The sequence below is a fragment of the Telopea speciosissima genome, chromosome 3 (genome assembly GCF_018873765.1).
Source record: "Telopea speciosissima isolate NSW1024214 ecotype Mountain lineage chromosome 3, Tspe_v1, whole genome shotgun sequence".
Classification (NCBI taxonomy): domain Eukaryota; kingdom Viridiplantae; phylum Streptophyta; class Magnoliopsida; order Proteales; family Proteaceae; genus Telopea; species Telopea speciosissima.
The window spans coordinates 17776907-17921085 of record NC_057918.1 but is presented as its reverse complement, the minus strand read 5'-3'; the positions used below and the strand labels follow the sequence as shown (position 1 = coordinate 17921085).

The 144179-nt window shown below is 39.9% G+C and overlaps 8 protein-coding genes and 2 pseudogenes across 10 annotated transcripts in view; 5 read left to right on the top strand and 5 right to left on the bottom strand.

Annotated features, from left to right (window-relative positions):
• Positions 1–4308, bottom strand: part of LOC122657069 (microtubule-associated protein 70-2) — a 10452-nt gene extending 6144 nt beyond the window's left edge. Inside the window, exons 1-10 of the mRNA XM_043851827.1 lie at positions 3838–4308; positions 3632–3717; positions 2514–2579; positions 2243–2413; positions 1965–2135; positions 1492–1647; positions 1263–1409; positions 1056–1127; positions 421–957; positions 160–347 (exon numbers count right to left, since the gene is read on the bottom strand). Coding sequence (XP_043707762.1) covers positions 160–347; positions 421–957; positions 1056–1127; positions 1263–1409; positions 1492–1647; positions 1965–2135; positions 2243–2413; positions 2514–2579; positions 3632–3717; positions 3838–4114 — 1871 coding nt within the window. The 5' untranslated portion in view covers positions 4115–4308. The remainder of the gene's footprint in view (positions 1–159; positions 348–420; positions 958–1055; positions 1128–1262; positions 1410–1491; positions 1648–1964; positions 2136–2242; positions 2414–2513; positions 2580–3631; positions 3718–3837) is intronic.
• Positions 4309–9037: 4729 nt separating this feature from the next.
• LOC122656588 (GTP-binding nuclear protein Ran-3-like) lies at positions 9038–16611 on the top strand. The gene is made up of 8 exons (XM_043851180.1): positions 9038–9190; positions 9342–9411; positions 9644–9700; positions 9788–9905; positions 13888–13977; positions 14091–14270; positions 14362–14439; positions 16418–16611. Exons 1-8 carry the CDS (start codon positions 9068–9070, stop codon positions 16485–16487), a joined length of 786 nt encoding a protein of 261 aa, XP_043707115.1. The 5' UTR covers positions 9038–9067; the 3' UTR covers positions 16488–16611.
• A 3972-nt stretch (positions 16612–20583) lies between these two features.
• LOC122654916 lies at positions 20584–21462 on the top strand (annotated as a pseudogene).
• A 5731-nt stretch (positions 21463–27193) lies between these two features.
• Positions 27194–28696, bottom strand: LOC122656587 (putative UDP-rhamnose:rhamnosyltransferase 1). The gene has a single exon (XM_043851179.1). The coding sequence runs from the start codon at positions 28651–28653 to the stop codon at positions 27235–27237; it is 1419 nt and encodes a 472-aa protein (XP_043707114.1). The 5' UTR covers positions 28654–28696; the 3' UTR covers positions 27194–27234.
• Positions 28697–32086: 3390 nt separating this feature from the next.
• Positions 32087–33594, bottom strand: LOC122654915 (putative UDP-rhamnose:rhamnosyltransferase 1). The gene has a single exon (XM_043849174.1). The coding sequence runs from the start codon at positions 33524–33526 to the stop codon at positions 32087–32089; it is 1440 nt and encodes a 479-aa protein (XP_043705109.1). The 5' UTR covers positions 33527–33594.
• A 2474-nt stretch (positions 33595–36068) lies between these two features.
• Positions 36069–39560, top strand: LOC122656589 (acyl carrier protein 2, mitochondrial-like). Its single transcript, XM_043851182.1, has 2 exons — positions 36069–36286; positions 39212–39560. The coding sequence occupies exons 1-2, from the start codon at positions 36080–36082 to the stop codon at positions 39386–39388; spliced, it is 384 nt and encodes a 127-aa protein (XP_043707117.1). The 5' UTR covers positions 36069–36079; the 3' UTR covers positions 39389–39560.
• Positions 39561–41451: 1891 nt separating this feature from the next.
• LOC122656586 (cleavage and polyadenylation specificity factor subunit 3-II) lies at positions 41452–86608 on the bottom strand. 3 transcript variants are annotated; one of them, XM_043851178.1, is made up of 14 exons: positions 86561–86602; positions 86298–86475; positions 86142–86214; positions 84749–84866; positions 81479–81552; positions 71813–71949; positions 60938–61001; positions 59304–59369; positions 55285–55354; positions 51102–51206; positions 44670–44811; positions 44340–44436; positions 42024–42549; positions 41452–41975 (listed from the first exon to the last, which is right to left on the bottom strand). In XM_043851178.1, exons 1-14 carry the CDS (start codon positions 86583–86585, stop codon positions 41653–41655), a joined length of 1998 nt encoding a protein of 665 aa, XP_043707113.1. In that variant the 5' UTR covers positions 86586–86602; the 3' UTR covers positions 41452–41652. The 3 variants fall into 3 exon arrangements, with proteins under 3 accessions (XP_043707113.1, XP_043707112.1, XP_043707110.1); XM_043851177.1 differs by having other exon boundaries at positions 41452–42014; positions 42048–42549; XM_043851175.1 differs by having other exon boundaries at positions 41452–42549; positions 86561–86608.
• Positions 86609–102321: 15713 nt separating this feature from the next.
• Positions 102322–103773, bottom strand: LOC122653582 (aspartic proteinase PCS1-like). Its single transcript, XM_043847469.1, has one exon. It carries the CDS (start codon positions 103756–103758, stop codon positions 102400–102402), a length of 1359 nt encoding a protein of 452 aa, XP_043703404.1. The 5' UTR covers positions 103759–103773; the 3' UTR covers positions 102322–102399.
• Positions 103774–117615: 13842 nt separating this feature from the next.
• LOC122657128 lies at positions 117616–122474 on the top strand (annotated as a pseudogene).
• Positions 122475–132902: 10428 nt separating this feature from the next.
• LOC122656320 (E3 ubiquitin protein ligase RIE1-like) lies at positions 132903–142747 on the top strand. The gene is made up of 5 exons (XM_043850799.1): positions 132903–133509; positions 139564–139683; positions 140637–140769; positions 140873–141031; positions 142447–142747. The coding sequence occupies exons 1-5, from the start codon at positions 133010–133012 to the stop codon at positions 142609–142611; spliced, it is 1077 nt and encodes a 358-aa protein (XP_043706734.1). The 5' UTR covers positions 132903–133009; the 3' UTR covers positions 142612–142747.
• The last annotated feature ends 1432 nt before the right edge of the window (positions 142748–144179 follow it).

The following is a 144179-nucleotide window of genomic DNA, read 5'->3' as shown; positions in this document are numbered from 1 at the left end:
ACAAAACAAAAAAAAAAGCAATGATGCCTGCACCTTGTGTGATTAATTATGCAAATCAAATCATCAATCATGATCTAATTCAGAATAGTCAGCAATGGACACAGTTAATTTGTTAAAAATCATCAGGACTATTCATACAGGATATATGATCATCAATACCTTCCAGGAAGCAGCTGAGAACTATTTACAGGTCCCTTGGAATTACCAAGTCTCTTAGCCCTATTATCATGTTCTTTCTCGACACGAATGGCTGCTACCTCCTTTTCCATGGCAGCTACTTCCCTTCTCATCTTCTTCGCCTCAACCTCCATTGCTTTGGTCAAAGTATCTACCTTCTTCGCTAACATCTGAAACAGAATACACAGTTAGATGAAAGGTTACACTCATTAGCAGAATAACAGACAGAGCATGCATAAGCACCTCAATAGCATCATCCTTATCTTTAAGACTTTGATCTTTTTCATGGCCGGCTTTCCTCAAAGAAATAACCTCTTTCTGTAGCATGTCATATAATATTCCGGAGACAGTATCTCCTGTATGAACTGTTGGGAATTCATTTGGTTTTTCATCTGTGTTTCCTTTCCGATTATTGACTACCTCACTGTCTCGAGTTGCATCAGTAGATTTGTCAAGGGAGCAGGGGCCTGTTCCATTTGACAGGACCTTACCCCTGTCTAATGACCTTGTGCCACCATCAAATGATCTTGATGTCCCTTTGGCATGCCTCAATACTGTAGTTGTACTAGAAGAAATTGAAGACCGCAACTGAGAGGATGGAGTTCTCTTGGATAAAAAACCATTGGAGGTAAATTTTGAGGCATTGTCAACCCCACCTAGGGATTGACGACGTGATTGGCCATTGTTCACACTTCTTCCCTCTGGGGTAGATCGATTACTACCATTGGTGGATGCTCTCAATCCCTCTTCAACCACTTTGAGCCTTAGTTGATACTTCTCCTGAACAGTACAAGAAAATGCATCTCAAAATTTCTTAGGAAGCCAGTTGAGAAATGACTAATGTGTGCAGGTGGAAATGCAGAAAACCAAATTATTACTTTCAATTGTGCTTCGGATTTTGCAGTTCGCTCAGCTATGGCAAGTTTCTCTCTAAGTTGTTGCATTTCACCCTGCAAAGCCAATTTTAATGAGTTAAAACAGTTGGACCCAAGAAAATCCGCGTAAATGTCTTTGGCCAGAGATGAAACAACAGTCCAAACTGGAAAGCTAAGGAGAGAAAAGGAAAATCAGGCATCAGTGCATACCTGCATGAATCTTCGATCTTCAAGCCATTGTTTGACAGGCATCACTTTGTCATTAGCATCTTTCCATTCATTTGCTACCACTACTGCTACCCTATTTGCTGTCACCTTAGCACGGGCTAGTTCCCTGTCAAGTGTTTTCCTCTCCTCCTGCAGACCATATTAGTCGAGAAGAAAATTCTAGTAAAAAGCAAATCTGCAAGCCAATAGTCATATAGAACAGGCACATTACATTCATCTCCTGGACTTTCCGTCGGTAATCCCTCACAGCATTTGCAGCAGCACCACCAGCAAGAACAGCCTCCTCGAGCTCCCTAACAGTTTGGCTGAGCTTTTCAACCTCGGCAACCTTTTGGCGGTGCATTTTGTCCAAAATCTTATTTTCTTCCTAGTGAATGTACAAAATAAACACATAAAATCACTTGTTGATTATTAATCATTATTGTAGAATATCACAGTGAAGAGCCCTCATATTTGCTTGAAGTCCCAATCTCTCTTTAAGTCTTGTAAAGACCTCTTTTCTTTTTTTTTTCTTAATCAACTATAACGGACCATTGCGAAGATTGGGAGAAAAAATACAAGTTCAGGGATAGTGCGGAGGCCTGGAACTTAAGATTCTTGGCAAAGTCCTAGGCGGATAAGAATAATGATTAATGAAAATTCTGGTAACATTACATTACAAGAGAAAAAATGGTACTAATATACCTGACAAATTTCAATCTGCTTCATTAACTCCTGATTCTTATTCTGAAGATCATCTACCATTGAAGCCTTGATCAAGGCAATCTGAACAGTCCTTTCTGCTTCAAGTAAAGCTGCTTCTTTTGATTTGGTAAGGCGATCTAGCGCCTTGTTGTCATCCTGCAGCTTCGCAATCTGCATAAACCACGACAGGCAATGAATAATGGCTCTCTTCGTATTCTTTTCCCATCTACACTCTCAGGAGTGTTTCATTCTCATGATGAAATAACAGAGCATAGTACCTCTTGCCGAGCAAGCTTGAGCTCTGCCTCTAGTGGTGCAAGAATAGCTTCAATGGGTGGCATATCATCATCCTTCTGAGCAGCATGAACCCTTCGAAGGGTGGCTTCTGCTGCAAACTGAGCAGCCATGGAGGCCTTCTTCTCATCATTAATTTTTTTTATTTCAAGATTCTGCACAAGAGCATTGGAAAATCAGGCATACTTGCAATAGAGGAACGAAGAAAGTAAATTAAAATTCATATATATAAAAAAAAACAGTTTCATGCTTTACTTTGGTCTCTAGAAGGGATTCGGTTAATTTGAGTTTCTCCTCGACCCTTGACAATTCTTCAGTAAGCTAATAACCAACAGAACACGGAAAAATAAAGTCAGTGCCATTCTAAACACATGATTAAATTGCTCCAAAAATAACAAATTGCAGGACTCGCAAAAGGAAAAGGTGATAACCTAGATCAAATTCTAGACTAGAAAAAACTAAATCCATCAAATTATATACAATATGGGGAAAAAAATCCCTAAACTGATTTGACATGAATCACCAACAATGAAAAACCTCAACTATTAACTGTTTTTTACATGAATAACCAACAAAATATGGAAAATCAAAGTAAGACCACAAAATAGTACCATTAACATAAACAAGATACAGAATGATGATAAGCTATGTCAAAATTAAAGGATGGCCTGAATTTCTAGAGAAACAAACCAATCCTTAAAACTGCTTCAACAAGACCTCCCAGTGCATTGAATCATGCAATATTGAAACCACTTTATTTAACTTGAGAAATCGCATGCAATTTAACGTTATCACACATCTGTTAAACATGATGTTGGACCAAATCCCTAAAAACAAAATATGATACAAACCAATAAAAAGATTTAACTTTTTTCCTCACACTGAAATACAGATGAAATACATTAGATTTAATCCTAAAGGCATTAATCAAAACGCAACCCAAAAAAAAAAAACAAAGAAAAAGAAAAATGGAAAACCATGGAAGCTGAACTAGATCGAATTAACAATTTGAAAATAAGATGACGGCATATATTACAAACAACATCAAAGGGATTGCTAATTCACAATTTGGAATAGAACGAAAATTGTTGAAATCAATGCGAAAGAAAGGCAGCCAAGGGAATTTTACTTCTCGCAACATCAAAGCTCACATGCTGAATATTTTTAGCATTAAGTCTTTCCATAAATCAGATAACGTCTATGTAGTTCGAAGTCTGCCTAATTATTTCGAAACCAAATATAACTCAAATTGAACTGCTAAAAAAATTTACTCCAACTGTTAGCTGATAAATGGAAATTCTGATCCAAAAAATATACATATATCCACTAGCAAAAAATAGTTAAAAATAAACTACTGGAAAATGAGAACTGACCTCTTCAACGGCCTTTTCTCTAAGGCGTTCCGAAAATCTCAGTGCCTTGATCTCCGCCTGAGCTTCCCCTAATTCTCGATCCTTCTCTGCAAAAGAACAAGTAAAAAAGTCGAAGAACTTCAATGGATACAAGCTTAACTTCGAAAATCACCCCCAAAACAAACACAAATCGCTTAAAAAACGACCAGATCAAATCGCATTCCCACCTCTAACTTCATTCTCCAACCGATTAAGCTCAACTTTCACCGGATCCGAACCGTGCAAAAGATTTAGAAAGTCATCCGCGTCCAAGCTCGGCCGCACCGACATCCTCCTCCTTGACGTCCTCCCTTCCTTAAACGATCCCGAAACTGTCAATGGAGGCGTCAGCGCAGATGCCAGAGAAACACCATCATTCGCCGCTGAACGGCCATCGCCGACGCCACCGCCGAAACTCAACTCCGGTGTCAACGGAGTAACATTATCGCCGTAAACATCGGCCATGACGGATCTGACACTGTCACATCCGAATGCAACAGAATCCCCAAACCTTCAGCCACTCCGATTGAAGACTAGGGTTTCTCTACACACAAAACTCCTATTTTCACTGTTTCGATGGTTCCTTTCGATTCGATTTAGAGAGAGATAGCCATTGAGTAGTTCGTTGTTTCTCTTCCTTCCTAATTTTCTGAATTGTAGAAAGAAATAGAACGGAAATGCTTTTGTTTTCTCTATGTGATGTCCCGCTTTAAATCGGCTTCGTCTCTGTCCATTGTTTCTATCTCTTTCTTAAATTTGTTTTTTCCTCTCTCTATCTCAAAAAATGCTCACCGAGTGTATGTGAAAAGGTTTTTAATAAACAAATGGGGGAAAATACTCTGCAAGCACAGACGCTTTGCTGTTAAGCAGAGGCTACTGCGAGACAGACAGACAGACAGAGCAAGACCGGATAGTGTGTGTAGTGTACATTAGTACTTTTAGTAGCCTTATTAGTTTTAAGTTTTAATTACTATCGGCTTAGCTTAAGTTACGCTGAGGTGCGTAACTCGCATCTACAGATAACTATCCTTGTCCCTGTGCACATGGGGGGAGGGAACCGGATGCGCAACACGCACAAGTGCGCTTTTTAAAGTGTCACCCCCACACTTCTTTGGTTCACCCTCGTTGTCGGAACCCCGGAACTAAAGGGTATTTTTGTATTTTAAATTGAAGACGGATGGGTATTATTGTCATTAGACATACAATAGAGCAAAGTAAGAAGCCATCTCTATTATTGAACTACCCCAGTGATTTGGACTTTGGAATCTTTTACCTGGGGAGAAGCTCCACGTATTGGACACGTGACAGTATCCTTAAACATAGTTTCCTTCTAATAATCTCCCATCCCGTGGGAGTTGGGCTGACGTTTACGTACGTGAATGTAGGAAAACAGCTCACAGCTGTTCAGATGGAATCCATTCCATGTGGGTTCCACATGGTGGATTTCATCTGAACGGCTGTGAGCCATTCTTGTACGTTCAAGTACATGAACATGAACCCGACTCATCATGTAGCGAGTTATTTGAAGTTTTATACTTTTTAGTATCTTTCGGTGCACGAGTAGGTATGAGGTTGAAATACATGTAGTCCGACAAGACAAAATATAGTATAAATAAAGAACTCAAAGAGGGAGTAAGCGTTTCTCGGTATGGTGGTGGTGGTGGCTGTCAATGTATTAAAGCGATTGCCTAAGTCTAAAGCAAAGGTCGCTTGTACAACTCTTCCCCCCCCCCCCCCATATGATAAGGGTATCTATGTATTCTACTTGTCTAATAGCAACGTGGCATAGAAGATCTAGGATGAAATTTCCCACATCATCATCCACCCTTATGAAGATGACTCCACATCATGATTCAAGGTATCGATATTTTACAATCATATCGGTGGCAACCGAAACTGATATGTGATCGATATGGTATCGATGTATCAATTGTATTAAAGGCAAAATTATCCAAAATTTTTTTTTTTTTTTTTAATATGTAACAATGGGCGATATGACCTATACCCAAGTGTGTCAAATTAGAACCGGACCAAATAAGCCAACTCAAACTGAACTAATTCAATTCGATTTGAATATTAGATTTCATAATCGATTCAATTCTCAATTCGGTTCCAGATCAAGCATAGGTACCGAATTACAAAACTGAAACCAAACAGAATTTGAATACTAATATATTATAGTCTATATTACTATTTTTTTTTTTTTTTGTAAAAATTACTAATATTATTACTAGATTTTATAATACTACTAGATTATTTTTTTTGTAATATTATAATACTACTATATTATACAATACTATAATATTGTAGCATGTCTATTACAATATATGGATTGAGTATAGGAACTGGAACTGAACCGTTTAAGAACCTAATAGAATCAAATTTGGAACTGGATAAGAGCCGAAACCAAGCAAGTTCAGTTTGAGTATCGAAATTTAGAACTGACTTGGGTCTCGATTCAATTCTGGATCACACCAACATTCTCTGGAACTGAACCAAAACTGATTCGAATAATCTATTGACACCTTTACCTGTATCAACCGATTCATATTGATATAGATATCACTCGGGATGGATACAATACCATGATTTAATTCCATGCTCCACATAGCCTTTTTAGGCCTTTCTCTTGCTAAAAAGAAAAGTAAAGAGCATATTCAATTATTGCAAAAAGAAAAAAAAAAGAAAAAAAAAAGGAGGCATATTCAATATTCATGATGTTATTAAAAAAATAAAAAGATTCACGCCGCTTATCTTGAGAACAATAGTAACCATTCTTCTAATATCTTCAACTACCCTTATAGGTTCTCCTTAGAGTTCTCAAACACATCCCCTATTATGAGCTTCCTAAACCATCCAAATGACGATTGAGCATGCAGCTTGTTTTAGTATTGGAGAAAATGATTGCTGCACTGTTAAAGTATAGTTTTCCTCTCACATGAATTTTTGTTATTAATTTTCATTTATTTTTGAAAACGTAGGCCCATATGAATGATGTCATTTTCAAAACACCTATTGGTGTAATGTGCATATTCCTTCCCCCATTGACGGCGTGGAGGACCCTTTCCCTTTAATTTTGTTTCAAAATAAGAAGGATAATGATTTGGTTAAGTTTAATATAATTAAAGGCTGAGGTTTCCCACGACGCTAGTATAGGATGTCACACTAATAGGTATGTGGGTGATGGTTTCGTATAAAGAGACCTATCTGGTGTGGAGTCCACTGTTCATAATGTAAGAATGCATGAGAAGGAATCCCTACAATGACGTCGTAGGGATTGCCTCCCCCCCCCCTCTCTCTCTCTCTCTCTCTTATCATTGAGCTAGTTTTCATCGGGTAATGGTTCTACGACTCCTCTTACTAAAACAAGTAAATAAGTCTTAAAGTCCCTAATACCAGTTCAAGGCTGTAAAATACACCTCTAAACATTTATAGATGTGAGAGAGGGAGTCACTCTTCCTCAAAGGAATACATGTCTATTTTGGTATGGCAATGAGTCCATAAACATTTGCTATTTGGAATCATAATGTGCTCTGTTGATAAACCTTACTTCACCAAACCTGTCACTTCCCCATTCAAAACTACAGTCTCTCATAATACCCACCCACATATATACACCTTTAAACAGTTCAAACCTTTTTTTCCTTCACTTCCATATCCTCCTTGTCAAGTAACGTATCTCTTCCAACGGCTAAGTGGAATACATGGTACACATTGTGGGCTTTGAGGCCCACCCATTGTATATGGCTTCTTATGAGCCCATGAAGCTAGATTGCTTCTTAATACAAAGAACGCATTTGACTTACTTGGTTCTTAAAAGTTGAAACCCTCTTCAAGGAAGCTGTTTTTCTCAGTTGCCAATATTGCAGATGGAGCCCATAAGTTGGAAACATTGGAGCTTCTTTAGTAAGAAATTATTGTTTTTTTGGGATAGCCACATACACTAACATAGGTCAATTGATTCTCTCTAATGGTGCTTGCCAAAGATAGTTATTTTCCTTTTGGGCCAAGTTTGGCTTGGGCTCGACATTTAACCATGGATTGGGCCTTACAAGCAGTAGTATCAAAAAATGTATAAACCACCGAGCCCACAAGCATGCTATGTGTATAGGAAAATGTTGGATTTTCATCCATTCAAGTGCAGTACACCACCCAGTGCACCTCATTTGTACAGTAGATTTTTAAAGATGCACTGTTCGATGCACTGTAAAGGTGACTGGACGGTGTACCGCACTTGAAAAGATACAAATTATTGACTAGAGGATTTGAGGCTGATATTGTAAGTGTCTCAACATTAATGGATAGGCTATACAAGAATGAGCTTTTGTAAGAGGCAAGAGGGTATTTTTGCAAAGCAAAAGCAAATGAAATTGCATATGCTGTGCTTGTTGATGAATTGTGCAAGGAAGGAAAATTATATGAAGCCGAGGTATTGTTTAGGGAGATGCAAGAGGCAGGTTACCTTCCTGATAAATACACTTATGATTGAAGCAAGACAGATGTTTGCTTGCTCCACTAAATTGGAGCAAACCAAGCATTTACATACGAGAGAATGTTTGACATTCGTACAGGATTAAATCGTTTTCTTTTTGCACCATTGTTTTCTGTTTGCACAATCTTGGATAAGGAGTCAGTGGATCATAGCTGCCATCATGATACATCGTACCTTGGTTTCCTCACTACCATAAAGAGAATCTCTCCTCGACTCCTCGACCACCATTGTCCATCCAATATATAGGAAGACCCAATATGAGGTAAATGGTTTATTCAGTTATTCAATGAAATGACGAATGAGTATGATACATTGATACTCATTCGTCATTTCATTAAATAATATAACCAACCTTCTATTTATCATTATATTGACGCATGGAGAAACATGATTCTAAAAAGGCCGAGAAAACGTTGCCTAGGCCTTTAGAGCTTGCAGGTGCATGATGGTCAATGAAAGCACGTGCACAAGCATCGATCAACGAAATTTTTGCCTTTCCATGGAGATATGGCGATTCTATGTCTAGAAGCAGGAGCCACGCAGGCCACGCAACCTACCCAGGTTCTTTTTCCCTTGTAAAAATTAAGTCACAAATCAATTAATGATGTGGTAACCATGTCCATTCAATTTGTGAGAAAAACATACTACATTCCCACAAAACCAGTTATTCCTTTTAATATTTACTTATTTATTTGTATTTTATTAAAAATTAATATATTTAATTTAGTGACACCATTTAATCATAAATTGGTTGTTCTCGCAAGCTGCCAAAGAGGAACCATGCCAATGAAGATGCCAGCTCGTCAGGCTGCCAAAAGTAAAAATATAAAATGAATCATGGCCTTATGAATGTATTCGAGTCAACCCGGTCGGAACCGTGTCTCGTCCGGTTCGACTAATGAGTCGGGTTTAAAAAACGTGCCTCCATGGCTATACTTCTCCCGTTCTGTCTCTCTCGCGTTCAAATCCCGCAGAGCAGAAATCTCCTCCGCGGCTCTGCCTTCTCCTCTCGTGGTCTCGGAGAAAGAGTTGAGAAAATCTTGAAAATGGTATCTCCTTTGGTCTTCATTCCTGATAGAGTTTTGCTTAGGGCACAGGGTTTAGGATTTTCCATATCCTTTGTACACTGTATTTGCGATTTTCATCTCCGATTAGGGTAACTGCTGATTGGGTTTAGGGTTTTGGTTTTTCTATCTGCAGGCACTTCCAAACCAGCAAACCGTTGATTACCCAAGCTTTAAGCTTGTTATCGTCGGTGATGGTGGTACAGGTATTTGGTTCTTTTTTGATATCCTCTTCTGGAACAATGAATAAAAGTTTTTTTTCCCCTTATATGATTTCTACTAAATTCTAGGGTTCCATAGTTGTTTCTTTTATCATGCGCTGTGGACCTTTGGTATATTATGTAACGCAGTAACCCAAGCATTCATTTTTATACGCTTATCAGATGTTTTATTCTTTTGAGGTTTTGAGCTGATGAAGTTAATCTGTAATTGACGCAGGGAAAACTACTTTCGTAAAGAGGCATCTAACTGGGGAGTTCGAAAAAAAATATGAGCGTAAGCATTCTATCTACTTCAATATTATTTATTTTAGTTCACCCGTCGATTGAAGTTTGCAATTTCGTTTGAAACCATGATTTACAGCAACCATTGGTGTTGAAGTTCACCCCTTGGACTTCTTCACGAACTGCGGGAAGATCAGATTCTATTGTTGGGATACTGCTGGCCAGGAGAAGTTTGGTGGGCTGAGAGATGGATACTAGTAAGTATCGGTATAGCTAACGAATGCTTGTGTAATCGTTTTAAATTATGCTTTCAGATGCTATCGTTCCTGCAAATTTGCTAGTAAGTATGAACGTCATGCTGCGTTCTCATAGCTGGTGAGAACTTTTGGATTCGATAGCTGGTAAAAGCTATTAAATGAATAATATTCTGAAGATGGCTTAGATTAGAGTGGTTCCTTTGAAAATATAATGTTTTTTCTGCCTTTGGTTTAACAATTTTCTTCATAGATGATAACAAGCCTATTTGCTATCCGTGTGTCTGTTGTTTGTTAGTTTCACTGTGCAATGTGTGTGTTAGTTTCATCGTGCAATGGAAATTTTAAGTATATTTCCGTATACATTCAATATCTAAAATCTAATAGCCACTATTTACCTAACCATCGCGTCCTCCATGTTTTTTCTCGTTCCTGACCAAATCGGACTGACTCTGCGACAACTTTCTATTCATTATTCCTTTCTGTCAATTATTTCTTCTTATTTTTTTTGTTCTTAATGTAACTGTTATGTTCTTGGACGAATCTTATTACTATTCTTTTTTTTCTCATATTTAATTTTATCCCTATATTTATTGATTACTGATGACTTTTCTGTTGCATTGAAGTGTTAGAACTTTATATTTTGTTGATAGTTTGGAGTACTGTTGTAGAATCTGTTTCATAGAGCGTTTTGTTTATCTTTAACAATATATTAAAAGGAACCCTTGTGGTGCCTGCACCACCTTTTTTTAATTTTATAAAAAATCAAGGGGCGGACACACTGCTAGCTTTACTGGAGCTATCCGCTCCAACCAATGGCAGTGCGGGACACACATGGGCATGAATGTCTTTTCCGTGGGGTGGGGGAGAGAGAGTTGACAGTCTGGCAGCCTGGCAGCATGCCTAGACTTTTCCCAAAATCTAGATACTTCAATTCGGTATATCTCATTGGTTCTTACAATTTTGTAATTTTTAATGTAAATTTCTCCAGACTCACATTTTTATAAAGATTTTTTTTCTTATATCCTTAATAAATTTCAATAGCTTCTTTATTTACTTAAAGGGGGCAAAGATTTGCCACTCCTGGTTATGATTTACTTCCTGCTTTGTGACATGCAAATGGGGCTGAAATTTTATGGACAAGTAGGTCCCTCAGGTCCCCTGCTCATATGTCAAGTTTCACAGACACACACACACACACACATGCACGCACGTGCAAAAGGTAAAACTCTATCTCCCTTTGAACATCCCTAAATAGAAGACCCCCTCTCTTTTATAGAATGTTCAAACAGTAGGGGAAATCTATTAATTTTTCCAAGTAATAAAGCAGCTGGTTTCTTTTTAAATAATGTCTCCCCCTCCCTCGTTCCTACGTTTATTCTCAGACCTCCCTCTTTCCTACGCTTATGTCTCTCTCTCTCTCTCTCCCTGTCTCTCTCTTGTTTAATTTATCATGATCTTAAAAAGATGTTATTTGAACTTAACATTTTCTTTCCCCTTCTTTTATAGAATATTCAAATAGTAGGAAGTTTATTAAATTTTCCAAGTAGTAAAGCAGCTGGTTTCTTTTAAACGTCTCCCCCTCCCTCGTCTCTACGTTCTCTCTCTCTAATGTTTAATGTATCATGATCTTAAAAAGATGTTAGGTAGAGAATATCTAAGGGCGCGAGACAACTTTGGTTTTGATTTTCTAGTACGTGAGTAGTGTGGACAGTTATCCCTTGTTCGGAGAGGAAATCTAGACAGCTTTGGAAAGGTCTTCAAAGAGACTGCTCAATTGGGATATTTATTCTCTTTCTAGAAGGATGAACATGGGAGAACTCGTGGCATTCATTCACGGGGATTCGACTGAGCCACCCTTTCTTCTGAAGTTACGAGGTTATTTTGCCGAGTTCCTTAGAGTTGTCTCGTGCCCCTAGGTATTCTCTACCTACCCATCTATGTCGTTTTGAGTACTTGGGCTCATAACAAATTAGAAGTAGCTACTGCTACTCAGCCTAGATCCTTGGGCATTGTACGACGACTTGCTGTAGGAGTCACTCATTACCTTCTGGGTGGAATTGCCACAAGTAGTAATTTTCAGGATCAATGATTGTACCATGTAAAATAGAAATACCTTTTGTTGGATAAAGGAACAGATGACTCACTCCATTTCTCTATCGATTGTGATATATGTAATAACTTGGACATCCATTTCTCTACCCTCGTCCTTTTTTTCTCTCTTGGTTTGGTGGTTGTTACCAAGACGATTTCTTTATGCCCATCAAAGGACCTCGAGATGCTAATCCACGAAAAATGATACGAGAAAGTAGCCCTTCTTATAGCGGCTCCCGAGTTAAAGTTGTAAGCCCCGGCCTAAAGTGTGCCCCGGCCTAAAGTGTACCCCGTCTAACGTTGTTGGCTTCCCCAAACCTTGAGATAGTGATCGAGCGGCCATCTCAAGGATCAACCAATCATTTGAAGCCCTTATTCATCAAAGCCCATTAAAAAGGGCAGCCTTGCCATCGATGGAGTTCTTATGCAAGTGGGGCACACAATCGCCTATGAGAGTCGTAAGCTCAATGACATCTGAACTCGCTAGGGCCCCGTTCATGTTAATGTAAATCCATAACATAAGTAGTCTCTCTTTTGTTATTATACCTTTAGAGCAACCTACCCTATCTTCTCTCTCTTCACTTGAGTGAGTCATGGGAGACCACCCCAATGGATAGCATATCAAGCTCTATTTGATGAGGGGGGTCATAAAAAATATATCCTTGCTTACCAACCGCATCCAAATCTGATTGTTTCTGTATACATTCATAAAAAATTCTGATTCTTGCTGATTCTTCCCCCAACTAACGAAGAGATCTTGACGGGATTGCCACATATGAAATTGCCACCAATTGGGGCCCTCCCTTCACCACCCTCATGGGGATGGTCTATAGGGTTCATAACTACTCCCTTACTACAACATTCAGGATGGGCTAAAAAAAGATCTTTATTTATATTCCTCAATTTGAAAGATATTTATTTCATTATGGAAGATTCAGGAGCAAGAGGTTTCAATCAGAAATTTCGACAAATTCTTGCGTAGTCCAAGCAGATAGACTTTTTAAATGATCCCCTACTACATCCCTACTACATATATAGTGCATTCCTGTTGACTGAGGGATATATGCATTAGTGCTTGCTTCACTTAACTGTGTAATATGATGCCATTAATGTTGCTATGATCTAGTTCTATGAATTCATTGCTGAAATGGGTTGTTATCCACAAATCATGTACTATTGTAGAAAGTAAATATCTAAAGTTTTAGGAGTTGGTTATCCAGTTCATTGTGTTCTAGAACTGGAGTAGTAATATCCGTATAATGAATTCCCTATTCAGATTGAGCATGACATTTCATATCCATATTTTTTACTGATCCCTTTCATTGTTGCCTATTATGTTACCAATTATATAGGATTGAGTCTCTCTTTCGGTTCACTCGTAATGCATGGGGTCCCCACCTTGTGAATCAATTGTTTAGTTTTTTTTTTCTTTTATATTGTAGCATTAGTGACTAACAGCCCAACTGCTGAATGGAAACTTATGACTGAAATTAAAAAATGATTCTTATTCTTCTACTTGATAGACTTAGAAAGTGAAGTTTTGAAATCAATAATTTGTGATTAACTTCCCATCCATTTGTCATGGAAATAGGAAAGTTCCAAAAGCATGGGGGTATCTCTTCACAAAGATATTGCCAAGGGATTCTCATAAAACCGGTTATCCAATTTGAGATTTCTATGTTATGTTTTCTTTTAAAATCCAGTAAACTCAATGTAATTCTGACACCCCCCCTCCACCCACACACACACCAAAAAAAAAAGATTGCATTCTGGAACTAAAGCCCCGTAGCGAGTGGTCTTACTGGTGGAGGCTGTTGATTTTATGGTTGAAGTATTTCCAATTCAGCTTCTAGATAGTTTTTTTGTGCTAAACTTGTTGTGCTATTTACAGTATTCATGGACAATGTGCGATCATCATGTTTGATGTTACTGCTCGATTGACTTACAAGAACGTTCCTACATGGCATCGGGATCTCTGCCGGTGCGTAATAATAAAAATACTGAGAGGCTATTTGTGTTTCTAGCTGTCTAATCATGTTCCTTAATTTATCTTGGTTATGTCTCTGAATGTATTCTTTGTTTGGAAAATCACAGTGTGTGTGAGAATATCCCGATTGTTTTGTGTGGAAACAAGGTTGATGTGAAGAACAGGCAGGTTAAGGCAAAGCAAGTCACATTCCACAGGAAGAAGAATCTTCAATACTATGAGATCTCTGCTAAGAGCAACTATAATTTTGAGAAGCCTTTCCTGTATCTTGCCAGGAAGCTTGCAGGGTAATGAAACAATCTTAGTTCAATTTCACCACTTTTGTGCTACTGAATGCTGCAGAAAGCAATAATACCATAATTTGCTGCGGTTTTATAGGGATCCTAATCTCCACTTCGTAGAGTCTCCTGCTCTGGCTCCCCCTGAAGTGCAGCTTGACTTGGCTGCACAGCAACAGTAAGTGTTTCAACATCTCATTGATTGTTCTCTTACGCTTCTTTTATTAAATCGTACTTCATTGATTTTTCTCTTACTCTTCTATATTGAATCGTACTTAACTGAACTTGACAATGATGGATCACTGCCAGCATAGAAATCTTTTTGAGCATGATGACTGTTCACTTTAAATAGGTATGATATCACCAAAGGTTTAATGTCAATTTCCAGCCTCATGTAACCCCCCTCTATCTGGGCTGGGGTTGGTAGGATGCAAGTGATAAAAAATTCTTGAATATGTGACAGTCTTGAATACGCTTCTGTTGTATGGTTTGCGGCATGTACAGTGTTTGATGATGCAGATTTGAAGTATGTTTAATTTATTTGAAGAAAAAAATTAAGTACATGACATGGTTATATTCTGTTCAACTGAGATTTTTTTAGAGGTCACATTTTCCCGAAGTCTTAAACATTGGAAATTACCAACAACACAACACAAGTAATGATCATCATAAAAACTTGTAATAGCCAGGATCCAATGCTAACAAGTGGGACCAACTCGTGTATGATGTGGGCCTATAATGTAGTCCTAGATAGGTAGATAATCCTACTAGGAGCCAGATAAAAGCAAGGTCTGGTCAAGCCTGCTGTTTGGGGCTGATTAGGGGCTGTTTTAGGGAAAAATTAGGGTTTAGGATGGGAATTTGGGAATGGGGTTTATAGGGTATTAATGGGCAGGTCTAGGGGGTCAATATGGTATAAAAAGGTTAGGGTTTGGATGAGTTTTGAAATTCTACAATTCTGGACAGAATTGAGTTGCAAGTTTTGGGCTTTAATGGAGTTAGGGTTTATGGGATTCAAACAAAAAATAAAGGGGATCAATTGGGGGAAAGGATTAGAGGATTAGAAGAAGAATTTTGGCGTCAAACTTACTGGAGATTCCACTGGCAGCAAGCTTCGACAGTTGTGAAGGATAAAGTCACCTTCGAATTTGAAGAAGATCCTCCCAGCCGTCACGGCGTAAGGAGTCAACTGGATTCCACCAGTCCCTTTCCACCTTGATAGAACCACAAGGATGCACACTCACAAGGAGCACATGAGCAGCAACAATGGCAGCCAACAAGCAAAAGCTTTTTTCATTAATCAAATTCGTCTGCAGTGCTGGCCTCCCTTACAAACTTATATAGAAGACTCAAAAATAGACTTAGACACTAAAAAGGAATGGCCTAATTCTATCCCTAACCTATTAGGTAATTTAAATTGACTAGGAAACTAAAATACTAAAGGAAATAGACTCGAAACATAGCTGGACTTATAGAGTCCTAATCCAGCCCAACTTACATCACATGACCATTTAAGTTGTCACATGACCACTTAACCAAGTCACATGATCACTTAAATTGAACCAATTGGATGCAACCAATTTGAATCGGTTCAATTAGAAAACATAAAAATAAACTAAGTATTGGGCTAATCCCGTATGCAACCTATGTACCCCTAGTTTAGGCTCATTAAAGTAGCCTAATACATAGAAAACCCTTGGGAACAAAGGCCCAACATGTATATAACCCAACCCTAGGCCTATTTCTAAAGAAATAAGCCAATACCTATGATGAACCTGCATCAGCCTACTAGTTGGGTGAGATCCCAGCCATTTTTTGTTGCACAAGAGCATTAAATGCTTGTGTGGATTTTGTTCCTTGCACTTCCCTTAAAACATTTAGTGGCTCTCCAGAAATGGTCCCTCTGGTGATTTTGTTCTTGCTTGTTTACTGATTTTTTGAATTTTCATTTGGTAGTGAAGTTAAATTCACATTGATCAATATTGGTTGAGGATGAATCTAAGATTTTGAAGCAAGGAAATGTATTGATATAATACTAATTGCTCTTTGTGATGAAATTTGGGAAATATAACCAGTCCATAGATTTTGTGATCATTATTGTTGTTGCTATATTGGTGTTATCTTATCGTGTGTCCCATGTTTCATGGGTTTTGCAGGCACGAAGCTGAGCTTGCTGCTGCTGCTGCTCAGCCTCTTCCTGATGATGATGATGATGCCTTTGAGTAGAATAAGAGGTTTCCATTATTCTCATATTTTTCTTAGCCTTGTCATTCCCTTGTTATATGGATCATTGTATTTGGTTCCCAAATGTTCTGCAAATATAAGGATCTGATTATCAGGATATCCTTTTCAAATGCAGAGAGAAATGGATGATATTTGATAGTGTCTTTTATTTTTGGGGTCTTGACTATTACTGAACCTATGCTTGTAGGTTTTTGTGAGCTACATGGTATGTTGTTAAATTGACTATATTTTGTCATCATATGATTTAATTAAAATTAAGGGGAAAAAATCACTCCTATGGCCAACCATTGACTGCTGGATAGATGTTTAAATTCACAATTTTGTACCTCGAATGGTCTAAAACCACCAGATACGTCATAAAACTGGTTAGAGTCCGATCTGGTTGGATTTTGTGTGTTTTTTTTGTTGATGCCATAACAGAGACCTGCTTAAAATATTTGCTTATGTAACTTGTTCTGCGCTTGCTTTGTTTCGGTTCCTCATATACGCTTTTAGGCTTGTAACATGGATTCTAGCATGCCATTTTAGTAAGGCAAAGGGGATGGGCAGAGGATCCTCTGTTATTTCTCTATTTCTGTTTGTTTATTGGGGGCAACCTTTAAATTCCATTAAGATTGCTAATTTTTTACTCGACCCGCAAACTCTGTAGATATGGCAATGGCCTAGTAGAGCAGAGGTTTTGGGACATGACTTGTTGGATAAGACTGGACTGTGCTTGGCTTTTAATTGTTTCCATTCTTTATATGTTTTGGATTTCTTGTTTCTTTTATCTGCCTTGATCTCAATTACAGTTCATGCTAGAAAAGCTTAAATCTCTTACATTAGATGTAATGGATAGGTGATTAGAATATGCAAGTTGGAGATCCGATGTCGATGCCGAATAAATGGGGAGAGGAATACCTAAATTGGCAAGCAGTCCATTTTAGGAAAGATTAGTTTGGATTGTTGCAGTCCAAATAGAAGGGCGTTTTTTAAATTTTGATAAGCTGACATTATATAACCATTAAGGGGACTAATACTCCCATCTTAATAGAAATCAAACTCCAAGACTATAGGTGGTGATCTCATCCTCCTATTAATGTTAGTTGAAACTCTAAGAAAGAGGTTTCAATCTCCTTTCAGACGGGTAACTTTATATTATCTAATATTTATTCCAAATGTTCCACAACTCCTGGCTTTTAAAATCCTCAAAATACAAGTTGACCCTAAAAAGACTGCCGATTCTTAATAGAAACCACATAGGCACAAACTAACATTGCTGTTTTTTATTCCTCCCCTTTTTTTTTTTTCTATTTTTGGTAGAAAATTTTTTATTGATTTGGATGTGATGAACTAATGGAGTCCAAGTTACAAACATGAACTAGCCATGGAGTGGATAATTTCTACGATGTCGCACATCCTAAAGACAGCCTTCTGGGTTAAGGTGTCAGCAACAAAGAACAATCCAAAAGGAAGGTGATAAATTTTTTATATCCTTAACTATAGCAGCAATCTCCTGAGGAGGAAGGTAGTGTGGCGTGTTTAGGATGGAGATCAACTCCTTTTTATGATTCCACGATGACCTTTTCAAATTGGAGCATTCCAGTCCTAATACCTAATGGATCTCCTTGGAGAATGGTTGCAAACTTTAGAGGATCCGATACACCGACCAGGGCCTTTCCATCGACTCCTCTGACGACTAAGCCAATTTCAATGGAGACACCATTTCTTTGGCTCGATGCATCACGACTAAGCTTGACAAAGCTGCTTGGAGGAGGGTTCCATCGAGGGGAAGGCACCATCGCTGGAGATGATCTCTGATTGGAAGCCACCGTGGGATTGAAAACAGCCCAAAAGTCTTCAAAGGCATTTGAAGACATCCTACAAACCTCCAGGGGAGAGGATTGCTCGATTATGAAGCGATTCATTCCAGGTTCGTCATAAATACCAGCAAATAAAGGAACACAAACTAATGATCGGACGCTTCTTATTGCCCCCATTTTCCAACACGTTCTACAATACTTGGGCTAGCCAAGGAGTGGAAGTTTATGGTCGGTGGGCAACCAAACCAGACCGCATGAGCAAAGGGACACTCAATGAGAAAATGGCCTATTGTTTCCGGGGAAGCTCCACACCGATGACATTGGGGATCAACTTGAATTTATCTCATCCTAAGACCATCACTTGTGGCTAGCAACACATGCCTTCCACAGAAAGTTTTTGATTTTTGGAAGAGTAGCAGAATTCCAAATCAGCTTCTATACCGATTTAGGGACCGGAGGGATGGAGCTTGCTGAAGAGGAGGGACTATCAAAATCTTTATGTTTTTGCTGATTGCATAATAGATGATAAACAGACTTTACTGTAAACTCTCCATTATGAGGTCCCGCCATGTCTGATAGTCATCGCAAGGAAATAAGAGAAGCTGAACATTAGAGAATTTCTTGAATGTCCGATGGATAGAATATTTGATCTAGAAGCTCTCTGTTCCTCCTCTTTTTCTTGGGATAAGATTAAAAAAAAAGGACGTACCGAGTGCATGAGATTTCCACCACCGTAGGGTCTAAGGAGGGTTATAATGTACACGGTCTTACTTGGGATCATCACCACCAAGTCTTATGGAGCAACCTTCTCACTACTATTGCACCTATGTAGTGTGCATTTACTCTCCAAAAATAGAGGGGGAAATGTAATTTCACTTTCCCTTATTGGATTGGTTTTGGATTGGGGTATGACGGGATCGGTTGAAAATCGGATCGCACTGGAGCGATCGATAACAAACCGAAAACCGAACCAAATGAAACCGATGAAAAAATCATTGAGTATAAGGTTATGAATAGGTGAGTTGATTATCCATTGATTTCAATATTAGTGAGCAACTTTCTGATTGTAAGGGAAATTGTTACAAATCAACGAGTATGAGGTTATGAAAAAAAGGAAATTGATTTGTAACCATGCTTCTTCCATTGATCTCCTTGTTTATTATACAAAATTAGTTGGTTTTCAAATAAATTATTTGATAGCAAGGTTCATTTTGTGATTTCTATTTTAATTATCTTCTCATGACTATTCATTGATTTCAGTTTTAATTATCTTCCCCTTACAATTAATGATAAATAATCATATGATTTGTAACAATGATTTCTCTAAAACTCTATTTGTCCATTGATTTGAATATTAATTTTCTTCCATTCTTCCCCATATAATTTATTCTTCTTTGTTCGGATTACAACATGAACACATCAAATCAATTTTCTTATTTTTAGTTGTATACTTGTTTTAATATGGGAAGGTGACTTGAAGTGTTTTTATCGAATCTTTCTTCACTACAAATTATAAATTTAAGATTTCATTGTGGCTTAAACCCGAAAACAAACCAATCTAAACCGGTATTAACCCGATATTGAAAAATTGAAATAAACCGAAACCAATGGAAAACCAAAGTTTCTTAACAGTTTGGTTTTGGTCTCACCATTCCGAGACCGAAACCGAGCCGAACCGATCGTTTGACACCCCTAGGGACAAGAGTATATAAGAAAATTATCTCCTCCAGTTCCGTGCCTAACCCAATTTCCAATGCCTATAATAAGGGAGGGTGGGGGATGGACCCCACCTGGGCAGAGTGTTTGGGCAGGGGTAGGGTGGTTATTGCACCTCCCTTATTACAAGCATTGAGGGAACTGGCCAGCAGGGAACTGAAGGGGACAAAGATCCACAATATATGTACAATTGTATATACATAGGAGGTATATGAAACTTGACTTATTTTCATAAGAGACAAGATTGGACACACCACCGGTGTATCGTAAACCAGCACTCATCGTTTCACACTTTCACTGATATGGCATCGGCATGTTATCGAAATTGGTGGCTAACGATACCGATATGAATCTCCGATCCAATACTAATACCTCAAAGGCTCAAACAACGTATGAAACAACTATGTTAACGTGTTTTTATTTCAATGACCCAGATTAAGTGATTCTAATCCTACGGATGTTTGGAAGTGGCTGATGAGTTTTCTTCTTCATCCACATCCATCCCCATTCTTCTCGAGCTTTATTAAATGGTTGAATAAGCGATCAGTTGGTGGTTCTCACAAACCAAACCTGAGAGAGAGAGAGCCTTACTCCCACAATGGCAAACTACATTTCTTACGAAAGTTGCTTTGTAACCAAAACCAAAGAAGAGGAGGAGAAAGATGAGAGAACTTTCCAGAGATACGAGAGTCTCATGTCAACCCTTCCAAAGGAGGAAAGTTGGATGTTTGAGAATCATCTTTGCCAATACCAAAACTTCTGGTTTCCAGATTTACATTGCAGAGCAGTAATAGCAATCCAAGACCACTTCAAGCCTCGGTCCAGCGACATCTTCTTTGCAAGTACCCCAAAATCCGGTGCTACATGGATCAAAGCCCTTCTCTTCTCCAAGACTCCTCGGATTTCACATGCTTTATTCATCTCTGCAACCAAGTATGATCCAATCCGGCTGCCGGAACCCTAAAGATGTCTTTGTGTATTTCTAGCATTTCACTAACAAGATAAGAGATAAACTATCAAAACCACCATTGACTGTAGTGGATGCATTTGAGAGATTCTGCAAGGGAATTTCCCATTTTGGGCCTTTCTGGGATCATGTGTTAGGGTACTGGAGAGCTAGCTTAGAGAGGCCTGAAAAAGTGTTGTTCCTCAAGTATGAAGAGGTTAAAGCAAATCCAAAGCTTTACTTGCAAAGGTTAGCTCACTTTGTGGGTTTCCCTTTTACCACACAGGAAATGGAGGAAGGGGTTGTGGATGAGATTGTAAGATTATGTAGTTTTGAGAAATTGAGTAATCTTGAAGTAAACAAGACTGGAGAAAACCCTATTCTGGGTTTGGATCTTGGGAATGAGATTTACTTTAGGAAATGTAAAGTTGGGGATTGGGAAAATCATTTAACATCTGAGATGATTGAACGACTTGTTTTGCAATGTTTGTAAGGGAATGGGAATTAAAGTTCCTTCGTAACTTGATCAGTCTGAAAGCTTGTGCTGCACCTGCACGACAATAAGTAGCTAGATTATTGTGGTTCTTGCTACAAATTATGTTCTATTGGAATTTATGCAAGTTTTCTATTATTTATTGTCTCTCTCGTTTTTATCTTCGTGAAAATATAATAATACTTTCATCCATCTTCCCTTCCCTCACCCTCTTCTTTTTTGACCAAGTTTCCTCCACTAACCATTTCTAGGGTTTTGATATGTTCCAAAACGCCCTCCCGATACTTTTTCCTGCCCTCTGCTGCGTGTTCTGCGGTGAATGAGATTCACTATGGGTGGAGAAATACTCAGTCTTATTATTATTTTTATGTTATCTAAGATATCTCCTCTATCAATCATTGTCTTGGTTAAAAAAAAATAAAAATTTATGACGTGGGATGATTGGAATAAAGAAACACTTGTTGTAATGTAATGACAAGTTCAGGTTGTCTTACATTTGGAATACGAAAAATGTGATTGGTCAAACTGTAGAGAAGCGAACCAATAAAGTGGGGCAAAGTGATATCCTACATGGGATGGTAACGATGTCATTTCATGTAAAGAAGAGAGATGGATACAAAGATACTAACAAATCTTATCCAGAGAACCTTTTTTCCAAGAAAAAAAGGGTAGAAGATAACGAGGCCATTTCATGTAAAGAAGAGAGATGGATACAAAGATACTAACAAACCTTATCCAGAGAACCTTTTTTCCAAGAAAAAAAGGGTTTATCACTTCTTCATTGAGAGAGGGGAGCTTAAGAATGAGTTAAAATAAAAATAGTATCATATATAGGAGTACAATGAAGTCATTTTATGTGAAAAGGGAATAGATAGATACGTAGGTGCGAGTTTGGATCCTATGCACTTATGGTGATGCCAAGTATCCTATTTACTGCCACTGACGCTACACAGAGATACTTATGGAATTGGAAAAGACATTTGGCATCCACTAACCGTACCTGGCCTGGTGGTTCAAAAATCCTTTTGGGAGAGAAATATCTGAGTAAATGACATATAAGAGGGCACTAACGTAGGAGTATAATTCTTCTCGAACGACGTGATGTAACCCTAGTGGTTCAGAAATCCTTTTCTTATACTATTATTGGGAGAGAATTTTCTGAACAAATGGTATGTAAGAGGGCACCAACAAAGGAATATAATTCCTCTCCAACGATGTTAATCACTAGAATTGATCTCACACCATTCATGGGGTGTGGGGATCGACTTTGGTAGTTAAACGTCATTAGAGAACATTTGGACTCCCAACATAAAACCCAAGGTTTTTAAAACAATGAATGATAAATCAATATCTGAATCGGGTGCATTCGATTCCATTTCTGATCGATCAGATTCTACCTTAACCTTATAAACTCATGGACTTTGACTCCTAACAATAAGAATCTAGATTAGGTTTTAGCTGATTTCAATTCAAATTGATTGATTTGTTTAACCCTTTTTTTTTTACCCAATTCTGATTTTTAAATGGAAAATTTTCTTTGATCTACAATTTAAAAAAAAAAAGGTAAAATACATGTAGCCCTTGTAATGCACCCAATATTCCTCATACCCCCTAATGCACCCAATATTCCACGTACTACCTCTCAATAGTCCACTTACCACCCCTATTTTACCCCCTAATGCCATTTAAATCCACACCAAGTATTAAATGCTAAAAATGACCAAACTATTTTTTTTTCTATCTTTTTTAAAATTTAAAAAGACCTAATTGCCCTGCCCTATTTGTTAAAATTTGAAAGATTAAAATACCCTCATCTTTCCCAAATCATTATCTTCTTTTACATCACCACCACTATCACCACCACCAACTGAAGGTCAGAGCGTAACTCAGAGGGGCGGTTCTGAAGTTGATGAGCTCTGGCACCGATGTCAACGGTTCATTTACGAATTGGTTGGCGACTGAAGGTCAATAGATACCGGATTCCAGCACTTGAGAAGGGAAATACGACAGGAATAACAGGGAGATTAGGAGAAGGAGAAGTAATTAATAGAGATTCGGGAATGGCGATAAAGGGGGAGCCGCGGTGGACAAAGAATTGTGAGAGAGTGCTATAAAAACGAGATCTAAATCTGAAGCAAAACCTGGAAGCCATAGAACTCGATCCTCCAAATATTCTTGGGGAAAAAATAGAATAATTGATTGGAAACCTAAGGTCCAAGAGGAGCTTGTGGAAGAAATTGAAAGCCCTAGAAAAAGAACAGGAGAGAAATCAAATAATGATTTCACCTCCTCGCTGTGATTTCTCTAGAAAAGATCATAAGGAAACAGTTTAGAATTATTTTAGGCTTTCAGCGTTTCAAAAAGTAGAGATTTTAATATTCAAACAGAGTTGGTTTCCTCTGTGTATGTCATCTTAATAATCGATCTACAATGGTGTCATAGATGTACATAATTAACTGATCATAATTCATAGGGCAATAGTTTGGATTTCGGATTCGGAAACACGAGACTCGTAGAATCTGGCAATGAAGGCGGAGGCCTTCCTGTCAATGTCAGATTCAGCAACCCAACAATCTTTGTCTTCGTCGCTGTGACGTACCCTTCTCATGTTTACTGATTCGTCCCACATATCTTCGGATTCTCCATCGCCTGACCTCCTCCCCCTACTTGTCTTGAACACTTTGAAGACGAAGAAGAGGGAAGAAGACCTCCTCTCCCTTCCTTGACCTTGACCGTGCCTGCTGTTGCTGCGCCTTTCAGCCATTGCTCTCTGTCTCTCTGCCACACACACACTCAAGAAGATGATGTACAAGTGGTGATGGTGGTGGTGGGTATGTAAAAGAAGATAATGATTTGGGGAAGATGAGGGCATTTTAGTCTTTTTAAATTTTAACAAATAGATCAGGACAATTAGATCTTTTCAAATTTTAAAAAGAATAGAAGAAAGGGTAGTTTGGTCTTTTTTAGCATTTAATACTTGGTGTTGGCTTAAATGGCATAGGGGTAAAACAGGGGTGGTATGTGAAATATTGAGGGGTGGTACGAGAAATATTAGGTACATTAAGGGGGTACGAGGAATATTGGGTGCATTATAGGGAAGTACGTGTACTTTACCCAAAAAAATAAGGTGAAAGATTTTGTACACAGCCGTAACATCATGTACAGTGTATGGTCTCTCATCTCATCCAATGGTTGTAACACAGTCGTGTATGGTGTGCACGACAGTATACTGAAACTTTCCCAATAAAAATATTTTTAAAAATAAATAAATTTTATAAGACAAATAAGTGTAAAAAATAAAATTAAACTTAATTATTTTTTTTCCATTTTTTAAACCCCACAGACTTGAATTACATAGCAGATGAAAACAATAGTAGTGTAGCACCATAATTAAAAAAAGACAATCAAGTGTCAAATCGTACGTTCGTTCTGACCTTTTATGTATAACAGCTTTAGCCATTCAAAAGTCGCACCATGAGTTAAGAGCCTCAATTACATACAGATTGAAACGAGTGAACGTCGGTGCGACTCGGTGGTGCCTCTACGTGGAAAAATCTGATCCACACCTTACAATTTGGTATCCGAAAGTTTTCCGCCACAAATGGAGCAGGGTTCGCCCATCCTCTTATATCAGGGTTTTAAAACCCGGAATCGGTCATTGGCATCTGGATCGGTCCCCAACTCAAAAAATAAGAAAATCTTAGGGTTTTTAGGTGTGAATCGGCTGTGCCAGATTGGTGGGAATTAGGAGCGATCACAGCTAATTCCGATCCAAATCAACCAATTCAATTCCCAATTCTTAAAACCCTAGGTTATGTTTGGATATCAAGAAAAAAAAATATATAAATTATGATGATGTAATAATTTGATTTATGCATCTATTTTACCATTTTTCATAGCTGTTCTCTTATTTTTATTATAGGTTATTCTATTTTATTTTATGGGGCGCTATTCTCTGTGTCGCAGCGCAGGCTGCGTCCAGACACATGATAGAATTGTAAGAAATCATGCATAATCGAAGGAGTGGCATTGTTTTGAATAATTTTGAAATACTCATTTTTGTTCGGGGTAGATTAAGTAAAATAAAAATTGAGTTGTTAATTTTGTAAAGTAAAACTCAATTTTCAATAATCTTGTAATTTTCTCCACAAAAAAAAAAAAAAAATTCTACAAATCAGGCATGTAATCGCAGGCGCCAAAATGAAATAATCCCCTTCTTTGGTTCGTTTGAATATTTTTAAAAATATTCTTTTTAATTAGAATGTGATTCCATTTAGACGCCTGAGATTACGGGCCCCAGGAAATTGGTTTGAAAGAAAAATTTACCACACAGTACCGCATAAGAAGCACTCCCAAATAAATGAAGAAAGCTACGTTCCAGACGCAGCATTCATGACACATTTCATCACTGCCTTTATAACCACCACGTGTTGGTCATGAGATTTCGCTACAACCAGCCAAGCCCTTAGGAGTAAAGCCATAAGGTAAGGGTGTCAAAACCTAACCTATATCATTTATCAAAATCAAATTGCATCGTTTAAATCGAAATCATGAAACTTTTAAATACATGGTTGAGCAATTATTATCACTATTTGTCGTTGGTGTGGTGCTCATGAGTAATCTGTTGATCACATTCTTTTCCAATATACGTTTGCGAGGGCTGTTTGGTTCGGCTGTAACCTTCACCCATTTTTGCCTTGTGATGACAACCTTCATCTCTATCAGTTCCTGCAGGCTTGGCTCTCCCTTGCTGCTCGGGGCAAGACTGTTTTCAAGGAGATAACAACTCTTGGTTGCTTTGTTCTTTGGTACCTCTGGACCTCAAGAAACGATCTTCTTTTTTGTGGCAAAAATTGGATGGGGGTTGAGGTCATACAGGCTGCCCAAAGGGCGTGTGATGAGTTTTTGTTGACCACCAGTTTCGGCCATTCCTCTAATGCTCATACTCGGGTCCCTGTACAGGAAGCTTGGCTTCACCTTCTCCCTAGTTCCTTCAAACTTAATTGTGATGCTTCTTTGGATCCAGGGGTGAAGAGGAGTGGTATTGGTTTTGTTATCAGGGACCATCTCAGCAGGTGTTGCATTGCCGTGTCAAACCCCACTCCCTTTGATGATATTCTGGTTGGTGAGGCGATGGCGATCAGAGAAGGTCTTTTAGAGGCCATTTCAGAAGGAACACTCTCTATCACTATCGAAAGTGATAATCTAGGCATTATTTCGTCACTTTTAAATCCTTCTAAGACCCCGGATTTTATTGTATTGCCTATTGTGGAGGACATTAGACATCTCTCCTCCTACTTTGATGATTGTACCTTTGCTTATATTCCAAGGGCTGCTAACTCTTTAGCAGACTGCCTTGCCAGAAGGGCACTATCCGTTGCGGGAAGGATGGTCTGGCCCAATTCCGATCCCTTGTTCTCTGAAGCTGTGATTTCGGATACTAGGAGTGTTTCCCGTTCTTTGCAATAAATTTATCTCTTACCAAAAAAAAAAAAAAATTTATTATCACTATCCTATACTTGGCCTATATGGACCGATATGAATCGGACGGTTTTGCCCCTGATTTAAAAAAAAATTAGTTTATTTAATTAATTATTTATTATATTATAATATCATTCCTGATCTGTAGTATTTCCCGATACAAGATCAACCAGAAATTGGGATTGACCAATGCTGATACCAATTCGGGTCAATCCGTGACCCGACATACAATCTATAAAACTGTATATAGAAATAACATATTGAACTGCCACCAAGGGCAAGGAATCCCTTTCAACACCCATGATTAGTTCGGAGGTACTGATCGAAATCGTCTATGTATCGGTCATGTCGAGCCTTGTCTCCAAACACTTCTCTCATCTCCCTAGCTTTGACCTTGTGCTGCTCCCCCTCTCTGTCCACTGCTACTAGCCTCAGTGACTTGGCCACCGAATCCCTTGTAAACGACCCATCTCGTTCATCTCTTGGAATCTCTACCCCAATATTCTTGCTCACCAATAACCTTGCTGCCAAAGGTTGATCGATTGTTAGAGGTAATAACACAAGAGGACAACCTATTGCAAGAGCTTCAATTACCGAAGCCCATCCACAGTGACTCAAGAAAACCCCTACTGAAGGGTGTCCCAATATCCTTTTCTGAGGAGCCCACCCTAAACAGATGAAACCCTGATCACCTTGAGTTATTCTGCTCTCAAAACCTGATGGTAACATAGATAAGGTCTCCACCTCAGAGTACCCTGCTGGCCTTCTTAGTGCCCAAAAGAAGGGCAACCCAGATAGCTCTAACCCAAGAGCTACCTCATTTATTTCTTCTCTGCTCATTTCTGCTTCACTCCCAAATGCTACGTAAACCACAGTTCCTTCTCTGTGCTTGTCTAACCACTTTGTGATTTCGGCCCATTCTAGATCATCTTTGCTTCTTTCCCAAGTATCTTCTTCCTCTGAGGGAGGAAATAGACCTATTGGAATGACTGGTATCTGGTAGAGTTTCTCCCGTAGGATACCTAGAATATCACCCTCGAATTCTTCACAGCTTCTCACAATTACAAAATTTGATCCGAGGACTACCGAGTTGGATCGATGAGTGTCGGACACACAAGAATCGTTTCCACTTGAGAAGGATTCAAAGATTTTGAGGATTTCATAAAGGCGAAATGCAAGATTAGAAGGGGAAGGAATCCAATTGGGAGGAACAGTGAAGTGTTCTGGATCTGTTCGGGTATCTTCATGCGACCATGGGGAGCCAAAGAAGGCAAGCGTTGAAGCGAGGTATACACTGAAGTAGGCACATGGAACACCACGTTTAGCTGCAAGGGGTTGGAGCCAGTGATGGGAGAAGTCATGGATAATCAAATCTGGAGCTGATGAGTTCTCAAGGAAGCAACCAAAAGATCCCTCTAAACCATCGAAGGCCTTGGTAAGGTAATGGGTTTTGTTGAATGTGATGTCAGAAGTGGCTTCTGCTCCTTCTGGCAAGTTAGGGACCTGAGGTAAGGTGAGCTTCACAAAATTAATGAGAGGGGATAAATTGGGAGGGAGTTTTGGAAGCCTTTCAATATTCCTTGGTGTAGAAATGAAGGAGATGCGATGACCCCTTTTAGCTAAGCCCTTAGAGAGCTCTAGAAATGGAATCATATGACCAAAAGCTAACCATGGAAACATAACAATGTGAAGCCCATTTCTCTGAGCCATGGGAGGAATTGGAAGAGAGATCTGATGAGAGGCTGAGTTTTATTTCCTTTGATCAATCAAGAAGACAATCAGCAGAAGGATACATTAATGCCGGTCTTAATTAGTGAATTCTTATAGGCTCCGTTTGATTGCAAGGGGAATCAAAGGGAAGGGAAATTTTTTTTTTTAAATCTAAAAAAGAAAATTTTGTAATCATTATCACATGCGATTTTATAAACTATTTAAATTTTTTATCATATTTAGTAATGATATATTTTACATGTAATATTTATTTTACATTTTAAACCAAAGGACATTGGATGTAAAGTAAAGTATAATTTAATAAACAAATATGGACTGATTTGGCATTAGTGATATTGTCACATGGGATAATAATTACAAAAATTTCTCTTTTCGATGTGAAAATTTTACTTCCCTTCCCTTTAATTCCCCTTGCAACCAAACGGAGTCAAAATTGCTTAACCAGTTTCTCTTAAACAAGAAATTGGCAGCTGGAGAGACGTATACGGTTACTTTTAGATGCGATTCACATGTGGTAACCAACTAAACTGATGAGCACCATATACAGTGGCATACCTAACTAACGCACCAAAATCATGTAAGTAGTGACCCCTTGGATTTATCTTTCACATAAAAATCATGAAAGCTACAATTCAACACTTCTCTTAAAGCTGCCCAACCTCCTTTCCCCCTCATCAAGGGAGCAATTGATTATGAAATTCGATACAACCAGTCTAAGGCCATTAAGGGCTGTCCTAGCCACTAGCTAGCACCTTCAAGATGGCATTGTGTTTAAGTCGGGGGGGGGGGGGGGGGGGGGGGGGGGGGGGGGGGGGGGGGGGGGGGGGGGGGGGGGGGGGGGGGGGTAGGGGGGGGGGGGGGGGGGGGGGGGGGGGGGGGGGGGGGGGGGGGGGGGGGGGGGGGGAAAAGAAAAGGGAAAAAAAAAAAGGGAATCCCAAAAAATAAAAAAAAAAAAAAAAAAGAGGGGGGTAAACCTTTCTATCCCGTTCTTGGCTTAAGTCTCCAGCTTGGCTAACCTTTCTTACAAAGGATACTTGGTTAGATGATAGTTGTACATCTCCTTAATTAGTAATATAATTTTTTTTGCTTTCATAAAAAAAAAAAAAAAAAAGAAGATGGCAAAGTCTATTTTTCATGGTTTCAGTTATAGATAGATAAATTCTTACCAAAAAGAAAAGTTATAGCTTGTTAGAAGAGTTGGGTTGGAAATTTTTTTATTTGAGCAATGTCAATCATGTCATTTCCTTCATTTTTTTTGGGGGGGGGGGGGGGTGGGTTGAGTTTGGATCGAAATCGGCGAAGATCAGTCTTATATTGCTCCCGAATCAGCCCATATTTGCCTAGCTTTAAACTAGGTTCTCTTTAGATATCGAACATGTTGGATTGGCCAATCAGGATTGGTTGATCGGATCCCCATTTTAAAACCCTAGTGGAAGGTTGAGGATCCTATTTGCATTACCTATTTGAATATGATCGATTAAGAGTGTAGTAACTAATATGGTTGAACAGGGAAATAAAGAGAATATAAGACTTAGATTTATGTCGAAAATGTATTCACGTACTTATGAAGGGAATGCACCAAGTTTCAAGTCAATGAAAAAACTTCAAGTAAATAAATTTGTTTTCAATTGAATAGATTAATCTCCAATGAACCAATCTTCAATTGAACTACTTCAGGTAAGGTTGAGTTGTGCAAAAGAACACTCTCCTTAAGATAGTAAATAACTAAAGGACAAAGTTTTCCTTCACTCATAGAGGATGGTTCACCCACCATCTTAGGGTTCACAAACTCCTCTTGGACTAAACTTCCCTCCTGATACTCCCTATTGCCTTCGGCTGCCCCGCAATGAATGGGATCCCATTCACCGTGGGTGGAGGAAAACTCGATCCCTTCCTCTTATTCTATATTTGGAGAAATTGAAAAATTACATTACACCATCACAACCCCCCTCCCTAGAAAAAAAAGAAAAGGAAATGACATGATTTACATTGCTCATTTGCTCAAATAAAAACTTTTCCAACCCTACTCTTGTAACAAGCTATAACTTTTCCTTTTGCTAATCTATGTCACCCCCTGGTTTTCAAACGAAACTTAGATCATCCCCTCGTTTTTTAAAAAACTCAAATCACCCTTTGGTTTAGACCCCAATATGATAAATTAGTCTCTACCGTTAGTTTTATGTTGTTAAGTGATGATATCAACCAGTTAAATAAATTTAAATCCCTAAACTACCCTTGACCAATGTTGAAGATGAAGGAAGGGTAGTATTGTCAATTTAATTCTAATGTTTTAGTAGAAGAGTAAAATAGTCTTTTCACACCAATAACTAACAGCAGACTAACACCGTTACTGTAGAGAGGATAATTTGAGTTTTTTAAAAAATCAGGGGGTGATTTGAGTTTCGCTTGAAAACTAAGGGGTGACGTGTAATTTACCCTAACTAAAACCATGAACAATAGACTTTGCCATCTTGAAGGTGCTGGCTAGGACAGCCCTTAATTAATGGCCTTTGCTGGGGAAAGGAGATTGAGCGGCTTTTAGAGAAGTGTTAAAGTATTTAGGCCCACCCCCACCTCAACTAAAACCTTGAACATATCTTATATTCTTATGGCAGTTATGCAATGCATTATAAATGTTGCATCCTGAATTGTAGCTTTCATGGTTGCACCCACCATCTTAGGGTTGCATTCACTCTTACCAAGATGGAGAGGTTTATGCTAGACAAATCCGAAAACAAAGAAGATAAATTTAATTAAGAGAGAATTAATTGAATAGAATGACAGCCACCACCCCTATTTATAGATATAACGAATGATCAAGATTCAATCTCTCCTAGAGATTCCAATTCCATAAATATGGGTTTTCTCTTATATGGAGGAAACGATATGTCCAAAGACAATATATTTAACGATGCAATTCATGTTGGCCGTAGAAATAAAAGCCCATGCCTTAATAAAAGTCACAAATGGAACATAAAAGTTCTTTAAATCCATTGTCCAAAAAAATTACAATGAACTCAGACCCAAGTCCATTTAACCACACCATACCACACAAAAGTTAGAGAGGAAAACCAAGAAGACAACCAAAACAAAATAACTATGGGAAAAGTTTTAAAAGTATTTTGAAACTTCTCTTTTTAAACAAAACAAATTCAACACAGACTAATCTTTACTTTTGCTAAGGATGAACATTTTATGATCCCATTCATCATGGCGGCACCTATCGAAGACTAATTAATATAGGATGTTGAGGGGTGGAAAATTATCCTACCTAGTGCCTCTAATAATACGGAAGTGGACCTCACCCTGGCAGTGTGTTCGTGCAGGAGATAAGGTGGTCATTTCTAACCCCCATGAGAAGAACTGTATATGAACTTTACTGGATAGGGAATCTGAGAGGATAAAGATCCATTCAGCACCCATGATTAATTCTTAGGTACTGATCGAAATCATCCATGTATCGGTCATGCCCAGCCTTATCTCCAAACACCTCTCTCATCTTCCTAGCTTTGGTCTTGTGCAGCTTCCCCTCTGTGTCGTCCACTATTACTAACCTCAGTGACTTGGCCACTGAATCTCTTGTAAAAGACCCATCTCGTTCATCTCTTGGAATCTCTACCCCAATATTCTTGCTCACCAATAACCTTGCTACCAAAGGTTGATCGATTGAAAGAGGTAATAACACAAGAGGACAACCTATTGCAAGAGCTTCAATTACCGAACTCCATCCACAGTGACTCAAGAAAACCCCCACTGAAGGGTGTCCCAATATCCTTCTCTGAGGAGCCCATCCTAAACAGATGAAACCTTGACCACCTTGATTTCTGCTCTCAAAACCTGATGGTAACATGGTTAAGGTCTCCACCTCCTCAGAGGACCCTGCAGCTGCAGTTGGTCTTCTTAGTGTCCAAAAGAAGGGCAACCCTGATAGCTCTAACCCAAGAGCTACCTCATGCAATTCTTCTCTGCTCACTTGTGCTTCACTACCAAATGCTATGTAAACCACAGATCCTTCTCTTTGCTTGTCTAGCCATTTTTTTATTTCGGCCCATTCCAGATCAATTTTGCTTTCCGAAGTATCTTCTTCCTCTGAGGGTGGAAGTAGACCTATTGGAATAACTGGTATCCGGTAGAGTTTCTCCTGCAGGAGACGTAGAGAATCACCCTCAAATTCTTCACAGCTTCTCAGAATTACAAAGTTGGATCCATGGACTACGGAGTTGTATCGTTGCATGTCGGACACACCAGAATCGTTTTCACTTGAGAAGGATTCAGAGATTTTAAGGATTTCATAGAGGCGATATGCAAGATTGGAAGGGGAAGAAATCCAGTTGGGAGGAACAGTAAAGTGTTCCGGATCTATTCGGGTATCTTCTCCGGCCATACGCAACCATGGGGAACCAAAGAAGGCAAGAACTGAAGCGTTGAATATACTGAAGAAGGCACATGGAATACCATGTTTAGCTGCAAGGGGTTGCAGCCAGTGATGGGAGAAGTCATGGATAATTAAATCTGGAGGAGCTGATGAGTTCTCAAGGAAGCAACCAAAAGATCCCTCTAGACCATCGAAGGCCTTCTTAAGGTACTGGGTTTTGTTGAATGGGACATCAGAAGTGGCTTCAGCTCCCTCCGGCAAGTTGGTGACCTGAGGTAAGGTGAGCTTCACAAAATTAATTAGAGGGGATAGATTGGGAGGGAGTTTCGGAAGCCTATCAATGTTTCTAGGTGTGGAAATGAAGGAAATTTGATGACCTCTCTTAGCTAAGCCCTTGGAGAGGTCTAGAAATGGTATCATATGACCAAAAGCTAACCATGGGAACATAACGATGTGAAGCCCATTTCTCTGAGCCATGGGAGGGAGTGGAAGAGAGGCCTGACCTGAGGCAAAGATTTTATTCCTTTGATCAAGAAGATAACCAATATATATATATACCCCAGCTGCCTGTTTTACTATTTAACCCTCCCAAAAAAAATTGCCGGTCTACAAGGTTTGTAGTGCGATATCGGACGGCCCGCAATGCTCGAGCATGCTGCTCACACATTGACAGGGTGTTGGATTGCGTGTCCAAACATTGTGAGCAATTGAATGTGCGCTACACTTCTTGTCTCGCTACAGTCCAACGCTGCTTATTATTGCTTACCCAGCCTCACTTAAATAAGTCATCTGGAAATTGGAGAAATGTATCTGGTTACGTGTGGATGCCAATTTCTGCAGAATAATCGCTGAACATTCTCTAATCCTCAACACCCTATAATTAGGTTTTGATAGAATGATGGTCAAAGACACAATGGGTATGCTTGTTAGACCCGATTCCCTTGAGGGAACGAGTGTGTGACTCGTAACACACACTCTCTCTCTCCCCCCAAGAGATGTTGTGAATAGAGGTAAGGATTGTGTACGTCAAGGTTAAGGGTGTCAATTTGGGATTACAATCAAGAATCATCCCCGAACTGTCCCACCAAAACTTGGTATCGGATCCTCTTATTAATAAATAGAACGCTATTAGGATATGATTTTGGTACCTAATAATAAATGAGACAAGGCAATTTTGAAATGGAATTCTTAACAATACCAGTACCGTAATACCAATTAGGTACTAGATGGAATTGGAACTACCAGTATCCTTTCTGCTGATGTACCTTTAGTTCTTATTCTATAAAATTGTTTAGTGATGATATTAAACCATACATGAGCTTGTTTAATTTGTCCTCATTAATTTTTAGTCGTCTTTTTGAGAAGCTTACATGTAATCTTAGGGAATATAAAGAAGTAAAACCATGAAATTCATCATGGTTTCGTATTCTAAGTTTAATTTAAAAATAAAGAATACTATTGATCTCATAATAGTGAAAAGATCTATATCGTCAATAATGAAACCATCTTATTAGGAACCATTAAAGTTCTCTTTTTTACCATGCCTAGAATAGTTCAAGAACCAGTATTATCCCATCCTATTAATAATGGGACTAAGACTTAGATTTGATCCAGTTAACTAAATGGAATGGTTTTAGAATTAACACCTGTGTACTGATACCCACATGAACCCATTCCAAATAATCAAAGACAGATCTATGAATATAAGAATGGAGAATTTAAACCATGTGAATTACACTACCACTCCACTTTCAAAGAACCCCACTTTCAAAGAACCATAAAAACACTCCTTGGCTATCCCAAGTAGTAAACAAGGTACTTATTAGCCACAATTATTAAAGCTGGGAACCAGAAAAGACTCCTTTATATGATTTCACAGACTGGCCAAGTTTGACAAATTTTGACTAAGTTGGAAAGCAATCCTTGGTGATTCCCATCACTAAATAAGACACTCTTTTATCACCAAAAAATAAAATAAAAATAACACTCTTTAACCGACAAGAAGGAGAGGGTGTGACTTGTGAGAACAATGTACACACCTCCTTCTACCTTAAGTAGTTTGAAATGACCACTTTGTCACGTTTTAGATCCAAATTTCATCATATATGGTCAATATATTTGGCATGGTCTCTCTCAATAGCGAATTTTCATGGCCTCACATATTTGGATCCAGATCTTTTATAGTGCAATTGCCTGAGTTGCTTAAGTGTTGTAGACACATGGCTGCATGTCATGACCACCTTATCCTTACCTGAGCACTTTGCCTAAGTGGGGGTAATGTGATCATTGCACGAGGCCATGTGTCTGCGCCGTTTAGGCCGCTTGGGCAGTTACAATGTAGAAGATTTGGATCCTAGATATGTCCACCCCAATTCCCACATCAGCTAACTTTGGGGATGTGGCTCACAAGATAGGAAGAGAAACCCTCAATCAGTGCATTTTTGGAGTGTGGATTGAAGTATAATAGTGTACACCTATTTATACTTTTAGATTTTCCATTCTTTATTTTATCATTTGATCAATTTCACTGACGTTAAAATTTTTTATTTTTATTTTTTCAGTGAAATACTCATGTTAAAATTTACTCCATAAGAAAAGGGACCTTGGTATCTACCCATTCAGAATAATTCAGCCGAACCTACAGATTCATTTTAGCCCCCATGGATCAAGAAATCTGTGGTGTCAAAAAACAGAAAGATGAAAATTTCGTCCTTTCGTGGGTCATGCGAGCTCATAACTCCTGAATTTTCTTTACCAAAACAAAGAACTCCAGAATTTTCCAAATATATGTATTCCTTCCTTTAGGTTCTTTTTCAGATATTATTAATTCACGGCTACCGCTACCCTTAATTCAGACTTCAATTCTCATTTTTGCCCTTTTTTTTTTTTGGGTACGAATTCCCATTTTTACCCTTGCAGAAAGTAGAAACTGTATCCTTCCACTCAGATATATCATATATGTTCACCACTTTTCTCGCTTTTACAAAGGGAAGGAAGAAACCATAGTCCGTAGGAGCTGTGTGTCTCTCAATGGCGGCTAGAAATGCTCTGTTGAAGCACCTGAGAGTGAACGTTCAGGCGCGAAAGGCAACTCCGTTTGCTTTTTCATTGAATAATCTCTTTCGTCGCCACCTCTCCTCTCAGGAGGAGGTCAGAGGCTCTTTCCTCGACAAATCGGAGGTCGCTGACCGTGTCATCACCGTTGTAAAGAACTTTCAGAAAGTCGATCCTTCCAAGGTAAATCTATTCCTGTCTTGGAGAGTTATTTAGTTTAATCATATCTGGTTCGTCTTCTTCTTATGTTTCGAGATCAGAAATTAGGGTTTATATCCAGTTTCTAAAGAAATGGAAGTGAAGCACATGAACTGCAATGCCTTTGTGACGAAAGTCAAACCTTAGAATGAAGTTTTAAACTTTAATTAGCCAATTCTGATTTGGCGATCGATATCGCCTCTCATGACCAGCTGAAAATGTTGCCGTCACGTTCTTTCTCCGTTCATTTTAATATGTCTTAGTTGAGTACCAATTTATACTGGTATCTAATATTTCAGAGAAGAGGAATGTTTTGAGCTTTAGCTTAGGAGAGTCTTTTTCTCTTTCCAATTGATTTGCTGAAATCACAATATGTGTAACCATGGAGAGAGAAGCCTATCTTCGAATGGTTTGAGGAAGGGCCCCATCGGTAGAACCAGTCATTCCCCCAATCCGAAAAACCTGAAAATGGTCCCTTAAAGTGACCTTCATGGTGTCATCTGTACAAAAATGCATTTCATTCTATTTGCTGACCTTAAATCGACTTCATACTTATTGCAGTGATGAGGGTTGGCTTTAATCCATACCATTGAGAATGGATTGGTGGTTAACTTGCCATCCTAATGGTCAATCCAATGTGACCTAACCATGTTGATTTTTTGTCTATATATTTTTTTTCTATCTGACAGTGGGTAGTGAATATTGATGATGGATTGAAAAACTTCACTGGAATGTCACGGTCTTGTTTTGTGCGATAAAGTTCTTATATGATTGGGGTTCCATCTAGGATGAATAATTTTTTTCATCCTATATAAGACATTTAAGACCTACTAAATAACACAATTAAATCTTCTTTCCAATTGATCACTTGTGTGTAGAGCATGAGTCTTTTGTTCACTTTCTAGTGCATTAAATATTTTCCACTGGAAGTTACTGCCGTATCTATGGTTCAGTTGAGGCATTTCACTCGAAATTAGAATCAAACCGAGGATGGGATGCAGTTAAACATCAATCAGTCTGTTTATCACTACTGTAATGGAGTCCCGAGAGACTTGAATAGGGTATCTCTAATTATAAATGCAGCATGAACCCACCTGAGCCAGGCGGTGATTTGTTACATGATTTTTTTCCCCTTTTGGAGGGTGGCGGAGATGCGGCTAGGGTTGGGGAACCACTAAACAAAGTGAGCTCAACCAAGCCTTGTCTCATCTAATTGGGTTCGGATATGCAAACTTTCCATTTTGCTCTATTTAAAATGGTAATGTGTTAATTCCTAAGCACTAATTTCTTCTGTGATTACTTCACGCACTGCATCTTTTGCCCCCATCTTTGAGCACTTCCAAATTGAACGATATCACTCCTAACTTGTGCATTTGCTGGTCTTTGTCGCACATTTTGGGACCCCTGTGTTTTACTTCCCTCATTTCCTCTCCTGTTGGTGCAACTCTTAAGTCCCCTTCAATGTAGATATTTGTAATCCCCCTCACTGTTGCTACCCATATATGATGCACTGCATGTGGAGCACCATACAGCATTGCTTCTCTTACTCTTTATTTATGATCCGACTAAGATAACAAAAAAGAAAAACTGTGATAGTTCTAGGTTATGAATATTTTTACTAGTTCTCAATTCCTACTTTTTCCAATGTTGCATTTGATTCATTTCGATCTAATTCAACTTAACATAATACGTTTGGATTTTAAAGCATTCATTCTTGACTCCAACTTGGCAGTCAGCCCTTCTCGGGTCTCATCACTTCACAAACTGGAAGGGGTTTGGACAGTAAGGAATTGACCTTGGCAATGGTTGTGGAGGGCTGAGATGGATAGCGATCGATATTTATTTTGTGATTTTGCCTTAAATTTTATTTTGAGACCTATCTGAAGGATCATCTTTATTTCCTTGCAGTATCATTTAGTAGTCACTGATTGTAATCTCAGGCATTTGCATCAATTCATCTGAAGTCTCTGAGGAACCATTGTTGTAATTGATAATGCAGAAGGCAAAAGCTGATGAGATTCTTTGATTTTCTGGCAATTATATTCCATACACAGTACCCCCAAATTGGCTTACAATATGGTGGAATGTATCATTGTTCCTCAGAGTCTACATTCTGTTCTAACCCATAGAGTCATTGCTTTCAAGTATCATCCCTCATCTTTTGCTGTTAGCTTTTACTGTTATTCATTATGATTCTACCCGTCAAACCAAAAGAAAAAACAGGCGTAGAAGATACTCTATTTGGATCTGTTTCCTATTTTGGCTTGCAAGTCCTAGATATATTAGGCATTGGTTTTGTTAAGTGTGGATTTCTCTTGTAAAAGAACCCTGCCAAGGACATGGTTAGGCCTCCATCCACTCATGTTTTCAGGGGCAAGTCCATTCATTCAGTTTATTGAATTTGGGAGAAACCTCAGCTTTAGGTAGGATCCTCCCATTTGATCTTCATCTTTCCAAAATCTTAATCCCTCATTTTTCTCTTGTAGAAGTTAAGAGATTCTCCTTGTTCTAGTGAAGTCTTCGCAGTTTGCTAGCACAAGAGCATGGGCACCAAGTAGCAGAAACATTTTAAGGCTTGACGCTTTGATTGACTCAGATTTGTAACTGTCCACTTTTACTGGCATGATTGATTTAGATCATGTCTCTGTTGATGGCTAGAAGTAGCAACATTAAATAGGGAAAAAGAATTCCCTGAATTAGTGGTTAGATCCATCTCTGCTGCACTTAGCAAGTTGACCATTTCAGTGGGACCTTGTGTGTTCACTAGAGAATGGTTAGTAATAGGAGAATCGAGCTGACTATTGTGTCTTTTGTCTAATGACGTTCAGAATGCAATTTTAAAATAAAATTGTGATGATTTCGCCATATTTGGTTGTGTACTAACCATGTTGGTATCTGATTTTTCTGTAGGTTACACCAAACGCCAATTTTCAGAGTGATCTTGGACTTGATAGTTTGGACACTGTAGAGATTGTTATGGCTCTTGAAGAAGAGTTCGGGTTTGAGATCCCCGATAACGAAGCAGACAAGATCAACAACATTAGTCTTGCTGTTGACTTCATTGCTTCGCATCCCCAAGCTAAATAGAACAAATGAAAATTTATTGGTTTTTTTCTTGTTTTTTATTTGAATCCTAGTTAGCCTTACCTCGGAATTAAATAGCCGCATGAGAAAACTTGGATCTTGATAAATTGTTTGATCTTCAGATTATTCCTTGCATTTAATCTTGGAAGTTCTTGTTGAATAAGAAAAACAACTTCTAAAATTTGCTAGCATGCACATAATTTTCTTCTAGCTATAGAAATTGTCATACTTTGTCCTTGATGTTGGTTGCAGGCAGTACTCTTCCTGTCTTCCATGTCTTTAATACTGGTTTAGAAATATGAAGCTACTGATGGAAATGAAAAAGCAGGAGCTGTTATTAGTGATTCAATATACCAGATGTGTATATACACTGTATCAATGGTGATCTGATGCATGTTGTAACCTTAACTATCTACGTTCCCCCATCCTCTGTAGTCAGTATTTGCCATTGCAAGAACAAGTGGATTTGCTTCTGCTGTGCATGCAAGGGAAACTGTATTTACCAAGAGTCAATCATGGAATCAGGCATTTATGGGAATGATAATTCTTCAGTCTCAACCTAACCAGCATTGTGTGCCTACACAAAGTGGAACTTGATCTGCAATACAGATACAATGGCATTAGATTTGACCTGGCAACCCAATTATTAATTGGGATGGATTCAGGCACTCACTGCGATAGTAATCAAAGCTGAGAAAGCCCTTTTTGAATCTCCCTTAAGTCTGTGAACCTATTGCTGCCATCTCTGGTTTAGGGCTCTCCTCTAAGATGCATTCTTTAAGGTACTCATTGGACTGAAATTTTGGGATTTTATTTTTTGCCTTTCGATTGAAATGAAATATTCGAGGATTTTAATAAATAAAAATATTTAAGGGCTTCCTCTAAGATGGATTCTGAAGATCGTAATTCGTAAGAAGAATTTTGGTCAAAATTTTTAAAATGTATCATGAAAGGTTAGTGCCACGCAGCCAAATGCTTCAATGCTCTACTCACCTTAAGTTTAAATACCTTTGATTTCAGCCCCTGAAGAGCTTAACTTGGAGCAAATACAGTGCTGGTTCTCATAAAAATACAGAGATGATTACTCTGAAACACCCGAGGAAGCACCACCTTCTCTTCCCTACATAACTTGGGAGTCTTTATTATCCTCATGTTTTAATCTTCCACTCGCATACTAGGACTCCATCCTCACAACCATCTCCGAGGCCAAACACACTCTACCAAAGCCCCTGGACTACTCAACAAGCTCATCCTTTCTTTCACAGCTCGCTATGTGATCGATCTGATCACCCACAACCATCTCGATCCAGCTTCTCTCCCTTTCTTCAGATGGGTTTCTTTACAACATGGATTTTGCCAGACCGTCCAATCTTAGTGCACAATGACCCATTTCTCTGCACCCACAAAATTCTATTAGAAGCCCAATCTCTTGGCAGGGAAAGGGCTCGGCTTCCTCATATCAGTTCCTGCAATCAGAGGTACCCATCAACCCAATTTGGTTATTTAATGCTTTCATGAATGTGTGTACAGATTCTGGTTTCATCTCGGATGAAGACAAATTCATCTGCTGCTACTTGGGCTATCTAGTTTCTACAGCTCTTATTTTAGGGCTTTATAGAGGACAGAGTTGTTGATGCAGAGAGGACGTCGAGGGAGATGTTGAGTGCAGGTTTGATGCCAAATGATGCTACATATACAATGGTGATTGATAGGTTCTATAAGATGGGCTTTAAGTTAATCAAGGAGATGCAGAATAGCAGCCGTACACCAATTGTTGTAACCTACAATGGGCTCAGGGCTCTGCAAGCAAGGGCAGAAAAAAAATATGCTAAAATGCTGTTTAGATGCAATGCTTAATTGAGAGGGTAATCCCACCTCTGTAAACAATCAAGAACCAAAATCCATGATATTTTAACTTTGAGTGAATCAAAGTATTGTTGTAACCTACTCAGGGCTCAGGGCTCAGGGCTCAACATGCAAGGGCAGATAAAAAAAAAATGCTAAAATGCTGTTTGGATGCAATGCTTAATTGAGAGGGTAATCCCAGAAGACATCACCTCTGTAAGCAATCAAGAACCAAAATCCATGATATTTTAATTTCCAGTGAATCAATGTAGATATGACATCAGTAGAAATCCTACTCTTGCCAAGTCGCTGTCCAACTTGAATTTACTTGTTTAGAATCAGCAACGAGAGATTCTAGCAAAGAGACTTCTGGGCTGCAGTCGACCAATATTGTTACTAAATGAGGTTTATCAAACCATGAGTCAGCTACTTGGTTGTCCTTGAGAGGCAGTTGAATCGCAATCCCTCATCACTGAAATGACTCTCCATGCCAGCTTTTCATCACTTACCAACCAACTGCAGCAAAAGTATATAGCCGCTGATTCATCATGTACTTCCGCCTTGAACTTGTAAGGGCAGCTGGCATTCGAACAGACGGAAACACGGAATGACTCCAATTGTAGATGGTCAGGAAACTGTTGGATGTTGCTCCCTTCAGAAAGTGTATGGGAAAGTTTTAACAATAAAAGGTGAAGCCAAGAACATTGATCAAAAGATGGCAACATTTTTGTTGAGGAAGAAGGATCTGTATTTTTGGCCAATGAACTTGATAAGGCACCTGACCGTAGGGAATCCCCAATCGATAATGATGATTGATTGCTAAGTTCATGTGATCTAAAATGTTCAAGACTGCTCATATTTACAGGGCAACAGTATGCAAACTGAACTTTGTTTTCAACCATTCCCAATATTGGGAACAGTTCAGTCTGGTGCACAGCCCTCACTTTCTTTGTTTTCTCCATAACAAGGATCCCTTCACCCACCTTTTCATCCCTTACATGTGGCAATGGCAGGCTCTTGATATCGGTGTAGTTACCTTCTTGACTGCCTTTGAAGAGCTGAGGATTTGGTTTCAAGCAATTCCGAATAAACGTGGGTGTAGCATCTATTTTCACATATGTAGTTGAAGGAATACACACGGTTTCATTATTTGCTGGATCATAACACTCGATTCCAAATTCAGTCCGGATTCTCCCTTTCAAGGTTGCCATTTTAGGCTTTTCACCATGTACAAGTATTACATGCTTTGGGGAGAGAAATTTGACCAGATCCATAATCCCTTTGGCATCCGTGTGAGGACTAAAAGACATCTGATGAATCTATCAATACAAAAAATTTGTTTAGAAAAATTATACCAGCCGCACCACTGAAAACGGAAATGTTAGTCACTTAAATGGAAGGAAACAATAACTACAGATTTCAAAGATGAACATTGTTTTCTGGAGTGATGGTGAAACAAGTGCAATCGACATACCACAAGATTATTATTCAATTATAACAAAACAAGTGCAATTGACATACCATAAAAGTATTATTCAATTATAACAAACATAATACATGTGAAGTAAACATTAATTTTTTGTAGCACAAAGCATCAACTACGTTACCCAGGTTATAACTACGATCCGATCAAGCTAATGTGGAAATTATAGTAGCAAGAAGATTATATCAACTAGCCAGAGAGGTGAAGTGCAAAAATAAAATGAAACTTGCCTTGATCATTTAGGAAAGGGCCAAGCTATCTCTTGTTCTCATTGTCAGTATTTCTATCTTATATGTGACTCCTTGGGATTTTAATTGATAGGGTGGATGTCTAATAGAAACTTAGTTATGTTCTATGTGGATGTCTAATAGAGATTTTCACTTAAAAACAAAAACTGACTTCAAAATCTGACTTCAACCCCTAAATACCAGCAACCAGTATTAATGAGGAATGTTGGGATGGCTGGGCCATTACCCCGCTTTGATTGTTGGGGTGCAGGCCAGGATGAGAAAAACATTCAGTGTCCCCCCCCCTCCACTTCCTTTCCAATTTTTTTGTTTCTAACACTCCTCCTTGTTAATTGCCCCTCCTCCACCCCCACCCCAAAAATAATAAAATAAAATGAGCATATCCATCATATGAAAACACTGGAGATGAAGTGTAGATACTCAACTAATGCAGTTGATGGTTTAATGTTGACATTAAGGACCAAGTGACCATCACAGTTCTAGTGCACAAAAGCAAAACTTATTCTTATTACAGATCATTTATATGCATTCCAATTTTTTAATCCATAAGGTCTATTTGATTGACCACAGAAGCTAGCAACTAATTGTAGAAGTGACATACAAAAAAAAATTCTATGTTCTATTGTAAATGTGTATGTGCATAGCAAAATATGCAAAAGGGATGATAAAGTAATGATAGATTAACTAATTCACTCATGCATGTTTATTTACCTATTAATTAGCTTTTTCATGCATGGAGTCTGAAATGCATCATTTACGCTTTCTTTTTTGGTCAGCAAAAAAGAATTTTATCAGGCGAAGCATAAAAGAGAAGCCAAGACGCAAAGGCCCACATCAGGAAAGCAGGGCCACCTTAAAACACAAAGTTACGAGGGTTGGTCTAGATGTAAACATTTGCATCTTTTCTCCAAAATTTCTAGGTTTTCTCATCAAAGCTGTAGTTATATAGTACATGGAAAATCCCTTTTATAATGAGGAATGCACCTTAGCTGGAGACCGACTATGTTCTGCCCAGTCTCTCAGATGTTCCATCATTTCCATGAGAGAGAGAGGACTTTGCTTTCCATAAAGTAAACACAACTTAATAGATTGGAATTGCATTCCCAAGTCTTAACTCTATGAGTGCTATAAAAGATAAAGAAAGTTCCAAGCGTGGTATGGGGCTCCCAAGTTCCGTTTAAGGTACTTATATTTCTTTATTTGAAATGCAATGTTAGACCTTGGTACTTTCCAGGTTATATACAAACTACCTTTTTAAACAAAGAAGCACAAACATATGGTTACTTTTAATCAAAGAAAAAAATAATCAATGTAAAATGAGGGAAAAAAAATTACACTCCACATGTACCACATGTGAATTGAAGGGGGAAATACGAACCTGGCATCTCACATCAATTTGTGTGTCCTTATCCAGATCAATTTTTGTGGGTTTACCTGACATCAACTTATGTCCTATTGTTCCAGCCAAACAATACCTGGGAAAAAGTATAGTAATAGTGAAGACTCGTCTGAAAATGATAATCAGTTCTGCACAAAAGTTTCCTTTTCTTGTTTTTCCCCTTCCCCTGTCAGGGATCTATGGTGTCAATTCGACCTTTTCAGAGAAAGGAAAAAACGGAAAATAATTTCAAAAGAAACTTCCAATAAGTCACATTTTGGTACTGAAAAAACACAGAATTTTGATCAGCAAAAAAAATAAAGAGTGTACCCAGGCAGTGCAACAAGATTCATCTCAGAGGGAGCCCACTGCTTGAAAACCTCAAGGGAAAAACCACCACTGATCATCCCAGGTGTAGCAAAGAGAACACAAGGTCCAGGAGCATTTATTAAAGAACGGTCAAAACTGCAAACTACAACATCCAATCAAAGTTATCAACTATTTTCTTTCCCAATGCAGCAAAGTCAGCAATACGAACAAACGTATTCTTAACATCTTAGCATCAAACATCTTTAAAGATAATCATCTAAACCATTTCATATAGAGTCGATTGGAGACAGAAGATCCATGTAGACCGACCCCTTTTTGTTGGGAATAAGGTTGAGTTGAGTTTTTCTAAACCATTTTATGACCCAATCTTTCATATACCACTTTGGTTAATATTCCAATTGCAGCAGACACTTCAAACACACATAATATTTCCAGCAGCTTACAAGATTATCCAAGTCAGAGCGCTAAAACATCCTAATTTTGAGCCCAAATATCAACAAACCATGAATTCACATTGACCCCCACAGCAATTAATAATGACTAATGAATCTTTTTTCTCTACAGGTACTGGATATTAATTAATTAAATCTTTGCATAATAAGTGGCATTGTATATCCACACACACGATAGTAACCTTTAAATCACTTCGACAATATTCGTGGGTCTTGTATTATTCTAAATGACATAAATTTTTGTTGATATAGCATGTAGACAAAAAAAAAAGCATTGATTGCAATTAATATATTGGTAAGGGTCTTTTTGTACACCTCACCACCCCCTAAAAATAATAAATTAGGAGAGATAATTCATGACGTTTAGAAAAAAAATATACATTGATTGCAATTAATAAATTGGTAAGGGTCTTTCTGAACACCTCGACCCATAGAAATAATAAATGAGGGGTGATAATGCATGATGTTTAGACACAGAAAAGGGCAAAACAAAATGAAATCTAGGGTTTATAGTGAAATTAAGGTCAGTATTTTAGGGCGATGAAAAGCTAATATTGATTAGCATTTTCTAAGGTTTGAAGATGTAATTATGGGCTGGAATAGATCCTGTGATAAGCCAGATAATAGAAAACAGAAAAAATCAACCCACAGAGTTAGGTACATTAGGGGGAAGATCCCTGTGAAGCCACCAAAGTATTGTGGAATTCCATCCTCATACCATGAATCCACATGACTGTAGAAATTGGGAGTATAACCTTGCTCAATGCTTCAATTCAATGAGTTGAATAATAGTGACGAAGAGAAATACCTAGGAATACCCTAGGTTTTGAGGAAATCCAACATCACACCGTGGATACTCATGGCAAAAGAAATTTGGACTGTAACTATCCAGAAAATTTAAATCTATGTGTCACGATTGGGGGTTTGTCCAACGTGATATAGTTGGTTTATATCTTTAGTTTCCTTTATATCTTCCTAGTTAGTCTAGTACTGAAGTTAGAGTTAAACTAGGATACTAGGATTTCTATTCCTATTCCTGTTATACTTCAGTTTGATTAATATAAATAAGGGGGCTGGCAGTGGATCATTCTGAATCTATCACACAGTTCTCCCATTCTCTCATCTCTCATCTTCTTCAGATTCTGGTTGGTATACTGGTAGTTTGAGTTTTCATTACATGGTATCAGAGCGAAGAAGAATAAGAAAAAAAAAAAAAAAGAATTCTGTTCTTTCGAAGAAAAAAATTGCAATTAAAAAATATTTGCTAGTGTTCTGGTTGTGCTATTGTTTCTTGGGTTTTCTGATTCAGAAGTTGCTGGCCAGATCGTCGTTGATCAATTCTCTGGTGTCGATCTTGTTGCTCGTACAACTAGGGTTGTGCTGTTTTGTTGGTGTCTACCCCTGTTTCGTAAGGAAGAAAAGACCTTTCTCCTTCCGCTGCAACTCCTTCTGGTTGAAGAGATAATCCTCTGGTATGGTTGTCAGTTCCTGATTCCAGACTTAACCATGGTTTCGAATCGATTTGCTGCAACCACTTTTCCGCCTCGACTTGCGAGGTTTATCCCCTTTGTTACCGTCGCTGGTTCGATTGCCGAACGCCTCTTTACCCATTAATCGATTTGCTGCAACCAGTCTTCCACCTCGGCTTGCGAGTTTTATCCCCTCTGTTACCAACTTACCGTTACTAGTTCGATCTTCTCGATTTGATGGAATTTGCGATTGCTGGTAACTTCTCATATTCATTACTGTTACCGTCACTGATTTTCGATTGCAAGGTTGAAGACAACTGTGTGTTGTTTTCCTTAAATCTTTTGTTGTCTCTATCTTTATATTGAGAAAATTACTGTCCCTTCCCCTTGATTATGCCTTAATGACAGTCCCTTCCCCTGTATATTGAATGATGACTCTCCTCTCCCTTAAAATCGAAAGATTCTATCAACAGTACCCATTCCATGAAAAAACGATGTTAAGTGATGACATCAGCCTTAATATATTCATTTAAACCCAAAAATACCATTATATAGTGTGATATTCCAAGATTACCCTCCCTAAGTAAAATGAAGAACCCATGTGATTGAGGCTGAGATTCGCCGACTGAAGACTGTCCCTTTAGAAGGCCGATCAGGGCCAGGTCCTGCCCCCGGGTCAAGCCCATTCATGGGCTACATCCCCATCCAAGCTGGAGCAGTAGCAGGAACATCAGCTTCTTCTAGTGGTTGGTGGTGGTATTGGAGTTGCTGGCTCTTCCACATCTACGAGCACCACTTCCAGTACCAGCCCTCGACCACCAAGACTCGTTGACGCTTCCCTTGCCATCTCCACCAAATCCAACTAAAACCCATCTAATCGATCCGCCCCTCTCGTCGATCCTTCCAAGAACAAACAACAACAGCAACAGCAGCTTTCAATTGCTACCACCACCACAACCATCAAGTGATCATCAAAGACAGACACACGAAGGTCGACAGACGAGGTTGCCGCATCTGCATGCCGGCCACTTGCGCTGCTATGGTTTTCCAATTGACGAAAGAATTGGGTCATAAATCCGAAGGCGAAACCATCGAGTGGCTTTTACAGCAAGCAGAGCCTGCCATCATCGCCGCTACTAGCAATATCTCTACCCTTAACGTCTCTCTACGCAGCAGTGGCTCCACCCTCTCAGCCGCACCTTTTAAATCCGTTCCTCATTCCCTTCCATGGCGCATTAGCCCTCGCCCACCATCCCCACCACTACGACGAAAGCGACACCGGTCGGAGGTTCATCACCGGTGGAGAGATGCTAGGTTTTCATCCTCAACAACAGCATATATTGACTGGGGATGAAGCTCTGCCTAGCGGTAGTGGTGGTGGTGCCGGTGGTTTTGGGGGAGATTCTTCTGATAGCTATTTGAGAAAACATTTTAGAGAAGATCTATTTAAGGAGGAAGCAAAGTCGCAGCAGGAGACTGGCAAACGACGCAGGTTGATATGCATACCGAATTCATTCTTCCTTTCTTACTTTCTTGGTGTCTATAATGGGTCTGTAAAGGCAATAAATTCTCTGGAATGAGGCTTAGATTGCAAGAAAAGATTTGGTGACAATGGATAGATTGGAGAAGAGAAAACGGAAAAAGAGAAAAACCCTTTCTTTATTAGGATTTCTCTTCTAAGTGGCATATTTATATGGTTTTGGGTGGTGTTTAAACAGCACCTTGCGTTGACCCTTTCCTGAACCAGAACCGGGGGGGGGGGTGTGAGAGGAAAAGGGGATCAAAATGTCCCATCAATAAAGTGAGGGCTTTCCGGACCTTCCTCCTTTCAGCACGACCCTCAAAAAGCCTTTTTCAATAAGCCCCTTAGGGAGCAGGGCCCCTTTCTGATAACGAAGGAAACGATATAATCTCAATTTTACGACAAATCTGCTCCGATGGCTGGCCACGACTGTTTCTTCTTTCTCTTTTTTGTTTTTCTGCAATTGTGCTGTTAGGTGAGGGGAGTTCAAGCATAGAGACGGAGGGAAAGATCACTACCGAGTCTCCTTAGCGGCAGCCATGGAGTTTGGAGGTTTGAGTTGGTTTTCACATTAGAAAACAGAGAAGATGAGAGATGAAGGAGAAGGAGATGATTCGATTGGTTCAACCATGGTGGAGGAGAAGAAGTTGGGGATTTGGTGGCTACGGTAGTTAGATGGGTTTGGCCATTGGTTGCAGGAAGAAGAAAAAAAAAAGTAAGAGGTTAGAGATGAGGGAATTATTGTCTTTTTCATTATATTTCTAACACCGTCAGTCAATCTGGGTACGGTTGATAGAATCTTTTGATTTTAGGGGAGGGAAGAGTCATTATTCAATGTGCAGGGGAAGGGGCTGTCATTAAGGCATAATTGAGGGGAGGGGACAGTAATTCTCTCCTTTATATTTCATCGAATCCATAACTACCCCCTCCTATTCTTTATTTTGTTTCTCTGCTAAGAATACCCCTTTTTTGTCTATTTTGAAGACACCTAACGTATTTGGCCTTCCCCACGAAGTCATCATTACCTTTTCTTAAGTTTCCATATTTACCCCTCTTTACCTGTAATCACTTCATATCCCAACTTTTATTTTGCTTCCAAGTTTACCCTGTGGCTTGGATCATGTTTAAAAGTGGATTTAATGTAGTCCTAGATAGGTAGGAGACATACTAGGAGCCAAACAACAGGACCAAACAGCCAAAGGGGTTGCTGGTTCGATTGGACAACACTAGGATTTAGGTTAATTCTAGGGTTTAGGAGGGGAATTTGGGAATGGGTCTTATATAGTTTTAATATGCAGGTCTAGGGGGTTATTATGGGATAAAAATAATAGGATTTGGTTAAGTTTGAAAAATCTGCAGAATTAGGTTTAGGGTTTCGGGTTTTAGTTTTTAGATTCTAGGCTGAAACTAGGGTTTTAAGATGGGAGTTTGGACTCAGGTTTCTGGTCAAGTTTTCCAATGAGGGGGAAGAACACTCGATCAGAATATGGAGGGGAATTGATGGGCAGAAGTCACTGATCTGGGAATCCTAGGGTTTTGGGGTTTTAGAGGGATGAGGGGATTACGGTTTAGAGTTGTAAGTTGAGGCTGAGATGGCAGTCAAGTGGAGGGTCTGCTGTGAGGGGGTTGTGTTTAAAGTTTTGAAGGGCTTGACTGTGAAATTTGGGCTGGACAGACTCTACATGGAGTTAGGGTTATAGGGGACGATTAGGGTAAGCTGGAGGAAGAAGAGGATTGTTAAATAGCAGAAACTATAAAATATTCACTGGGTTTTGTAGATCTGCAGCAACAATAAGCTTGAATGAAGAAGAAAAAGAACCTCCCGGTACTGGACAGACGCAAGGAATCGTGAGAGTCCACTCACCCTAGCACTTTGAGATCCACAAGGCAACAGTCACACAAAGGGAGCAATGGCAGCAGCAGCAAAGGCAGCAAAGCAACGAAATATTTTTTCAAAATAAACTGTGGGGGAGCCTCTCCCATGATTCTCTTATTAATAAGGGCCTAAGGGCCAAAACAGAATACAATTCAAACTCTCCTTCATCAATCATGGATGGGAGTAGCTAGATTAAAATAACTTAAACTTAAAAAGAAAAGACTCATCTACCCCTAATAACTTGAGACAACTTAAAACAACTTAAATAAAAGATACCCTAGGAACCAATAAGAATAAAACAATCTCAGCCAATAGGATTAAGTCCTTAAGGCTGCTAAAAAAAACTAAGTAGAGAACTGAAATAAACTATCCTCAGGCTCCTACTAAAACCCTAGGTCTAGGGTGGCTTCCTCAATTCGAGGAGGCTTGGATCTACATCAGGATTTCAACCAAATTACAGCCAGGCCATTCCTTTTCCAACATTGAAATATTTACAATCCTACCACCAGCCCCTTCACTATATTTACTATTTTTCCACTAAGCTCTTGATTTAATTCTTATCTTACTTGGGTGGTCCCATTAGTGTGGTAAGAGTTAAAGAAATTGCCATTGAGCTTATATATTTACCATATTATTTATTTGGTGGGCCCAATCATATCAATTTCGGATTCCAAGTTTTGAAGATTGGCACTTGCATGATAATTATTTGCTACCGTCGTTTGTTTACTAGTGTACGGGAAGAAGAATAATGAGGATCTGTTGAGGGTAAATTTGGAAATTTATTGAACTTTGATTAATCTGGTTAATGTTATCTTGGTTTAGTACTTCAAACATAATATGTGAAACTTTGGGTATCTTAGCTGTAATTTTTGGAAAGATTAGGTATCTTAGGTGACATTTACCCTAAAATTTATGAAGTTGAACTTAAATGACACATACTCTTAAGGGATTATTCATTAGAAACATATGAGCCTCCAGTCATAGGATGAAAGAATTCATGAAGTCATGCTTCAGAAATTGTAATTATAATTCCCAAAAATAACTATACAAATGCTGGTTACATATGAAACAACTGATGTTGCCTCTAACAGAGCAGAAAGATAATAGGAATACCATGTTTGAAGTCAAAAGCATTGCGTGTTGCATATGTATCTTTGATTTTTTGGCTGGTCCATCCAATAAGCATCTTATAATACATATTAGCTTGTATAGTTAAACCTGAAAGATGCCATGGCACACAAATCAGAGTTCAGTGACATTAACATTCAGATTATCAGCACAATCTACTAAAAATTTACAAAAGCAAGATTTGAAGAGCATGTAGAAGTTTCAATTTTGAAAATATGAAAGTAAAAATATGTTGCAGCAAAAGGACTTCACACATTGAAGGATATTCCAGAAATTTCTGCATTTAGTTATAAACTTATATTGGTGCAACCCAGGTTCGAAAACCCCGTTTGAATTACCATGGGCCAACCCAAAGATATTTAGCCAAATTATATCGATGCAAACTAGGTTCGAAAACCTCGTTTGAATTACCATGGGCCAATCCAAAGAAATTTAGCCCCATTTATAAGGAAGTAATGAAAATCTGGTAATTAATCAAAAATTTCAAGGGCCACTTAGTAGATGAGTAAAACAAAGGATATAAGAGGGATTTGCAATTATTTAACAGGGACAAACTTGGAAGAAATGATAAAATAAGGACAAAAGAGAATAAAGATAGAAGGGCGGGGTAATATGGGAAAGAAGGGAATAAGGGGGTAGTAGTTTATATCGTAGGTGGGTTGTCTCCTACGTGATGCAGTTAGATCACCTAAATAGGCTTATATTGGGTTGGTGATGCAGATTCATCACCAAACTGGTCTTTTTTGCTTAGGAATATGTCTAGGGTTGAGTTATCTACATGTTGGGCCTTTGATCCCATGGGTTTCCTATGTAATAGACCACTTTTATGAGCCTAAATATGGGTAATTAGGTTGCATACGGGATTAGTTGTTTTAGTTCCATACCCAGTTTTATTTTGGTGTTTAGTTCATAAATTGAACTGGTTCAACCAATGGTTCAATTTAAGCGATTTTAGTAGTTTTCTTTTAAGTGTTTAGTGGGGCTGGATTAGGACTCTGTTTGAGTCTATTTCAATTTCCTAGTCAATTTAACTTAACTAATAGGTTAAGGATTGGGTTAGGCCTTTCCTTTTTAGTGTAGGAGTCTATTTTTGAGTCTTTTATATAAGGTCGTACGGAGGCAAGTATTGAACATGTATTTGGATATTAATGAAAAGCTTTTGCCGCTCTTCTTCTCCATTGAAGATTTTTGTCATGTGTTTGATCAAGGCTGGTGGGATCGATGTTTGATCCGATTGACGCCTTGCGGTGAGAAGACCATGAAGTTCGTTTATGGGATTGGTGTTTGATCCAATCGACACCTTGCGGTGTGAAGCCCTGGGTGGTTCTTTTGAAGCTCTACATTCAAGTTCTAGTTCAAGATTAGATTTTTATTCAAGAATCTCATTCAAACAAGCTGCTGTCCAGGAAATTCTGCAACTATAGTAAGTTTAAATCATCCCCAACCCCTACCATTCCTCTTCTATCCTTTTATGCACCCAAACCCTAGTTTCCCCCCTTTTTGTTTTCAATATTCCCAAGACCTAAACATCACCCAGCCATAACCACCCATCAATTCTGTTTCATCTTTGGATCGAACCATCTCCTCACCCATTGGGAAACTCGATCCAAACCTGGTCCTCATCCAACCATCCTAAACCCTAAAAATCCATCTTTTCCTCTTTTCAAAAACCCGAAACCCTAACCCTAACCCTAACCTTGCTGCTGATTCTAATTAACAAGCCTAGACTTGTTGATTAGACAGTCATAGTTCATATCAATAGACAGTCATAGACTCACAATATTTTATTGTTGGGACATGGAAGACTATGGTGTCTATGACATATGCATTGTTCACTATACTTGGGTGTCTATTTAATATGCATTGTTCACTCACTGTAATTTGTAGTCTTCTACTTCAAGTCCTCAAATAATTATTCAACATTATGTGTCTTCATCCATTATTGCATAATTTACTTGTTTTATTTGCCTATTGTGTCTCATAGCTCAACACCCAAAATACCCTTATTACAAAAACTCTTAACACTACATACCCGATCTCAATTCCGGTTCAGAAATCTTCAGTCGACAGTACCTCAAGTCATATCTTGTTATCATATTCTGGTTCTGTTGTTTGGTTGTTATAGTCCTAGTACAAGTGGGATTGGTTTCTTGTTGCTTTGAAGGCTATTCTATATCTGACATATATGTTTATTCTCAAAGTAATGACCTAGATTGATTTTCTGCTGGGTACATTGAATCTGTAATCTGACCATTGGATCTACCTGAGTTTTCAGCAACTGTTATACCCCTATTAAGGGATCACTTGATCAGCCCTATATGTTGATCTGGTTTTATGTGATTTCTCTCAAATCTAGATATTTCACTCTGTTATCGATCCTGTTTGGTACTGGTTTTATATCTAAATCACAACCACATTACCCCCCCCCTCTTTGAATAAGTGATTGAGAACTTGATTTGTTACAATGCTTCTCTCTTCTTGAAAAAAGTAAAACCATAAAGAAAGGGTTCACAAGTAACCATTTGAACCCATAGTAGTATGCATAAAAGTTCCACATGTGAAAGCCATAGGTGAAAGAATATGCAAACATACATGATACAATGATATTAAATAATCACAACTCTAAGCAATAAGCATTTTCGTTAAATAGAACATAGTTGTCACGGCGGCATGGCGGTCCAAGGCGGTGGAGGCCTGTCTAAGCGCTTAAGCGGTAAAGGCGGTCTAGTGTTAGTTTTCCCCTCCCCCCCCCCTCCCAAAACACTCAATACATGATGGCATGATGCATCATAGTATCATACCTCATATCATTAAAAATTAAATTTAAGCCACCTCCAGCCATCAAAATGAAAAATCCATGATACATAAAAATTCAGAATAATTCAGACATCATAATGTACATAAACTAATAAACTATAAAGAATTTCATTACCCAAAAAAAAAGATTACAGATGTAGATGTATAATCCCATTAGTGACCATAATTCAGTGATTCATTCACTTATTCACCATTATTCCATTACAAATACAACAGAGAAGCAGCAGCAGCAGCAGGCAAAGAAGAACAAGAAGTAGTAGTTTATAAAAAAAAAAAAAGAACAGAGAAGAAGCAGGTAGCAGTAAATCAAGCATGCAAGCAAAAAAAACAGAGAAGCAGCAGCAGGTTAATGCGTCAAAGAGAAGAAGAAGCAGAGCAGCTATCCAAGCAAAAAGGAAAAAGAGAAGTAGCAGGCAGCAGCAGCATGCGTTACAAACAACAGAGAAGAAGAAGAGCAGTTAACCAAGCATTCAAGCAAAAAAAATCCAGAGAAGCAGCAGCAGGTTAGTGCGTTAAAGAGAAGAAGAAGCAGAAGAAGCAGAGCAGCTATCCAAGCAAAAAAGAAAAAAGAGAAGCAACAGCAGGCGATACCAAAAAAAAGAAAACAAAAATAGAGTAGAAGAAAAAGACGACTATGGAGTAGGGGCTACTAACTACTTACCTTGCCGGAGACGGAAAGATAGGAACTAGGAGGAAGCTTCGCGGCCTTCGTGACTTCGTCTGAGTCTAGTTGCCAGAATAGCAGTGCCGGAAAAGAGGAACTAGGAAGAAGCTTTGCCGCCTTCGTTTGCTCAGAGTCGCAGTCTTAGACTTCGCAGAGAGAAAATTGGTCGAGGGTTTTTTACTTTTTGAGAAGTTTTAGGTTTTTAGCTTTTAGGGATTTCAGTTTTGTATGATCCCATGTAGCAGCATTACACGAAATACTTGTACATCAACAAATAAAAAATAAAGAAACAGAATAAAGGAATAATGCATGAAAAAAAAAAAAACCACACAAGAGAGGTGGCCAACTTGACCAAATGGCGCACCAAGGCGTCGCTTTAACCGCCTTGGTGACGCCTAGTTGGTCAAGGCTCCCGCCTTTCGTGACTCTCATAAAGCGTACCATCGCTTATCACATAGATTCCCGCTGGGACGCCAAGGCGCCGCCTTGACAATTATGAAATAGAATGTATTAAGTTCTAGTGAAAGAGAAAAGTATAGGAGAATATACAAACATACCTTCCAATTTCTATGTAATAAACATGGTAAGAAATCTAGCATGTAGTAATTTAAAATTTGTTTTAAATATCATCTCAACTACTCAATCCTCTTTGAAAATTGTAAAAGAGAAAAGTAGCAAATAGCAGACCTGCAGAGAAGTAAATAGGAATCTTTAGATTCATTCGCTCCCAGTAATCATCCAATAGTATACAGAGCTCCTAGTTCATAAAGGACAAGATTCTCAAAATTACATTGTGCAGTGATTCTTTTGTTACAAGAGGAAAACCAACTTCAAGAGAAAGACAACAATAGTATAAAAAATTATGCCTTCTATATATCATGGTACTAAATCTCGTTTCGTTTCGGTGTTTCGGTCTGACCGAAATTTCCGAGATACCGAAATTTCGTCGAAATATGGTATTTTTCTGTGGGTGTAAATTGTAAAATGCCAAAATGACCAAGATTTCCGAAATTTTCGAAACAAGAATACCGAAATTACCGAGATTTCCGAAATTTCCGAAACGAGATGACCGAAATTTCCGAAATATTGCACATGACCCTTTTAGTGACTTTTTCAATATCTCGCGATATATCGTGAGTCCATGATATTTCGTCGATATCTCACGAGATATCGTCGAAATATGGTATTTTTCCATTTCGGATTGGTATCGTATCTCGGACAGCTCGAGATATACGAAATTTTGCCGAAATTTCGCGTGATTTTGAACTATGCTATATATAATAGTTCAAATAAAAACTGTCAAGATTCTAGTACTAGTACGGCAGGGGTGTTTTTGTAATATTCTTGCTTATTAGGGTTTTATAAGTGTTATGTTAGTTATTAGGGTCTTTCAGAAATTGTATCTCTTTGTTTTCCCTTTCAATTGGTAGCAATAGGGGTTATTAAGGTTACGGGGAATTCTTTGTAAACAAAGAGGCATGAGGTAGAGAGCTTGTAACTCTTTTTCTCCATTGCTAATGAGGACTACTATCATCTCTCCATGGAAGTAGGTATCATGCTGAACCACGTATATCCTTTGCATTATGGCTGCTTGATTGTTTTTCTTTCTGTTACGTTGTGTTATTTGCATCGTGAATAAGTGTCAGTTTCTACAGTTTTGACCAAGGTTCCAGGTTTCAGTTTTGAACCTGGTTCCGACCAGGCTCGAAACCAAAATATTTTGTGAAACCACAAAATTTCGGTCGGTGGATGGTTTCAGCCCAAATGACCAAATTAGGTCCCAAAAATTCTAGGAAACCCTATTTTAGGCCCTCTAAACATAGTGGAACCATAGATTGTAAAACACACCCCCAAAATGGTAGTTTGACTTTGGACCCTAGGTTTGTAGTATACGTTGTAAGCTGCAATATAATTCTCCAATATAGACTATTCCACACAACTTTGAATCTTATACAAAACTTCCATAAATGCAGCAAATAGTCGCTTTTGTGAAGTCCAATGATCAGTTGGCTGATGTCTTCACTAGGGGTGTGTGTGGGAAATTATTTCATCCTATTTTGTTTAAGTTGGGCATGTGTAATATCTATGCACCAACTTGAGGGGGAGTTGAGTTATGTAACCTTAAGGGCATTTTGGGGTTTCCCCCCCCCCCCCCATAACCGACTCATTAGTTAGAGTCTTCTATGAGGGGGTATTATTGTAATTATTGTCTCTCCTCTTTTATTATAAATAAAGGGGCTTGGTGATCTTATTGATCACTCAAGCACTCAGTCCTATTGGCTACTAACAGACCAAATATAGGCGTGAATAGTGCATTGGTCTTCAATTCAACCTCCACCAGTTGTCATGGGTCCACTCTAAATCTAAGAACATCTTCTTTAGCCGCTGGCTTGATATGGATGAAATATGACAAAACATAGGCTGCACGATAACCCCAATTTATGGGCCAGTAGTGAACCAGTTTTGGAGCCCCAATTGATAATTTTGACTACATCAATTATACTACAGTTGAGTTGATGTGGTTGAAATCTTTTCTTCAAGAGATTGGTTTTCCAACTAACAAGCCTAGTGACATGTACAGTGATAATCAAGCTGCCATTTATATTGCTAGTAATCCAATTTTTCATGAAAGGACTAAGCATATTGAAGTTAATTGTCATTTTATTCATGATGCTACGGTGAGGGAGCTGATCTCTACTCCATTTGTAAGTCCTGGTCAACACTTGGTGATGTTTACTGGGGCATTATTTAAAATGGTGTTTCTTTAAGGATGTTCCAAGCTGGGCATGGGTGATATTAATACTTCAACTTGAGGGGGAGTGTTAGGACAGTAGTACTAGTACTGCACGAGTGTTTTTGTAATATTCGTGCTTATTAGGGTCTTATATGTGCTATATAGTCATGGGGCATTCTTGTAAATCTTATATTTTGTTTTGATTACATAGTTATGGGGGCATATTATATAATCCCACAGATCTCACATTAGTCACCACACCCTCATAATCCAGCATGTTCTTGCGAAGAGAGAGGAGTCGAGTAAATATATAGATGTAATTAAGGATATGTATGAGGGTGTGGTGACCAGTGTGAGATCTGTGGGAGGCCAGGACAAGGAATTCACAATTACAGTTGGGTTACATCAAGGATCAGCCCTAAGCCCTTATCTGTTTGCACTTATCATGGATGAATTAACCAAGAACATCCAAGACGAGGTACCATAGTGTATGCTCTTCGCCGATGATATCGTTTTGGCGGATGAAACAAAAGCAAGGATTAACGCTAAGTTAGAGATGTGGAGATCAACCTTCGAAACAAGAGGTCTTAGGATTAGTAGATCAGAGACGGAGTATATGATGTGTAACTTTAGTCACACTATGATGGATGATGACATGGTGAAAATTAAGGAGAGAGAGCTACCGCCAAGTGACTATTTCAGATATCTAGGGTCTATCATACACAACGAAGGTGACAAAGATAATGATGTTTTACAAAGAATTAAAGTGAGATGGATAAAGTGGAGAGGTACGACCGAAGTACTATGTGACCGACACATTCCTTTAAAGCTTAAAGGTAAGTTTTATAAGACTGTTGCACGACCTGTTATGATGTATGGAGCGGAATGTTGGGCAGTTAAGAAGTGTCATATAGCGAAGCTATGTGTTGCTGAGATGAGGATGTTAAGATGGATGTGCGGCAAAGGCAAAACTAGGAAGGATAAAGTGAGGAACGAACGTATTAGAGCTGATGTGGGAGTCTCGACAATATAGTCCAAGGTAGTTTGGCCATGTGCAACGGAGGCCTGGGGACTCCCCAGTAAGGAGGAGTGATCTGATTACGATTGAAAGAGCTAAAAGAGCTAGGGGCAGGCCTAAAATGACCATAGATGAGGTTGTGAAGAATGACATGCATAGTCTGAATCTTGTGCCAAGTATGACCTCAGATAGAGCCTATTGCAGGGCAAGGATCCATGTTGTCGACACCATGTAGCTGAGATTTTCCTGATTTCCCGGGCTATCCTTCTTCCTCTTATTTTCGTATCTCATTTCTTCATTCCTATTACTTTCCTTTCCCTTTGTGAGGGCCTCAATTTTCCCTACTTTGTTTTGAAAGGATCCATGTAGCCGACCCCATTTAGTTGGGATATGGCTGTGTTGCTGTTGTTGCCACTACTGATTAGAGATAACCTATTTTCTCCAATCAGTAGCACTAGTTTTTCTCTCTCTTTCTCTCTTGATTCTCTCTTCTTCCTTTCTTCTTCTAGTAGTTATTGTTGGTTGTTCTAGGTCTGAAACTGTCACAAAAACCAAAGCTAGGGAACAAATAATTAGTATTATTATTATAATTTTTTTATTATTAAGTATCCAAACTGTCTCTGTCTGTGCTTGAGTAGACACACATGCCCGGATCAGTTTGAGGTCTCATTCAAGACAAGCAACTGAGTAGGTTTTGAAGGTCACAAAATCCAAAAATATTAAACATTATAAGTTACAAGAACGTGCTAGGCAAAGGTGTTGCAAATATGTAAAAACCACTCCCAACAGACGTCTCAGGATAACTATTTATGCTCCTATCTCATAAAACTTATTGCCATGTTGCTAGTAATTGTAAGAAGTTTCAATTTGAAAACCAAACATGAAATCAGAGTATCAGACAACATAAAGCATCTAACAAATAGAGAAGTTATCAGTAGATTAATGGTACTATACCTGGGCTCTTCCCAAAGCAAATGCTGGAATCAAAACTTTTCCTCCACCAGAGATACATTTATGAACCTACAACCACTCTCTATCAGTAGATGTTTTTTAAACAGAAGGGTTCACACAAGAGTAAGTATGATATACAAGGGAAATTTTTCGTTAACTTAATCCAAGTAAACATTATCATCAGAAAAAAAAACAAGGGTTGTATCCCTGCCAAATGCTCAAAAAGCAGTACTTGTCAGTGACACATACGAGAAGACTGTGCATGACCATCTGAGCAACATCCAAAAAATGCTCAGGAAAAAACTAATACAAAATACTCTACCAAATAAAAGCATAATGATTTATTAATAGGGTGACACCAAGAAGAAGAGTCTACTGAAAATATGCATGTGGAAGGAGCTTTGACCAGTTGAGATGAAATTTTATCAGAAGAGATACTCAGTTGAGCACTCTGTTTTGACCACTATAAAGAAAGCAAGAATTTGGGTAAATTATTCAGGTGGTGAGGAACATTAGAATTATTTCTTCACAAGTGCAAAAATTGATGACCGGCCTGGGTGGAAGGAGCTGTTAACATTGATGACTAGACTAGAAAAAGGGTGATTACAAGATCAAAAACCTACTGCAGCAAGGGGAGAGTATTGTTTTACAGTGTGGGGAGAATTATTAATGTTCGATTTCCTCTCTTTTTTGGATGTTTTCTTTTTTCACCTTTGTTTTCTATGTTTAGTTTAGGAGGTGAGTGACATATCAGGGGAATGGTTGTGGGTCGTCTTGGCGTTGCAGTTGGAGTGAGGGATGTCTCATAGGATGGTGCTGGTTCTTTGGTTATTTGGGGTTTCCCCACTCTTTGTTGTTGCCTTTCTAGGGACCTGTAGTCATTGTTCTTTTATCCTTTCTTTCTCTTAATGAATTCTATCTCTGCTTTGCCAATTCCAAAAACCAAAAAAAATGAGTCAAATATGGATCACTTTAAACAGTTAATTCTTTACTACTTCCAAAATCTTCCCTATGCCTGTACTGAAAAAGAAACAGTTGTAAACATTTATTCCGATGCTAAAAAATATAGAAGTGTATGTAAAGGGAAAAATTATGAAGCTAACATGTGATAAAAAAAGTAAGTCGATACAGAAAAGACCATTTAAATAACCTATACCATATTTCTAATCCATCACCTATCTGATGAGCATGCAAGGAGATGTTCAGATTCAAGAAGGAATCCAATAAAAAGAATATTGAAAGGTGTCAACAGTACTAAAAAAAAGACAATTTTTTTTCTAGACATCTGATGATAGGTTAGGTTCCACAATGAGGCTTATTGGTGAAATGAAATAATCCTCAACTTTTAAATTTAACTGAAAGGGTTAATCTCCTTAAGTGTCAATTAAAAACCTTTACTTTTGGCCCTACTAGCCACAAAACTGCCATATCTTCTGTCGACAGCTTGGACGAACCAATGTCACATGACAATATGACTTTTATACACAGGTAATGCAATACAATAAACATAAAGCCCAGCCCTGCTATTTTCATTACCTCTGTACTACTAAAATAGTGAATAAATAACCAAATCTAGTTCTTATGGAATGGAATTCAAATATATTTCCAGGATTTCCCCCATAGAGTTGTTCACTTACAGCCTTAAGAAACTCCCTCTCACGGCCATATTTTGAATCACGTACAGTTGTTGCATATGTGGATCTGTAAAAAAGAGACATGTTCAGGAAGGAATATTAAATAACAAAGGATTATCCCCATTATTTGGGTTCAGCTGCATGAATCCTTCTCCATTTCTCTTTAATTCCAGCATTAGCTTGGAAATTGGAATATTAAATCAGGCTTCCAAAGTAGATCCATGAACAAAAACTATACTACTTTTAGAGAAACAACCTTTTCTTAACAATATGCAAGATTTAAGAAAAGACAACTTCCACAGGAACCCAGATCTTAATCTAACAATTGACAAACACTACAGATTACAGTAACCTTTCTCTGAACATACATGTAATCTTTATGAACAATGTCCCCCTTAAATCATGATATAGTAGTGGATTCAACAGTTATTTAGACACAAAGGAGATCAAAATAAGAATAGACTACAAAGTTGGATATCCCAGATGGTCCTATTAGGATAAATGAATAAATGAAGAGGTTCCAAATAAATATCAAACCCATAGTCATTGGCAGAATTTCCTAGCTAGGCAATGGTTTAAAACAGGAACAACATTCTCTACTTAAATTTCTGGACCAAAATATAACTAACAACTAGATTACAGTGAGTAATCAGTAAAGTCAACTACATGGTCACCATACAGTTGACTTGAGCAACATAATTTTAGACATGGACAATCCAGAGGTGCATTGTCCGTCAAACAGAATGGTCAGACTACCCTCCACATGGCTCAGATCTAGTTGTCTAAAATTTTTCCAGATGATTTCTTCAGGGGGGGAGGGGAGTGGGAAAGGATCTGCTAGTGAAGTTGTATGACAAATCAAGATGGATGACTTGGAAATCTTATGGCTGAGTTGGCAGTCCAAAGAGCTCAGAAATCAAAACATCATCCTCCATGCATGTGGCAAGTTTTAGCCCATTACCCTTTTTATACATGGCAAAATAGACCTCTCTATTCGAGTCTGCATGGAATAAAATGCCCAAAATCATTGTTCGAGAATAACAAATAAGTAAAGAGAAAACTTAATGTTCCCCTTTGTAGGTGAACTTTATGGGTTAACCCAAGTTTTAAACTTGTCTTGTCACAGACACAGATTTTTGTGTGGGCCCATCTGATAGGGACTCCACACCCATCTCACTGGTTAAGTTTCAGTCCCAAATGAGCAAGGGAAGTGGATCCAATCCAGTCCAAAGTTCCATAGAATTAACTATCATAACGTTAAATAGCTAATTCACACCGTGAACTACTTACAGAGCTTTGAGCTCAACCTTTTTATATTGCTGGTTTTTACAGAATAAGTCGCAGTTTTTTTTTTTGGTGAATAAGAAATTCATTACCAAAGAAAAAAGGAACTACAGAAGCCCCCAAAGAGGAAAGAAAGAAAAAATACACAAAAGCACAAGCAAACCCAACCTCAAACAGGGGAGACGGCCAGCTGAAGAGAGAAGAGAGAAAGGCCCCAGGATACAACAATATGCTTGTTCCTTGGAGTGTCATTACAAGGAGAAGTAACAGCAGAGAGCTTGGCTTTTTAGTCGAAGGAAATGGAATCCCAAATCTGACAGAGAGGCCGAGAGTTGGGAGTCCATTTCCTGATATTACGCTCCATCAAAATATGATTGATGGTAGCACAAAAGGCCAGCTTACCAATTGTGTCACAAATAGAGGAGACAGCAAAAGTCCTGTCTATCTAAATCCACTCCCTTGAGAAATTAAGAATAAGTCGCAATCCATAGTTCTTTCTGAGAACAGCTATCAGAGTGGATTAGCAGCTGTGGAGCAATTTGAAGTTAGATATCTTTTAGATTTCGTAGTGTTGCGGGTGAAAACCTCCGATGCCCGGTTCGCCCACGGATGAGCCTGCAAAAACCAAGCGATGAGCACAAGAGAGCCGGTGTGGCTCCGGCCAAGGACTCTCCGACGCTCAAGTCAGGTCTCCAATGCAACAGCGTAACTGCGTAGTGAAAGCAAGATGTGGAATTGTGCTCCATACCAGGGTATTTATAGAGTGTGGATGAGGTGAGGCGGTTGGGAGAGTCCTAGTATGGTAGGAGTTCTTCTTTTGGAAGGCTCTCTCGCGTAGAGCGGAGTGGAGAGTCATTTTCGGGGTCGGACTCTTGTTAAGGTAAGAGGCGTTGGGATTGTGGCTCGATCCTTATCCCGTGATTCTTGGGATGCGCTGGCGTGGCTCCGCAATTCCCGGCGGGTCATTATGATGACCTTGGTGGAGGGCTCGGCCTGGGAGGTCGGCCTGGTAGGTTGGTCTCGGCAGTCATCTCGGCCTAGGCTGTCCTGTGTATGCTCGGTCAGGAGTTTATGGCTCACTTGTGCGAGCTCGGCTCAGAGCTCGGCCTCAGCCCCGGCTGACTTGTGTGAGCTCGGCTCTGTCAGGTGACCTATCGGAGACCGGGTCGGCCCGATTTCCTGCTCGGCTCAGTTCGGTTCTTGGACTGACCTCAGGTTGGCCACGTGGCAGCTTCTAATTGGTGAGGTGATTTTATGCCCTATCACGGCCTCAGTGCTCGGCCTTGGCCTCGGCTTCAGTGCTCAACCTCGACCGGCCTCAGTGCTCGACCTCGACCTCAGTGCTCGGCCTCGGCCTTGGCCTCCGTCTCAGTGCTCGGCCACAATGCTCGGCCATGTTGGTGATCAGGGTGATGGCCTTCTCCTTCAGCCTCCGTTTTCGGCCGTGTTTGGTGCCACACCGTTTGGCTCAGCTCGGCCCTCAGACATTCGTGCTTAGCGATGATTGCCCTTTCAACCGAGCTTGATGTGCTTGGCTCAGTGGTCGACGAATGTGATGCTCGCCCCCGGTGCTCGGTTTGGAGTCCCTTGGCTCGGTTCCATGATAACTCGGCTTGGTCCTCGGATTCAGTCCCAGTACGTTTACGTGGCAGCTTTTGGTTGGTTGGGGGATTCTATGACGCATCATAGGCCCCCCACTCATCAAGGCTTGGCTCGTCCTTGATGAGTGTCATCTTTCGGTCCGCTTAACGGTTCTGTTCCGAGGCTAAGTCCGAGCTCTTTTCCTTCGGCGATTTGACGTTGTACGGTCTGTCAGTTGGGGTGTCAGTGCCACGTTACTCGGCGTAATGATGATGCTCGGGATTTTGAACCGTCTTTTGATCTGGATCGTTGAATCACGTTGAACTCTTCCTTTTTTCTTTTTTTTGGGGGTATGTACCGAGCCGAGCTTCCTCTCTATGTACTGTGCCGAGCAGTCGGTTCTTTAATCAATGAAAATTTCGTTTATCAAAATTTGTGTAAGTGTTTTAGCTCGGCAATTTTAGCCTTCTTTTCCTTGTGTATGTTGTTCCATTTGATGTTGTGGCCGAGCTGACGACCCGTTCTATTAGCCGAGCTTAAGGACTTGGTTGTTTTTTAGCTATGCTTTCCGGGTCATCGGTTCCGCCATGCCATATCTGAGGTCAGGATGACTTTCGCCTTGGTTAATTTGTTGTCCCCAGCGGTCAGGTCAGGTCGGCTACCACATAAGTGGCTGTGTGGCCGAGCAGCCTCCATAGCTGAGCGTAATGCCTTAGCTTAGTTTTAGACTTTGTTCAGCTCGGCCATGGGGAGAGTTTGCTCTTGTTGGTTCAGACATCGGCCAGTCTTTGTGGGCTGGTCTTATGACTTGATTGCCGACCTATGAGGGTCGGTCTTTGAGGTCGGCCAGGTCTATGAGGACCGGTCTTACGACTTGGTTGCCGACCTATGAGGGTCGGTCTTAGAGGTCGGCCAGATCTATGAGGACCGGTCTTACGACTTGGTTGCCGACCTATGAGGGTCGGTCTTTGAGGTCGGCCAGGTCTATGAGGACGGGTCTTACGACTTGGTTGTCGACCTATGAGGGTCGGTCTTTGAGGTCAGCCAGGTCTATGAGGAGCGGTCTTACGACTTGGTCCTCCCGACGTGTTGCAACTGCGCTAAGCAAATGGAGAAAAGACTTTATTTCATTGAATCAAGAATATCGAGGCCGAAGCCGAATACATAAATGCTTGTTATGAGCTGTGCCGAGCAGAATACTTAAGAAAATTACTGAAAAAATTTCTTCAAATTTTCTGAGTTCCAAGGCCTCGGTACCGTCTTTGTTGGGTCTTCGTCACTTAAGGGAGAACGGGATGAGGTCTTCCACGGGCCTTTCGCGCCTTTCTGTGAGCTCATCCTGCTATTCTTTAGGGAGGTGCTCAAGGCACATAGCCATTCCTCGGACATTTCCTTTGTTTTGCTTGACAAAGGTTGCGTAGCATTCTTGAGCTCTCTTTTGATCACCTCAGATTTCTCCGATGCCGTTCTCTGTGGGGAATTTCATCTTCAAGTGTGTTGGCGAGATGATAGCTTGGAGGGCTGTGAGTGATGGGCGACCAAGTATGGCATTGAAGGCCACCACCAACCGTACCATCATGAACTTGACTTGGATCGTCGCTTGGTATGGAGCTTGCCCGAACGTGACCAGGAGGTCTATCAACCCTTTGATCGTGGCGGCGGCCCCCGAGAATCCATAGAGTGAGATGCCTTCCGATTTGAGCGCCTCATCCCCAAAGCCAAACTGTCGATACACGTCCAGCGACATAAGATCCACGGATGCTCCCGTATCGATCAATACCCGTTGAACAGGTCTCCTCGCTATTTCAACCTGCACCACCAAAGCATCATCGTGAGGTAAACTTATACCTTTAAGGTCGGGCTCAGAGAAGGAGATTGTCGCCTTCGGCCTTTTGCTCGACATCTCCACGACTCCGACGAATCGCGCATTCGCCTTGGCTTTTTGGGTGGATTCATGTCTGGGCCCTCCGAGGATGGTGTACATGGGAGCTCCTTTCTCATTGCTCGGCCTAGATCCGTCATCCTTCTTTTCGGCTCGGATCTTGTCCTCGTCGCACTCGGTCCTCCGGCTTTCAGACCTTAGCTCGGACTTCCTTTGATCGCGATCTTCGGGTCGTCGACTTCCACGTTCTTCTCATCTCCCCTTGATGTACCGCTTCAAGTGCCCTGCTCTGATCAGCTCTTCGATTTCTGGTTTCAGCTGGTAGCACTCCTCGGTGTTGTGGCCTTCGTCCTTGTAGAATAGGCAGTACTTGTTGGGGTTTCGGGATGACCCGGCTTGCATCGGTCAAGGTCGGGGTATGTACCCGTCGTCTTAAATTTGCATCAAAATTTTCTTTCGCGACGTGTTTAAGGGAGCGTACTCGGGACTCTGAGCTCGATCTGAGCTCTCGGCTCTGCGCCGCTTTCATCCCTTCGGTCATCGGTCGCTAACCTTTTCTTCTCTCCCTCGTTTTCATTCCCCTTGCGTGCTTGGAGAATGTCTTCCATGTTTGCAAACTCGTTACACCTGTCAAGGAGCTCGGCCATACTTTTGGTTGGCTTTCGAGCCAAGTCCTTGATCAGGTCTTCATGTGTAAGTCCATTGCTCATCGCAGTGTGAGCTGTGGCCTCATCCAGGTCTCTAACATCGAGGGACTCTTTATTGAACCGGGAGACGTACGACCGGATCAACTCGTCCGACCTCTATTTCACGCTGAGGAGGTTCACCGTCGTCTTCTTATGCTTCATGCTACTTTGGAAACGCGTGACAAAGGCTCGACAAAGTTGGGCAAAGCTTGTAATAGAGTTCGGCGGTAGCTATGAGAGCCAAGAAGTTGCCGCACCCTTTAGGGAAGAGGGGAAAGCTCGGCAAGAAACAATCTCAGTCCCGCCGTACATGGTCATCATTACGTTGAAGTAGTTGATGTGGTCGGTCGGGTCGGTAGTCCCATCATACCGGTCAAAGGGAGGTGGTTTGAACCCTACCGAAAGCGGTGCTGTCATGATCTTAGGCGGATAGGGGTGACGCCCGACCAGTGAGTAGGCATCCAGAGTTGCTTGTTTCTTAAGCCCTTCAACTTGCTCGGTCAGCTCCCTTAGCTTTTTCTCCATTTCAGACTCTGGAGCTCGGCCATTTTGTTTCTCAACTCGGATGGGGTCTTGCGTTTTTTCCTGCTGAAGTCGGCCGTCCTGGTCGGCCAGCTCATCCTAATGAGGTCGGCCTACCTGATCCTCTCGCTCGTGTTGACGAGGCCGGCCATTATGGTCGGCTCGGCCAACATCACTGCTCGCGAGCCCGTCATCTTTGTGGTCAGACTCATGTGGGCTCCTTCGTCCATCTCTCCGACGAAGTGGACTTTGTCGCCGAGGGCTATGGCGAGAATCATCTTCTTCTCTTGTAGCGCGTCGTCCTCGGGGCTTTTTACGCCGATCTTGGTGTCTCCTCGGTCCTTCACCGTTACCGAGTCGCCCGAAAAAGACCGATCTCCGTGCAGCCGACCCAGCTAGCTCGATGTCCTCTGCGGCCCTGGGGCTTCAATGGTGTCCTCGCTCGTCCCGCGGATTTCCCCCGCTAGCTCGGGGAGGGGAGTTTTTTGGCCCCGGGGATGAGATGACGCAGCTTGGCCCTCTGCCGACCACCTTGTCGCTGTTGATCTATGACATACGCGAGTGCCAGCCAGGGCGCGACTGGTCGCTGACCCATCAGCCAACCCTGAGCCATCTGAGTTATGAAGGTTCGCAGCATCTCGTTAGTTTGAAGCATCTGCAATTGCAAATCCATGACCTGCCGATTATTCGCCGGCCCTTCAGGATCCAAACTCTCCGGCAAAGGTGGTGGCAGCTGCAAGTTCAGCCCATTCGGCTCGGCTTGAGTCTGGTCTACCGCCGCCATGTCCAGTACACTTCCCCCATTGCCCCCATTCATTGGTGGCGTGGGATTGACAGCGGTACCCGCATTGCGCGAAGTACCTTCTCCTCGTGGGGGTCTTCCTGCCGCAGCGTCTCCGGGGTTGGCGATTGTCTAGCCTGCCTATTAGGTTGCAGCTCATCTCCTCGAGAGGTTGAGCCATGTTGACCTGATCTCGTGTGCACCATTGTTGCTGCTCTTGAGGTTGGTAGAAACGACGACTTGCTGATGTCGTTCCCACAGACGGCGCCAAATCTGTTGCAGGTGAAAACCTCCGATGTCCGGTTCGCCCACGGATGAGCCACCTACAAAAACCAAGCGATGAGCACAAGAGAGCTGGTGTGGCTCCGGCTAAGGACTCTTCGACGCTCAAGTCAGGTCTCCAATGCAACAGCGTAACTGCGTAGTGAAAGCAAGATGTGGAATTGTGCTCCATACCTGGGTATTTATAGAGTGTGGATGAGGTGAGGCGGTTGGGAGAGTCCTAGTATGGTAGGAGTTCTTCTTTTGGAAGGCTCTCTCACGTAGAGCGGAATGGAGAGTCATTTTCGGGGTAGGACTCTTGTTAAGGTAAGAGTCCATACTTGGCGTGATTTCGTATCGCGTTGGGATTGTGGCTCGATCCTTATCTCGTGATTCTTGGGACGCGCTGACATGGCTCTACAATTCGCGGCGGATCATTATGATGACCTTGGTGGAGGGCTCGGCCTCGGAGGTCTGCCTGGGAGGTCGGCCTGGTAGGTTGGTCTCGGCAGTCACCTCGGCCTAGGCTGTCCTGTGTATGCTCGGTCAGGAGTTTATGGCTGACTTGTGCAAGCTCGGCTCAAAGCTCGGCCTCAGCTCCAACTGACTTGTGTGAGCTAGGGTCAGAGCTCGGCCCCAGCCCCGGCTGACTTGTGTAAGCTCGGCTCTATCAGGTGACCTATCGGAGACCTGGTCGGCCCGGTTTCCTGCTCTGCTCAGTTCGGTTCTTGGACTGCCCTCAGGTCGGCCACGTGGCAACTTCTAATTGGTGAGGTAATTTTATGCCCTATCACGGCCTCGGTGCTCGGCCTCGGCCTCAGGCGGCCGTGGCCTCAGTGCTCGACCTTGGCCTTTGCTTCAGTGCTCGACCTCAGCCTTAGTGCTTGACCTCGGCCTCGGCCTCGATCTCAGTGCTCAGCCACAATGCTCGACCGTGTTGGTGATCAGGGTGACGGCCTTCTTCTTCAGCCTCCGTGTTCGACCGTGTTTCGTGCCGCATCGTTTGGCTCAGCTCGGCCCTCAGACTGGATTGGGGCTTGACTAGGCATTCGTGCTCAATGATGATTGCCCTTTCAACCGAGCTTGATGTACTCGGCTCAGTGGTCGACGAATGCGATAGTCGCCCCCAGTGCTCGGTTTGGAGTCCCTTGGCTCGGTTCCATGATAGCTCGGCTCGGTCCTCGGATTCAATCCCAGTACTTTTATGTGGCAGCTTTTGGTTGGTTGGGGGATTCTATGACGCATCACGTAGGTAGCTGGGGTTCTTTTGTAGGGGTTTGAAAATGTAATATGAGCTGAATTATGTCGGTCTACAGATTTATGTATATATAGACTAGGCTACAACTGATATCCTTATACCAAGATCAGTAATGGCATATGCAGTAGAAATAGTCGAAGTGTTTATGTCGTAAACTCGGGATCTGGAGAAGCAGGGATTCCGAGCCTGCAACAGGGCTCATGGAATCTAATGAAATTTTGTAAATCTAGCGTCACTTTGCACTAACTTTTGACACACTAACCCCCTACATGTTTTGGCAAAGTGAGGTGGGTGTCAGGTCCTTATCACATGGACTTGGACTCACTCCCCTCTGCCCATGTGGCAGGGGTTAACTTCAACTGAAAAGTTCACCTTGAGGTTGAATCCTAGCAAATCCCATAAACAAAAGATTTTCCCCTTTTTTAAAGAACAAGTCCCCCAAATAAAAGGTCAACATCTCCAGGCAATGAATCCAGTAGATAGTGATATACAGAGTAACATAGATCCTGGAACTGATTACGTGCATATAATAAGGCCCCATATTGGATCAGCAACCACTATCTGCCACATCATCTCACTAAATGGCTGAAACAAGGGGGGATTGAGTGGGGAAGAAATGTAAAATATCTACTTAGAAACCTTTTCAAAACAAAAAGATCACAAATCACAATATGGATGTCTCCATGTTAAGTAGACACCCAAAAAGGGCAGTTGCAAAGAGAAATCTAAAAGTTTTGAAATTCACTGTTATTCCATGCATTTAACCATGGAGTTGTTTAAAATTGTGATGTCATCCTTCCTTTGGAAAGGTTCCGATTCTACAAGATTTCTCCGGTCCATTAGTTGGGCCTCAGTTTGTCTTCCGTTGGAAGGAGGAGGTTTGGGCATCAGAAGGATAAAGGAGGTGAACTTTGCTGGCATAATCAAGCTGATATGGAAGATTGCTTCTAGACAAAGGAGCATTTGGGTGGATTGGATTTACTCAGGCCTCCTCCAATCCGATTCAATTTTGGACAATCTCAGCCTCTTCAGATGCTTCTTGGGTTTGGCGCAAGATCCTATCTAATCGCTCTTCTGTTCAAGGAGCTATCCAATCTTGCATTGGCGATGGAGCATCCACCTTGCTTTGGATTGATCATTGGCACCCTTTGGGAATTCTTCTTCATCAAGTCAGCTCTAAAACTATCTATGGCTCTGGTCTCTCTCGTACATCTTTGGTGGCTGATATTCTTGATCCGAGTGGCTGGTCTACCCCGTCCTCCTCCAGCCCTGCGCTCAATAACATTTGAAATATATTGCCTTCTATCTCTAGGAGACCCCATAATAGAGGTGATTGTGTTACTTGGCTGCCGAACTCTTCAGGCTCCTTCAGTTCCAAAGCCGCTTGGGATCATATACGCTCTCGCAACCCTCTGGCCCCTTAAAGGAATTTGGTCTGGTTCAAGCACCACATTCCCCGCCATTGCTTTACGACATGGAGAGTTTTTTCAGATTGTCTTCCAACGCAGTCCTTCCTTCAGCACCGGCATATTGCGGTCTCCCCAAGCTGTGATCTTTGTTGGAATGCGGTTGAGGACTCAAATCTTCTTTTCTTTGCTTGTCCTTTCTCTTCCTCTATATGGAAAGGCATCCTCGCTAAATGCTGGCCAAGAAACCGTAGGATTCTTCCTTTTGACAGAGAATGGGTTTGGGTTGATATGACTTTTGGTGGCCACTCCCTTTGTGACACGGTTAGAAAGCTGGCTTTTTGTGCTGTCATCAATCATATTTGGATGGAATGCAACCTCAGGAAATGGACAACCAAATCCCGCTCTCTTCAGCAGATTTGGGATTCCATTTTCTTTGAGATTAAAGCTAAACTTAGCTCGTCTCCCCCTTTCACTTGTATTGATACCCCAAGGAACAGGCTCATTGTTATATCCTGGGGGCTTACCTCTATCTCTCTTCGGGCTTCTGACTCCTCTCTCTGAGTCTTTGCCTTTTTGTATTTTCCTCTTTTTCTTCTCCCCTCTCTCCTAATTTGAGGGCTGTTGTATTTCTCTTTCTCTTTGATAATGAATTTTTTATTCACCCCAAAAAAAAAAATTTGTGAAATTACAATGGGAAATTACAGTGGATGCCACAGGTTTTCTTTCTTTAAATTTTCATATTTCTGATCATGGAAAAGTTTTTCCTGGACTGGGCAGTGAAGAGATTGACTGCACACCTAGTGCCACATGAAGGATGATGCTAGAAATCCAACCATTGGATATCTAGAAAATTTCAAACTCAAATTCAATCATATGCCTTCCCATCAATTGGCATATTCTCCTAGTATTTTCTGCCGTCCATTTTGACATTTGAAGTTTCATTTTCCACTGGATTTTCAAAGCTTTATTTTGCACTTGGTCAACTCTGTTTGGAGGCTGAAACTTGAAATGTGAGCAGGGGACCTCGGGGTCTATCTGTCAAAAAGAATTCAGCCCTATCCAACCTGATCTATGGATTCCATAATGGACGTGCTATCCAGGAAAACCCTGGCCCTTCATTTAATTATCATTACTTTTTTGCAGTACACAACAATACCTCTACTAGCACAGACAAAACTTCAGTGGAAATTTTAAGATAAATGTGTTCCTCTTACTCTGTTATAAGGAGATCTAGTTGTAGTCGATCAATTTGAGCTGCTCCAAGATGTCTATCAGGTGTCATGTTATAATCCCCTGTGTAGACAATAGCACTGTCTCCAACTTTTGCATAAAACATTGCTGCACCAAGAACCTTGAAAAAATAACAGTTTATATGTGTGCAAAATCCCCACAATTGAAGACACAGAGCACCTGATCTAGTAATAGAAGAAAATAGTAATAGCATCTAAAAGAACTCAATAGAAGATATAAAAACTGTGTGACATTACAATGGAAACATAGAAGAATTTTATATAAGATACTAAAAGTACAGAGAATATTTCAGTGCTTCTAAAATAAATGAAAATTTAACTGATTCTCAAACGACACCAAATTTATACTAAGACAATACAGGTGAGAACAGTGATGCATGACTAATAAACTTTCCACTTTAAGTTTGCAGACTGAATTTGCTGCTTACTTTAGGGTTCCAAGCGCCAATGCCCTGCTTTTTTGCATAAATCAACCAATGACCGAAGCCTTATCCAAACATGGTTCTATCACTAACGTATTATAGTGAACAGTTAAAAATGGCAATCTACTTATTACTATAAGGGTGTAAATCTCGTGTGCATTTAACAACATCTAGTAGATGGTACTGGAGCTCCAAACCAGCTGAAAAGCAACTACAGATTTGAGACCTGAACTTTCCAAATCCTTCAGTCATAACACCATAGGCCATAAAGTTATCTAAGATATTTGAGTATCTCTTTTCAAAATTTAAAGAAATTCAGCCAGTGTATGCTGCCGGTCCCAAGCCCGGATAAAGGAGGAGGGTTGGTGCATCAGGTCAGCAACCAGCACCGAAAAAAACCCTTACATGGATTCTACAACCTTATATTATAAACATTATGCTAGGCGTTCCCCGACAGAATAAGCGACGCGCTACACTATGATCTGGGTGTAGTAAAAAGTGAGCAAGGGTTAGCTAGGGCATCCCCTCTAAGCGACGCACCGTATCAGCGCCCGGATGTGGGGACAAGTAGGCAAGGGTTCTCGCATTGTGGAAGAGTGCGGATAAAGAAGCTAGTCCAAAAGCATAGGATTAGATTAGCATCTTGTAACATTTGATCTTTAACAAGTAATAGTCTAGAATTGATAGATGTTACGAGGAGAAGAAGGATTAACATAGCCTATATTCAAGAGACTAGATGGAAGGGTAAAAAAGCTAATGAGTTGCACGACTTTAAATGGTATATAAGGGATAAAGTAATAGAAGTGGAGTGGGCATAGTAGTGGATAAAGATTTAACGAATGATGTGGTCGATGTTAAAAGATTTAGAGATAGGATTATATCCATCGAGCTTGTGTTGGAGAAAGAGGTTGTCAATATAATTAGCGCCTACGCACCACAAGTAGGATTGGATGAAAGTAGTAAGTTACAATTTTGGGAACACATGGATGGATTAGTTTTTAGTCAAGGAGAAAAGATTATTATAGAGGGTGATCTAAATGGACATGTTGGGAAAGATTGTAGAGGCTATGAAGGTGTGCATGGAAGATTGGTTTTGACTTTGGTGAGAGGAATGAGGAGGGGATCCCAGTCTTAGATTTTGTTACGGCTTATAATTTATCCATTGTAAACATTACATTGAAAAGAGGAGCATTTACTTACCTTCAAAAGTGTGCATCATAGTAGCCAAATAGATTTCATCCTAATTACCAATAGACTGTTTTGTAAGGACTGTAAGAGCCTAACCATACAACATAGATTAGTGGTCATGGATATGCGACTCACTACACAGAATCCAAGGTTCAAGAACTTGGTGCCAACACTAGTTTCGACCAGCCAGAAACCGAAATATTCCAGGTTTCAGCCAACTTGAGATTGTGGTTTCGAGGCCCAAAAGTGTGTTTTTTCCCAGGTTTTTTCTGGCCAGCCTATTTCAGACATTTTAAACACAATACATTAAGTATTTTTACGGAAAAAAAAAACACTTAAAATGGCACTTTTGGTTTTTATCCAAGTTTACTAGTGTACGCAAAATGATCTTGTACAATTTACACTAGCCATATTATAAACACTAAGTCACTAAGTCCACATATAGATAAACTACTGAAAATGTAAATAATCCATTTTAACAATCAAAACATAAATTATACAACACTCACCACTCAATTCCACAAGGAGTTTCTTGGTGGGTCCAATCCACGAGCTACGTACCACTTAAGATGTCGTAGCCGTTCCTCAGAATGTAACACATGTATCCCATGACATGTTTTGGGCCCAATTGTTCTAATAGTCCATTATTGACCATCTATAAGCTCCATCATCAACTTGTCCAAGATATCCCAATCTAGGGAAGGGCTCACCGAGACTATAAGAAGGTGGAGCCAGCACACATGGTTCGGCCAGATACCCAAAGATGTTGTCGACAAAAGATGACCCAACACCTGACCAATCCTCATATCCAAATGAAGCAGAAGTTGCATCATAGCCACTCCCATATCCAAATGAAGCAGAATGTCCACCCACCACGGCCACCACCATAGCCAAATGATCGGTGCTCTTAAAGGATGGTCCACTAGCATATCCACATACAGTCCATCTCAAAGCCACTATCATCATGTTGTATTGGATTGGGGGTCTCTGCAATGAAGGATGGCGTGCACCAATGCCCAGATCCTCTACTCTCCCCCAAACTCCTAGTTTCCATAGTGCAAGACAAGCTCAATATATCCATCCCAACTGCCTCGTCAATAAGTCCAAATCACTTGCAAGGACCTCGATTGTAGCCTCTTGAGGTACGTGCACCACGATCATCATCCTGTGTTGCCTGAGTGAACTAAGCCTCCCCTATAAATCTCTGTGAATGTAGCTCTGGCTCCTGAATCATCTGCTCCACCTCTTCACGTAAGAATGTTAATCTGGGATTATCATCATAATACCCACCAGTACAACCACCACCACCATCATCATCATCACCACCATCATGGCCCTGACTCTAGGTTGGTGTGTAAGCAGCGCCAGAGGAACAGGACCACTCTCATCATCATAGCTCCACATTACCAGGGTAGGCCTCAAATGGACATAGGGAATGTAAGTGAACTTTGCACTCTACTTCCATATACTCCTCCACGTTGGCACCCATTTGAGAAGCAATCTCATTGTCGGGCCAACCCCCAGCCTCATCTAACAAAGGCTCAACCTGCTCTCTACCGCCATATACTCCTCCACGTCGACACCCATCTGTGAAGCAATCTCATTGTTGGGCCAACCCCCAGCCTCATCTAACAAAGGCTCTCCTCGATCCCTGACCCACTCATAAAGGGATCCTGATCATCTTAATCGATTTGGAAGATTTCACCCAACTCAATTGGGCTTGTATCGTTCTCCATGCCAAGACGTACGTGTTCCTCTCTCAATCTCATATTATAATGCACATAGACCAAGTCCGTAAGCCGCTTATCACCCAATCGGTTCCACCTCTTGGAGCGTATGAGGTTGAACGTACTCCAGTTACGCTCGCACCTAGTGGCGGAACATGTCTGAGAAAGCACTTTTACTGCTATCTTGGTTAGGTTGGGTGAATCTTTGTCATATTGCAACCACCATTTTGTGGCATATGAGCATTAAAGAGTATTATTAGATAGTAGTAAATGATGAAGCATACTTAACTATGAACGAAAAGACTAAGGTGATTGGACCAACCAACAACAGTGCCTTCTCGAGCCGCAACAACAACTATCCGACTAAAACTCCAACTACCATACCAAAATGCTTTCATCTGTATCCATTTCAATTGTTGGCAACAGCGTTAGCTCAATACCAAAAGCATATTACACAAGTTTTTACCTACTAACCAATAGTTGACTCTCACCTCACCATTGATAATTGACTATCTATTTAGATTTGGCTCAAACCTAGCGACCACTATGTGAACTGCATCTATCAAATCTTGTCTCATCCCAAGTCTATGCTTGTAGTGGTACTTAGGATTCAGATAGTATGTTGAACACAATGCAAAGTACCATAACAAGAAACTAAATGACAATCACAAACTGACAAGTTGAATTGAGGTCAATAAAGTAACAACTCACCAACCTTATGTAATTATTGCAAGAGTTGCCTCCCTAAACTGACAAGGAAGACTTGATGGAGAATATTGAGGGGCTGAAGCCGATGTGGGAGCATTATGGAGTGACTATGATGTGTAATGGTTGGACTAGACCCACTAGACAATCCATCATCAATTTCATGTTAAATTGTGATGGGAGGATCGTGTTCCTCAAGTCTGTTGATGCATCCAAGGAAAAGAAGGACGTAAAATATATTTACAAGTTGTTGAAAGAGGTGGTGAAGGATGTGGTGGAGGAGAATGTGGTACAAGTTGTCACTGACAATGGAGAAATTTTAAGAAGGCAAGGGAAAAACTACTGAACAATCCCAGGTATCGAATCTTCTAGACACTATGTGCAGCCCACTTCATTGATCTCATGTTGAAGGACATGGGGAATTTTAAACTTATGAAAGGGGTGGTTGAGAAGGCAAGACAAGTGACCACCTTCGTCTATAATCATGGTATTTCCCTACAAATGTTGAGGAGCAAGTGTGGTGGTGACTTCGTGAGGCCAGGGATTACACGCTTTGCAACTAATTGGATCGCTCTTCAAAGCTTTGAGGTGAAGAAAGCTAGACTTAGATCCATGTTTGCTTTAGAGGAATGGTTTAACTGGCAAAGGTCTAATTCTCATGGAGGTCGAACAGCCCAGGCCCCATTGCTAGTGACAGGTTCTGGGATGATCTCACGAAAGTCGCAAAGATCTTATACCTAGTCATCACCATGTTGAAAATAGTTGACCAACAGAGGAAGCCCACCTTACCACACTTGTGGTCAGCTATTGACATTATTTAAATGAAGATGAAGATCTAGGTACAAACAGTTTATAGAAGGGGTAACACAAGGTTTATTCAGATTATCAAGGAACATTGGGAGAGGCAGCTCATGCATCCACTAAATAAGGTTGGTGAGTTGTTACTTTATTGACCTCAATTCAACTTGTCAGTTTAGGATTGTCATTTAGGTTCTTATTATGGTACTTTACCTTGTGTTCAACATACTATCTGAATTCTAAGAACCAATACAAGCATAGACTTGGGATGAGACAAGATTTGATAGATGCATTTCACACTCTGGTCGCTAGGTTTAAGCCCAAATCCAAATAGACAATCAGTTATCAATGGCGAGGTGAGAGTCAGCAATCGTTTAGTAGGTACAAACTTATACTTGATGCTAACACTAATACCAACAATTGAAATGAATACTGATGAAAGCATTCAGGGATGGTAGTGGGAGTTTCAGTCGGACAGTTGCTGTTGCGGCTCGGGAACGCATTGCTACTGGTTAGTCCAATCACCTAGTCTTTGCGTTCATATTTAAGTATGCTTCATCATTTACTACTATCTAACAATACTCTTTAATGCTCATATGCCACTAAATGGTGGTTGTAATATGATAAAGATTCACCCAACCTAACCAAGATAGCAGTTAAAGTGCTTTCCCAGACAAGTTCCGCCACTAGGTGTGAGCGTAACTAGAGTACATTCAACCTCATACACTCCAAGATGCGGAAACAATTGGGTGCTAAGCGGCTTGCGGACTTGGTCTATGTGCATTATAATATAAGATTGAGAGAGGAGCACATACGCTTTGGCATGGACAGTGATACAAGTCCAATGGAGTTGGCCAAAATCTTCCAAGTAGACGAAGATGATAAGGATCCCTTTATGAGTAGGTCTAGGATTGAGGTGAGCCTTTGTTCGTTGAGGCTAGGGGCTGGCCCGACAGCGAGATTGCTTCACAAATAGGTGCTGAAGTGGAGGAGTATATGGCAGCAGAGGGCAGAGTTCACTCACAGACCCCACGTCCATTTGAGGCCCACCCTAGTAGTAGTGGAGCTGATAATGATGAGTGGTCTCGTTCCTCAGGCGCTGCTCATACGCCTACCCAGACTCGGGGCCATGATGGTAGTGGTAGTAATGGTGGTAGTAGTGGTGGTACTGGGGGTATAATGATGATAATCTTAGATTAGCATCCTTACACAAAGAGGAGGACCATACGATTCAGGAGCTAGAGCCAGATCCACAGAGATTCATAGGGGAGACACAATTCACTCATGCAACACAGGATGATGACCGTGGTGCATGTACCTGGAGAGGCTACAGTCGAGGTCCTCGCAAGCGTTTTGGACTTACTGATGAGGCAACTGCGATGGATATATCAAGCTTGTCTAGAACTATGGAAGCCATGAGTTTTGGGGAGAGTACAGGATCTGGGCATTGGCGCGCGCCATCCTTCATAGCAGAGACCCCCAGTCTAACACAACATGATGATAGTGACTTTGAGAGAATCTGATCAATATCATGTGTATAGACCGTATGGTTGATATGCTGGTGGACCATCCTTTAAGAGCACGGGTCATTTGGCTATGGTAGTGGCCATGGTGGAACTTTTGCTTCATTTGGATATGGGAGTGTGGCTATGATGCATATTTTGCTTCATTTGGATATGGGATGGGTCAGGTGTTGGGTCATCTTTTGTCGACAGCATCTTCGGGTATCCAGCCCAACCAAGTGTGTCGGCTCTACCATTTTACAGTCTTGGTGAGCCATTCCCTAGATTGGGGTATCTGGGACAAGTTGATGATGGGGCTTATAGATGAGCAGTAATGGACTATCAGAGCAATTGGGCCCAAAACACGTCATTGGATACATATATGTTGCATTCTAAGGAACGACTATGACATATTTAGTGGTAGTGTGGTACACAGCTCGTGGATTGGACCCACCAAGAAACTCCTCGTGAAATTGAGTGGTGAGTGTTGTACTATTGTATAATATATGTTTTGAATGTGAAAAAGGATTCTTTACATTTCCAATAGTTTATCTATATGTGGACTTAGTGTTTATAATAAGGCTAGTGTACACTGTACAAGATCCTTCAGCGTACATTAGTAAACTTGGGTAAAAACCAAAACTACCATTTTGAGGTTTTTTTTTTTTTTTTTGGTGAAAATATTTAATGAATTGTGTTTAAAATGTTACAAATAGGCTGCGCAAAAAAAACCAGGGCAAAAAACACAATTCTGGGCCTCAAAACCACCATCTCAAGTTGGCTGATGGAAAATACCAGGTTTCGATCAAACCCTGGAAAATTTCGATTTCTGGCTGGTCGAAACCATGCAGGCACCAAGTTCTTGAACCTTCTAAGAATTAAAATAGGATGGATGAAGTGGAGGGGTGCGTCTAGAGTGTTATGTGATCGGTGTATTCCTTTACAACTTGAAGGGAAATTTTATAGGACGGTCATACGACCGGCTATGATGTATGGTGCAGAACATTGGGCAGTTAAGAAGCATCATATAGATAAACTCAGTGTAGCGGAGAGGATGTTGAGATGGATGAGTGGCAAAACTAGGAAGGATAAAGTAAGAAACGATCATATGAGAGCTGATTTGGGAGTAGCTCCGATACATGATAAGCTACATGAAAGTCGTTTGAGGTGGCATGGCCATGTTCAACGAAGGCCTTTGGATGCCCCAGTATGGAGGAGTGATTTGATTCAAGATGAAGGAACTAAAAGAGCCAGGGGCAAACCTAAAATGACCTGAGGAAAAGTGTTGAAGAAACACATGGATAGCTTAGGCCTTTTATCAAGTATGACCTCGAATAGAGTTGATTGGAGGGTAAGGATCCATGCAGCCGACCCCATTTAGCTGGGATAAGGCTGAGTTGTTCTGCATCTGTCTACATGAGTTCTCCCAAAACCCATGAAGGGGTGAACTTTCCTATTTAGGTTTTTGGACCTGTTTCTCACAGATAATGTATGTGATGTATTAATCGGTCATTACTCATTAGGCTATTTGGTATTTGAATCATACAGCCCAAGCTATTTAGTATGTTTTTGAATAGGACATAGATCTTTTAACATTCAAGGAAGTACTGAAATGTTGTAAAGTATAACTGACATATGTCTGGAAAACATCTGCAGGGGGAGTGGTGTTGGACCTCATGCATTTCGCCATTGTTTCATGTGGGTGGAAAATCTTCGAGAGAGCTACAACTTCTGCATCAAAGGTAGAAAGAAATGTGAAATGGGAGCAAACTTGGTTTCAGTCTTTCCTATGTTCCATGGTGCAGAATGGATTATATTCTGCCCTAGTTCAAGACTTCCTCTGAGGAGTTTGTGTTGCTACGTTTGAGAGTTCCCACAAGCTTTGAAGATTAGAAAGCTGTGTAGAGTGTGAAATAGGTAATAATAATATCTTCTTCACCCTTCTTCATCTTTTCTTATTAGAATGCTGCAGTATTTTATTGGAAATTATTACTGCACGTCCCAACTACGATTCTCAAATACTATAATTGTGCTTCCCAAAGCTAGTCGCTTAGCAGTAAATCCCAATATGTTCTAACGATTACATATGATTTTCACCATCAAATCAATCCAAACATCGATCGACCAGCATGCCCTCATAGCTTCACTCATTAGACCCACCTTTCAAACCCTAGTCATTTCCTTCATCTTCCAAGAAATCTAATTTCTATTTGCTGGTTTTTTCAGTCCAGAAAATACACCACCACTTCCTCAGTTAAATAGAAAGAAAACCTGCACTTTACCTCAGTTTCAGAACCTAATCTGGACCCTAGTTGTCCAAAATCATAAGTGCAAGAAAATAAGATATGGTCAGGATAAATGATACAGGGAAGACTCTCTTAGAATTGCTTATCAAGTCCTGTTGAACATAGAAGGGGAAAAGGGGGGAGATATTCCATTGTGCTAACTTGTTCCAACAGTGTTCCCTGCAAGTGGAAACCCTGAGAAATTTCAATGATTCAAGTGGAAGATCCTTACTAAATTAAGGGAACAAAAACTTCACTCAAACATGTTGTCCAGACTGATTCAAATCAATTGGGTTCATTGGATTTAAGAATTGTCATAGTATATCATGTGAAATGACACATGAAAGTGACAGGGTACAGGTTGACTAGTCCATCATGCCAAGGAGGTTCTGACAGGTGTAGCCGGTCCTTAGATTTCCAGATTTTCAAAGCAATTCAAGATCAATCAAAAACATTGGAACACAAGAGTAATGAGGAAAAAGATTAGAAGCTTGAGCGATCCTGTTTCAGTTATCATCTCTCTTCGCTGCCTTTCTTTTTCATAACGCTCATGTGCTTCCAACATCGTAGAACTCCAAGTCTACAATAAGAACTTATCTCCACGTATACTCTAAAAGCTATTCGCTCAAAATTCATTTAATGCAACTGTTTGATAAAAAAGAATGCCAGAATGCCTCCAGCAAACAAAAGTATCTGGGGTAGTTTCAGTTTAATTACCAAAGGTTGACACAGCAATGGGAACTACTGTGGTAGTAAAACATATGGAATAAAAGTACATCGAATCCTACATAGGTGTTACAAAAGAAGTTAGTCTACAAATAGTTCATAACACCAACAAAGCTCTGAAGCTATAACAAGACCTATCAACTACGACAAGAAAGTCAACTCAGAAATTAAAAGATGGTTTGCAGGTTTCAGAAAGCACGCAAAATTAAAACTAAAAGTTAAACACAAAGCCATTAGCTTTGGTAGCACAGCTATATGATGAGTTGAAGAACCATACATGCCCTGCATAATATGCACGAATCTGGAGATCCTTATCAACTTGCACAGTCTGCTTCAAATCCACTGCTGTAACTGCAATATAGAGACCAAACACAAGAAGTATTATTAAGTGAAAGTTAAAATTTAGTAAAATTGGCATAGACAGCATGTTAATTGCTTTGGAACGCATAGACCCTATGATAAGAGGAGAGGGAGGGTGGCAGCTTAATGTATAACATAGAAGTTGAGATGCGTATGACCATGTGAAGTACAGCCTTTTGCCCCAAGTGAAGGAGACTATGGAGTTTGCAGAAAAATGGAGAAGTTCTGGTATGGGAACCATCTTTACAATGTGGCTGTCCATTTTGGTAAATGAGGGGCGTGGTCCTTTCTTCCATAATTCAAGGGGTTTAAGACAGGGATATCCAATGTCTCCCTTGTTAACTATTCTGGTAACAGAGGTTTTAAGTAAAATCCTGGTTAGACTGGAGCGTTTGGGGCTATTAAAGGTTGGGACGTGATGGAAAGGTCTATCTGTGTATTGCATTTGCAGTATGAAGATGAAATCTTAATGTAAAGCTGAATTTGAAGAATCAAAACACTACCAAAACATAAACGAATCTCAGAGAGTAAAGTTCCAGATTAGGGAGAATAATCATATATCATAATCAGGTGGTCAGATGAGATCAAAACTTAAGTTGAGTTCTGTTGGAGTATGCAGGACTGAGATTGAAGGTTTCTGTCATACCTGCGGCTCAACTCTGTTGGAGTTCTACTGCAGCATGATACAGACCATCCTAACTCCTAATCTGGCCGACAGGATTACTTGATGTTTTGAGAGCATAATCTCTCCATTGGAACTCTCCCTTGATACCAGTCTCAGCCACATCCAGTGGCTGGATTTTCTGCGGTCTGTAAGTGGCTATTTTCCTCTCTAGTTTCTAATTTTATCCCTAGACTGTTGTGCCACATCTAGCCATCAAACTTTGATGATTTTCTGAAGTAATAGGTTACATATCAGCCCCTTCCATCGACATGCATTGTGGCACCATCTACTGCTTCCATCGGCTGGTACTGTAGGTGTTGATATTTAGTAATAAAAAGGGCGTACCCAGTGCACAAGGCTCCCGCCACTGCGGGGTCTGGGGAGGATCATAATGTACACAGCCTTACCCCTGCTTTCGCAGAAAGGCTGTTTCCAGACTCAAACCCGTGACCACTTGCTCACAATGGAGCAACCTTTACCGTTGCACCAGAGAGGTGTTGATATTTAGTAATCAAATTGTTAATTCTAGTCTGGCCTGTAACTTGTGATCCAACCATCAGTTAGCTGTCATAATTCAAGGATCTCCTATCATACCAAAGACCCACATCTGATTTCAGTTTGAGGGTATTCAACCCTAAGATTTGTGAGTTATTCTCAGTTACTAATTCTGAAACAGAAAGTTGCTATTTACTTTCATCTGCTGCAATTATCAATCCAACCGGTGGATTGCTTCCTTCTTTGGGAGGTAAAGTACTATTTCTGTGGCCTTACTGTAGGCCTGGTTTAAGGACCCATCTGATCCCTATTACAGTGGTTAATGAGCTTCTTTTATTGCTGTCACATAGTAGTAGATAGTCCTACCTCTGGTTGGGAACTTTGTTTTTTGCTTAGTGAGCATAGCCCCAATGGGAAGACTGATGTGGGAGTGGGAAGTTCCGTAAGACGTTTCCATCTTTATCTAATATGATTGAAAGAAAGGTGTTTGTGTTAATGGCGGTTTTGTGAAAGGAGGGAAGTGTGTGGAGCAGAGTTTCAACTTTTTTGTTGATATTTTGGGTGGTATAGGTCACAGGAGTTTATAAAGTTGTCAACAACCATTGGACAATCAGCAGGCAGGAGGAATGAAGACGTATGGAAGGACGTGGGGTGCTCATCCACTGGCGAAACTTGTGGTCAAATTCTTTTACCTTGGTTTAGATACAACAGGGATGCAGATATTGGATTTTAAGAACGTATGAGAAAGCCTATTCCCCATTGAATGGTTATTGGCAAATGACAAATTGCACACAGTGGATAATCTTAAAAACCAAGGTTTCCACTTGGCAAGCAGGTGTTAATGCCAAGATGGGTATGGATGGTTTTTGCAGATTTGTTCTTGCAACAGTGGGTTAGCCCATATTCTAAAGATGGTAATTTCTTAGAATGGCCTTCTAGGCTCAAAAGATCAGCTGCAGTGGAGCATGATACCATTTTATAGATGCCAGGTATGATGAGCTGAGAGGAACAGAAGAATATGTGAGAATAAGAGAGGAACTTAAAAGCATTATGCAGGATTACTTCCACTATATTATTGCCTGGGCTAAGGCTCGAAGGAATTCTAGGAGATGCTTGACTTTCAATGGCATGTAGTTTTCTATTTATTTGTCATGTACAAACATGAAATACCTCACTGACCTAGAAATTTTTCTTCCATACTTGATGTGTAATATATCTGCATATCTGTCCTTTTTACATTAAAAATGTTTCTTTCTTCTGTAAAAAATTATATATATAACCAAATTGTATCTGTTCCTTCAGATAAGTTCAGCTCAACTAATAAAAGAGTGAAGGGGAGACTCACTGATTAAAAGGGGGGAAAAAGAATAAAAAACAAATTATCAGCTCCACTTGAGGAATACTCGATTCAAATTACAGTAGAAGAAGAGAAAAAAGTGAGCCTAAAAAAGAAATTTTGCACATATTTGTAAGTAGTGAATGCACATATTAGCTGCAATTCATCTGCAAATGCTAGTTTAAATTGGTCATCTTACTCAAATGAATTTTTTTTTTTAAAAAACAAAAAAACAACAACAACCTATTACCCAAACCAGCATCTGAAAACCATAATCCATTTAAAGTTATAACGTAAATATTCTACAGCAGAATGATGGCAAGTGGCAACATAAAAGGATACATGAAGATGCAAAAATGCATGGACAAGAACAAACCCCCAACCACATGTACAAAGGCAGACACGAATGTATTTGCATATAACAGTCATGCACATGCAGAAAAAAACAGTCCAGAACTGAGCAAGAAAATGGGCATTTTAGCTGGTCAAAGATATGATGCTCGTGCGATAGCATGCAAAAATATGCATGAAAAATAACAATCTAGAACTGAGTAAGAAAATGGGCATTTTAGCTGGTCAACGATATGATGCTCATGCGATAGCATGCAAAAATATGGTTCCATGGTGATTAGATCTCACTTTTAGGTAAATAAAACTCCCAAGAGCAAAAAATAAAAAGACAAAGTAGATACCTTTCTTCATACAATCCATTATATGATTATAAGTGAACTGTTCTTCCTCTCCCTTTCGGTCTACCATCACTTTCCTAGAATCCTCCAGCATCAAAGGAGCCAAAGCTTTTGTAGGATACTGTATTAAAAAATAAGTTTAGATTGTACAATAGGTGCATTTTGACTAGTTTTCTCACAAATTCGTAGTTCAAAGGAAGATCCAAGCACAAAACATGTAGGCATTACTAAAATATGAATGTGTAAAGAAGTTAGAGCCATTCAAACACAGCTAACATGAGAATGCAAAAATATAATAAAGACTACAGAAACCTCCAAGATAGTTTGAAATCAGTTCATTCAAATGAAGATGCTCAATGTTAAATGACCTTGCATTTGTTCTAATGCAAGAGCGACTGAGATATATTTGTGGAAGAATGACTAAGCTCTGTTAAATATCTTTCTTAGCAAAGAGTCACCACATTAGTGTGCAAAACAAACCAGACAAACACTTTACTAGTTTCCTTCCTTTTTTTAACTTTTTATTAATAAATATTTATTGAAAACAAAATGAGAGAGAAGAGGAAGACAGTTGGAGAAGTGGGGACATCTTGATATGCCCCTCAAATCTCCATGTAGCAAAATGCCAACCTAGGCATCCATTCCATGCAATGAGGTGTGCCTCTCTGATAAATTGAGCAAGGCTTTATTGTCCCTTTCCTTTCCATGCAATGAGGTATTCCTCTCTGATAAAATGAGCTAGGCTTCATTGTCCCTCTCCTTTCCATGCAATGAGGTGTGCCTCTCTGATTAAATGATCTAGGTTTCATTGTCTCTCTCCTCACAAAATCATCCACTCTATCATTGTACCCTCAATCTCAAAAACCATGATCCCAGAGGTTAAGCCAGCCTAAGGACGAACCATAAGACTCTGATCTCTGCTAAAAAGAAACCTCCATCAGTAGGGGGCCAAGAATTACCTTTCTGCAGTATGAACTCCCTAATACCTGATATAGAGCATGGTTACCCCAGTGAATATCCATCAAAGTGCAATTTTGATGAAGTTCACAGGAAGGGCCAAGCTCCTAATGACCATCAGCCTTTGACTAAAAAAGAATAACATTGAACGGAACTTAAGTGACTACCCCATTATTCACTCCGATGATGACTGGCAGAATCAATATATACATAAAAGTGTGTATCATACGGATAAATCCTCTGTTCTAAACTTGCAGACTTCCAAAATATACAGAGTCCACAAAATAGTGACCCTCTAAAACATGATTAATTACTAACCATTACAAAGCCAACGTTACAATTCCCATAATCCACCACAATTTACAAAATTACCACAACAGAATTTCATATATAGAGACAACTGAAACAAGAAAAAGCAGCAGTTATTAAGAAAACTCACAGTCATGTAAATTGGGCCGCTGTAACCACAGACCTCAGTGAAGTAGGTAAGTGCTCCCACATGATCCAAATGACTGCGGAAGTGTACTTAGAAAGTTAATCACAGTTACATTTAAAAGGAAACAAAAGAGAAGAGAGAAATGGCAGTTTCAGTTACAAGTGAGTGATAATGACGCAGGTCAGAGCCTTATCAAAATCGCCAGATTTAGAGATGAGAGAAAAATCAGGGTAGCGTTGGTGGTCGTGATGCCCCATATGTATTCCACAGTCGAACATGATCCTCTTCCCACCAATTGAGACTACGACACAGCTCTTCCCGACTTCTTGACCGGCTCCTGAGAAAGCAAAATAGCAAGGCATCTTCAGCAAACAACAAAAGAGAATAAGAGAATATGAAAGGGATATGAAAAGAGAACTTACCCAGAACAAGACATTCAATCGCCATGGCTTCTCAGCAAAACCCTAGTCTTTCTTTTTTTTTTCGGTAAACAGCAAAACCCTAATCGACAACGGTCGTTATGAACTCTTGGGTGCTTCGCGGGCTTTTATTTGATTTTATCAGTCTCTAACATAGTTAGCAAAGTCCCTCTCGGATGGGACAATTCCGAGATTACGGTCCAACCCCTTCTGAAATTGAAATCCCATCCATATCTATGCCTTTACACGCACTCTTATTGGTCCCTGTGCGCCCGTACAGCTCCTCTCCTGCGAGGGCATCGCCCAGAGGGTGTCCAGTGAGCCCTGTGAATACAACACGTGGATATTATGATCCGACGGCTCTGAGAGCGAACCCAGATTTGTAAAACCAAAAAGGCTAAAACCCACTACTCACTTTACCCGATTGATCTACCCAGACCCGATTTATCCACCTCCCATTTCCCTCCTTCCCTCCATCTTCTTCCCCGGTTAACCCTTTGCTCTGTAGCAATTATAAACCCTAAAATATCACAAACGCCCTCGGGGAAACCTAGATCCAGGATGAAGGCTTCTCTTCGAGGAGTGCACGAGGGAGTGACTAGGCCAGCTCTTACCGGGTGAATAGAGACTGCGTGAGCCCAACCTCAGTAATTGCAGGCAAAGCAGGAAACCAACCAACCAACGAACAGGAAGAACACCAAGCCCCGACGCAAAACGATTTGCCCGATTGTTCGAGAAATCGCAGCATTGAAGTGAATGGAACCTTACGAAGAAGAAACCTTCGAATCAGTTGCTCAAAAACGAGAGACCCAAAGCCTCTTATGAGAAGGGGGGGAAGAGCCTGAGTAAAAACAAAAGCAAACAAAGGTGTATATATATCTTCTGAATTCTTCTTTAGCACGTATGGGTACGTGAGAGATGTAATCGGATTCTTCTCTCTATTTCTCTTTTTCTTCTCTTTTTCTTCTTTTCCTTGGCTTCGAAAACTTCACCCGGAAACGAAGAAAACGGCGATTGAAGAAGTTGCAGCGTTGCAAGAAAGCTGTGTTCAAAGATACTCAAGGTGGATCGGGTTTGGGTAGAAAGCCGGGCTAACCAGGAAGTGGGTGAAAATAATTTGAATTTGAATAGTTTAATCTCGGCCGTCGGATCGTAATCTTCCATGTTTCGCATTCACGGGACTCATCAGACACTCTCTAGGCGATGATGCCCTCGTAGGGAAACAAATCCAATGAATCTTCACTTTTCTCATACTCTAACAGTCTAGCACCAATACAATAGAAATTCCAGAACTGATGGAATACGTTAAATCAAACATTTTAAATTTTAACCCACCAATACACTAGCTACTGTGGGCCCATTAGGCACATAACATATTCACCTTTCTTTTTAAAAATTTTTTCTCTCCTCCATCATGTTATTTTTGTTCTTCCCAAACCCCACCTATGTGCATCGTTGCACCACCCGTTGTCATGGTTCGTAATCTCGGGTTGGATCGATATCGATCATGAACAATCCTGAAATATGGCCTATCCTATCCAGGTTTCATGGAATGGTGGTTGGATCGGGTAACTCGTTGGGATCGACCAATTCGATACGATACATATGGCTAAAACAGTTAAACATGTTTCCTTGTTCTACGTCCCGAATCTTTGAAGCAAATATTCCCAAATGTGTAAGCTTCAAATCAATGGAAAATTGGGGGGATCTTACCATTTTTTTACTGGGGAATCGATTAAGAAAAAATTTATTCAAAGTAAACATTGATTTCATCCCTTGGAGATTTCATTACATTAGGTGGTTAGGGTTTTAAAACCAAAAGGTTTGTGATTTGGAGATTTGGGAGTCTCAAATCCAAGAGAAAAAAGGGGGATAGTACCCTTTTAGATTAGTTAATCGATTAAAGTAGGATTTAATTCCATAAAAACATATCCTAAATAGGGTTAAGGTGGCGATAATGGTAGTAGTGGGTGAGAATGAGGAAGCAAATCAAGATAGGTTAAACAAAGAAATAGGGATTAGGGTATAAGTTGGCGATAATGGTGGTAGTGGAAAAGGTTAATCCCGCACAAACTCTATGATTACCGCTTTTTTAGATTTTTTATATATTTTTTAAATATTTTTCCTGACCGATACTAACCGATTACAGGACGTATCCAATAAAATCGAGATATTTTCTACTTTAAACCGATCTAGAACGATTTTGACCGATTCGGGTCGATTTCGGCTAGACAGATCCCGGGATTAGGAACCTTGGTCGTTGTCGTTGCTTTCCTCTTGCAATCTCAATCGCTGCAAGCATCAACCACCGTTGCAAACACCGCCACTGCCATTGGAGCCCTTGTCAGTGCCCACCGACTGCCGCCGACCATTGCAAGTAAGAAGGTGTTGGAAAATTTTCTCCTCCCAACTCACCGCAACAACTCATCCTCAGCAGTCACTCCACGTATTTGTAAAGAAGATGACGACAAAGAAGACGAACTTCATAAGTTAATAACCCGTCAAATGAATTTGAGACCCAACCACCCAATTAAGATTTGGAAATCATCTTTGCCTTGCTCTTCTCCAAAGCGCCAAGTCCAAATATTCCTCAATAGTAACGATTATGAAATGAAATGAAATGAAGCATAAGCATCGTTATCATCAAAAATATAAGGGAGAGAGTGAAAATCACAAGTGAATACAACTTTCGGGCAGCCCTCTTCTTCCTCCCAACCCACCGCCCTCTAGAGCCAAGGGAGCAGATGTAGGATCTGAGCAAAGCAAAGCGATAGAGGAGAACTGGACAAGGGGAGTATTGAGTGAGGGTTGCAGGGCATGTAGCTAGGTGAACTCGAAATCTTTGGGCAAGATCTGACTCGACTAAGGAAAGCTCTGCTCCGAAAGATCAGAGAAAGAGGAGTGTTTGATCTACTAATAATGGCATAAGAACAGTCACTATACCACCCAAAACGCCTTATTAAGCAAGACGCATTTTTGAGTCATAGTGATCCATACTCTCTTTCGGGGGCTTAGGCCAGGGGTATTAGAATGCCGATGAAAAATAGATAAGTCGAACAACAACAAAAGAAAGTAACAAAGATACAGTAACAACTCTCTCTCGACTGGGAAAAAGATGCAGAGGCACCTCACGATCGAACTTCTTTCTAGGGCAGCACCTATAGGCGCGAGTGTTTGGATGCACGTGTTTTACTCATATTCCTGCACAGTTAATAAGAGAGAAATTGTCCCTCAGGGCAACCGCCCCACCCCATGTTTTTCCTCTCCAACCCCCTGCTCATATCTCTCACGCCCTTGTTGGGAGGTGAGTTATGGCTCTCATTCTACGACCCCAAATGCCCCTTGTGCCTTCTCCTTCTAGGACTTTACCACACACATTGCAACATTAAAGTCAAATTAGCAAACGTAGAAGTGGAATCTCCCATGAAGACAAACGAAGGAGAGATAGGCCCAAATTGTTGTTTGATATAGATGTGCACCTTGACAGACATGGAGTATGTAGTGCTAGCCGTAGAAGGAGAGATCGGCCCAATTCCTATTCCTCCGCCGAAGAAGATTTCCTCTTCATGTTGCCCCTTTAACCATATATGTGGTTATTAACTAACAGGGCGCTATTCTCTGTGCCGCAGCGGAGGCTACGCCCAAGCATATGGGGGTGGGCGCAATGACCACCCTGCCCTCCTGAGTGGCAGGCCCATGTGCCTGAGCGCAGCTTGCACTGTGGCACAGAGAAAATTCTCCCTTAACTCTAATACCCCTTTACACACACACACACACAAAAACTCTAATACCCCTCTTTCTTGAACTTTGTTTTAAATTATTCCAAGGCTGAATTCTAATACTAGGTACGTTTTGTTTTTTCTTCTTTCTTCGTAATCTTAATCAGTTAATCATAATTCTACCGTAGTCCTTAGTCCTGTTTCCTTTCTTTAACTGGGTTCTAAACTTCAGTTTAATTATAAAAATGCCATTGATATTGTTCTTTTTATAGCTTGGGTTGGCCCAAAGCGAACTTAATAGGGTATTTTGATCCCAATTCCGCATCAAGGGTTGGTTGTGGTTTGTGCTTTATATAGGTAAGGTTTATCGTATGTTAATGTAATGTTAATCCCAAACCAGTGAAATCCAGTGAGGGATCAACTTGCGAAAGCATTACATGAAAAAAAGGATAAATCATATTGGAACTGAAAACTAATGACAGAATTCTAGTAGTTCTAATTTGGTCAAAATAAATTCAAAATGTCTAATTTTAGTGTAGAAGATCTATGCAAAGTTTAATCAATAATTATATAGTAATCCTACTTGGGGAAGGACAATTCAACAATTGCATAATTGATGGACAGAACTGAGAATCTTAACAAAGACCAAATAAACCTTTAATAATTGATTGAACGGTAATAGAATATAGAAACAAAATTTCCAAAACAAAATCAGTAATTTAAAAATTATATCAATCCTAGCTGCAATAGGATTTCAAATTTTAATTGGAAAGTTAAGATTTTGAAACAGTCACAAAATTCAAAACTAATAACATAATGGAGAACTGAAATCAAATTTTTTAAATAAAAATTTAAAATAAGAGATTTCGAGAAATACAAGTTAAAGTAGGAAACTATAACTCTCTTTTTATGGTAAACAGAAAACTATAACACGATCGATGAGGAATCACCACTTGATCTGCAGGATTGGAATTACCACTAGTACTCCAACCTTGGAATCACCACCAAGGGTTCTTGGAGTAACCACCATGGAGCATTCTGAATCACTATAGAACCAAAGGTAAAAGCTAAAGTTTACTCATCAAATTCGTGTACAATGTTGGTTTCCCTTACAAACTTATATTAAAAAAATAATAAAAAACAGTCTCATAACACTAAAAAGGAAAGGCCTAACCTAATCCTTAACTCAACTCCCTCTAATTAAAAGTAAAATAACTGGTAATAACCACTGATTACAACTCACTACATAACTCCCAATATACCCGTGAGTGTTTCCCTATACGTATGTCATATGCAACACCCTCTTGCAACTAGAATCCCATGACGAACATATCAGAGAGGGAAAATGGAGAAAGGAAAATCAGATTTTCGAGAGAGGGAGGAGAATGACATATCTCAAAGTAGAGTAGCAACTTAATTTGGGAACAAGGTGCAGGAGAAGAGGAAGGGGAGGAGAGAAGGAGGAGGTTCCATCACCAAAGTCTTTTTACCACTGAAAATACCCTCTTTTTTCCACTCTTTTTGTAGTTGGATGGGACTCACTCCTAGAATAATGTTAAGAAACTCAAACATCGATTTCAGGTTGATATTGACGATAATGAATTGTCATGGAAAAGGAAGATGAGGGAGAGGGTAAAGTGTCCTAAAAACACTTTCTCTTCAATGATTAAATAAACCTAGTTAAACGAGATTGTCTAGATGACACCTCTATAAGTGTATTTAGAACTTGATGACATCTTCTTTTATTCCTAAAGGTTGTTTATGTTAGAGATACAAAAGGATTTTCAAAAATAATTTGAAAGTGATGACTTATGCCATTATCAAAAGTCATCATTGTTGCCATGCACATTTTCTACTAACATCATTTATCCATCATTGGAAAAAATTGTGTATAACGTTAGTTACCCTTATTAAAAAATATACTTATTATACCAAAAAGATAAAAAAGAATAATATTATTTGACACCTTAAAGGGGTGTCAATAAAAAAATTCCCTAGTTAAAAGGGACAATGGTCATTTAACGTTGCACCCTAACCAAAGAAGTAGGATGTTTGCAAGACGTATGTTAAAGCTTTTTCTCTGGATTGCAAATTAAACAATATTAATAAAAAGATGGGAAAAAGAACTCTATCCCGGGAGTCTGGCCTACAATAGAACTCCCATGAGTCTATGTCTCTCCTCCCATATGAAAAGACACCTCTACCCCCTTATTTTGAGGAGGAGAGAGATAGACACCTGGTAGTGCTGACATAGGCCACACTCCCGGACAGGGAACTACTTCCCTTTTAGGTGAGACTCATAATTTGTGGATAAGGTAAACCTCAAGATCCCCTACTCACTTTAAGTTTCGGTTCAATTGAAACTTTTATGGTAATGAATACAGGTTTTGAAAGAAAAAAAAAATACAAATAGTCTAAATAACAATAAACGTATAAGAAAAAAATATGAGGATTTTTCCAATAGATGAGATGATATTTGATTAAACTAGGTTATGAAATTTGATAAGTGACCAATGGATACTTCTCTAGATTTCCTATGGTCAAAATTATCATATAACTCGTCCACATGATAAAAATTTAGGTGCTGCCAAGAGATTCCTTTCCAAGAGATTACTACCTGAGCCTCTAGAGCCTGCACACGCGTGCTAATCAATGGAAGCACATGTGCAAACATCAACCTAGGCGGAATTTCCACTTTTTCATGGGACAAGACGATACTGTGTCTAGGCGCAGGAGCCACGCTGGCCACGCAATCAAATAGCATTTCCCCCCCCCCAATATATATATAAAAGGTGTATTGTAAGGCTATATTAAGGATGTCAAAATGGAACCGAAACCGAATAGCGGAATCGGAACCGACCATTTACGATCGAACCGAATCGCATCGTAGAAAAATGATTCGATTTTGATTTTATAGGTTCTTTTTTCGGTTTGGTTTTGACTTTCACCGCAAAATCGAGGTTCTAAACCGAATAAGAAATCGAAAAAACCGAATAGAAACCGATACCTCTTCCTTTAATACTAACCTATGCATCAATTGGATTAATTAATAACATATAATTAATTTAATAAATATAATAATCGTATCAACTTGAAGGATAAAATAAGTAAAATGCCATGGGTTAACTATATATTATATTAGTTTAAATATGAATTAAAAATTATGGATGATGTCAAAATGGATTACCAAAATCCTACTTTTTAATAGAAGAAATAGTTTGCTCATCATGTGAGAGTGAAGAAAAAAAAATGGAAAAACAAAGAATAGGAAAGGAAAAGGACGGATGAAGATGGTAAGTTTTTTATTTTTATCACATAGGCATGGGAAATATGATGAGTGAGGGAGACCAGGAGAGAATGGGGAAACACGGGAATATAAAGGCATTGAAAACTAAGGTTGTCTTCATTACTGTTTTCCAAAACGACACTGCACAAATTGCATGTAAACCGGTTGTGAATCGGATAACGAAAACCAAATAGAAACTGATAAAATCGGACCGTATGCAAAATGATTCTGATTTTGACTGATTCCTATCTGGTTCGGTTTTTATTTCACCTTATCAAAATGTAAATCGCACTGCAACCAAACCGAATAACTAGAACTGCACCGTTTGACACCCTTAGGCTATATATAAGGGGTTTAGCAGGATGTCGCCAATGGGGTGAGCTAGTTAGATCTCTTAAGGTGGTGAAGTTAAAGCGGAGAAGTCGTGGCTCAAGCGGAGTTTGAATTTGTTATTCAAGCTCCATCGCCGATTGACGTGATCTCTAGGCCCTACCCTTCTCCGGCCAAATTCATCTGTTAGCCTTTCCCCCGGCTAAGTTCATTAGTTAGCTTTTCCTCTCCTCTCATGTTCATAACCTCATTCTAGGTTATCATTACACACCGCGATCCACTATTGGCTCAGTTCTTGCGTGTTCCTTATCTCTACACCTTTGTCCTCCTTAGTTACTTGAGAAGCGCAATAGCTTCTACCTTTCACTCCTAGGATCATCCTGTGTGATTTACGATGCATTTAATGTTGTAGATCAAGCTCATTGCCCATTCACCAGCACCACCACTTCATCATGAGCGATATGCTTCTTAGCGTGATTTTGTAGGATTGTTTTTCTGGAAAGATGTAGCGTTCGTAGTATTTCGGAGCTGGCGTCTCCCAGTGAATTTCCCATATTTGAGTGATTACCCTACCTATGGTTGGATTACTAGCTCAAGATTTGAAGGAGTTGTAAGTTTTATCTCCTTTCTCTCTGTTTTTATCTCTAACATTAGTGCATGTGCTTCTGATAATCTTTGGATAATGCTTATCGCATGTTGGTTATCGAGAGATCTATGGATTTGCATATATTTGCCCTACCCTTTCCCTTATTCTAGTCTTGTCATGATATCTACATCCTATTATCTTCGTTGGAATTGCTATTGGTATCCTCTTGGTTGGTTTCTTTGGTATATATATTGGCTCATGAGGGTGAGTTTGTTCAACCTTCCATCTCCCCTGAGGCAATCCTCCATTGGTGTGAATGCTCTTGTGGATCAGTCGTGCTATACAATATTCTCCTTCATGGCGCAACCAGGCAACTCAACACTCTCTTCATTTTCTTTTCCTGAGATACCAGGCTCCAATGCATTTGTAGAATCGTTAGTGGCTGAATTCACCTCTAAGCTGGATCTTCCAGCTATGCCAGTCCCACATATCACTGTAACTGATCAAGCTCTCCAACAAGCTCGCATCAACCTACAATGTACTGTCATTGGGTGGATTCTTGGAAATGTTCATGTCTTGGTGGTAGAGCTCCACACTATGTTCAACCGAGCAGGTCAAGCTCGTTCTCTCAGAGTTGAGGAGATTCATCTTGTAGACAATGCTCTAGATCATTTCATCATCAAGTTCCACTATGCTAGGGACATGCATGTTACCCTATTTGCTCAGCCATGGATTTATCTTAGCCACCTGGTGGTGCTGCAACAATGGAATCCTGAAATCCTTGTCGAACAAGTGGTGTTTCCCAGGGCAGTCACTTGGATGCAAATTGAAAATTTGCACTGGATGTTTTATAGTGCAAAGATTCTCACTTCTATTTTCTCGCAAGCAGGAAGATGCCTCGAAATTGAATGTCCGACTGGATCTATTAGTTCTCATAACAACCCTGCAGCTTGGGTGGTTATACCCCTTTCCCATAGGTTCCTTTAATCTGCAGTAGTAAACCTGGGGCCCTCTGCCTCTACCCCTATCACTTTTGCCTATGAGAACCGACCATCACCTATCTGCCCCTAATTGCACCATCTTTGGTCACCGAGGGAAAGATTGTCCCTTCAAACCTAAGCTTGAATATCTGCAAGCGGTTGCCAAGGTGGACCCTTCTGAAGAGAACAATCTCCTCCCTCATGCATCGATACCTCCACGGAGAACTAGTCTTTTAACTGAAATTTGTTAAGTGTATGACAAATTTTTTCTGACCTCTATGGAGGATAACCCACCTATGTAACCCTCTTCTCAGGTTCCTAATACTGAGGCGACTAATGCTGGGGCAGTGATAGTGTATTCACAAAAACGCAAAGGTGGGGTTCTACAATCAATCATTTCTCTGGCTCATCTCTTCACCATCAACCTCCCCCTCACTTCAGCGAATACAAGGAAAGTTACTCTGGATCTTATTCGCAACTGTGCCCTTCGACATTCGGCCAATTTGCAGTAGCTTGTTACTCCTTCCAGGGATGTCAATCAGGCTCAAATGCAGCACACTCACCCATCTAAAGCAATCAAAGCTGGATCTAAAATGAACAGAAAGAGAGTCAGCCATCTATTTCAGAAATTCCGGCCACTGCCACTATCTTCACCTTCCCTAATCCAATGAGTGCTTGGCAACCTGCTGGAAAGCCTTCAGTTCTTCAAGGCATTCCTATTCTTCCTTAAAAACATGTTGTAATAGTGGAAGAGAATGACCTGCTTGCACTACAACTTTGTCCACCAGGTGGAGGAGAATCATCCAAGAAGGCTAAGGCTGATAAGAATGCAACAACATCAACTGAATCTGAGGCTAAGGTGACTGGCCAGAAGCAGTCACCCAATGAAGGATGATAATAATGTGTCTGAACTGTTGAGGGTTGGGTCGCCCCTCGACACGATGGAAAGTCCTTCAACTTGTGAATAAACATAGACCAATCTTTTGTTTCTTGTCTGAAGTTAAGTCATCCCTCAATCCCATCACTGTAGCTAGATCTTTGTCCTACCCTCATTTTGTTTATGCTCCAGCGGTGAATGGAGTTGGAGGTTTAATGTTGTTCTGGTCTGATCTTGTTAGTTGTACTATCAACTGGAGGAGCGACTGGTGTTTCCATATTGAAGATACTGTACTCAACTTGAATCAGAAATGGGATATGACTTTTGTGTATATGAGCAGTCTTCCTCACATAGACAACAACAATTCACCTCTTTATTAGATTTGGCTCCATTCATTCACCATCCATGGTTGTTAATGGGCGATTGGAATTCTTATCTCCTAGCAACTGATAAAAGAGGAGGTAGAGCGGTTCAGCCTTCACAATTAACTGGGTTTAATCAGTTCATCAATGGGGCATGTGTACAAGAATTTGTTCAAAGGGGATATCAGTACACCTGGACTAATCAACAATTTGGTAATAACAAGATGGAAGCTAAATTGGATCGGGTCTTTTCTGATTTGGCATGGTTTCAGAATTTTCCTTCTACTTATGTATTCAATGAAGTTGTTGCCACCTCGGATCACAGAGCAATCTTTCTTCAAACTGAAACACAAAGGCCTTTTAATAGAAGGCCATTTAATTTTGAAGCATTGTGGACTCAAGAACCAACTTACCAAGAAATGCTCCTTAATTTTTGGACAAATAATTCTTTTCATGGATCTCCATCGTTCAATCTTAACAACAAACTGCAGCATCTAGATCTTAAATGGTGGAATAAAACCTTCATTGGGAATATTTTTCAAAAGTTGGAGAATAACAGAAGAGCACTTAATGAGCATTACAATTGGGACCCCTCACTTAGAAATGATCTTTGGTTTGTTGAAGAAAAAGGCCTCATTGCCATTTGTAAGAGATTACAACACCAAGAGGAAATATTGTGGCATCAAAAGGCCAGGCTAAGATGGAATTTGGAAGGAGACAAAAATACCCGATTTTTTCATCTATCCACCTTAAAGAGAAGGGCCAGGAATCACATTCGCTCTATCAATGCACATGGTCTCACGATCATAGGGGAAACCGAATTGGGCTTGGCTTTCACTGACTATTTTCAAGAGATCTACCAATCCAACAATGTCAGACTAGACGAAGATTACTTCCTTCCCATCAGAGGCCGAGTAACTCCTGAAGATAATCTCAACCTCACCAAGGAAGTTACAGAAGAGGAAATTTTTAAGACAGCGATGTCCATCCCTGTAGACCAAGCCCCTAGGCCGGATGGCTTTGCAGGACACTTCTATCACAAATCCTGGGATATTATAGGCCATGAAGTTTCAGCCTGCATAAAGAGTTTTTTCATCACTGACACCTTCAATCTTCCCCTCAATCAAACTTATATTTCCCTCATCCCTAAAGTGGACTTCCCTACTTCACCAAACCAATTCAGACCAATTGGCCTATGCAATTTTGTCTATAAAATAATCTCTAGAATCATGGTCAATAGGCTGCACCCCATACTGAACCGCATCATTTCTTTCAGTCAAAACGGGTTTGTGAAAGGACGTCAAATTTAGGACAATGTCCTCATTTGTCATGAGCTTCTACATAAGATCAAGACCACCACGCAAGGAAACACTGGGTTTTTTTCACTAAAGATTGATATGAACAAAGCTTATGACAGACTGGAGTGGGGCTTTTTAAGGATGACTCTTACCCAGATGGGCTTCAGTGATGATTGGGTGAACAAAGTCAGGTTCTGTGTGCAAAACACCCAACTGGACATTCTTTTGAATGGAACCCCCCTACCTTTCTTCAGACCATCCAGAGGTCTGCGACAGAGGGACCCCCTCTCCTCTTATCTCTTTGTGTTATGTGCAGAGGTTTTATCAACCAAACTTAGTAATGCATTGGAAGATCGCAAGATTAAAGGAATGCAAATCAGCAAGGGAGGAAAGAGGATCTCTCATATGGCCTTCGCAGATGACTTTATTTTCTTTGGCGAAGCAGGAATGGCGGAAGCAAGAGGTTTAGATGAGGTCCTCCGAACTTATTGTGCTTTCTCGGGTCAAGAGATTAACATTACCAAAACCAGGGCACAGGTATTAAGTCCTTGATCCCAACCATATCTTGGAAAACAATTTGTCAACCTAAAAGATTAAGGGGTTTAAATGTGAAACTTTTTGCTTCTATGAATCTTGCTATTCTCGCTAAAAAGGGTGGGGAACTCCTCCATGCCCCAGTTTCACTTTGGGCACGCTCTATGAAAGCCAAGTATTTTCCCAATACCTCCTTCTTTCAAGCTAGGTGCTCTCAAACATCTTCATGGGGTTGGAAATCTGTTTGCTAAACCTGGGAACTATTACACAAGGGCACCTTCTTTCAAGTAGGTAACGGTCAATCCATTAATCCATGGCTGGACTATTGGATCCCTAATTATCAACCTTCTTCTGTTCCATTTCCTTTACCATCAACAGCCCCTACTACTGTGGATCTCCACTCTCATTCTTGGATTCGTGATCGTATATTTCACTGGTGGCCACCTGATGTGGCTTTCATCATTCTCTCTATTCCTTTACCGATCTTCCCCACTGAGGATAAGTTGGTTTGGGCAGTCACTGCCTCTGGCAACTTCACGGTGGCCTCGGCATTCCACTTAGCAACAATGATGAAGCCTCCCCACCCTTACCCAATTGGCTTAAGCTTTGGCATCTCCCCACAACTCCGAAGACTCAACATCTTCTTTGGAAAATTCTTCATAATATGTTACCTCTCCCTAATTTACTCAACCAAAGGGGCTACAATTTGAATCCATATTGCCATATTTGCCAGAACAGCCACCAGAATCCCACTCATCTTTTCATGCAGTGTCCGATTGTCCAGACTCTTTGGTGGCAGGCAAGTTTTCCCAATCTTCTGCAGATGAACAGCATTGAAGAAGGGATTCTCCACGTTCTCAAGGAAGCAAGGAATCAAGATCGCAATCACATAATTAAGGTCACCATGTTTTGCAGTTTAATCTGGCATATCTGTCATGGCTATTGGGATCTAGTCTTTCGGAATTCCCCATTCAGAACTTCTAGTATATTTCTTAGAGCAAGCAGTACAACTCGTGATTTTGTGTCTCCAAATCAAGGGCATAGACTCAAACCACTCAGAACAATTTCATGGTCCCCGCCGTATGAGCCATATTACAAATTCAACGTGGATGGTGCAAGCCGAGGCAATCCCGGACTAGCAGGTATTGGTGGCATTTGCCGATCTTCAAACTCTTTCATCGGCTGCTTCTTCTTTGGATTGGGTCGAAGTTACGCGTTGGTTGTAGAAGCTAGTGCAATTCGGCAGGCTCTAATATTGGCAACCAACTGGAACATCTCCAATCTCGTTATTGAGAGCGATAATCTCTTATTGATAAACATCTTCAACCATCGGATGACTACCATTCCTTGGCGTATAGGAGCGTTGGTTCATGACTGTTTATCCCTCTCTCGGCAGTTTGCTGACATCCAGTTTCACCATATTCTCAGAGAAGGAAATGTTACGGCAGATTCTCTAGCAACTTCTGGTGCTGACTCTCAATCATCCCACATATGGATGTACTACCCCCCTCCCCCCTCCCCCCTCCCCCCTTTATCTCAATCCCCATGTTTTTGGATTCTACTGAAACGTTGTTTCAGAGATAATAAATTCTGATTATCAAAAAAAAAAGCAGGATGTAGCCACCTCACTTTAGAATCTAATACTTTTCTTTTCATCAATAAGATTTTTAAGGCTGACCAATATATTGAAAGTTAGAGTAGGGTTTTAAAATAGAAAATATTAATGAGAGGGGGATTTCTATGGACAATCTAGCTGTCTTCCATTGTAAAGCCAATCATGCCCATAAAACTCAAAACAATATGCAGCGCAATTTGAAACTGTGAACCAAAAGGTTTACTTGTCACTTTCAGCTATTGGCTATGACCCATGCAAGGCATCCACCCATTAATTTTCTACTATAATTAGTAGGTAAGGTTAGGACAAATTATGCAGGGCAAAGGCAAACCCACAAAGCCATTCCTTCTCAAGGTTGCTTATATAAAAGCTTTAAGATACAGGAACTGACATTATAACAAACAACCAAAGTGCGTTAGTTGGATAATGATAGCGCGTGGGTCCTCCTTCCTCACTCCTCAGTGTATGTGAGCACGCACTGAGCAAGCAACCAAGCAAACCACCATCGCAATCACCCATTAGCAAGCGTTTGTTGAACTTTGTTAGTCTCTCAGTGTCTCACACTATAGAGTATAGTTATTCCTGGTTTCAGCTTTGGTCATCTCCAACTCTTTGGAAAGTGAAACTAGTTCAAGTTCTCCATAATTTCTTCTCCCCCACAAAGTTGGATTTGGAATTTAGGGTTGGTTTTCTGAGGAATGAAAGCGAGTTCTCTCTCCCTCTCTCTCTCTTTCCGCTTTTCTTTCGTCTCCATCCAGCTGTTCTCTCCCTCTATTTTCTTTCTTCGATTGGTTTCAATCTTCAGTTCAAACTTTTCCCTTTTCTTCCAGAGTTTAGAATGTCCTCATTTCACACGTTCGTCTTTCCTGTCATCTTCTTCACTGTCACCAACTTCACTATCCCCATAGACCCCACCAGCCCCGAAAGTGAAATCTGCTGGTATTCTGTATCTGATTTTTTTTCATTATCATACTTGATAAGTTTGCGTATTAATTATTTTATTAATTATTGTACTTGATCGTATAATTCAAATTCTTGATTCTTACCATATTTTATGGGATAGCTTAATTTTGCAATTTTTAAAAATAGTCGTATTAATTACTATATTAATACATATTTATGTATTTTAATTTAATTAAACAAAGAACCTAAACTTAAATGCCGTATTAATTGTTGTATTAATACATTTTTATGTATTAATTGGTTAAACCTAATTAATATTAGATGTTGAGATCCAAAAAAAGGGAAAATGATTTCAAATTGAAAACCCATATTGATTTTAAGTTTTCATGAATGCATAAGAAGATTAGAATTTTGTTGCAAAAAAATCAGTTTTCTATTTGATTTTTACTAAGATAAACCCGTATTTTTACTTACATATTTTATTGCACTGAATTTTTTTAAAATGAACTATTATCGTGTGGGTCGATTAATTGTAATACATAACTTATTAATTATGAAATAGTAATGATGCCAAATTTAGAGTGATTAACACGTTTTTTATTAATTCTATTGAACAAAAAGTTTTTTATTACCATGTGTCAGAATCGGCACCGTTGGTCACTGCTATGTATAGGAAATTAAAGATGACAAGAGAAACCTTTGAATCATTGTGGAGAATCTATGGTGTCGGGGAATATATAGTTGCACGCTTGCACTTTAAAAAGAACCTATAGACAAGTGTCGGACGACACGTCTGAATCGTGTCGGCGGGGAGATGGCAATAAGCCGCCTACCTACCCCTATTACACCCAAACAACTCGGGCCCCACCATTATTTTGGCTAGAGGTTGTTGTTGGTTCAGTAGTTACATTTGTACGGTCAAGGAGAATGTCTACATAGCAGCCATATGGATGGAATTTTACGATTTCTTACTTTATGCCCTCTCGAATCTAACCACAAGAGCTACACGATTCTTTTACCCTTTTTCTTAAGGAAAATTTTAACAAAGATTCATCCGCCCACTTTTTATTTTGTGGAATTGGGTTCGTCTCTATGGAGCCCAGAGGGTGCATCGTGGAACCTTAGCTGGAACTCACGATCTCTGCTTCCTTAAGCATGGTAAAATATTTACCAAAAAAAAAAAGCTTGGAAGGCTACACCATTGATGATAGGAAATTCTTGAGTAACATTATAAGATTAGTGTGTGGTCTAATCTAATTCAATATTTCAAGAGATATACATAATTACATAGTCTACCAAAAAGAACATATAATATACACCGTCAGATGAGGATCAAATAGTGGTATTTTTCTTTAGGCTGATTTGCTGCAATCTGCTCTCCCAAATCCAACCCTACGATTGGCGAGGTCAAATTCCACCCATAGGTTTTGCTGGTGAAAATTCCCTATGATATTGCTTTCCACTCCAAGCAAATTCGATCGTCCAAAGCTCAAGCAGTGGACCCCACCTCCAATATCAACCAGTACCATATTTCTATCCACTACAATTTCCACCCCTTTCTCCATCTCCAACACTACATCCCCCACCAACCGTTCGATCTCCGCAGCATTCCCATCAAAGCACAAATCTAACGCTTGTCCATACACAAACCCCTTCTTCACCCTGGACCCCACCAGCCTCATGATCTCTTCCCTTACCTTAGTGTACGCACCTTCCACCAAGAACGTGTACTCCGTGCCAGAATCGATCATCGTCTGACCGGCACCACCAGCATCGGGTCGGAAAACGGATCTCGGGATATCCAGCCTTTTGGCACCAATCCTGATACCTTCCATCCCCACAGTATACGCCAACGGATCAAAATTTGGCATGCGTTGATTTTGAGCTCGATCGAATGTCAAGAGGTCAACATATCGGAACATACCGGAGGTTGGGTTCTCGCCCAGGTAGAAAGACCCGACGGGCGGGACCAATCCCCGGTTCGGGCGAACCGGCACGCAGTACGAGAACTTGGAAACCTTGGCTTGCGAAGCGAAGGAAAGCCGGCCAAGATTCATTCCCAAAATACCCTCCGTGGAGACGTCGGAGTCCTGAGCGCAACCGAGAATCAAAGGAGGAGTGCTTTGAGAACTGGAGAACCTAACTTTTTCTCGGACGAGATTGCCCTCAGCGAAAGTGCCGTCAGCGTAGAAGTAAGAGTATTGACAGAGGTGGTTTTGGTCGCAGGTGGTTGGGAGGGTAAAATCGGGAATTCTGGGTTTGCAGATAGGATGGTTACAGGGGAGAAAAGAGAAGGTGGAGGAGCGAGAAGGATCGAACGACGACGGAAGAGTCTTTTGAGGGTTTCTGACCGTTGATTTCTTTTTGCATTGGACCCACGATAACTGGCTTCCGGTGTCTAAGACCATCTGTTGGGTCTGTGAAGGAGTCCCTATAGGGAGAGAAACGATCAAAGCCATTGTGTACTTGAATTGAGATCTGTAAAGACTTTGGTTGGTTTTAGGGGCTTGTTTGGTTGATGATGAAGTGAGGGAAGAGAGGAGAGGTGTAGGAGAAGGGCGAGAGAGAGGGAGAGAGGTGAGTGGGAATGAGAGAGAGTAGTTCATAGAGGGTTTGAACTCTAAGTTTTGTTTAGGGTTTTGGGTTTCTTGGGTTGAGAGGGAGAGAGAGCAGAGGGAGAGGAGGAGAAAGAAATACTTGCAGAGAGCCATGGCGATGATTAGTTGTGTAGGGACTTGCGTTTTGTTTCTATTTATACGGTTTGAAAAGGCTCGAAAGTGAAAGATAAAAACGGCAAAAATTAACGCGTTATTTGAAATTATGATAACGATTTGTGAGTCTGGATCCTCTCCAGCAGTCCAACGTCATTGAAGAGGATTCTTTTTCAATAACGTTCTTCTAAGGCTACGTTTCATATTCATTCATGTTGATTTAACTCCGTTTTCCTCAGTTTTGGTTGTGGCCGATCTTGATATTATATCAATATTGTATCGGTGATACATTACGAATAAGGGGTAAAACAATCAAATATCTTTTTTTAAAGGGAGATCAGGGGGTAATTTTGTCAGATACGATCAATCTTTGTCAATATCGTAATGGTATCATATTGGTTTTGCAAGTGACCGATACCTAATCCAATAACATGCAGTAAAACCATGGGTTCTTGTGATTGATAACGGTCTCTATCGATCCAGATCGATTAGGTTCACTCCTATTTTATTTAAAAAAAATTAGATTTTTTAATTTAATTTAAAATTTTACCCTTATCTGTACTGGTCCATCGAGACTGGATCGACAAGAAATTGGTATTGATCTCAAATCCCATACTGATTCTTTAAACTATGATCTTGATATTTTACTTTGAAAAAGACACTACTAGTAAGGAACAAGAAATTGGATTAAACAGTGAAATTCTTCTTTAAAATTTTCTTTCATTTTTAAAGATTCTCAAGACTGTTCACCAAACTTTCTATTTTTTTCATTGACAGTTCAAAAGAAGAAGATCCTCCGGTTCTAGACCTCCGTTTTATCTTTGACCTTATTAGGTCACTTCGGTGGGGTCTAATTTGTTGGGGGTCCCAATTTTCAGGCATTGAACAGCTACTTAACTTAACTAAATATTGCAAAAGCAAAGTGTCATTCACTTTCTTGTACATGGCACAATTAGGATGCTTTGCTTGCTGCTCTTTGTTACTTTAGTCTACCACACATCATTGTTTGATTGCTTTAAGAAACTGAAACAACCTCCTCTACTTAAGAAGAGTTTTTCTTCTTACCAGTATAGGATCCACAAAACCAGGTCTCATTAGAAGCAGCTAGCTAACTATTCTTCAGTTTGATCCTTGATTTGATAAAACCAGAAATTGGAACGCAAGCCCTTTGGATTTGATTGATTCTTCTCCAACTTTAAAAGCTTTGTTTTTTTTCCTTTTTAGGAATCAAGGTAGGCCGGCCAGGGGGGAACAAGATGTACACGTACATCCATTTTTGCGTGTGTGTGTGTGTGGTGGGGGGGGGGGGGGAGTTGAACATGTGACCTCTCCCTCGACTTAGGCCAGCACTCTACTGCTAATGCAGCTTGGTGGGAAGACACGGATCGATTGCAAATCTTCAAGGATGCAACGTAACTTTTCAGGGTTTTGGAGGAGGACATTTCAAGGTTCAAAATACTCAAGAGAGTAAACTTTCATTAATCCATTCGTCACTGTTGAAATGAGCAAAGCTCTTACATATTTAAAGAGAAAATAAATCTTAATTCTCATATCTAAGACTGCTATATCCTACGGCTAAAATTACATAAAAAAGGATTAAAAATGCAAAAGAAACTAGCTTGGTAACCCTAATCGGTAGAGGGTTCCATAGCACATTATTGCTATAACATAAAATCCAAAATTAGGAATCCCAAAACCCAATATCAACCCCAAGATCCTATGGTTGATATTAAATCTAATAACAAAAGAAAACTTACATTAATAGAAATAAAATCCTACGCAAAGTAAAGACTAGAGAAAGGAATAAATCATAATAAGTAGGAGTTAAATTTGTTAATTAAACTCTAATAAAATAGGAAGCACCAATAAAGTAGGAATTCCAATTGAGAAGATAACACATCCACAGGGTTTAGCCTCTTTCACACTCCCACTCATAATATCCTTCTTAATTAATGAAGTAATTGATAAAGAGTGTCTAACCCACGCTCTACTACTTAATGTGGAACCCATTAAGCCTAGTAGAGGGTAACTGAACCAGTTGGGTTGGTTCCGAACTGAAATTAACTTAAACCGTTGACTGAGTTGGGCTCCACTTGGTCTACTTCCAATTTCGGGCCTGCATCAACTGCATTGGCATAACCACCACCATGTATATCGGATACGCTTCCACACTAAGACCAAACCCATGGTTAGGATTGGCTGTTACTGAAGTTTGTAAGACCAAATATCTATCAGTACATTGAGATTCGTGTTAGGGTTAACTAGGCCATGATCAATTGTTGCTTCATACATTGAGGCAATTCAAAAGGCTCTTGGTCTGCAGTTTAGGGGGTTTCCTGGACTGGACATTTGCTTCTGCCACACGAAAGGATATGATGGATAAGCCATTCCAAGTGTTCGACATAACCTCATATCTAAGCAACGGATCATGACCTTGGTGTTTACATGTCTACAAAATTTCGGTCTTCTCTAACCTACCATGTGTTAAACTAAATGCGCTATGCAGGAAAATCCACTAGACTGAACATATAGAAAATCACCATACCGACATACAATTAAAGGGTAGACCTTAGCACAATGGTAAGGTTGTTCTATTGTGACCTAACGAACGGTCGTGGGTTTGAGTCAAGAAACAACCTTTCAGCAAATCGAGGGTAAGCCTCCGTACATGATGACCCTCCCTAGATCCATAGTGGTGAGAGCCTCGTGCACTGGGTACGCCCTCTAATATATCATTAGGTTGACATAATTAAATTACCAAATTGACACATGACCAAACCCAGTTATTTTCTTGTTAGAGAAATATGCCTCAGAGGCTTCAATTGCGTATTCTATTTCTGAAATCTTAATTTAAGAGGAGGAAGAAGGACAAGAAAAATCTATAGTTAGTATTAGTTACATCAAAATTAATTATGTTGATCGAGAACGTGAAACAGTCACGGGCATACAAAGCACCAGTGTACAAAACTTCACAATTCTAATTAATATGAAGTTATATGATAAATGAGGAGCTAGGAATAGACACATATGAGATTTTTTTCACACTTTAACCAAAAATAGAGGGGAGAGCAGATCTCTTTCCTACATGTGATAAGTGGTTCTATGTTGCATGGGCGTAGACACCACATTTTGACACTTTGGAAGTATGTCTTGGCAATGATGGTTAAGGACGTAACTCGTGTGGTGACTGAATGGTAAGAATTACCAAATTACCCCTACCCCATTTTTTGTAACCAAACTGTCCCAAATAGAGCCTAAACCCTTAACATATCCGTATTTAACCATTTTAAGTTCACATTTGAAGTTGCACCCAAATCCAACACCTTTCATGAAAATGACCGTTTTGCCCCTGGCACGGTTTTCGGTATCTGGATCATCCAATTTAGTCCGAAATACTTTGGATGACCTCATTTGGTCATATTAAGTTTTCACGTAAAGTTTCGGCCAAATCGGGTAACTTTTGTGAAAATGACCGTTTTGCCCCTGGCATGGTTCTTGGTACCCGAGCCACCCGATGTGACCTGATATCATTTGGATAACTTTATTTGGTCATATTGTGCTTACACGTAAAATTTCATGTAATTTTGGTATCATTTGGACCTTGATCGGTGTAAAACACCATTTATGTACTTTCTTCGATATCCGTGCCATTTTTAGGCAAAATTCAGCCATATCTGCCACAAGGATGGAAAGTACAGGTTGAGACCTTCGCGGCAATATGTGGCGCGTCAAAATCGGCCACATGGATTGGGAGATATTAGCATTTGAACATGGACCTTTAAAATGAAATCTTTAAATGGTTTATTAAAAAATAAATAAAACAAAAAGGTGGGTCAAACTGAGTTGACCCGACCGAGTCAACCCAGTCTGACCCGGCCCAGTTGGACTGTCGGCAGGGGACAAGCCCCCACCATTTAGGCTGAGCCACACATGGCCCATCACCCATGCCCACCTGCCCAGCAGGCCTAGGCACACGCATGCCCAGGCTGCACAGCAAGCCTAGGCACACGCAAGCCCAGGCTGCTCAGCAAGCCTGGCCACACGCAAGCCAGCCCATAGCCATTAAGGCCCCAAAGGTCTTTGAGACCTTTCCTCGAACAGATTTTCTCCTATAAATAGGAGGTCATTTGGAGGGTCTAAGGACAGAGAAAAATTAGTGAAAAATTACCTTCACGTATTCCTTGATCCCCTCTTTCCAACCATGGTTTTCTCATCCATAGTTTATGCTTCATTACTGATATAAAATTCCATAAATACCCCTTCTTCGCCACTTTTGCCATTCAGAGCAACCACACTTGGAGCGGCTTTTGGAGGTTTTCGGCGACTATTTATGGTCACACAAGGTTACTCAAGCTGAGCCTAGGCACTTCCACGCTTCAAGGGTATTTTCCCATATTTTTTACTTATTTCTAAGTATTTGTTTTGATTTTCTTTACAACAAAGGTTGTTTTTCAGTTATAAAAATGTTAAAAATAATTCAAAAGTGATAAAAATATGAAATTTTCAGGGATGATTCTTGTCACTATGTTTGACATTCATTAATTTTCTCAAGCTCCAAATCATTTTTTTTGTGATATTTTTGCCCCTCTAAAGGATTTTGGATTATGTAAAATCTAAACATGTGGGTGGGTATTTGGACAAAAGTGTTATGACCATGTTAAAGATCATGTTTTGATTAGTGGGAATGGCCTCTGGTTTGATCCAATTCGGATCTGTGATGGGGATTTTGTATTTTTCTTTGTTTTCTCTTCTTTTTTAGCATTTCAGAAAATATTAAAAATAATATAAATGCATAAAAATTCACAAAAAAATTATGGAATGCATATTTCATCATGCTTGATTTTATGGAATCATTATCCACTGATATGCATATTTGATAGTTTTTATACATTTCCCACCTCATTTAGGGGTATAAATGTCATTTTTCTAATTATAATGAAAAATTCTGGAAAAATAGGAAAAAATGTTTTTATGCATGACATGCTGTTTTAGAATGGTTTAGGATGTTTTCATATGCATACGTGACCATCATGCTTGATAGATATGCATACAAAGTCATTTGCGCCCTCTCGGGGCATTTTGGTAATTTATCAAACGTGGGCCTAGGCTATCATTCTGGAAATATCATTTGGTGTGTTCAGTCATTTTAGGATGTTTAACATCACTTTTGATGTCTACAATGATTCTAAGTGTCTTTTGACACTTTTGCCATTTTGCCCTTAGGGGCATTTTGGTCATTTTATGACCAAACCTTGCTTAGGATCCTGGAAAGGCTCCTGTTACTTTTGCCGCATGTTTTAACATTTAATAAACATGTTTTAAGCATAAGTTAGCATTTTCATGAATTATCATGCATTTTTTACATGTTTGCCATAACAGGGACATTTTGGTAATTTTTACCACCCATATTTTCTTGCCATTTCATGTGCTCTTGATGATCCAAATGCATGATGTTAATGTTATTTAATCATGTTTTGCTTATTTACAGTATTTAAATATGATTTCATGCCTTTGTATATATTTTGGCCCTTTAGTGGCATTTTCGTAATTTTGGTCTATGAGCTGTTTTGCTTATCAATGATTGTCCTTTTCCATAATATAATTCAACTTGGTTTTCTTTTTTACAGTCAACCATGTTTTTGACCATAGAGTTAGGCTTTCTAATTTAGGTAAAATCCATTAATTAGCTTAATTAGGATGCATAATGTACATAATCACCAAACTTAGGAGTAGTAATTAGGATTAAAACATTAATCTTAATTAGCCTAATTAGGTTCATAAATTTCAATCAAGTTAATAAAAAAATCTTCAAAAAAAGAGAGAGTTTAATTAGGTGTATAATATGTATAACACAACAGTACACAACAGAGTTTAGTCTAGGAAGACCGGCCGTCGGCCGGGCGGTTGCTGGGTGCCTAATACCTTCCCAGCCCGTAATTTGACACTTACCTAGAGATCTGGGGCAGACCATCCATTGAGTCATTGGAGTTAATTTAGCGCCCCTTCTGCGAAGGAGGGGCACCATTCATGGGTTCTAAACCCTAAATCTAGGTGGTGACTCCCATTTTTCATTTTCTTTCTTTCCCCCTGGGTGCACGCTCAGCGACCCTCCGTCCGCTGCACCTACAATGGGTTGGTCGTGTTAGGTACTTATCATGGGTGTGTGGGTTGGCCTTTCTCATTAGTCATCACTGTGCGAACTGGGAAGCCTTGCTTGCAATGGCAACATCCGTGATCACAGTCACTAAATTACTCGAAGTAATTTTTCAATAAAATCTCTAACTTTTATTACACCAAATATTGTTATATTTCTCTATTATTTCAATCTAACTTTTATTAATTTGGTGGAATGGGAAGGGGGTAACCCACGAAATATTTGCTGGAATGACTTTGATCATAAATCTAACTTTTATGAACTTTGATAACATATATAAAACTTAAGAAATACGATCTTATAAATTAGCTCTAAATAGCCATGTATAGGTGGAAATCCTTCACTTTGCAAGAAACCTATCAACCTTGAAAGTAGTTAGGGTGAACTGTGGCCCTTGTGAAACCTGGAATGGGCTGCCTAGCTTGCCCACCTTCTTTAGTTAAGCTAACGATCTGGTCTAAGTTTTGGTCAGGTTTGAACTCTACCTGGTTCCTCCACCCATGTGTGTTGGGATATCCATGTATAAGGTAGAAAAAATAGTTCCACGTCGGATATGTATAGAGATATGAGTGGGTTAATAGGTACTTGGACATTCTTTTCTTAATGGCTAGCTTTTGAGGATGAGACCCAAGTTCATAACAAGTGGTATCAAAACCGGGACGTAGAAATTTTCGTTTGGCCGAGGATTCTCGGGCTTGATCTCAGGCTCCACGTCAGCTCCCATGTGGAGGGGGAAATCGGGATCACAAGCTCCACGTTTGTGTTCCGCGTGGAGGAGAAGATTATTGGGATATCTACGTATAAGATAGAAAAAATAGTTCTACATCGGATATGATATAGGGATGTGGATGGATTAATAGGTACTTGGGCACTCTCGCCTTAACTGCTAACTTTTAAGGATGTGACCCAAATTCTTAACAATGTGGTCCTTGTGCAATCTAGAATGGGCTGGCTAGCTTGCCCAGTTTCTTTAGTTAGGCTAACGACTTGGTCTAAGTTTTGGTCAGGTTTGACATAGATAATTCATAGTTACCCTGAGCATGCTAGCAACCCAAGCCTACACATATTGCCACAACTATTCCAATACTAACCAGTACTACGTATAATGTCTATTTATTAACTGCAGAAGAAGAGTCCCAGCAAGTGTAAACTTCAGAAACCCTAACTGCAGTCACTTTTTTAGTATAGATCAACTCCACAATTGTAGAGAGGTTGAATACTAAGATAAGTAAAGAGGAGTCTAGCTTATAAAAGGTAACCTAAGCATACCCTTTTTTTTTTGGGGGGGGGGGGGGATGGGAGTGAATGGAAAATTAATTAAGAGAAAAAGCAGAGTATATACAATAACAAAGTCGAAAGGCAAGTAGGGAGGAGAACCCTTATATAAGCACCAAAACATCTAATAAACGATGGGAGAAAAGTTCCCTTCATGGGACATGGGGGCCACATCCAAACACACTGGGGGGTGGAAATGACCATCCCAACCCCATGAATGTTGGAATTTCTCATTGGCTGCCATGCGCGCATGGCCCCTATCCCCCCTGTACTCCCATACAAAGAATGGTTTCCCTAAAAGACAATACATCAAAAGCCAGAGAAGAACAGAAACATCAATAGTAAAGGATATCCAATCTTCTAATAGCTAGGGGTTCTGTCTCAATCCATGCATCTCATCGATGTATCTTTAGCTGAGGAGTGAAGAGTGGTCTCCCTTAAATTGCTCTATCAGTACAAATCACTTAAACTGGTCAAAATTTTAGATCCATTAAGCTATTCGATCAAGAATCCATAAAAGTGGCCGGGGGCAATAACCACAAAAGATGCTTTGTGACAAAATCGTCCCCGGCGATGATTAGTCTTTAAATTCCTCTTCACGTTGAATGCACATGCATGCATATCCTACCCTTCGTAATGCCCATGCCCTTTGGACCACCATTTGCTTTTCCCCCATTCCCCTAGAATTTTAGTGTAATGCAAGAGAGGAACAAGAATATGTGATTGTTGTGGTATGTACATACATATTGATGTGAATTAACACAACACAACACAACACAATACAACACAACTATATATGTATGCTTAGGGTGAACATGGTGCATGTGATTTGTGTCTGAAGCATGTGGACTGTATAGTTATTGGTTTGAATCTTACAATAGATATAAAGCCAAGAAGAAGATTAAGGCTGCGTTTGGTATGCATTCTTGGAATGCTTTTCACACTTACTTGGATATGTGGAGACACTCTTTTCCGAATGGTCTTCTAAGCATTGTATCTTCTTTCTTGACCATTGAGGCTAATTGAGCCCCTTTATGGGTCTTTCATGCCCAAAAAAAAAAGGAAGTAAAGAGCAGAAACCGGGTCTCATAAGGATATCATGGGTTGGATCAAATGGGCTTGGGTAAGGTTCAGGTTACGTGATGCTCAGCCCAAAACTAATTTAGACCGTGCAACTGGGTTTTGGAGGATGGACCTCTACCATGGTGGGCATATGCCATTTGCTGATAACAGCCACCTAATCCATCGCTACACTTCTTGATAAGGTTGTCAATTGGGCGGTTTGGTTCGGTTTCGGTGTATTCTTCAGGGAAATCAAAGCCTATCCGATAAGGACTTTTTGGTTTGAACTTCGGTTTGGGTTGGGTTTAGGTCGGTGTCAGTTTGTGTTACCGGGTTCAACATGGTTTGGTTCAGTTTTGGCAGGGCTCAATTCCTTCATTAACCTTTTCAAATGGGCTGGGCAGGGTTCATTGTTTTTCATTTTTTGGGCTTGGTCCTGTAGGTCAGGCAAATCGGGGGCCCATCGATATATCCCAAACCGAATGGTATCAAAGCCCGTAAACCGAAGCGGGCCCGCGTTAAGGGCTCGGTTCGGGCACAATCAGATCGACCTGCTCAACCAGTTCGGTTCCAACTTTGATACCCTTACTTCTTGATGCACTAGAGAATTTTTTTTTTAAATATTGATAAAAACTAAAGGTTTTTGTCGTGTCTCCAGAAATTAGCAGCTGCTCCCTCTGTTTCTTGAGTGCTAAGGTTGTGACTTCTGATATCTGGTTCATGGGATTACTGAGTAGTGAAGAATCCTTCTTAAGAACACTGCATTGGACATCATCCCAATAAATAAAAAATAGGAAAAAGTTCTCTCTCTCATAAACATTGTTTATTTATTTATTGAAAGGGAGAGAGAGAGAGAGAAAATCAATAAATGAAAAAAGGATGTGAAATGCACAACATATGCCTTAAGCGAGCCTTTTCTAATATATAATAATGGAGAATTGTTGTATTTGTTTGTTCTTTTTTTTTTTCTTTTCTGTTTTTATGGTTTGGTTATAGCTGGTTCGGCTTTTGGTTGGTCCATCGGTTTTGATTTCTATTGTTCTTAAAAACCCAGGCCGAAGTCGAACAGATAATCATGCGGTTCATTTGTGAACTATATTTTTGTTTTCCTATGTGACCGACTCAAATTGAATTGAACCTTCACATACGAACAACAAACCTTTCCTACAACAATAAATAAATTTCTTTCTGTTTTTTTCTCTGATCTTGTGCGGTAGATTTGTTTGCTCCACTTGCATATGAATTTGCTTAGGGATTCATTGCTTCTTTGTCTTTTGACAAACTAACTAACATTCCAATGAGAAAAAAGAGTATTTGAAGATTTGCTGTTGGAGCAGTATGACTGAAACGAGATTCTGATATAACTTCTGGCAAAGGTTTTGATGTGAGTGATAGAAAAGGGAATTGCAGTTCTTCATTTAGCAGTAAATTTTCATCAGAGATCTTGATTGACCAGCCTGTTGAACTGGTGGAGAACTCGAATCGGACTGGAAGCTTGACAAATGATCCATGTCATTCCCGGAAAACAGTGAACTCTAAAATCCAAAAGGATTTGGTTGCAAATACCTTCAACAAGGAAGCCAATGCAATTGATCTTGATCAAGGAAGACATTCTTTCGTTATTGAGGAGGATGTTTTGGAACTTAATACTGCACTGCCTTAAAAAACCATCTCCTGATTTGAAACCTCAAATGCCATCTCGTTTTAGTGGCAGCGCAAAGTCCAGTTTGTCAAGTCCAAGTTCAGCTTGTGACACCAATAGAGCTCGGGGGCATGGACAAAGCAGTTGGGTAGGGCTCTCTGCTTCATGCAATGACACTAAGAATGACACTGACAATGCTTATGCCAGTGTTATGAAGGATGATGTAGTGTTGCTTTCTGATGATATTAAAGAACTTCCTTTGCTTAACATCAAAAAAGAGACTCCATGTTCCGCTTCCATTTCAAATCCAGGTGAGTTTAATTGAATAGTTAGTGAATGAGGGAGGGGCATGAATTGGAATCTGCAATCACTGCATTTCCAACATTTTTCAAGTGTTATATTGCTACTTGCATGATATGATAGATGGCAATGAGCATCAATAAAGCACTGTTTGGATCTTCTCAAGTGCAAATTGTCATTAGTTGTCCACTATTATAATAGATCAGACATAAAATGAGTAGCATTCTTTGATTGATTTATAGACCATAAATGTAAAGTGCTGTTAAATCTCAATCATTTCCTTTTGGTTCTAGAGTTCCCATTTTCTTTCTCTAAATATTCGCGTATTGTCAATTGAAATAATCGCTAATCACGGCCTTGATTTTGAATTCCTAGTGGTCCAGAAGCAGACCCGAGTGAAGAAAGCTCGAGGAGTTGAACCTTGCAATGAACAAAGAATTTGAAATTATACTTTTAGAGAAGTAGTTGTAAGAAAAATTGTTAAGAGTGAGATTAATCGATCAAAGGAGTAAAGCTTTGTATGGGAGGTCCCCAAATGGTGGCACCACTTGAGCGATTGAGGATGAAGGCCGGGGGAGAGAGTGATGTCAAGGGAGAGGTGGCAGAAGGCCTCCTACAAGCAGTTCCAGCACGAGGCGTTCTAGAGGAAGTTGTTCAAGACACCAGTAACAAGGGAGTGGACAATGAAGAGATAGTTCAGGTGAACCACCAAGTGGAGAGAAGTTCGCTGTGGGGGAATGCCACAACGGTTAAGGAGGAAAGAGAGGAGACATGAGAGAATGAGAGATGGAAATCAAGCCCCAAAACTATAAGAAAACGTACATGTGATGAACGAGTAACGAGTAACGAGTAACATTGTTTTACGTAATTTTGAAAGGACAAAGTTTTCTTCCACCACCCGGGGTGAACGTTTAGCTACTATTCTAGATTTCACAAATCGCTGTAAGATTTTAGTTTGTTCTCCAAAATGCCCTTCTAATGTCCCGCACGCATCTGAACCAGCTGCCGTGAATGGATTTTTTTTTTTGGATGAGTGGTAAATTATCACCTCAATTTGCCTGCCCGTTAATTTCCTCAAGTCCATCTAATAGAGGGAGGTGGATCCCACCTGGGCATTGTATTCAGGCAGGGGGTAGGGGAATTTTTATCTTCTCAATTACATTGCCCGTACTTGACGTCAAGTACATCTAATAGAGGGAGGTGGACCCCACCTCGGGCAATGTGTTCAGGCAGGGGTAGGATAGTTATTTTGCCTCCTTTGTTAGTTGTACTTGACGTCAAATACGGGCAATGTAATTGAGAGGATAAAGATCCAGGGGTAGGGTGGTTATTTCCATCCCCCTATTAGATGGAATTGAGGAAATTGACGAACAGGTAAATTGAAGGGATAAAGATCCGTAGCAGTGCTACCCTTCAACACCATAAACACATCATTTAAATCGAAACCGTTGAATTTCTGAAATTGAATTTTAACCATTAAAAATATAACATGTTAATGGAGAGTAGGATTTCTCACCGACTCCGGGGGAGATCGAGAGCTCTCATGTGCGTCGATGCTGTTTGCACCTCTATTTTCTTCGTTGAGGGTTTCAGTTGGGGAAGGGCTTTGAAATTGCAGGGATAGCGGAGGTGTAAGGAGGGAAGGGGGCGGGATTGCAGACTTGCAGGTGGAGGTGGGGAAGATATGAGGAGGAAAACGAGATGCGAAGGGTGGTTTTCCTTCGTCAGTGGGTTGGAGGAGTTGGAGAGGGTGGGCGTTGGTGTTCGGAAAATTATCACCTCCAGTTTGCTGACCGGCCCAGTTCCCCAGTTCCTCTAATGGGGGGATGGTGGACCCCACCCCGGCAGGGGTTTGGGCATGGGTAGAGAGGTCATTTCAGCCCCCCTTTGTTAGAGGAACTGGGGAACTGGGCCGGTCAGCAAACTGGAGGTGATAAAGATCCGTTGGTGTTCTGTGAAGAAAAAGCAGGTGGTGGGGTTGGGAGAACAACAGGGGATGGGGAGTTCTCGTTTCAATCTACGATTTTCGAGCCCCATTTTTTCAATTTTTTTATTCGCCCTCCGTTCAGGGGAGTTGGGAGTAAGGTTGTCATACGGTGTGGTTTTGATTATACGGTGCGATTTCGATTCGGTGCACATTTTGCAAGATAGAAATCAAAACCGCACCGGATAAGAATCATCCAAAATCAAAATCGTTTTATATGCAGTGCGATTTTTACGATTTTTATTATACGGCTAACAACTGGTTTACATGCGGTTTGTGATACCAGTTCACATCTGGTTTCAACTTTGTATCCTTTAATTCTATCATCCACTTCCTTGTTATGTGGGAGAAATTATATATTTCATAAACAAATTAGAATATAATTAACAAATCAGAATATCACTAACAAAACCTTATAATTAATACTCAACCTTCCACCTTTGTACCATTTAATTCAATTAACCCATTTTATAAACAAATCAAAATATATCATCGATTTTGCAAAAGTAAAGCATAAATAATTACTATGGAACTCCACAGCAACTTTGAAACCACTCTAAGAGATGAGACCGTGAAGAAGACAAAGTGAAGTGAACGACTCAACATTGAGGAGAGGCGGCCGGCGACGTAAAGACGATTTCGCAGCCGTGTTAATTGGTGAGTATGTAACTAACTACTAAAACCTAAAGGGTAAAAGGTAAAGGGATTAGTCAATTAGGGTAAAACGTAAAAGGGAAGAGGATTAGACAGTTATGGACTCTTGGATTCTATCCGGTTCTATTCGGTTCAAAATTGATGGTTAACCGACGGTTATCCGATTTTAAACCAAACCGAACCGGATAGAGAACATGTGAAATCAGAATCGCACCATTTTTTTGTGGTCCGATTTGGTTCGATCGTAAATGATAGCTTTCGGTTTCGGTTTCATTTTGACACCCTTAGTTGGGAGGGCGAACAAGAGAAGGAGAGAGATGATTTGATGTCCCTAATTCTTCTAATTTTTTACGCAACTGGTTGCCACCGTCGGAGGAGCAGCGGCAGATGTACAAATGAAACAGCCGGAGAATAGAGAATATTAACTGGTTTAACGGTTAAGATTTGATATAACAGATCAACAGTCAGATTTGAGAGGTGCGTTTAAGGAATGAGTTTAAGGGTAGCACTAATACCTTTTACCTCTTCTTTTGTTTTTTTTTTTGGTTGAAGCGGGGAATGGAAATGATTCATGATTCAATTATTAAATTGGGATAAAGGGTGGGTACGGTGCAGTGTTGTTTCAACGACAATCTTTGTCTTTTTTTGGTGGCCTCTAAATTTTCTGTGGTGTTCAGCTGGTTAGGTCGTCCTTATTGTACAGGCCAAATGGCCATTATATCCTTTGGTTGTCTTCCTGATTTAAGGAATCAAATCTCAGCCTCTGGTCTGATTCAGGCCTCACTTCCACTTCCATGGCTCATCAGAGAAATGGGCTTCACATCGTTATGTTCCCATGGTTAGCTTTTGGTCATTTGATACCATATCTAGAGCTTTCCAAAAGCTTAGCTATAAGGGGTCATCAAATCTCCTTCATTTCCACACCAAGAAACATTGAAAGGCTTCCGAAACTCCCTCTTAATCTATCCCCTCTCATTAATTTTGTGAAGCTAACCTTACCTCAGGTCGCCAACTTGCCAGAGGAAGCTGAAGCCACTTCTGACGTCCCATTCGACAAAATCCAGTACCTTAAGAAGGCCTTCGATGGGCTAGAGGGATCTTTTGGTTGCTTCCTTGAGAACTCATCACCTCCTCCAGATTTGATTATCCATGACTTCTCCCATCACTGGCTACAACCCCTTGCAGCAAAACATGGTGTTCCATGTGCCCACTTCAGTATATTTTTCGCTTCAACGCTTGCCTTCTTTGGCTCCCCGTGGTTGCGTATGGCAGGCGAAGATACCCGAACAGATCCCGAACACTACACTGTTCCTCCCGACTGGATTCCTTCCTCTTCCAATCTGGCATTTCGCCTCTTGAAATCCTTAAAACTGAATTCTCAAGTGGAAACGCTTCTGGAGTGTCTGACGGGGATCGATACAATTCGGTAATCCTAGGATCCAACTTTGTAATTGTGAGAAGCTGTGAAGAATTCGAGGGTGATATTCTAGGTATCCTACGGGAGAAAGTCTACCGGATACCAGTCATTCCAATTGGTCTACTTCCTCCTCCATCAGAGGAAGATACTTGGGAAAGAAGCAAAGATGATGATCTAGAATGGGCCGAAATCAAAAAGTGGTTAGACAAGCAAAGAGAAGGATCTGTGGTTTACATAGCATTTGGGAGTGAAGCAGAAATGAGCAGAGAAGAAATAAATGAGGTAGCTCTTGGGTTAGAGCTATCTGGGTTGCCCTTCTTTTGGGCACTAAGAAGGCCAGCAGGGTCCTCTGAGGTGGAGACGTTATCTATGTTACCATCAGGTTTTGAGAGCAGAACTCAAGGTCAGGGTTTCATATGTTTGGGATGGGCTCCTCAGAGAAGGATATTGACACACCCTTCTCTGGGGGTTTTCTTGAGTCACTGTGGGTGGAGTTCGGTGATTGAAGCTCTTGCAATAGGCTGTCCTCTTGTGTTATTGCCTCTATCAATCGATCAACCTTTGATTGCAAGGTTATTGCTGAGCAAGAATATTGGGGTAGAGATTCCAAAAGATGAACGAGATGGGTCTTTCACAAGAGATTCGGTGGCCAAGTCACTGAGGCTAGTAGTAGTGGACACAGAGGGGGAGATACACAAGGCCAAAGCAAGGGAGAAGAGAAAGGTGTTTGGAGACAAGGCTCGGCTTGACCGATACATTGACGATTTCGATCACTACCTCAGAATTAATCATGGGTGCTGAATGTCTGAGACTCTTTTGGTGTAAGCTCTGTTTTTTGTTATATCATCAGGATTTGCTCTATATTCTTACACTCTTATGTACTCATAAAATAAGAGATCCAATTCTAGAATCTCCTCGTCTCCTCCCCCTACGACGTTATCGATCGTATGTTTGTTTGGTGAGAATGAATTAATGGCAGTTCTGAGCTTCTCTGGTTCAACCCATGGGGATGTCGTCTAGAACTACAGAGATGGGTCACAAGTAACCCATCTCAGTAAAGGGAGTCTTCTATCAGTTGGTTCTGCTGGGGGAATTTTCATGTAGAAGCAAGCGATAGCTGCTAGTTTTCAAAGGTAATTAAAACCATGAGCTTCATTCCCTCATGCGTCCAAAATGGAGATTGTAAGATTTGCTAGCTAGCTTAGAATTTCATTATAGATCTCATCTCTTTGAGGGATATCTGTTTTTTCTTTCTTTGGATTTTAAGTCACTAAAAAATCCTATTTGGGCATCGATCAACCTGGCAGACGATGGGTGAGCAATTTCTAAGTCGATTTGAATCAATGGATAATCTCAATCTCTAAGCAAAATTAGGGATTGAGACAGAGAGATAACAACGCTTCTTTTGTGCAATCCACAAAGGATTTGACCATGCTGCCTACATTGGGTTGAAGATTAAAAAAATTTGGTGTAATAACAAGCTCTTTACTGATACTCTTCTATCTCCAACCAAATGCTCATGGTCGTGGAACTTATTTAAAGATTTTTTATATATATCTGACCGAACCCAGGATGTAAATTTTACTAATGATGGTGATAAGATTTGTCTAACTATAACTAGGAATACTTGCTCCAACAATTCTGTATGCTCCCTAAGTTTTTAATTTATATTATCTTATTTTCCATCCCAAAAAAAAAAACACAAAAACCAGAAGCAAGAAAATGAACCTTACAGAAACAAAAAGGAACCGACAAACTAAAGATCAAAGCAGGAAACACAAGCTGTCATGATTCGTGAACCCTACCATCATTAAACAACGATCATCCGATCGATCTCACTTGCTCCATCAATTGTAACTAGAAGTATAGTTTTAGGAATTGGTATTGGGTGATTGGATCCATGGTTTTAGTGCACCTTATCGGATCATGTATAATCACCTTCAAACTTATATGATATCGATACAGTATCAGCACGCATTGGCCATATCAGACAAGTCTACATTGGTTTTTATTAGTATCAACCGTACCGGGTGGTCCAACACTGATACCTCAAACCATTATTATTATTATTTTATTTTTTTTTGGGGGGGGGGGGTTATATTATAGAACGTGAGAGCTCATGGCTCAAGATTACAAAGATCACTTAGCCTTAGAACGTGCAGTTCAAACATAAATTTTTTTTTTTTTGTGGTAAATATAGTTTATTATAGATAACGGTACACATCATCGATTGGGCCCTCAACTCCTTGCCAAGGAGTCAATCACACTGTTAATCTTCCTTGAAAAAAAAGTTAAAAGAATAAGGGGTAATGAAGAAATCCCATTCTGTAAAAATGAGATAACCTCTCTATTGTCCGATTCAAGAACAACCTTCTGAAATGGCCTCCCTCAAACCATGATTAGATCAGCCGACATTGAAACTGATACCTGGCTAATCGATGGTATGGCACAGATAAAAGATAAAATGGTCAAATCAATACTATTATCAATATCTTTAAGGGTAAAAACATCCAATACAATCAATATCAACCAATATGTCTTAATGAAGATATCGGTTTCAGTACTCACTACCCAATCCGATCCTGTCAATGAACCATGGTTGGTAACCACACATACACGGATCATTTGCACGTACCAACAGGTGAACGTACATCTCAGAGCCAATCACATTTTAATTTTGTTTTCATAAAAGTTCCTCCTCCCCTTGTAAATGGCAAAAATAAGATAGGTGGTTGGCTCTCACATGTACGTTCACCTATATTGATACGGGAAGAGGAACCAAACTCCACAATTGTTGCCGAAAAAGTACATCGAAAGCAGAGGTTTTAGACTTTTAGAAAGGATAAAGAAAGGTTTTCAAAATAATTTGGATGTGATTTATTTCAACCTCAAAAGTTGTTATTGTCTAACATGTTTTTCAAATATAAATGAAATAACAGGATTTTACCCTTATTAAAAGAAGGAATATTTAATATTAAACATAGTCGAAAAACTAGGTTTTGACTTGAGAGAGTCATTCCATTCGAATTAAAAAAACATGAAACCTAATCAGAATTCATGAAGATTCTTCCAATTTTAAAAAATGACTAGACTAGGTCCGAGTTTCCATTGACTCAATATTTTGCCTAGGTCATGTGAAATTCACTGAGTACGTTTTTTTTTTCTTCAGAAAAGAGAGATTTTATTGAATATATAAAAGGAGGCAAACAAGCCTATGACAGAATACTGGCAAAGAAAGCTAAAGCTTAAAAAAGGGGGAACTCAGTCCTAAACCAAATTGGCGAGGGCTTCAAGCCAGTCGCTACCCGAGAAAAATAATAAAACAAGCCTACAGGGGATCTGCGAGGCGCACCGAGGGGGTCCTTGTCCTATTTGATTATCGGGGGACCTCAGCATATACACCAGGCCGATCAAAAGCCACACGAGCCAAAAGAGCCTCCTCCTCTAGTGAAAAGGGAGATGAAGTCTCCTTTTCAACCAGGTGTTGTTCTACTGCCGTGTCCACCGCTTTAACACCAGGCTTTGCCTTCTTTTGACGACGAGTTCTACCAATAACTGGAGTTGTCATACGGCCACCCAAACGACCACCTCGAGGGGCATTCCTACGGCCATCACGATTTTTCCGACCCAACACCTGAGTCCACCCATCTTGCATCTCCTCATGATCAAATTGGTCATAATCCGACCCACCCACATCTGACCTAGATACGCAAGCAGAACCCATACCCATATTTAGGCCCAAATGCATTCCATCCGACCCACCTTGCATCTCCTCATGAACATATGTTTCTCCAATCTTCTCAATGTCCTCTTTATTGACCAATGATTGCACTTGCATGGGGGAATCTCCAGTTGTAGTATGGGTAGGATTTGCAATTTCCAGAATTCCCAAATCTTCTCTAACCGTTACAGCTATGTCCTCCTTCCTTCCACGACATTGGATAGGCTCCACTACTAGAGGTGATATATCCCCTACCTCATCTTCCTCGTTTAAAGAGTCCCTAGTATTTTGGTCATCTTCTAGATCTTTTCCCAATAAGATATTGCATGAGTCAGCATCCAGCATTAGCTCCGTAGGATCATATGTTACCTCCTCTGTAATATCTTCCAACAAAGCAAAACCATTAGTGTGTACAATCTCCTTCCCTTTCCCAGTCGGATTCTTGGGGATATTATTAGGCAAGTGTTTTGAAAAACCATCATTCTTCTCCAAAGAAATGGCAGTTTTGGAAGTCTCCACAGATTTTGCTCCACTGTTATTAGGGGGTATCGCAATCCCAGCACCTTTGCTTTCCAAAATAGCGCCACGATTTGAATTTTGAAAATTGGCTCCATCACTGTGCTTGGTCTGAGAGTCCCCACCAGAATGCTCTCCGGCCACCTGAGAACAGCCTGCAGTCTTCACCCTCCATTCTTTCCAGCCAGTCTCCTTTTGGGGTCCTTGGTTGGCACCACATTGAGAACTTGAATGACCAAAATTCATGCAGTTGCTGCATCGAGGAGGGCACCATTCATAAATAATTTTTTGATAAAAAACCAGACCTTCATCATCATGGACAGCCACTTGATCAGGAAGGCCATGGCAAGCTTCAATTTCGACACATAATCGAGCATAGGAAAGCCTTTCCTTCGTCTTAGTCATCTTGTCAGTGGCAATTGGCTTTCCAAGAACACTAGCTATCGAACTCAGAGCATCCACGTTCCAGAAATGAAAGGGGAGGTTAGGGAGGGAAACCCAAACTGGAATAGAGGACAGAACAACCTTCTCGAGCTTCATACCTGGTTTCCAAGGTCTAAGGATCAGAGGCCTACATAGCACATTCCAAGGACCACCTTCTAAAACCTTGGCTTTATCTTCCTCCAAATTAAAACGAAAAAACAAAAAACCCACTTTCCAATAGGTTAACATCAACATGCCCGAATAATTGCCATTGTTTCAGCAATGCTTCTTTAACAAAAGTAAAACCTGGTCTACGACCAATAAAGTGGCCAAGGAGGGTATTCTTCCACTTAGATAATTCTACCCGGAGCACTGTCGATGAGCATTGAGCAACACGGATGCCATCAATGCGTGTTGGTTCCATGTAACTCAGCTCCAACCCTTCGTGGCGCATATTTCTTGAAGAAGACTGAAAATATGAAGCCCAAGACACTCCTTTCTTCACACCTTTCGAACCAGCATCTGAAGTATTGCTTGCACCACCATCCCTCGAAGAGGTACCACCCAACTCCAAACCCGCAACCGCTCCAAACTCCATTGAGATGAGTTTCAAGACTGGGACTCATCCAATGAGTTGTCTTCATTGAAATGCCATCCTTGAACTCACTGAGTATGTTATTTTTAAATTGATTATATTATTCATAGACCATAAATTTGGTCTACAACAAAACAAAACCTAGAATTTTTATTCTTCGCCTTTAACATTATTCCCTTTTTCTTCTCATTTGCGAAGCAACTATAGCCTCATTCCCTCCTCACTCAGAGAAAAAAAAAAAAGATATTAATAAAATTAAAAATAATAACTCTTCTTGACCAGGTTTGACTCACTCAAGTACCAGGTTTATAAAAAGAATCGACTCAAAAAATCTGATTTTCAAATCAAACCAAGTTTGGTTTGACCATATGGCTCATTTTTTAAGCTCTACCAACTTGATATTCTTCTTTTCCAAGGGCAAAATAACCGTCCTACCCCCTGCCCGAATATCCTACCCTGGTTGGATCCACACCTGTTTGTGTCTAGTAGGAGGGAGGGAGGAATTTAGCTCGTCTCCAGGGAGCCCAGCATGCTCAGGGTGCATCCAGCCGTTGGGTTGTGTTGCATACATCCCTAGGTGTGCACTGAGATATGTGTGACATAATTCAACCACTGGATACGCCCTGGGAGCTGGGCTCCCTAGAGACGATCCACTGGATACACCCTGGGCGCTGGGCTCCCTGGATACGATCCTGATCCGGGAGGGAGGTGGGCCGGCAGGAGAGGAGCTCGACGCTCTTTTGCGAGAGCAAGAAGATGTTGGGTCGTCAGAGGAACCATTATAATGATTGTATGGGGATGGGGATTCATTAATGGATGCTTAGAGAGACAGTTGAGACCTGACAGAAGATAAAATCTAAAAGAGGTGATGAGAACCCAGCCAGAAGTAGGTATGAGTGTGACCGACCATTGGCTCCGTGTTTGATTTTTCATTGGCAGTTCAGCATTTAAACTAAAATCCAGTGCGGGTCCCACAAGATGTAATGTGTGCTCCTCCTCTATGCCACGTCCTTCCATCCTTCGATCAGCATTTACGTATACATGTAATAAAAGAGAAAACAATTTGTTGGTACAACGCTAACAGCCAAGGAAATGGATGAATTTACTTTTCCCTTTGGGTTCATAAATACCCTCCTAAGGGGCAATGTACGTACTAGCCTATTCAATATGATCCACTATCAAAAATAATGATTTAATAATGGATATGGATGGTTGCGATCGCTTTTGCATAGGATCCATTAGCAAGGTGAATGTACTTTTCCAACATAGACAAATGACACCAATTAGTAACTAAGGTTCATTTACAAACATCTAAATATGGAATTCAATGTAATAGAAATTATAAGGGTGTACGGTGTACCTAGTGCACAAGGCTTCCGTCAATGTGGGGTTTGAAAAAGGTCATAATATACCTAGTTTACCCTTGTTTTTGTAGAGAGACGTACTATTTCTAGATTCGAACCCGTGACTCCACTTGATCACAATAGAGCAACCTTTATTATTGCACCAAGGCCCGCCCTTTATAATAAAAACTATGCATGCGTCATATAATGATCAAATCGGATCGAGGTTCTTCTTAACCCACCACAAATTGATTTGGTAGTTGCTACTTTGCATCATATAGTGTTGATTAGCTCAAGGGATACAAAGTTACAGAAGAAGAGAAGTACACCAAAAGTCATTCTTATTACATTCGTTAATTATACATTTAACACACAAAATTCAGGCACAAGCCAAACCAATCCCGAACGCAGCAATAATGCAAATCACTCGGCATCTTTGCCTCACGGGCACTACTTGGCCAACCCAATATGACCGAACCAAACTATGGCTTCTTACGCCCGACCAGCACTTTTCCTTCCACCACATCTCCCTGTGAACCACATAAGGAGAACCCATTAAATTTCTTGCTCTTCTTCTTCTATTCTTCTTCTTCTTGCTCTCTGGCAACGTCGTCGACCCGTCTTTCCGACGATCTTGACCAGTAATGGAATGAGAATCACCATAATAGTTATCCTTAGAAGACTCTATGAGATATTCTAGATGCTTGGATATCCTTCCAACTTCATATGGATCAAGTAGAGAAATATTGCCTGTGAGGGAATGACTTAAATTTATGCCCGGTGGTGACTCCGATGATCCCTCTTTCGTGTTCTCATCAGCCATCCTGATCGCTTCTAGCTTGTACCGAGATGGCCCTGTGGATCTCCCCGGCCTTGTGAGATCGAATTCAAGCACATCTTTCCCTTGGGAACCTGATCCATGTTGGTACCAAGCCCATGCTGCGGCTTTCACCACGACTAATTCATCTGTGCTTGCTTTATGCTTTCTTCTTTCCATGGACGGCTTTAAGAGGAAGAAAGAGATGTAAGAGGAGTTGTTGGAGTGCAAAGGAAATCTCAAATGTTAAGCTTTAGAAAGAGAAGGTGAAGCTGGTTGTATCTTAATTTGGCAAAGATGGGTATCTTATTATCTCAAGGGAGATTGCTTGGCAAGTCTGGAAACTTGTTAATTTGTATAGTCAGAACTAAGTATAAGCATTTAATGAAAAGGCCCACGAAGTCCACTAGATGTTCAATATTTAGGTGGAAATCATAAACGGTCTTAGGAAGATTAGTGACTTCCAGTGAAGGAAATTCTCCCACGATTAAGCATGAAATGATCTATTTCAGTTTGCTCTTCTTTGTCTTTGTCCAATAAACACAGCCAGCAAAGGAGACTTGCTGCGTGTGATGGTGTGGTGGAATCAAATGTGGACCTGTGGAACTAAGGGTGTCAATTCCAACCTGGAACTGGTTGGACCAATCAAAACATAAACATTAAGGAACCAAAGTTTTAATGGTTCGATTTTGTTGGCCGAACCGGACTGGCCGAACCTGATTAATGTTGAATAAATACATGGAGTTCTATAGACCTCATTGCAAGAACCCCATATTCTCTCCGTATTAAATGTCTTTATTTGACCATTGTGACCAATGACATCCAAACATAGAAAATTGCACTCTAGCATCGTGGAGAACCTCTCTCCCATAAAAGATTTACCAATATATATATGAAGTTTATTATGAATATAAATTGGTAAACTATTTATTGTCACAAAGATCTGTTATTTTTACACACACTAAGAGATTAATTCTCGGGGCAATTATTATCACTATCCTACAGTTAGCCTATATTTACTAAAACTATCCTACCTTAAACTTCTTTTCTGATACCACCCTGTTTTAAACTTTTACATCTTCTTATACCCTCATGTTTTTAAATACCCAGATTGCCCTTCTTTTTTACCTTGTAACCTACTAATCTACTTAACCTACCATTCATCTTCTACTTTTTACTATTTTTGCTATTAAAATAGTAAAAAAATGAAAGTACCCATCCGCTTCTTCTCTCTCGTTTAAATGACCATCATGCCCCCATGAAAAGGCATAATTTCTCGAAGGTACGGTGATCATTTTGCCCGCCCCAATATCTGGGCGCTAGAGCAGTAGACCACTCGCGCCCTCGCGTTCTCTTTCCCAGAATTTGTAATCTAGTTTTTTTCACCGTTCACACAATTACATTTGGTTGCAAGGGGTATTAAAGAGAAGGAAAGTGAAATTTTTATACTTGAAAAAAAATAATTTTTAATCACTACCCCATGTGACAATATCATTAACTTCAAATCATTCCATATTTGGTTATTAAATTCCACTTTATTTTGCATCCATTTATCTTTGGTTTAAAATGTAAAATAAATATTGCATGTAAAATATATCATTACTAAATATGGTAAGAAATATAAGTAGTTTATACAATCATATGGGGTAATGATTACAAAAATTTCTTTTTTAGGTTTAAAATTTTTTCCTTCCCTTCCCTTTCATTCCCCTTGCAACCATACAAAGGATTAATAATGTAATTTTGCAACTAAGGGGAAGACGGATAGGTTTGGAGTTTCGACCAAAGGAAAAAACAAAAAAAAGAAGGGTAGGTGGGGAGGGAACCCCACGCGGTTGCAGTGGGGAATTGTAAGGAGGCGCAGTGCTGTGTAATTCCAAGATTGCAAGTATCATCGTGAGACTCAAAATAAAACCCTAATTGCTTGATAGCCATGTAGGCCATGCCTTTTGCTATGAAAGAAGTCAATTGCTTTGATTAATCCTTGTGTGCAACTTCCGCCACCGCCATCTCTTTCCCAGAGAAAATCTATCAAAGGAAGCACAGATGTGTTCTTCGGTCTTGCTTATCTTGGCCAGAGCTTGGCTTACATATCTCTGTTGGCGAACATGCAGTATGAATCTCTAGGACCATGGAAGTGCCTCATGTTTTGAGGAGGCAAGAGATAGACATATGGGAGTGCCGGCATATGCCACTCTTCCAGACAGAAAACTACTTCCCTTGGCTTTTATGTGTCTAGTTTTTCAGCGAAAAGTTTTTTTCTAGACAGGAAAGTTAAGAGTGTATCTCTAGACTGGCACCGAGTTTTTTTCGCATGTAACAATGATGTGACAATTTCAATTTTATAAATATATAAGAAGTAGATTAGTTTAATCACAAATCGAATTTCAGATTCATACTCAATCAGATACTCTTTCATGTATTGTCATATTCTGTAGTATTTTCGTTGTCCGTTTCTCTTCAAAATAATTTAATTTTTTATTAGATTTCCATATCTTTATTCTTCTACTTGGCCAACTCTATTCAACTAAAACTTGATATATGGAGCACAAAAATTAGAGCATTTCTATCCACAAAATTTCAACAATGTCCATTTTACGAATGTATTTTTGCTCATTTAAAAACCCTCTCTATATTTGCACAACTCGAAAAATTTCTTCCCCTTAAATATTTCATTCCACCATCATTTTTGTTTGGGTAAAACTTTCCAAAATGTTCTGCCTTGATAAGCTTATCAAGATGGCTTAAATAAATCTCCCAAGTGGCATAGGGGATAGGGCCCTAATTTTAGGGACAAGTGAACATTAAGGTCCCCTACACATTAAATTTAAGTCTGAAAAAAGTTTCTAAATGACAAACCATAACTTTGAAATTCAACCTTTTCATAATTAGCTATTTTATTTTATGATTTCAAAATATTAAGTATATGTTTTAGGTTTTTAGGCTTTTGGTATAGTATTATTTTCATCTCACTCTAATATATATAGTGTGTATATACCTTGTCACTAGCCATTGATACACTTCATTTTTTTTTTTTATTTTTTTTTTTTTTAATTGCATGCTTTATTAATTTTATTGCTCACTCAATCGGTATATTATATAGTTTAGAAAATATTTATTATTTAAATAAAATGCTAAGTAAGAGAAGACAATAGGCCAAGTGTCTAACTTAATTCCCAAGTTCACTACATGACACGAACCAACTCTCGATTGGAAAATCAGATTTTGACTCGGGCGACTCGCCTAAGTCGAGTATAAAATTTGCAAAACCTATAATTTTTGTTCAAGTCATAAGAGACTAATTCTTTTTTAACGGAATCACACGAAACACAACATGTCTTGCCAAATACCAAAATTTTTTTCCTTGCTCTCTCACTTCTCGTTACTACTCACTTCAATATCTTCGCGTGGTTAATGGCGGCTCTTCAACTATTCTCTGTTTTATCAAAAAAATAAAAAATAAAAAAAAAACTTTTTCTCTGTTATGCTTTTTCAAGGATGACGCTTTGTTTTCCAAACACAATTAAACAAAGTAAAATTAATTTTATTTTTCTCTCTCTTCCACACTCTATGAAGTTTTTACATTCTCAAGACAACATACTAAGGTCTCTTCTTATTAGTTTTTCGGTTCAATCTCTCTGCTTATTAGTTATTAGTAGAAACGAGTCATGATCATATTCGACGGAGGCTTTTGGATGCTCTAGTATAAAGGAATGATTTGACACACATTGAAGGACTTAAAAGAGGCACGAACAAACATAAAATGACCTTAGAAGAAGTGAGGAAAGACAAGCACAACTTATGCATTGTATCAAGTATGACCTTGAACAGAGCTGATTGGAGGGCGAGGATCCATCAACCCCATTTAATTGGGATAAGGCTGAGTTGTTGTTGTAGAAACGAGTCATGCTTCTCTCTCTCTCTCTCTCTCTCTCTCTCTCTCTCTCTCTCTCCATCTGATTTTTTATGATTTTTTTCGATCCTATATATATATTACTAATTTTTAATATATTTTAAGTATTTAAAATTTAAGATAATAAAAAAAATGTGATTCACTCTGAATGAGTCACTAGGTTATTAAGAGGGCGAGTCTGAAGCTTTCGAGAAATATCTCGCACTCCCCAATTGATCGAAAAGATCTGCAATAAGGGGAAGGGGGTATTTGTTCTTCATCTTGTTCTTCATCGTCACTTTGTTGTGTGCCCAATCGTCTTTCTTTTGAAACAATATAGGTGCACCAAGCGGAGCTCGAGCTATGAAAAAACACATGGTTTTTCCAACTATGGTTGAAACACCACTAGCAACGTACACCTATTGAGAGTTTTAGGGGGGAAAATTCCATCAAGGCTACTGTGTAGTTTGTGCCCAGATACAAGACCAGGCAAAATAACCACCCGACCCGCTGAAATGAAAAAATCCCACCCTCATTGATGCCCTTGCACGCTCCCATTGACCCCAGACTTGGGAAGGAGCCATGCAGCTTGTCAATGATCTTCTACCCAAAATTTTAACATATGACAGCATTTAAAAAGCCAGATCTAATCAGTGAAATCAATAGATATCAACCCTTTCGATTTAGAATCAACTAGGACCGATTCCATTGAACCTGTTTATAGATTTTCGAACCTTTGTTTGCAAGCCCAAAGCCAAAATGAGTTAAAGCTTTTTTGCTTCGGGCTTGGCTATGGTAGTAAGTAGGGGATCTTTATCCCCTACAATTCCTTGTCCATACATTTCTTGTAATTCTTTTCATAAGGGGCGGAAATGATGGATTTTAGGATTTTACTCCTCTTCATTTCCAGATCCATTATTTCTTGTTATTTCCCCCTCCAGAGTGCGACACATGGCAGTCTTAAATCTAATGGCCCTAAATCATTCTCTTACTTTTGAGTAATGAAATAACTATGGTTATCCCAACCCAGAGCCTAACCCGGGTCAAGTTTAACCAAACCAACATTAAACCCATGGTTAACTCAAACCGAAAGCCCAACCCTAATCTCAGGATTCACATCCTCTACTTCCATTATGTTCAAACCCTTCTTCCCAAATGAACACCGCCGTTGCTGCTCTCTTCTCCCATGAACATCATCTTCGCTGTTGCTGCTCAAAACGATTCCGGTGAGATCGCAGAGTTCGACCGACATTTCAAAGCCTTTCTTCTCCTCCTCTATGGCACCGTCTCAAACTATTCAAAGTCATTCTTCTCCTCTTCAAGCTCTATAGAGCCTCTTCCATGAACCAAGCTGCTCGATCTGGGCCTTTCTTCTACCTGTTTTTGGTTGAATATTACCCTATGATTCCATCATTCCAGCGTTGGACTGTAATCATGCCCTAGGCACCCACCGACAACCATTACAGTTTCACAACCTTCCCCATGAGTATATCGTCTCATGTCATTGGACTAGCATTTGCTATTATTTAAGAAGAAGAAAGAAAACATTAAAAACTCACACTTAATGGCCTTTGTCAATGAACTTGACAAGCCTTTTCACGATTAAATGGGATTTTGATCCCGTTTCTCCATTCAACTCAGTTTTTTTGCCAATAACTGAATATGGAAAGGTTTTGCTCGCAAATAATTGCTTATAGATGATAGAGGGTTATCCTTACATAAAAATATCACGATGAGACCTTTTCAACTTTATAACAGTGGGGTATCAAGAACTTTGTAATGAAGCAGCTATAATGGAAAATTCCTAGAATTGAATCTAATCAAACCATTGAAGTTTGAGTAGAGGCCAATTTGTTTATTTAGGTTGGGTCCAGTCCGGCTGCTTGGTGGAAGAAGAGGAAAAGGGAGCAAAGAGGAGAAGGGCGCGATGGATTTACACTAAACTTGCAAGTGATCAAAATCAAAGTACCCATTTCGTTCCTTCATCTTCTTCAGATTTTTTTTTTAATTATTTTCTTCCATGAAATCTGAAAGTAAACCCACTAAGGAACAGGAACTAATCTGTTACTGGAACTTAGCTTTTTACTCTGTAATTCATGTAATATATTCTTTCATCTTCAGATTCAAGGGGGTTGCTTTCTTTCTTTTTTTTTTTCTTCTGAGATCAGTGTCTCAGGTCTCTGATACAGCTTGGTTTGGTTTAGATTTGTTCTAAATCAAATGAATAAGAAGGCTCTTTAGCTACTACTGGAACTAACCCATCTTTGTATTTATACTGAAACGATCTGAAAGAAAACGAAGAGAGACAAAGAAAAGAGCCAGAACTGACAGATAAAGAAGAAGAGGAAGAAAAGATGAGTTGGGTTCTAGTTTTCTTGGTGGGAAGTCTTTGTGATGGTACTGGGAAAGAAAAGAAAATTGCATGTGTTAGATCCACATGGGCCATGGCCATGAACGATGGAGTTGGAGTTGCTCTGAGTTTTTCTCTGAGTATTGCAGCTCCTCGATTGGGCTTCTGGGGGCAACTTCTTTCGTCTCTCAATGAAGGCAATAGAAGAGAGAGAGAGAGAGAGAGAGAGAGAGAGAGAGAGAGGCGATGAGAACTTAGGGTTGAAGATTCGGTTGAGAGCAGCAAGAAGAGGTGGGCTTCCGGCGAAGTTGCAGCTCCTCGGTTGGGCTTCCGGCGACAACTTCTTTCGTCTCTCAATGAGGGCAATAGAAGAGAGAGAGAGACAATGAGAACTTAGGGTTGAAGATTCGGTTTGAGTTAACTATGGGTCTAACATTGGTTTGGTTAAACTTGACTCGGGTTAGACTATGAGTTGGGGTAATCATAATTAGTTCATTACTCAAAAATAAGAGAATGATTTCGGACCGTTAGATTTAAGATCGTCACGTGTCACACTTTGGAGGGAAAAATAACAAGAAATAATGAATCTGAAAATAAAGAAGAGTAAGTAGACGGAGCGGGCTCATTGGAGACACAAACAAACAGATAACGCCTTTCAAAATTTAATAAAATCAATCCAGCTTCGTGCTTACCCTCCAAAAAAAGACAACCCAACTCAGTACGAGCGCTCTGCATGACTGAAGCCAAAGTGCACGACAGCATATTCATCAGATTCGTATCTGACGGTTCAAGCTCATAGCCAATATGAGAAGCATTGCAGAAAATAGTTAGCGCTTCAAAATTTATATGAGCCGGGAAAAATTCGGGAAAACACAGCCAACGAGTCAAAATAGAGGGGAAAATCCAAGTAAAACTGGGACTTCCCTTTTCCAATCTTCCATTACGCCATCTACCTTTCAACGCAGCTAAACCGAAAGAAAGAGCGATCAACCAAAACCTGGAAGACTTCTTGATGAAACCTTAGAAATGGTATTGCCTCTTTCTTCTTCAGCTCCATCTCGTGCTTGTTCGGTTCAGTTTCTTCTCTGCAACTGTCCGAACTAACAATGGCAGAAACGTCAACGACCGTAACCGTCAACGAGACCTCCACGCCTTTATTAGGCTCGAGGCATAGCAATACAGATTTGACTCCTCGCCCCACCACGCTTGCGCTCTTGCTGGGCCGGGCAGCCGGTAGGCGAGGGCCGTCGATGCTGGTGCGTGAGACGGCGGCCCTGCAGCTCGAGGAGCGACGTGCTGATTGGGGTTACTCGAAGCCTGTTGTTGCCCTTGACATTGCCTGGAACCTTGCGTTCACTGTTGGGGCTATTGTGTTGCTTGCTTGTACCACAAATGAAAAGCCTAACACTCCGATTAGGGTTTGGATCTGTGGTTATGTGCTACAGTGTGTGGTTCATGTGGTTTTGGTGTGGTTGGAGTACAGGAGAAGGAATATGCGAGTGACTCGGGGTGGCGAAGATGGAGTGAGGACTTCTGATTCAGATTTGAATGATAGCGACGATGAAGTTGTCGATGGAGGGGGTCGTATGAGTAGGAGTCAATCAAGGTTGGTTTAAAAATATAAAATATTACCTTTGTTCTATTAAATTAACTGTTCGCTGTTGATTTGTGTTTTAATTGGGACTTTAGAAGTGTTTTTTTTTTATCTTCTCTTTGCTTGTTTTTTTGTGTTTTAGCCCTGAGGAGAATTTTTATGCTAGAGAATGAAGTTAATTATCCTTGATTAATAAAATGGAATGATGATTTTGAGTCAATTCTTCTCCCTGACAATCAGAAGTCTTGTCAGTGGGGAGCATCAACATATGGCCGAACTTTTACAAGAACCTAGGAGATTCCATAATGCCAAAGATATAGTTTTACGTATCAGTGGTGCAAGAATTGATGAACAAGTGTGTTAAGACTTAAGACTTACATAGACTGCTATATTTGTCATTGTTCTTTCCTTTCCAGCATTGAAAAAAGATAATGGTATGATTTTAGGTGATAAATAGCACTCTACAGTGATATTGTGAAAAACCAACCGATATAAAATTGCAGATAGATAGGACATCATAGAAATATTACCTAATTTTAAGGCCTACTAGTTCATATATGTAATGATTTAGTTGATAGCTTTCTTGATATTTGCACAAAAGGACTCTTGTACATTGAACTTAATATGAAAATCGATGATTCATTTTTTAGGTTTTGTTTGCTTGAGCAGTAACATCATTTAAGATGTGATTTAAACAAGCACCATTGAGATGAGAAGATTTAATCTAAACCTTTGGTATTCATATTGTACATGAAAATGAATCCTTAATTTTTAGATTTAGAGAGATATATAATTATAGTGGTCCAAACTCTAGTTTAAGATTTTAGGTATCGGGTCCTCCTGATTTGATGGCAGAAGTGGGGCCCAAACTGATCTACTTAATTGTCTATAGAAAACAACAGGAACTGATGGTGCTGTTTAAACAGGGTAGCAGATATAACAGGAAAAATTCTAGAAAGTAAGTCTGTGTTTGGTTCTTTAGAGATCATGGGGAAACGTGTGAAAGTGAAAGCGTAGGAGAGTGTGGGGCACTGAAGTGAAGTGGAAGAAAATTAAGCACTTTCTCACACAGAAGTTTGGTTGTGCTAAGAAACATAGTTATCAAGGCGGGAAGGCAACCAGGGCGTTTTAGAGGGTAAAAAATCAAGGCGACACTGTCATGGCGGCAAGGTGCCCAAGGCTATCAAGGCAGGAAGGCGACCATGGTGTTTTAGAGGGTTAAAAGCAAGACGACACCGTCGTGGCGGCAAGGCGCCCAAGGCTGCCGAGGCAACGCCTTGATAACTGTGCTAAAAAAGTGCAAGGAAATGAGCAGGACCTCTGCTTTTTAAGGGTTTCATATACTCTTTTACAATAATCTCACCATTTGATGGGATTCTTCAATCTATCTATCAGAGGGAATGAGAAAGTGGTGGGAAAAGCACTATTCCCTAGATGATTGCTCTCTCAAACAACCAAACTAATGTAGGCCTTGAACCCTTATTTCCCAAATTTGATTCTAGGATTAATTAGGTTGCAACACAGGCCTAGGTCTAGGCTATTTTCTGGCAAATCTGGGGCTGAGAAGCTTGCTGTTTTATATGTTATAGCAGCTTGTGATGGAGAAAAGGAGGGGCCGCTGCTTAGGGAAGAAAGCAGATCGATAGTAAGGAAAACAGAGGTGCAATCTGAAGAGAAGAGGGAGAGTGAACAGTACCATGAACACTTCCGTGAACAGTATCGTGACATGTGAAGAAGAAAGAGAAGAGGGATAGGGAAAAAGAGAGAGAGAAAAGAGAAAGCCTTCTTGGCTACACAATTCAAATTCAAATTCTATATTCCAATCACATGTAATGAGGAGTTATAAAATGTAGTTGAAGATCCAGAAATAAAAATAAAAAATAGAATCCTCCTAATATCTAGCTTCCAAAATTTAGTAAATTAACTTAGAAACTATTTTTGGGACTCTTATTTTGCTAAATTACCAAACCCCCAAAACAGAAACTAAATCTAATGGGACTCTAGTTAAGCCCCCACAATATCCCTATAACAATTACTGTTAGATAAATCCTAAACTAATCACTAATGTGCCCCATAGCCCCCACCATTAATCAAAATATTTATTTTTGTGCACCCCTTTAGCCTCCCACTTTTGGCCCGTATAATTTAGCCTATTACAAATAAAACCCAAAGAATTAAAAGCACATACCACATAGATATAAAAATAAGACCAATTTTTGGACTGGTCCTACACTACAAACAACAAATGAAGTGTGGGACAGTGGTCAAAACGTGAGCTTTCCATACACATTCCCACATTCTCTGGACAACCAAAAATAGCGTAAGAGACCAAGTTTATTGTCTACGGCGAAATCATGCAACTCTTAACTCCTATCTCAGTTGAATGTAGCTCAGGTTGATTAGACAGTAGGACCAGCTGAACCTTGCAGTTCTGATTTGACAGCTCTCTCAGTCCTCTAGGCCAGTCCAATTGGACCAGATCTGATTTCTGGTCAAAGTCTTAGCAGTGGAGCAGGATATGACAGTAATAATGGAAGCTAGTGAGCATAATAGAGCATGAAATAGAGAAGGAAAATTAAGAGTCTAACTAAATTGCAGCCAGCAAAAGACTAATTTAAATGGAGTATTGGACAAATCCTGTAAGCCTAATTACTTTGATTCGGTTGCTACTAAATCTTAAACCCATCTCCTTTGTGGTCCTCTTATGTTACGACGGTGAGTCTCACTACCATATTGGTAAGAGCTCGTAGTTGCACCTTGTTGGATATTGATCCTCATTTAGAAAATGTCAGTGACTTGGTCTTGGTTGAAACTCAATATCTTTTTCTGAGGGCTCAAACATTTTGTCATGAGGACCCTAAATTGTGTTTACCAGCCCAATCATTCTAGTTACACCTATATAGAGTATCTTATTCCAAATTAGGGTTAGATTTTGCCCTATCTATAGCACATAGTTTCTTTCCCATGCGGACATTTAATGATTTTTAATTGTTATGCATCTATAAAACCAAAAAAATTCAACCCTACGTATATTTCCTTTCCAAAACTGAAGTGGGGTAGATGAAGTGAATTACCTTCTTTACAAACTCATTTCTCCCATCAACTTTGAATGTACATAAAGATTCGCAATGAGCTGGCGTGCACCTCAGAACTACTTTTGTTTGCTCGAGTCTTGGCTAATGAGAGCTTTCGGCACTTAAAGAGACATATTTGCGTAACTTTTTCTCTTTTCCATTTGTTGGATGATCCGGATCTTTGGAAAGAGTGGAATTTATTTTTGACGATAAAACCAGCCCATCGACCTTCTGTTAGAGGTGATCATAATTCATAATTATTCGTTTATTGGCTTCCATTGAGAATCAGATTAGTTTTTTGTGCAATGTTGAAAATTCTCTATGTTTGCATATGGCTGTCAGTTTTTCTTATATTGGTCTTTTCTTTGTATGTACAGTATTATTGTATATATGGTTTTCCCATTTTTAATGGATACTACAGACTACTACCTCGTCAAAATTACAAATAAAAGAATACTGCTTAAAATTCTCAAGTCTTTTTGTGTTGCCCCTCCATTCTTTCTGTGCTCGTATGGCTCATTACATGACCATAATAGTCATGAGAATATTCCAGCTTGTTCAGTTTGTAAAAACTAGGGGTGGTACCACCCAAATGGTAAAAAGCTGCTTCACCTGTAAGCAACTAAGCATAAGCTTGCTTGCCCACCAGGGTCACAAGGGTAATAGGAATTGGGATGGGATATGGTAGAAGGCTGACTATGGGACATGCTACTATTACAGCTTCCCACTGTAGCCCATGGAGAATAACCTAATGTCTGTTAGACTGGTATAAGATATCTTTTTGAGTTCTTTCTGCAATTTTACTGGTTCATAAATACAAATAATATGGCTGTTGCCGGCTCTGGCTGCTAGGAACCCGAGTTTTAGGCTGTTCTCTTAGCTACTGAAAGGAGAGGGATATGGACCATTTTATGGCTTTAAAAGATATGGATATTGTCAGCTCTGGCTGCTAGAGCCCAACTTTTAGGAGGGATTTCTCAGCTACTGAATGAAAAAGGATGCAGACCTTTTAAGAACTTTAGGAGCTGAAATTGCACTGGAGGAGGAAGATTGCTGTTGTTAGAGTTCAAAGATATTTTAATTCTTTAAGGGAGAGAACATGTGTAAAAGCTGAGCTGCATTTCATTTGAGGAATCCATATCCCTCCAATTACAAAAGATTTCTTTTGGACGGCCTTCATGAACAGGATGCAATAGAGAACAGACCAATCTCATCCACAGTGGCTTGGAGTCCTGGTTGGGTGGATATCAACAAGTCAATGGTTTGGAGGCATGAGAAGGTGGTTTTCCGGCACTCTTACGCTGGGGGGATGCCCCTAGCAAATGCTGACCTTTGAGGGCTGCCGAGGGAAAGAAAGAGAGAACATTCTATTCTTCTGGTTTCTAAAGAACTCTGAGAGCCAAAGATTCGTTACTTCGACCTTGTGACAGTCAAACCGTGACCTAAATGAGAAAATTCAAGAAGTGCTGCCTGACACCTTTTGCTCACATCAACCTTAATCTCTATAAATACCTTAGAAATCATATAGGGGGTTACCTCGATGGAAGAAATACTTAGACAAGCCTTATGATCCTTATAAAACTCGCCAAAAATTCTCATTGATCTCTCTCTCTCTCTCTTTTGGCCGCTCCCTTTGTGCCCTCTATATTTTGCTCAGGTCTGCCATCTGCTGGGAATCTCTACTATCAACGGTCGTTCCTGCCGGCACTTAGGGAAGGGAGGTCGGAAATGCCTGCCAAAGACTAGTACATCTCCAGAGCTCACTTCCCTGTTAACTTTGCAATGGCTCCACCAGTGTCTATGGTGTCAGATGCTCTCTGTGCTTCCTTATGCAGTAGCATCGGTAATTCAGGGGGAATCAAACCGTAGAATCTTTATGGATATGGAGTAAAGCTGGCCTTATATCTGTTCTGATGAATGCCTGGTCCTCCATGATGGAACTTATGTGCTGACAGAATTCTGTTTTCACTCTATTAAGACCAAGTTGTCGTATGTTAAAGAAAGATTTCTATTCAACAAAACATGTGGTCCATTGCCATTAATTAGTATAGTTTTTGCCAATTTGCTGTATCTCCCTCAAATTGATTTAATTCTGAAAACTGAGAGAATATGTCTCTTTGCTTGTTCAGAGCAGCACAAAACATCTTGGATGTGAGTTTGAGAGTCTTTGGTGTAATTCTTTTAAGTGATTTGGTTAATGGAACTGTCGTGTAAATTATGCTTACGAGTGCCAACTGCCAAATTCTGTATTTCTGTGTGCATTCACCTGATAATGTTCTTAAATTTTGTCCTGGACTTGTTGAGGATGATAGGCACTGGATGACTGTAATGCTGTCCTTATCTAGTTTGTTGTATTTGTATGAATTAATGAGATGAACTATCTTAGTAGTGTCAAACCAAAAAATAAAAAATTAAAAAGAGAACTTTGATAGTGATGCATTTTTCCTTTCATGTGCATTAGGTAAATAGATTGAAGTGACTGGTTCATGAAATGTTCAAAGATTGCGTCTTGGCTCATTACCAGCCCAAGTCAATTCAGGATTTGTCACTTACCCCACAAGGATATAAATATAACTTCCTCTCAAAATGACCGAGCATGGAATTTATCATGAATAGAGGCATGATATTATTATCTGGAAACAGCCTCTTTGCAAAAGCAGGGGTAAGGCTGTGTACATTATGCCCTTTTTTAGAGGCATGATATTATTACTTTCCATAATTGTTAACTCCATAATCTTTTTGTTTATGTGTGTGGTACACTTTAGTCTTCATGTATAATGACTCACTGAAGAAAGGCAAGTTGTTTTAGTCCCAGTAGACCAAGCAAGTGATATTCAAGTTTCTTACAACAGTTCAACCCTCTGCTGCAGTAACATCTTTTGCTGTATAATAATTTAATGATTCTCATATGGTTTGTGTTTAATCATTCTGTTTGTTTTGATGGATACATTTGCACATCCTTTCACTGATTTCATTGTGATGATTGGCTCAGGGTTGCCAAACGATGTGAATCTGTTAATACAATGGCTTCCTTTCTTTGGTGGATAGTTGGCTTTTACTGGGTGGTCTCTGGTGGTGAATCTCTTCTGCAGGATGCTCCACGTCTTTACTGGTATGGCTTGAGCCATTTGATTTATGTGACCAAACAGAAGTACTCTTAGTCAATTTTTTATTTTTTTTGTTTAAAATTATTCTGGTTTTAGGCTGTTCTCCAATTTTTTGGGTCCTTAACTGCTTGGATTATTTTTTGCAAATGGTTAAAGCCTGATTTTGTTTATAAAAAATTAATATTAATTCAAAAGTCTGTTGTCTTAGATTTCTGCCCTTGAACAAAATCTGTCACCTATATAGCATGGTTTTCTGAATGATAAATTATCTCAATTAAAATGGCTATATATCTTGAATTTCTGCACTTGAAAAATCTCTGTTGATCAATTAAGAATATTGTAGGAATAGTGAATACTCCAAGATGGACCAACGCATATTTTTTCATGCTATTTAATGTCAGCACTTTCTTATTAACACTGTTAAAGTAGCATTTGTTGTTCTAGAGTTGAACAAATTGAAGAAAGAGAAGGGGGGGTGGGGGAGGGAAAGGATCCTTTTATTTGTCACATTGTAGCAATCAACATCTTAACTGATTGATTTTTCATTGTGACAGGGTTTGAATTAGTCTAATCCAGCAGATACCTCAAACTTAACAGGATTTCCATTGAGAACTTCATTGATTCTTGTTGAAATAAATTTAATCTGAATTTCTGAAAATATTCTATCGTTCTTTGGTGATAATTTTGTTTGTTTCTAATATTCATAATCGTGACCTGATTGCCAGAGCGGAATCTTTTCTTGCTTTTGTTCAATTAATTAATTAGTTATTTAATTAATTTTTCCCCCTGATGGATCTGTTCTTGCTTAGTTTCTCACTTTATGATAGACATGAAAATCTACCAAGACTAAGTAGAGATAAATTTGTTTTTTATTCATTTTTCAATTTGATACATGCCACAATATGTTGTGAACATTCCCCATGTATATATGTATATATCTCATTATGAAGTTGTGCAGGTTGGCTGTAATATTTCTAGCATTCGATGTGTTTTTTGCCATCTTTTGTGTTGCTTTGGCATGTTTGATTGGAATCGCACTCTGCTGCTGCTTACCTTGCATTATTGGAATTCTTTATGCTGTGGCAGGCCAGGTATGTCAGAAAGAATGACCATCCATATTGTAGACATCTTTTTCAACAGATTTATGATCCTTTTTGCCTAACATTTGCCATCGTTTCTCACATGAATGAACAGGAAGGTGCATCAGAGGCTGATCTCAACATCCTTCCAACATACAAGTTCCAAATTAGGAGTGATGATGAAAAGCCTAATGCCAGAGCAGGGTCCATGGTTCCCATAGCAACAAATAGTGGATACTTGGATGGTGAACGTTTCCTTTCACCCGAGGATGCGGTAATTACTTGTCTATCATTTCTTTCATTAATAAGTATCAGTTAACTGAATTGATATAAATAAAAGGGGAAAAAAGCAGAAAAGTCCTCTTAGTGTCTCAAGAGATCCCTCCCAACACAAAATACATGTCGAAGGATCAGAAAACCCCCAGCAGAAATGAATGGCGTCAAGGCCCCTAACTTATCTAACTTGGCTGCGACAGAACTCTGGCTCTCTAGGCATCAGTGAAGCCAGATGTTCAGAGCAGATGCAAGAGCACGGTCCTCCCTGATGAGTGGAAACATCTTCTCATGGATTGCCCTTCTGGGTCATCAGCACCGATCCTTTCATAATTAGTCGGTTACTGAGTCCATACCCTGCTACTAAACACAGTATCCCTAGTGATTGTACGAGCTTAAGTTGAGGTATAGCTCTGATTTCTGCTTTCATGGAATCCCATGATCAGGTGCTGAGAATTTATGAATTGTTCTTCCAGTTCATTACCCATGTGTGGTTGCTTTCTCAGGAGGACGCGAGGGAACATAAAAGTGAGGGAAAGGGGTTTCCATCACATTTGTTTGGTTGAACTAGGAAAGACTTGACTTTCCCAGCTATGTAATTGGTGGATGTGTTTGTTGGAAAAAAATTTCCAAGATCATTTCTCATATGGCTTTCTATTTCCCTGCGAAGGCATCCGAACATGTGTTCCAAAATTTTTGGCACAGCTTTCCCTGATGAGTCTTCCTGGGAAAGTAACCAAAGGCAACCTAAAGGATCCAATTACAAAGGGTCTTGGATTTCCCAGAGAGCATTTATCTGAGCTGAACTTGATCAGGTCTTCATAAGAGGGAACCCTCTGTCTCTTGACTTGCATCTGGTGTTTGTGGGACCAGCTGATACTGCCATGTAATTGGTACTTTTTATCCCAATAAAAAAAAATCAAGCCTGATTGGTTTGCTGACTACCCTAACAGTGATAAAATTAATTGTGCCAGATGAGATAGAATCTGGTAACACCTACCCAAGTCAAATAGGGAAAATTTCCCCTCCAAGTCTCCGAGGGATGGTCCAAATCATTCTATGTTAAATGATGCAAAACCGGCGGGACAGTTTTCTATTGGGATTAGGACTGGTGGACACAGCTAATAATATGGGCGGCACAGAATGTGCAACTTGGGCTCAATTTCACCACATTGGGCTGAAACCTATTCAAAATTCATCAAAAGCTCAACCTGCCCGGCTTGAGTTGCAACCATAGCGGCACATGTACATTTGTTGCTGGCTTTTTCTTTGCCATTACATGACTAGGAAATTTAGTGACCTTACACTGATTAATTAGGAGTAAGGGCACTCTACATTCCCTTCGTGTTATTTATTTTTCTACTAGATGAACTTTTAGTTTAGTTAACAGAAACTTTGCCTTCCTTAACTTTGCAGGAATGCTGTGTCTGCCTCAACCCATATGAGGATGGGGTAGAGCTCCATGCCCTTCCATGCAACCACCATTTCCATGCTCCATGCATTGTGAAATGGCTCAAGATTAATGCGACATGCCCTCTCTGCAAGTACAACATCCTCAAGGGAAACAGTGAACAGGTCTGAGGAAAGGAAATAAGCAACAAACAGCAAGCAACCAGTCTGTATCCTCCCATTGTATTTGTACATGTAAGAAGACTTCATGGAAAAAGGAATGGAACTTCTCAATTATACATATTAATTTGAAGATACCAATATTTTGTTAAATTTTTTTTTTGGTAAAGCATTTTGTTAATTGAGCTATTGTTCTTTTGCTTTGTTCTTGTTAGAAAACACATTTTATTTGTGAAACATACCTTTCAATATATCAAATGTATGTATCAAAATAGGTTTGGATCGTTCGTCGATCATGAACATGAGAACGAAACCATTTATGCTGATGGTTTTATGTCTGGCATTAGTAACCCTTCGACGCCCTGCTTGCACTCTCAACCCATTTCAAGACATCGAGCACTGAGAAGGCGAAGCTGTTAGAAACTTCAGATCAGGTGGGCACGTAACCAGCGAAAGCTTTGGCCCTTGGTTATGGGAGAAATACTCCGCCTAAGAGTAGGGAAGAGTATCTGGAAATTATTGATTCTTTGAAGGTGCAAGTGTAAGTAAGGGAAAGCAGGGTTGGGGGCGGAGAGATGGGTTGCGCTGATAGTAAAGGTGGGGATGGAGTTGTAGCAAAGGGGGTGGGGGGGTGATTTGTTAATGATAGGAAAGGTAAAACAATCATTTCATGTCCAGTTTAAAGCTCACGTCATCACTTCAATAAAAGTGGTAACTCTCAATGGTATTGCATTCAATCACAAATCAAGCTGAACACAAACTTTCTACAAACTGAACATGGATACTGGTTGGATCCATGACAAATGAAAGGGAGACATGGTATGGTGATTCGTGATCATTTGGGGAGCCCTTGTCTAGTGAAATCGAAACCAACTAGCTTTGATAGCATTCTTCTATGGGAAGCATTGGCAATACGAAGTGGCATGCTGGAAGCTCTATCTGAGTGTTTGGAGTATTTGATTATAAGAATTATATATTTTTGTAAATCACACGTCTCATAACAGTCGAGTGGGGATCTAGCCTGTAGTAGAAGATATTCTCCACTTAGCCTCTTATTTTAGGTATTGTAGATCTAAGAAAGTTCTTAAGAAAATTAACATGTTAGTTGATTTTTTAGTTAGGAAAGCTCTATCGGTGCCGTGTATGACAGTTTGACTTAATTCCACTTCATGGTTATTGGAGGCTTGTAGCTCTGTCACAATGTATTTTTCACATTCAAAATGAATAAAACTGCTTCTTACCGGAAAAAAAGAAATCTTAAATCAATGAATTTGTTTAATTGTTTGGATAATGAGGTAGAGGAAAATTAGTTGGGATTCTAAGGAGAAGAAAAGTAAAGTGAAGTAAAAAATTCTGATTTTCTGGTTCTCTTCGTAGACTTGCCGAAGATGCTAGAAAATATCATCAGCCTCCAAATTCTTCTCTTAAAGTTCAACTACATTGTTTACCGAAAAAACAAAAAGTTCAACAACATTGTACTGAGTTGGAAATTCAGCGAGGATCTCTATTGGAAAAACTGGTTAATCAAAAGTGAATATTTCTTTAACACCCCCCCCCCCCAAAAAAAAGAATATATTTCA

Excerpts from the sequence above, each read along its gene's own strand:
- LOC122656588 (XM_043851180.1), top strand. The coding sequence starts at position 9,068 with ATGGCTATACTTCTCCCGTTCTGTCTCTCTCGCGTTCAAATCCCGCAG. Across the intron at positions 14,271-14,361 it reads CTTGCCAGGAAGCTTGCAGG|GGATCCTAATCTCCACTTCG; the intron begins GTAATGAAACAA and ends GCGGTTTTATAG. Across the intron at positions 14,440-16,417 it reads GACTTGGCTGCACAGCAACA|GCACGAAGCTGAGCTTGCTG; the intron begins GTAAGTGTTTCA and ends TGGGTTTTGCAG.
- LOC122656587 (XM_043851179.1), bottom strand. The coding sequence starts at position 28,653 with ATGGCTCAGAGAAATGGGCTTCACATTGTTATGTTTCCATGGTTAGCT.
- LOC122654915 (XM_043849174.1), bottom strand. The coding sequence starts at position 33,526 with ATGGCTCAGAGAAATGGGCTTCACATCGTTATGTTCCCATGGTTAGCT.
- LOC122656589 (XM_043851182.1), top strand. The coding sequence starts at position 36,080 with ATGGCGGCTAGAAATGCTCTGTTGAAGCACCTGAGAGTGAACGTTCAG. Across the intron at positions 36,287-39,211 it reads AGAAAGTCGATCCTTCCAAG|GTTACACCAAACGCCAATTT; the intron begins GTAAATCTATTC and ends ATTTTTCTGTAG.
- LOC122656586 (XM_043851175.1), bottom strand. The coding sequence starts at position 86,585 with ATGGCGATTGAATGTCTTGTTCTGG. Across the intron at positions 71,950-81,478 it reads GTGCATATTATGCAGGGCAT|GTTCTTGGTGCAGCAATGTT; the intron begins GTATGGTTCTTC and ends TATTTTTTCAAG. Across the intron at positions 51,207-55,284 it reads TCCTATTTACTTCTCTGCAG|GTTTAACTATACAAGCTAAT; the intron begins GTCTGCTATTTG and ends GGCATCTTTCAG.
- LOC122653582 (XM_043847469.1), bottom strand. The coding sequence starts at position 103,758 with ATGGCTCTCTGCAAGTATTTCTTTCTCCTCCTCTCCCTCTGCTCTCTC.
- LOC122656320 (XM_043850799.1), top strand. The coding sequence starts at position 133,010 with ATGGCAGAAACGTCAACGACCGTAACCGTCAACGAGACCTCCACGCCT. Across the intron at positions 139,684-140,636 it reads GATGCTCCACGTCTTTACTG|GTTGGCTGTAATATTTCTAG; the intron begins GTATGGCTTGAG and ends GAAGTTGTGCAG. Across the intron at positions 141,032-142,446 it reads TCCTTTCACCCGAGGATGCG|GAATGCTGTGTCTGCCTCAA; the intron begins GTAATTACTTGT and ends TTAACTTTGCAG.